Below are 123,846 nucleotides of genomic sequence, written 5' to 3'. Positions count from 1 at the left end.
AATGGAAATGTATGACATTGCTTCATCAATATTTTTACTTGTAATGGCTTTTACAGTATTTGTATCATTGTTAAAAGCATGGATATCTTCAGTTTAGTATTTTCTTTGTCTGCACATGTTTGTGTGTTTGGTGACAGTCCTTTTAAGAGCATGTTTCCTCCAGAACCATCTTTATATCCACATCTTATTTTTTTTTAATCAGTTCTTGTATGGTCGGTAAGCAAAAAAAACCTTAATTTGTTGCCTGTAACAAGCAAATAAATTCAGCTCCATTAGTCAAAAGTTAAGTTAAAATCCAACACTATATAACCAAAAGTATGTGGATACCAGACATTCCATTCCAAAATAAAGGTCGTTAATATGGTGACACACACCCACCTTTTGCAGGCATAACAGTCTTCCTCTTCTGGGAAGGCTTTTCACAAGATTTTGGAGTGTATGTGGGAGTTTGTGCCCATTCAGCCAAAAGGGCATTTGTTAGGTCAGGCATCGATGTTGAATTAAAAGGCCTGCCTGGCAGTCTGTGTTCCAATTCATCCAAAAGATGTTCAGTGGGGTTAGTCGAAGCTTTGGAGACTTCTCAAGTTCCTCCACACCAAACTCTTAACATGTACAGGGCCTTTTTTTGTGAAATTCAACAACTTTTTTGTAGCACTTTAGAACTTTATTCTTTGGTCTTGATGAATGGCCTATGTTTTACCTAAAATTTACAGTTCTGTGAAACGGGAAGTAATGGTTGAACAATTTCCTGTTCCTCATCACCCAGGTGTACTAAAAATGTAAAAGCAAAGGGAATATACTTCATGGGGGTACCAATAATTTTGCTACCCCCCCCCCCAAAGACTACTGGGCTATTTTGGATCGATGAGTCAACTGTGTGGCGTTTTGGAAGACATGAGTCCCATTACATCTGGCGTAAAGCTAACACATCATACCACAAACAAAACAGTCAAACTCTGTGATGGTCTGGGGCCGCAATGCTACTTTAGGGCCTGGCCAACTTACTGTAATTAATGGAACCATGAATTCTGCTCTCTACCAGAAAACCCTAAAGAGGAATGTCTAGCCATGAGTTTGTGACCTAAAGCTCAAGCGCAGTTGGGTTATGCAGCAGGAAAATCATCTGAAGATCAAAATAAACAAAGGTTGTGGAGCGGTCTAGTGAAAGTCCTGACTTGAATCTGATTGAGATGCTGTTACACTACCGTGAAAAGGCAGTTTGTGTCTGAAAACCCTCCACTGTGACTGATTTAAAACAAATCTGCAAAGAACATTTTAAAGATGTGAAGGTATCATCGCCGGTTATCGCATTTAGTCCCGCTCTCCTTTGCAAGTTATGTTTAGGGAGGCAATTACTTTTTCAGATGGGTGATATCGTTTTGATTAATTCTTTACTTTCAATAAATGAAATCACTTTAAAGCTGCATTTTGTGTTGGCTTCCAGTGTCTTGCTCTTATGTTAAAATGAGTTGGATCATCTGAAACCTTTAAATCTGACAAATAGGAGAAATCAGGAAGGAGGTAATGTGACAGAGTCATATGTAGATTCCAAATCAGTACTTATTTCTATGTTAATCATTACACAATACTTGTGCACTGTCTTGGTGGTGGACTTATTTTTATTATTGTGTTAAATCATCGCTTCTTCATGCTTGTAATACACATTTGCAATTAATTTACTTTTTGGGGGACATAGTCTAAAACATGCACAGATACAGACCACTTCACTAATGATTTACATTCAGAAACACTAAAACAATTTGAAAAGAACGGCTCTAAAACAACTTTATATTTTCGGAAGATATCTAAATGTACCACTTATATAATATGTCAATAGGATATATATCAGTGCTAATTGCTCTGTAAAGGAACAGTATGAATAAGAAAAATGTTTCCACGGGATTTCTTTCTGTGACATCTGTAATGTGAGCATTTCATGTAGAAGGATGGCTCCATAGATTTTCAGTGTCTTGCAGAAACACAGTAGCAAGCAGCACTCTTTAGTAGGTGGACTATTAAACATTTCAATATGTCTGTGGATTAAGAGAGATTGTTAATGATGGTTAAATATATGCAGCTAAAATTATATTCCTACGGCGTTGGTGTTCTAACCTAATTGAATTATGAAATACAGTATAAAGATACAGAAGAAAGCCCTGCGCTCAAACTCACATCACTCTTGGGCGGCAGCAACGGCTATAGTATTCATCAGCCCCAAAGACATAGAACAAACACCAAAAAATAGTTACCTGCGCACTATCCCAAATCCCTATTAAGGGCTAATAAATGTGTAGGGGTTTAGAGAATGCCCCTCTCTGTCTCAGAGATTTTTACCTTTAGCTCAAAGTAGCGAGGTGAAATGTTCAGTGTAGGACTCGCCTAAGAGGTTTGCCGTGGCGTGGCAGGCGAGCTTCCACTTTAAATGGCCATTGGAGTGAAACTAAAAACCTCCATTTGTCTAAATAAACATAGGGATTTGGGATAGTGCGCAGGTAACTATTTTTTGGTGTTTGTTCTAATTGAATAATGGACAGATACAAGAGGATAGTTAAGCTGCATGCTTCTAGTATTCTTGAGTTTAGCTTGTAGCATTTACTGTAATGTCCAGGGGATATGAAGAATGCCTAAACCACCAACTAATGAATAACCAGCAAATCATAAACATTTTATGTAATCTGTGCTCACACTTTAAAAATGCATCTGAGCTTTTTAAGTGTTTCCATTAATAATAAAAAATATCCATAATGGTGCTAAAATCATTTGGTACAGGGTTTGTGTGTATCTTAACTATGGCAGAATTTTTTTTTTAAAACATAAGGAAACTTGATTGAAAATCTTTGTTGCTTCAGGAGACAATGAAACGTTTTTTGAATCATGATTAGCTGAATTTGACCAACCCAAAAAAGATGGCCATGCTGAGGAACCTCTGAGGACCCAATAAAAGGGTTGATGAATGACTGGCTTGCCTCTGTGTCACAGGCTCCTAAGACTTATCTAATGGGTCTGCTTATTTATGTAATTTATAATTATTCTGGTAGGGACCATCTTTCTATTTTTCTGCAAGTTAGGTAGATGACAGAACTGTCGAGAGTTCATTGTACAGCTTTAGTTTACTGCATGGCCCGGATAGAATAAGTTCCTCCCATGGAGAGAAAAGAACAGTATAGCTATTTATCCGTCTTCATATTGATGACTTTCACATGTGGCAAGTCTGGCTCCATGAATGGATAAAACACATTTGAAGTAAAGTCAGAACATTTAGAACCCAATATTCTTACCATCCAAATGCGTCTTTATCTTTTATATGGACAGTGCAACTCAACTTTCTATCTTAAGCTTGAATGAGACTTTGCCTTCATAGGGATCATGAGGATTATCGGTGATGATCCCCTGTCCAACAACTGTGCACACAACATCCAGTTCTTTGTTCTTTTGAACATTAAGGAATTTCACTGCCACCAATGGGTTTGTGTAGTTTGGCTAGGAGAAAAAAAGAACACATTTACTCAATGGTCAATTCAACAATCAACAAGGAACACATTGAATACCTCAGTGAAAAGGGATATAGTAAAAATTACTGTACTTACAGCAATTATGCTATAAAATTCAATCAATGCCTTTAAAGACTTTTTTTAATGAAAAAATATATGTAGGGATATAACTTTGTTATACAGATTGGATTAGTTATAGCTTGTTGATTGAGTGAGAAAACAAATAACCGTTCTTGGAGTCAAGTAGACATTGCTTTTCCTTTTTTGAGGAACAATTCCAATTCAATGTCTTTTTTATTGCCCCCTTCTGGATCAACAGCAGGGTTGACTTTGAAGGGCTTGTCTTTTCAACCTTTATTATGATGTCAATGTTGTACCTGGGCCTTCTTGCCATAGTAGGGAAAATACTGCAAGCCAAAGGTTCCACCAGGAGGGTAATATTCCACTTGGCCAAGACCACCTTCCTGTGGCAAGAAAACACAAAACCAGAAAATCTGTAGAAGCAACTTAAAACACTGCAAACATAAATATTAACTACATCGGACAAAGTAGCATAAAATGCAAGAATATCTACCATGGTGTGTAAATGTTCTATATTTCAACATCTTTACTACCCTTCCAGATTAAATGATTTCATTCCACAAATGTAACTTCCAAATACATGTCTCTATACATATAGAAGTGACCACACCGAGTGGGTTTTTAGATGTTAAATTAATGCACTAACTGGGCTATGATTGGAACTTTGCCTTAAGCCCTGCTCAATGAACGCAAGAATGTCCATACTAACATGCCCTCTGCACGATGGGAACCTCTGCGGCTCGTTGTGTACTGCCCTGATGGGATCCCTTGTGGAGGGGGAGGCAGAACTATCATTTTAGTGATGGGCAGATACACTAGTTGTAATGATTTTATACTAACCTCAGAGGTGCAGTTCACATAGGGAGCTGTATCGTTTCCTGGGACAAAATTTATTATCTGAAAACAAGATAAGAAGCATAATCGTGTTATTATTATTGTGTTTCACATTTGGAAAAATAATCATTTGTACTTTGCTTGTAAGGCAACTAAGACAGTAACTCGTAGAAATGTTGATATTATTTTTTATTTCATTTCAGGCTAGTTAAGCAATACGTCAGGTTTGCCAACTGGTCTGCCAAGGATGCAGCCTCGTTGGGAAGCTTGTGTAGCAGGAATATCGGTTACTGCTAGGTGGGAGCTGGCGTTAATACTTCCTTGATAAAGGCAATACTTCTTTATATGAGCTTTTTGTGTTTGGTCAAGTTAATAAAAACGGTTCCCTTCTAATTTTGATGCTTTGTGCTACAAACCTATTATTAAACGCCTCTGTTACGCTCTCATCCATTTTGCTCCTATTATGCTAAAGAAACTGCTTATGAATATCACTGGTGGTCTGGTTTTAAAGTGCTAGAGCTACACTTCTTCTCCAATCCTGCCCTGTTGATGTTGAATAACTTTCCTACTAGAAGTCCACACGCAAAATCAATGCCCTATCTGTTCCTCATTGTGAGATCATGTATTCCACACAATCTCATATGCAACAAAATTGTTTTTGTCTACAAATGTTTTAACCGTTAAATCTTACCCTATTAATTTTTATAAAAACACAGGGCTGTCCAGATGCATATCCAAAAGTAGGGTCATTTTTGTAAGAGCAGTTTCCAAGCATATCAGTAGTAAATTGACAGGCGTACTTAGGGAGGCCCTTTGCATTCAGCAGTTTCCCGATATCTGTGTTATTTGAACAGTTTTTGTTCATCTTCTCTTGTGTTTCTGCCTTATAAACTGCAATAGAATCAAAGGAAAAAAAAAAATAAACATAAAATGAAGCTGATCTAGATAGACACTATGTTAAAGAGAGAAAAAAGGTGAGAAAGAAGCAGCAGTGTTTTCTTTGAGGTTCCAGACACAAGATTATATTCTAAATGAATGAATGAATAAATAAATGAATGAATGAACAAATGAATGAATAAATGAATGACTGAATTTAGGCTGACATGCCCCTTTAACATGCTCTTTTCTTATTTCCATTAGTTTCCAAAGCAAATCAGCTATTGCTTTTGTGTTTTCGCTATTGGATAATATAGCATAATCTAAGCTTTTATAGTCGAAAGTAAAGTGAAGAATGGGATTCTAATTACCCAATACTGATGGGTTGGAGTTGCAAGGTGAAAATCAAATAAAAAGAAAGCATATGATTCTTTGTTCCTATAATCACATAAGGTTTTTAGGATAGTACATTTACTATGCATATGAAAGGGAAAGTGGTGTACCAGTGCATGTAACGATACCAATAAAATAATTGTAAGCAAAGCTGGTATTTAATGGGACCTAAAATTACATAATATTAATAGGGGAAAGGGAAACTGTGCAGATTACACTCGTCAGTGATATATATATATATATATACATATACATATATGAAAGCAGAGGTTCTCAAACCAGTGCTTAAAGATCACCAGCGACTGTATTGTACTGATACATGGCGCAAATTTAGTTATCATTAGAAGGACTTCAGTAAAATCAACCCAAAATCAAACATAACTGCGTCATGGAACTAATGTACAGACATAGGGACCCCCAAACAGAGGATTTTAGGAATTAAAGTCATAGATAGGAATGGATGTTCCAGCGTTTTGGCTTCATTCCTTTATTTATCTGTGCTAAAGAAGGTGTTCTTACCTGAGAGAAACTGGCACAGGTTGGATACAGTGAGGTTGTACGACGTGTTATCAGTCATATTGTAAAAGATTTGGAATCCGTCATCCCCATGAGAATTTGGTCTTACAGTCACACCTGTGAATGAAACATGTAGGTTTTGTTTTACACAAACAGCTATCAAAGCTAGTCATAGGGATTTTATTTTCAAAATTCATGCCAAAAAAAACAAATGTCTCATTAAATTAAAAAAACAAAAAAGTTAAGTGTAAAGAAACAATGATGATTAGCATCCTCCCTCCATCTAAAACCACAGGCTCCTCACTAGCACGCTCTTATTTATTTGGTCCTTACTTTCTCCAGAATTATGTTTTAGAGAAATCTGAAGGCTGATAGGAATATTAGTCTGCCCTATTTTTTCCCCACACTGTAAAAAAACCTCAAACCTTATTCAGCCCTCGCTCTTCTCTTATATTCAGAGTTTTATGCCTATTACATGCATGCTGATTAAGGCTGTTTCACTGATCTACTACACTCTCAATGAAGTATGACTTCCTTAAGTCACAAGACCACTTCCACAGTAACTCAAAGTATTCCATCTAGTTAATAAACTGTTCACTCCTTTGTCCACAGGCAACGATAAAACAGAAGGCCCGTGCAGAATAATTCTTCTACGGTTTCAACATTTCAGTCTAATAATCTAATTGTCTAATCTTTTCTAATACATAATAATATTGTCCTTTTGATAAAAATCCTAACACCTTGTGATATTTGATTACACATGCGCAATGCACTCTTGTATAAACAAACAGGGGAATTGTCCTTTGGGCTAATCTCAAGGTCCTTTTGTCAAGTGTTGATTGCGTCAAGGTTCCTACTACAGACGTTTACATTGACCTTGACCAGCATTACTAAATTAATGTTTCATACTGCTAGGAATCCCCTGGAACATTCATTTCTCCTACTAAACCCAAAATAACTCAAGAGAGTATTCTTGTTGGCACCAGTTGCATTTTTGAAGGTTCTCCATGAGTTGTAGCAAAACAAGAAAGTTTTGCCCAGGAACCTGGGGGGGGGGGTGGTCAGGGTTGGGGGGGGTTGGGTAGATACTATAAGGAGCTTTTTTTTTTTTTTTAGTATATTTCAGGTTTAAAAAACACCCAACAATTGAATTAGTAAAAGTCACTAGTGAATATTCATGTTCAGCTTTATTATTGCCACACATACAATGTCTTTGTAACCTACTCACTGGCATATTGGCTGTTATATGTCAACAGAATACAGATAAATTCTGTAAATTTTAAATAAACATAACTGAATGCAGTCATCTCACTACTTAAATTATACTAAATATTATGTGGGTCTGAAGACAAGCCATTGGACATCTCTACTAAGTAACTCAACAAGGCTAGAAATTGATGTATTAAACCTGTTCCCTTGCAAGCCTGACCCTCGAAAGAACCAAATTTGTCATTTGACTTTACCCTAGTGAGCAAAGTAAAAAAAGTGAGACAATTGACAGTATCAATCCGTAAAAGTCCATTCATCTATTCATTATCACGTTAGTTCAATAAATCTACTCATTACTGCGATTGGTCTTAAAATGTACAGAAGTGGAAGCATTATTGGTACCATGCTGTGAGAACTGTAAGGCAAGCTAACTTTCCTTATGAAAATCCTAGCTAGATTTGGGAGTTCCTTCTGTACAAAACACACCTAGAATGCAACGTGGATTTAATCTCTACTATCTCTATTTTAGCTGTTTTAATCTCCATAATTTGCTTACAGTTGGTGAAAGTAGTTCATCGCCATGCAACAATTCATTAAAGAGATTTGCAAAAGTTTACAGACAATCATAACATGCTCAAGAATGGAGTGTTTTCCCCTTATTTTCCATTTTATTTATTTATTTTTTTATTTTTTTTTACTTACCTGGGGACTTCAGTCGATCTTGATAGTCTGGATGATACGGACTCAGGGTTTTCATCAGGGAATATATAGAGAGTGCAAATATTCCAATCATAACAATGTAGAAGGCGACATAGTAAAGACTTATGTACACTGTAAAGAAAAATAAAGTGATCACAAGTTACAACTAGAAAGCTACATCATGCCATTGGATATGTATGATTACTTCACCACTACTGCCCAGATACAAAAAAATGATTCAAAATCAAATCAGAATACTGACAGTAGTAGATAAAACATAGAAGGATTTAGTACCTCTCCTAAATTATTCAGATCCAAATTCCAAAAAGAACTCAAATGCTCCAAGTGAAAAAAAAGAATACAATCACGAAGTCCTGATTTTATCACAACTTTGTAAATGTCCTTACTTTAAGAAATATAGCATATAATAATCCCTAACAAAGGTAACATTTAACCTTGAGAGCATGGCAAGAAGTGGCAAGACCATTTCCTACTAACTTTTGGAGTTCTTGCACCTGTGTTATTCTCAGGTTCTTCCTTGTGTTACAGAGAGGAACAACCCCAAAAAATCTTACATACCAACGCTATCGCTAATCTAAGTAAATACTTTAGAATTCTAGTTTTTGCAGAAAAACCTACCCCACTTGATCAGGGTTCTTCCCATCAGCTCCCCTGTGTCAGGATTCCATACAAAGCGCCCAAAGTTCTCCATGCGCTCGCTGCATGTCTTCTTTTCATTGAAAGTTGCCATGTTTTCCCTGACTGTGATGGAACCCTTTCTTCGGTTCAAAAAAAATGAAACATGCAAGAAGCGGCCTGTGCCAAGTTTTGTACTCCCTTATATAGCCATTTATGAAGGTTGTTCAGATGTCATTGACGTCTACCTTCTAATCACGTGAAATACTCTTCTTATATTAGCATAGTTATCTCCCTGAAAGCACTGCTGATAGCAGGTAGCATAGAATTTCTGGATATCATATGCCCTTCCATTTTCACCTAACTTGTTGTACGCATTTCCAGAGGCTGGATAATAGCGTGCATGAACACCCTGATTACTTTGTTTTGATAACTGCCAACCGTTTAGCGAGTAAAACGCTTAGCGAGGTATTTCTACTGAAACTAAAACTAACCAACACACATAAGGGGAACATGAAGGAGGATTGGGAGGACTGTATTTAATCCTGCTATACCACAAAAGAAGTGCAATTAGTTCAATAAGTAATGGTGACTATTATGCTTTGCTTTGGTCTGCTATATGCCTCTGCTCTCTTTTTCTAAACTTAGTAAAAGGGTTTTGAATATGAAATAAAAAAAATGAAGACTTCGAAGGTCATATATGTAGGAAACACCAATGATCTGGGGAAGGGAAGGTACATCCTAGAGGCTATTCACAGTAAAAACCCAGATATCACCCCATATATATATCCACTGAAAAGGTGTAATGCACTGAAGAGGTGTAATGATGATGAAGGAACAATTTTCCTTCTATGGTCTAATATCTTTAACAAATCTAATATCTAACCATAAAATGTTTATCATTTAGCAGATCTAATGGAAATAATTAGAAAACGTAATTAGTGTAAAGTTTGAATTGGAAATCGTAGGTTCTATCGCATGCTGAATGCAAGATTTCAGGCCAAGTTGTGTTCTACAGAGGAAACAAATGTAGTGTGTATATACAATTTTACAAACTGTAAAAAATATTAATATTTATATAAAAAATATATTTAATAGTCTCATGAGACAATTGTTTTTTTCCAGGAAAATGTACAGAAATGTCAGGAAACTATTAACAGGTCTACTAGGGGGTTTCAATAAATGGAAGAGGATCATTCTCAATCTCATCTTGTCGTAGGATTATAGGGCTGTGTACATGCATAGACATCTAATCTTGTTTTGAGGACATTAGCTCAAAAGCTATGGAAAGTCCCTTTAACAGTTTAATGGTTGCATTGTAAAGAGATCCATCTTAAGGCTGCTTTACACCGTGATTCAGTTTCTGCCGAAGCCACTATAGAAAATCACCCCTAGAAACCACAATTTATTTTGGGAGATAATGTATATAGAATAAAACTATGAGGAAAACAAGATTAATGTGATTAAACAAGGAAATTTTCAACTTTTGAAGGGTAGTGTAAATTACATATTTTAATATTCCACAATTTTATTCAGTGTATAAATAAAACTGTGAAATGTATCATTTAGGAAACCAGCAGAGTTGTTTTAGTGATTGTCAAGAAAAACACACGCATTATTAAAAAAAATAAAAAAAAATATTATATATATATATATGTAATAAGAAATTAGTAGTTTAGTATACTATTACTATTGACAATAATTACATCCCTAATTATTAATGGTAATAATTATTGTAATCTATCGTATTAATAGTGGGATGCCTTTAGAATGGCAAAGCTTGTAGCCAAATACAGTACCATGGTTTAACTGTATTTAAACTACGGATCAATTTCCCAGCAGTGCGAGGATTTCCATGTGTAGTTGTGTTATCCCATGGGATTTACAATAATGTGCACATCCCTTCCTTCTGATCGGAAGGTACTGTAAGCTTCGACTTACAGGATCATCACGGTCATTGTTTACTTCAAGCTGTCTGGGGCTATCCAATCAAATAATTTTGTTAGAATAATGTTAGAATAATGTTTTATTCGATCAAATAATATATATATACCATTGGGATTTTATTTGTTGTCAATAATGCATCAATAAACATAGAAAAAGGGAGTCTAGAAAGTTTTACCTTTAAAAACTTACTAAACTGTTACTAAACTACTAAACTGTTTCTGCTTCCTGTCTATGGCAAAAATGTAGCTCTGTAAAATTAACCCCACCACTAATACATAATACAATCTGCTGCTGCCATTCTTATTCTAACCACGCTGTCCTTCCTGGGTGGTGTAGGGTTAATATCAGGTGGGGCCCCGTAGAATAAACATATGCACAGAGTGCATTAAAAAGCCATTGGCTTCTCAGGAGGATTACTACATGTATGTTCTATAATTCTTTAATTCATATCCCCAAGAGTTATTTAATTACCCTCCATCCCACTATGTACGGGACAGGTTAATAGGGGGTCCTAGAGACTTCCATTTTTTCTGCCTCTTAAGGACTAAGGGGTTAGCTATCTTGTTTTCAGGCACAATGTTACATTAAAAAAAATGGTGCTGCCACAACCACAAGGGATTCTGGGTAGGCACCTGCAAATAAGGTCAACAATGATCACCTTTTGCCTCTATATCCACTTTATACACGGATCCCTTGAATCCCTGTCCTTGACTTGTGATCTGGCTACTGCACCTCTTTCCCGAGTTGTGTCTAAAGGCTGTCTTATACAGCGGGCAATAACTTTCAAGGGATCCATGTATAAAGTGGCAACCTGTGAAGCTCTGGTGAACTCCATGCCCAAGAGGGTTAAGGCAGTGCTGGAAAATAATGGTGGCCACACAAAATATTTACACTTTGGGCCCAATTTGGGCACTTCTACTTAGGGGTGTACTCACTTTTGTTGCCAAGGTTTAGACATTAATGGCTGTGTATTGAGTTATTTTGATGGGAAAACCAAATTTACACTTTTATACAGGCTGTAGACTCACTACTTTACATTGTAGCAGAGTGTCATTTCTTAAGTGTTGTCACAAGAAAAGATATAATAAAATATTTACAAAAATGTGAGGGGTGTACTAACTTTTGTGAGATACTGTATATAATGATGTGCCTTTCTTATAGGAGAATATCACATTTTTCCATTTCGTTAACAAAAATAAATGGTGGCTAATGCACCAACATGATGATGGCTAAATGCAATCCATCTTTCATGCAAGAAAAGCGGCACCTACAATGGGCTGTTCCCCATTATAGGACCCGTCCATAAACAAATATTGGCAACAGAATGGATAGTACTGAAGTACTGTAAGTGCTATTATTTCTAATTTGCAGTGTCTAAGAGTAACACCTCAGCCACAAAGAGATAGACCAGAGTCTAGCAGTTGCACACAAGCAGAAGATCACAACACGCAATGCCAAGTGTCCGTGTAAAGCAACCCACTCTGCTTTACTCTGGAGCAGTGGAAACATGTTCTTTGGCGGAATGAATCACACTTCATGATCTAAGCTTAGGGGATGTCAGCAGAATGCATAGTGCCAACTCTAAAGCTTGGTGGATGAGGTATAATGGTTTGGGGCTGCTTTTCAGGGTTTGGCCTGTGAAGGGCCAAGCCTAAGGGATACAGCATGCATTTTAGACAATTGTATGGTTCTAACTTTGTGGCACTAGATTGGGGAAGGCCCTTTCCTGTTCCAACATGACTATGTCGTTGTGTACAAAACAAGGTCCATAAAGACATGGTCTGATGAGTGTGATGTGTAGGAACTTGAGTGGCCCACACAGAGCTCTGACTCCAAAATCTTGTAGAAAGCTTATCCCGAAGAGAGGAGGCTATTGGTGGTATTCCACATTAATGCCTGTTTTAGTATTCAATGTCCAACAAGCTCATATAGGTGTGATAGTCAGATGTCCACATAATTTTAATCATGAAGTGTATTATTGCATTTCATCTTGTGCAAGAAAGGATAATTTATTATGTGAATATATATAGTGCCTACAAATTCTTGTAGGATACAATAAGGATATTCATAATAATGGAAAAAGAAGTGGATGGTCCGGGTTGCTAGAGCTTATTATCTCAAGGCTTTGTGCTAAGCAACATTCTGCTTTGAAGAAGGAAGGTCACTAAGGATTTCTGTGACTGGAACGTATAGCTAGGGCATATATGGTCATGTGGTGTATGTGATCACGTGGGATATATAGTGTGAGATTTTGGGGTAAGCATGACTTAAGGCTTTAGAAAAAAAGTGTGTGAAATGATGAGATCTCAAACGTGTGCAAGGCAAGATCTAATAAAGAGCAGGGTTTATAGAACATGCATAACATTAAACATTTATGAAATGATACATATTTAAATTTCACAATGAAGCTATGTAAATCTTTGTCCTCTATAGCGTCATTGAAAGGACATACACCATAAGTAATACATTCGGTAAGGGATCTGTGTTTGGTGCACAAAGTTGCCTAATTTTCTAGCAATGGCAATCCGTGTAGGTAATTTAATTATATTATAAAAAATGGTTAACTAAATTTACAAATGAGAACAAGGTTTCTTGATGAATACTATCCATTAGTTCTTTAATTCTCCGCCTTAGTTGCTCTGTAAAAGACACTCTGGAAGGTCTGCACTAATCCAGAGATTTTGTTTTATATACGTCTGCAAAGACTATAATCCTATTTCACTACAATGAAAGAGGTGGCATGTCTACACAAGATGAGAATAGCCTATATTTTGATTCAATCATTTTAATGATTTCATATTAAAATTAATACATACATTCTTACAGGTGATACACATTTTAGAAACATATGATACATAAAAACATTTTTTTAAATTTTAAATGTAAGTGCTAATCTCAATATCTATGTTTTCCTTATCCTTTTAAAAATGTGCATTGTTAATTCCATTATATGCACTAAAACACTGTCATGGCTACCATCAGTATATTTAATAATGTTATGTTTGATAACACAAATATAATAAAACATGCACATCAATCTTAGTATTTATGATTTAATTACATATGGGAAAAAAATGAAAAATCTGGACACACAAAATAAAATATATATGAAAAAATAAATGAGTTTGCCCGCTCATAGCACTAAATGCGTAATAGAGTATATTTTTAAGACCTAATCATAAGGACAAAGAGAGACAGATGAGATAGAGAGGGAGCCGAATTATCTGCCTAAGTGGATAAAGAGTTTAGAGAGGTGTTGAGTCAGGGGTATTATTTCCTCACCTGTCACTTAGCCATCTCTTCTAATAAGACATTTTTGTATTATATCTCGAAAGATCTGGATCACCATTTTACGTCTTACCTGACTGTTACTGTAACTCCAGAAAGGATTTCTTTTTTTTATTGCTTTTATTATAGCATTTTAAACATATTTGCTTTGCAAACATGTTGTGACATTATCTTTTTTTTCCCCCTCATATTTTCCTCCTGCATAAGCAATATAATGAACATACCATACCCGATTGGACATCTTAGATTATAATTCTAGCTCGATCAAAGGGATTTTGCTAAGCCTGGGAAGCACTGTTTGCAGTGGGCAGAACTTTCTCTCAGTCAATCTGTGCTGTTCGTAGCTACTCAGTTGTTCATGTTTGGTTCAGGAGCCTAAACAATCAAAGATGGATTTTGGGGCGCTGGAAACAGTGGTTGCTAATTCTGCTTATATCACCGCGAGAGGAAGTTTTGATGGAGGCTTCAATCCACAAATTACAAGGAACAAGAAATATCGTTCCAAACTAAAGCTTCCACCCCTCTCAGAATGTGAGCATCTGAAGGATCAGATTGATTTGGAATTTGAAAACATTTGTGTCAAGCAGCCCATTGGCAAACGATTGTTCAAGGAGTTTTTGGGATCAGTCGAGCAGTTCATCCCTCCATGTGAATTCTGGAATGATATTGAAGACTATGACACGGCCGAGGATGAAGACCGCTTGCGGAAAGCTAATAGTATCATTAACAAATATTTTGATGCACACTCTAGGCTATACTGCCGCTATTTAGATGAGAAGGCCTTTGCACACATAGTAGTGAGAAGTAATAGAGTTCCAGATGGTCTATTTAAGGAACAGCTTAAAGCTACCATGAATTATTTAAAGGAAAATGCATTTCTTCAGTACAAGGAGGGCAAATATTTCTCAAAATTCCTTCAATGGAAGTGGTTGGAGGCCCAACCAGTTGGGGAGGACTGGTTTATGGACTTCAGGATCCTTGGTAAAGGTGGATTTGGGGAAGTGTCTGCTACCCAAATGAGGGCAACAGGTAAAATGTATGCTTGCAAGAAACTCAGCAAGAAACGGTTGAAGAAGAGGAAAGGCTTTGAAGTAAGCATTTGATTTTACATTTAAGAATCAGTTTCATTTCATGAAAAAAAAGTAGCTGTAGCCTTGAGGATTTGGATTACTTTGACTGGCTGAAGATCACATGACCATATTGCTTCAAGACATTGTTTGTGTGAAGGTCACAGTGTATTAGTGTTGTAATACAATAAGGATTTGACATACATCTTATTTTAAAATCTCAGCAGTATTTACTGCATACCTAAAATGAATTAGCACATTATTGTGCTCCATAAACAGATTTTTATCTTATATTGTAATTTCCTACGCATATCAATGTAATTATTAGAAAAAATGATCATAGTATTATTATTACTATGGTATTATTATTATTATTATTATTAGTAGTATATTAATTTTAAATCAAATACTTTGATTAAGAACAATTTAGAAGAACTATTACAAAATAAATCCTGGCCATGTATGTATGTGTTTGAAAGTTAAAAAAAACAAAAACACATTAATTATGTAAGATGACATTAAAAATAGCTTGTGGATAATTCAAATCGAAAAATGATAACCCAAATGAGCAAGCAAATATGTGATTAGAAATAAACCCCCCCGAAAATGCTGCTATTATTATTATTGTTATTATTATTATTATGTATTTATACCATCACACAAAGAAGTACTCTTCAGAATGACTTTTACTAAAACCCACAATACTGATGTAGTTATTTACACTTCATTATTCTATAATTCTTTACAAGTAAGTTATCATTAAGTGAAAGTATGATAGTAGTGTGCAAGCAATGAAAATCTGATACACAGAATATAACTTGCTTGCGTAGCAATATGATTCCCAGTACAGGGAGTATTACTACAATATAAGGAATACAAAGTAATACATTGAATAGTTATGAGGCAAAAAACAACTTCTAAGCTCAGTACTGTTATTATTGTTATTATTATCATTGTTAATTTTATTATACATTTCAGTTTCATTTTACATATCCAAGCATTTTCTCTATGTAGTTACATAAAGATTTGTATTAATATTGATTTTTTTCAGTATTACAAATGTTTACAAGTAATTTTAGGAAATGAAAGAAATGAATTAGGGGTTGAGACCTTAGGGAAAATTAATTCAGTTAAGGCACAGGCATCCAAAAGCCATCTTAGCGGTACTTTTCAGGCAACTATAGCATAAGAAGACTTTGGGAGATATTATCTCAAAACCCCATCAACTACATCAATTACTTTTTAAAGGAACAGTAGTGTCAACATTTTCCCCTAAAGCCATAATATCAAAGTCCATCTAGCCTCCTGCTCCCACCTCCCATGCTGGACACCTCTATGTAAACTATATCATGTCAGTGGTTTTTGCCGATTTCAATCCTGAACCCAGCCACAATGTTAGTAAATGTATTGGGAATCCATGAACAGTTGCTCCAAATTCATGCGCAAGGGTACACAATGTCATGCCTGTAGAACACCTGGTGCTTCCAGCCTTGAATTAGTGAAGAAGCAGCAATTATCATTTGAAATGTTGTTTGATTTTTAAATAATGATTAGTAAAGCAAACCAAGTTTACTCTACGGATCATTGAAACAAAAAGAAGCATGTCTGCACCCTTGAAAAAAGTACCAAAAGCTGACACCATGTGTACAGACCTCAGAAGTAGAAAATGTTGATAATATCTAATGGTCTTCACCTATGCAACATGCTTATTTTTAAAACATTATTTCATATCCCATATATAAAAATAGATTTTTTCACTGCAAATGATTAGCTCTGAAGTGCCCAATTACATCTGAAATCTAGGGCTCTAATGATTAGTTGTTAAACTCATTTTCACTCCCTATTAATAATTGGATACTTATTGGATGTGTTTTGGATAAGCTCTTTTCTAAAGGCTAGGGGACTTGATGCAGAGGTGTGAAAAGCCACATGTGCTTGCTCAAGAACCAGCATACTACAGGACAGATCGTAAACCATAAATTCTCAAAACAGAGCAGACCAAGAGATCCATACACTAATTTTTAAAATATTGTACAAAGTAATCTGGTTGGTTTTTGTTATGGTTTGTGAAGGTTTAGTTAGCCTTGGTTCTCATTCTGGTGACCTTCTCCATAATTGTATCATTGTCAGTATATGCCTATTTTAACCCCTTCACAGCCTTAAGACATATTACAGTACTGCGCAAAAGTTTAAGGCAGGTGTGAAGAAATGAAGGTAAGGTGAAAATGTTTTACAAATTAACAAAATGCAAAGTGAGTGAACAGAAGAAAAATCTAAATCAAATCAGTGTTTGGTGTGACCAACCTTTCCCTTCAAAACAGCACCAACTCTTCTAGGTATACTCGCACAAAGTCAGGGATTTTGAAAGCATATTGTTAGGATATGTTAGACAATAATACCAAAGAGGTGCTAATGATCATCAATTGACTATGAATAATAAACCTGCTGTGTAGGAGGACTATAACTGGGTAAGAATCAGCCAAAATCGGTGAGGTTGCTGAAGTTTAATGTCAAAAGTCATACACCATGGTAAAAATGAGTGCAGCAATGAGACAAAAGGTAATTAAACAGAGGTTTCCAGATGATCTGTCCAAGCTCTTTTGAAGAAGCACAAAGAAATGGGCAATGATGAGGACTGTAAACGCAGTGGTCGCCTAAGGAAACTTAGTACAGCAGATGGAAGACACATCATGCTTACTTCCCATTGCAATGAGAAGATGTCCAGCAGTGCCATGAGCTCAGCATTGTCAGAAAAAAAGTGAGACGTCTGGTCAGAAGTTGTGTTCACGGAAGACATTTGGCCAAAAAGACATACACCTTTGACGTGGAAACAAGGTCAAGCAACTCAACTATTCAGGAAAACACAGGAACTAAGGTGCAGAAAAATTGCAGCAGGTGCTCTGGACTGATGAATCAAGATCTGACATATTTGAGTGTAGCAGAAGTGCTGGAGAGTGGTACAAATATGAATATTTGCAGGCAACAGTGAAGAATGGTGGAGGTCTCTTGGAAGTCTGGAGCTCCATTTCTGCAAATGGATTTGGAGATTTGATCAGAATTAATGGTCTCCTCAATGCTGAGAAGTACATGCAGATATGTATCCATCGTGCAATACCATCAGGGAGGCATCTGATTGGCCCCAAACTTATTCTGCAGCATGACAACGACCCCAAATATACAGCCGAAGTCAGTTAGAGCTATCTTCAGTATAAAAAAAGAATTAGGAGTCCTGGAAGTGAAAGTATGGCCCCCATAGAACCCTGATTTCAACATCATTGAGTCTGTCTGGGATTACATGAAGAGGGAGAAGCACCCAAGGCTGCCTAAATCCACAGAGGAACTGTGGTTAGTTCTCTAAGTTCAACCTACCTCCTGAGTTCTTTAAAAAAACGGTGTACAATTATACCTAGAAGAATTTATGCTATTTTCAAGACAAATGGTGGTCACATCAAAATATTGATTTGGTTTAGATTTTTCTTCTGTTCAATCACTTTGCATTTTGTTAAATGATAAAACACTATAAAACCATAAACATGACTGTTTTTGAAAGCATTCTTACAGCATTTTTTCACACCTGCCTAAAACTTTTGCACAGTGCTGTACGGCCTATAGAACATGGTCTACATGACCATTAAGACATAATAATATGTTCTATTTTTGCACAAGTGGAGACATTATGATGGGAAGTGGATATCCGCTTCCAAATAATGTATGATTTTCAATATGATTTGAGAGTCATGCGTATTTTTTTTAAAAGACACTGAAAAAGGCAAAGTAGCCGGGCCTTACTCCGCTTTATGTTTTGTCTACTAAAGCATGTGCGCCACCCACACCTATATTTCCCCTATTTCTTCCAGGAATATAAACATTAGCCTGTCACTAATAATTGCTCAGTTGTTAAATATTAAACCAACATAGGCAGCTTCATTATAGAACAGTCATTGAAGGGACAGTGTAGCCCTGGGGAGGGCTGGCAACAAAGAATACATAGAGGTAGTTAAGCAGTACTTTAATAAGCATTATTTTCCTGACCCCCGTAAAAAAGGGGAAAAACTGCAGCTTCAGAGCTGTTGCAGAACACCCCCCTCTGCTGTCTGAAATCACGATTGACCCTCAGCTGCCATATGAGTGGCAGAAGTGTCCCATAAATATTTTCCAAATGCTTTAATTATTATTAATTTAACTACATATATTTGTAAATGTTCCATCAAAACAAAATAACTCACCACGCATTTATACAGTATTATACCACTTTCATAATTACATCATGTAACTTTGAGATCATATCTTGTATCACTTGGAAGAAGTGATGCTATGGAAACTGTGCTGTTAGGCATTGTCCTCTGTAGTGTATATGGGCAATGTGATCTCTGCCCAAATGAGAAGCAGCCATGTGGAAGCCCCAGACAATGCTGCTGGAACAAACAGTATATCAATATAATTAAGTAAATTAAGAGGTTTATGTTATTTAGAGGATGATGTGATATATGTAAAAAAAGAGCTCTATATAATAGCCTTTCTTTTTAATTTTAGGGTGCAATGGTTGAGAAAAGGATCCTCGCTAAGGTTCACAGTAGATTTATTGTGACTCTGGCATACGCATACCAAACAAAAAGTGAGGTCTGTCTAGTGATGACTTTAATGAATGGAGGTGACCTACGGTAAGTGGCTAACAGGGACCCTGTACACTATTAATTTTGGTTGAATATTATAGCAAGCCATGTGTATTCGTATGATGATATAAGCTAATTAGACACAACGTTATCTCTATCATTTGACACTAATATATATTATGTTACAAACACTGCCACTTCACCAACATGTAAGTGTGAATGCTAGCCCCTATAAAGCTGTATAAAATGACTGCACATGCCACATTTGCTACATATCGTTGTATGATGTTGTTTCAAAGATTGACTGAATTGTGCTTAACTTCATATTCAGCTATATTCAAAGAAGGATGTGTAGTTTCCATGCTATAAATATTTTTTGGAGTTGTGTACCTAGCTATGCCAGAGATTTTAGGATACTATGGGAATAAGCCTTGGTGCGTTAAGTGGAAGACCAGATTTCTTTGCAAATTAGTCAATATAGGCACCAGGAGTTCTCATCGGTGTTCACAGTTAGTGCTGTTATCTAGAGTTTGCTGAAAAGTGTAAAATGTTCTCTCAAAAGGAGGTAGAAAGTAGAAACTGCTGAAGTCAAAACCAATGTTTTGCATTTTTAAAGGTCACCACTCATCTGAAGATAATGGCCACGGAATACTTTTCATATTTTTTTGATGTGGGTGAAGGTGTTTTGCTCAGCTCTACAGGGGTGTAAAGTTCTCATTGTATCTGCTGAAGTAAAAAAAATAAAATAAACATTACTACAATTGTGATGTTAAGTAAAGAAATGCACATGCTTTTTTTTTAGGTTCCACATTTACAATGTTGATGAAGAAAATCCAGGCATTGATGAACCCAGGGCTTGTTTTTACACAGCTCAGATTATATGCGGGTTGGAACATTTGCACCAAAATAGGATCATCTATCGAGACCTCAAACCAGAAAATGTTCTGTTAGATAATGATGGTAATTACTATTTTGTTGTCTTGTACCTTAAATTATGTGTCAATTAAATGTTTTGTAAGATATCTAGGATTCAGAATGAAAGTTTTCTGTTCTTTCAATCAGAGCTGTGGTAGAAAAATGTCCCCAATTTTGTTTTATAATAATGCCCCTTTGGCTGTATGGGTGCAGACAAATTCTGGTGGAAAGCCTTACCAGAAAAGACTGTTATAGGACAAGATTGGGTCCAAAAATGCACAATCACAGATTCAGTGACCAAATGTTCTCTGCTTTTTAAAATTAGGTCAAAACCCGTTGACTCGCTGGATATTTGCCATGGTCCCAATGGCCAGTTAGAGTCTGGTTTCTTGTTATTACTCAATGACATATGAGTTGGAGAGGAAGAAGTCTCTGTAACTGGGGCCTCTAAGTTATCACATATCACATATTTAATTACTCTAGGTTGTATAAGCGGTGTAATGAGTAGGATAATAAATAAAAAAGAAAAAACACCTACGGATGTTTCTGATAAATATATCTCTTATTTTTAATCTTCAACCACCCTTACAGAGGTTTATTTCATATATATAGAACTGCAAGACATAGGTTTTAGAATAAGTGAAAACCCTTTCAGAATACTTCATTTACCGATAGTGTAGAGACAAGAGGGCAGGGGGGATGATAAAAATCATGAATGTATGTGTTATCAGTTCAAACTATTTGTGTGACGTTTGCTGTATGATTATTAAACTGGCTGAAAGATATTATTTCCTTCTTAAATCAAATCTTAGGTATTCCGTTCTGTAGAACATACCTGTATTGAATTGAGATATGGATGAACTTCTGCTAGTGACATTGTTTCTATGTAATAAAGTAACTGAGATTTACCCCGTGTACAGGAAGAAACACACGCTAATATATATATATATATATATATATATATATATATATATTCTGTTGATTTTCCACTAAGAAATGGTAGGGTATTTCTTTCAACAAAAGCAAGCAATAATTCATTTAAAAGCTTCTGTAAGGCCACACTAGTGGGTATCAGTGCACGGATACCACATGGTGCAGGTGTGCGTAGCTTGGCAAGAGCAGCACCCTTTTCTCTGTGCTAGTAGTTCATAATATTTTTGTTAATTTTTACTGCCCCCCCTATTGCCAAAGTACCATGAAATTATAGTAGAGCCACATATCCGCCAGTGCATGGGTAAATCTAAACAGGTCTAATTTTTAGCCATGCTTAGTTGTGTCTAATGGTGCTCCAGGAATATGGTACCCTACCAAATGCCAACTCCAACCTTCTACTAAAAGCCGAAATCCAACACTGGATACAATGTCTAGATTTCACTATTCTTGGTCACTGAGTATATTTATGAAACACTACCAGAATTAAAATATATTTTTTGTTCTGGTTTCAATTTATTACAGCATATAATCCCTTTTTAACTGGTCACAAACAGGGTTTGTTTTGCTCGATCGACATAGAAATATAGTTTGATGGCACACAAGACTCTTTTGGCCCATCTAGTCTGTACTTTCTTCCTGATGTAAAGACCTTAATCAGTCCTTGGTATTGTCTTAGATTCAGGATAGCTTTATGGCTGTTCCATTTATATACCACCTTCTTGGTAAAGTAAAAAAAATTTTTTAGGTCGCCTGAAAAATAAACTGTATGCCAAATATTGTTAAGAATGCAGCGTATTTATACACAATCCAATTGAATGTAGACTAAGAGTTAAAAGTCTTGTATGGTAAAACAAAGCTTATGTTTACATTGCAGGGAATGTGCGTATATCTGACCTTGGGCTTGCTGTTGAATTGAAAGAGAAGAAGTCAAAAACCAAGGGTTATGCTGGAACTCCAGGTAAACGACTTATGCAAAACACTGCCATAACATCTTTGTAGGGGATTTTTGTGAAATCTCGTTAAAAGCTTTCTATTCCAGTCTGACAGATATTTACTCTCGGATATGAAGTACCAATATCATTGAGAAGCAATAATGTACTTATATTTAAAATACAATTTAAAAACAGAGAATGGTGGGCAGTTGGAGACGATGAAGGTCACAAGCAGTACAGAAACCAACTGGGGAAACATTCTGTGAAAGCCCACAGAAAATGTACTTTTCAGTGTGGGATCCCTCCTAAGTACAGTGACCCTCTAGAAAACAAAGGCTAAGTTCCCTGAGCACTGAAAAGAGTTTTTTTCTGTTGTACTATAGAATTACATCCAAGTATGACTACTTTGCTAAAAAAAACTATTTTTTTTCATTAGGAATTATGTCATGGTGTGGAATTCTCCAACAAAATGTTATCTTGCATTTAAATAAGGCATACCTTTCAACTGTCACATTTGTTATGGGACAGTCCTATTTTTTTTGCATGGTCCTGCTGTTCCCTTGAGCTGATCATAGGCTAGTTGGCGAAATCAGAAGATCTCCCCAGAGATATGAATTTTATATTAAGTTGTTTATTATGTTTAGTTTCCAGTTATTGGTTACTCAACTACAAATGGCATTGAAAAATCTTGTTCTAGCTCACACCACATCAGACACCAAAACATTCTGTTGTGTTGATTTTGTGGATACAAATAATTTGTCTGGTTCTCATAATAACTATATATATAATTTGGATTTCATTACTCATTTTGCAGGTTTCATGGCTCCTGAGTTGTTACAAGGTGAAGAATATGATTATTCTGTAGATTATTTTTCTTTGGGTGTCACATTATATGAAATGATTGCAGCACGTGGCCCTTTCAGGAGCAGAGGAGAAAAGGTACTGAATCTATTTTATCATATAATTAATGCATAGGTTTGGGTTTATTTTCTCAAACATTTTGTTGTAGTGAGTTGTTCACCAGGTTACAAAAAGCAAAAACTGTCTGTGCTTCTCACCCTAATAAAGTTGGCAAACTCTCAATAGGGTGAGAACCTACACTTACCTCCTACATAGTGGGCACACAAAGCAGTTTATACTGCTACCAAAACCTTATTAATATGTTGGGGGAGGACCAATTAAACCTCCTCACAATTAACCCCTGGCAAGTTGCAACCAGACAAATGTGGAGCCAACAACCTCACATGTGTGCAAACAGAGAAAAGAAAAATGTTGGTGTGCTAAGCCAGTCCAAGGCTCAAATAATACAAATGTGTAAAAAGAGGCCTACCAAACAGTGTGAGCATGCTGCAAATACAGTGTTTTGGCTGTACAATGTATACAAAAAACAAAAACTTTGCGCTTTTCACCCTAATAAAGTTGGCAACAAATATATAAACATAATATAACCTCTCAGAAAGCTCAGAAATATGCATATAATATGCATTATATGGATGTTATCAATTATGATCCTGATGTGCAGGCAAGGTTGGAGTCCAGTAGCCAGATCAGCAACAGCAGGAACAGACAAATCAGAGCAGGCACTCACATAATACAAAAAAGCGTAGTCAAAACAAGCTGTGGCCAGTGAGTAGGAGAAGGCAACAGTAGTCACACAAGCCGGCGTTAGTGGATTGGAGAAAGCAGCAGTAGTCAGGCAAGTTCAATACACGAATGAGCAAAAGATGAAGAAGCTGCATTACTGGGAGCAAATGACCCATAATCTGGCAATGCCTGCAATACAGGAAGTGTTTTAAATATTAAATATTAAATAATGCTCCAGTGATGTCACCGTTAGGAGAAAGATCTGGTTCCAACAACATGTAAAAAAATATATATACAAAAAGAAGTTTATTTTTATGAGCAAGTCCTAAAATTGCACTGTATCTTTGCAAATATCCTGGCTTGCAAAAAGTTATACCAAAATAGGACAGGGTCACAGACTGACCATACGTCAAAATTGGCCAGCTTCAAAGATGCCCCAATAAGGACATGGGGGGCAGAACTCCCACATGTCACAGTACCAATTTGAAAAACTGAATTGTTCATGTCCCAAATGTAGCCTTTTAGCCCTCAAACAGCTCGATAAGCCTATGCATGGGATATATGCATCACTGTACTCAGGAGATGTCACTAAACATGTATTGGCGTCTTGTTACCTGAAGCATGTGTAGCATGTGTGTGGAGAAAAAAAACACACAGAACTCTGAATTGAGAAATGTCCATCTCCCAAATGAGGCATTTTAGCTCCCAAACAACCAAACTATTGGACGGGATCACTGTACTTAGTAGATGTTGCTGAACACATATTGGCATTGTTTGGCAGTGTCACATACCAGGCACTCTAACGTAAAATGTGTATATAAAAAACCCAACAAAATAAAGTACTACCACAAACTTTGAAAAAGGCTTGTGGTAGAATTAGTGCATAGGAAGTGTTAAAATACTAGCATTTGAAATACCCTGAGGTGTCTTGTTTTCAAAAATTTATGGTTTGACTTGGTAAATTGACATAGCTGGCTTCAAATATGTCTCAAATAGGACATGGGGGCAGAATGACCAAATGTTAAAATTCGAAGTTGAAAAACTGAAATGTGCATGTCCCAAATGTAGCCTTTTAGCCCCCTAAAAAGTCTGGTAGTAGAATTAGTGCATGGAAGGAGTTAAAATACTAGCAAACCCTATAGTTTTCAAACATATATGGTTTGCTGGGGTCAACTGAACTGACTGGCTTGAAACATATCAACAATAGGACATGGGAGCAGAATGACCAGATTTGAAAAAAAAATGTTTTGTAATATCTATACGTTACAGGTACACCCCAAATAAACATAAACCATTGGGTATTTCTAAACTCAAAACTCAGGACAATAATTAGAATCTATGTAGCAGTTTTTTTTAATTAGCGTTTGTAGATGAGTCTGAAAAAGTCCTTTTTTAAAATTTTCATCATGTTTCATATTTTTTAATATTTGATTAAATTGATCAAAATTATATGATAAAAATAATGGCATCTGAAGAAAACCCTTCTTGTTCTGAAAACAACAATATATAATTTGTGTGGGTACACTAAATGAGAGGTAATAAACCTACAGCAAAACCACAAAAATGTTTAAGCAGCCATAAATAACAAAGGATACAAAAAATAAAACAGCTCTGTGCTTAAGAGGTTAATAGAATTACAATTGAAAGCAATTATCTAAAAAAATCTTGTCATCGTATACCCGCCAAGTGTGACCGACAATTCACATCAAAGCTCTGTCAGACTGTGTTGTGTGAAGAGAGGGTTGGCATACCCGCAGGATTGTGTTGGTGTGCAGGGAAGAAAGGAGGACAGAGAGAAGAAAGCAAAAGAGAAAAAAGTGCATGTAATTTTAATTATGGGCTCATTCACTAATAGTATACTGGAGAAAATTCATGTCAACCACTAGATAAACAAAAATTATTACAAATAGACAGTCATAATCATTAATACAGAATAAATACTAGTGGATAATAATTCTGCATTTTAAGTCCCTGGGCAAAAGAAACCTAGAAACCTAGAATTTGATGGTAGATAAGAATCATTCAGCCCACCTAGTTTACCATTTTCCTGATGCCAGGGCCGTAAGAAGGGTGAGGCGAGTGAGGCACCCGATTAGCAGCTGCAGCCTCCAGGACTGGTTGGGGAGATCACGGATCTCCCTAACCAGCTCAACAGGGCCCCGTGGCGATTCTATAGGGGAGGGGGCAATCAGAAAGGCCGCCTCCCCTGTGTTCTTCCCAACCAGCCCCGCTCATCAGGCGCCCCCGTGGGCAGTGCGCACCCAGGCACCATCAGCGCTGGTATGGGGTGTGGGTGCCCGATGATCAGGGCTGGTTGGGGATATCACAATCCCCCTCCAACCAGTCTAACATTAGGGAGCGTGAGGTCTGTCAAGTGAATGCAAGCAGTGCAGGTATTTGTATGTTTGTAAATTGATGTGTGTGTATATGTATGTAAAGGCAGTCATGTGTAAGGGCAGTGTATGTGTATATGCGTATTAATGGGCAGGTGTGTGTAAGGGCAGTGTATGTGTATCTGTGTGTTTATGGGCAGTTGTTTGTAAGGGCAGTGTATGCGTATATGCTTGTTAATTGACAGGTGTGTGTAAAGGCAACATGTATGTGTATTTGTTTGTTTATGGACCGGTGTGTGTAAGGGCAGTGTAAATAAAACAACCTCTGCAGAAAAAATAAATAGCTGGGGGCACACTTTTCAATTCTGGCCTTGGGTGCAAAAGGAGATAGCTACAACTCTACCTGATGCAAAGGCTCAGGTCCTAATCATTCCTTGATCTTGCTCAGATTGTGGATATCTTTATGCCTATCCTATGCATGTTTTGAATTACCTCACTCTGTTAGCCTCTTCCACTTCTGATGGAAGCCAGTTCTGTTTATCTACCACCCCCTGCAGTAAAACTTTCTTACATTAAATTTTAATCCCTGACCCTCTAGTTGTTTTCACTATGACTTATTCTATCCTCTTATTCTAACATTTGCAAAATCCATTTAACTATTTAAATGTTTCTATCACATCTCCCCTTTCTCAAACTATACATATTAAACTCCCTTAATCTTTCAGGTTGTTTATTCTGCAAACCATTTTGGTAGCCCTCTTCTCAACCTTCTCAAAATGTCAATAAAATACCCAGGAATAGTTATGTTTACATTTTTTTGGTGAAACTTAACTGTAAGTAATGAATTGTAAAAATCATCTAAACTAAAGCACATTTGATACCTACCACACTAGTACAAACATTAATTGTGTAGACCAGACATGTACTAGCAAACAAACAAAAATGCATTATCTTATATTGACTGTTTCAGAAAATCGCCAAAATTGGATTTTTTAAGAGGAATGGGCTGTTTAAAGGCTGGATGGAACTCTGATCAGAGATTATGGCAAATCCTAACCACATAATCTTAAATGAAGAGTTAATGCTGACCTCTAGTGGTTTCTTACATTAAGAAAAAATACTTAATAAAACTAACCAAATATTAATTCCAGGGCTGACTTTAATTCTAATGAGACCCTGAACATGTTGTTGGCCCTAATACATATATTTTATGTATTTAGACAGAACTTCTGACATATTTTATTGGTATTAGTGGGTTATTTGATAAGTAAAGTCAGTATTTGAACTCAAATGCTTATATCTTACTGTTGGCTACAAGTGAATCTGCATAGGTTCTAAAAACCTCAATGTATCAGGGTCCCTAAAAAACTTTCAGATTGGGCCTCTCCCATATGTGCCAAAATTCCCAGGGACTTCCCAGGTTAGGCCACATGGAGTTTGCTCTTTTCCAGAGGAGTGTCGTCATTCAAGAGTCAGAGCTAGTCACATAGAGGAAGTAGCCACAGTTAGCAGGCTTGCAGATAGAACCTGGGCAACGACTAGGCCTGACCAACAACATACTCCTGCTGAAGACTAATAGAGGCATTGGTAGCTAGGGAGTCTCCTGACCAAGTGGGGGCCTATGTGGCTATTTAAAATGCTGATATGGCATTAATAAGAAAAAAAAAACAATTTTATAAGATCCACTGATAGAAAAACTGTACTGGAAAAAACTAAGCGTCAGCCTTACATCTATTAATCCTGATGACTCTAAACATCCCTACCAAGATCTGGAAATGCCTGGAATATTATAGTAGGCCTTTCTTTTGTAGGCTTGGAAAGTGAGCTGGTAACTTCACATAACGTGTGTAGTTTAGCATATGGCGAATACGGAAAATATATAAGAAACTATTCTGCTATTTCTATTCCAGGTTGAAAACAAAGACTTAAAGAATAGAGTTCTCAATGATCCCGTGGCATACTCTGCAAAGTTCGGTGTGGAGTCCCTGTGCCTCTGTAAAGCTTTACTGGAAAAAGATCCTAAGAAAAGGATTGGGTTTAGAAATGGGAATTGTAATGATCTCCGAATGGCAGCCTTCTTCAGGGAAATTAACTGGAGAAAACTCCAAGCAGGTACATGCAGTCAAGTGCATGCAGACAACTGTCTCCTCTTCCCCCAACTCATGTATAAAACAATAACCTGGTGGTATAGAGCTCACTTATAGCCCTACAGCACACCATGTTATGCTCAGTGGGCACTTATATAAATCAGATGAACATTCTACTGTCATACAATAACACACACATGCTAACACCATATGGGGACAGAAAACTCAAACACCATACACTTACACATCCTAACATACATCCACCCTCTCCTGTCATCAAGTGCAGCTTGCCACCTACCCTTCCCTCGTACTTTGTGTAGATCCCCTGCCTTCACTGCAACTCGCACTCTTCGTGCCAGCTGCTGTTTTACTACTGGAAGGTTCACATAACGCATGTTATGGGACCCCACTGAACACCTTGGTTACCAGCAGTCTGGGTAATGGCCATCTGTGCCACCCATCTTAGCAAACCCCTCTTAGTTACACTTGTTTCTTGTTATCAATTAATAAATATATTTTTTAAAATTATTTACCTAAACAGGTATCCTTACACCACCATTCGCTCCAGATTCCAAGACCGTGTATGCAAAGGATATCCAAGATGTGGGAGCATTTTCCACAGTGAGAGGTGTTAACCTTGATGATAATGACAAGGAATTTTTTGATGAATTTGCCTCAGGCAACATCCCTATACCTTGGCAGGAAGAAATGATTGAAACTGGTATTTTTGATGAACTAAGTACAGAAGTAAATGATGTCAGGAGAGATTCTATTCCAAATGATAATGCTGCAAAGTCTGGAGTATGTCGAATTGCATAAAAAATACATATTTTTTAGCACAGTGAAAAGAAGATAACTGTGTCATATATTCTTCTGGATTTCATGTGAACTAATTTTCCTGGGAAATGAAACACATTTGACTCAATTAGATGTTATTACAGTATCCTCTTAATAGCTACTGGACATATGGCAAGAAATATTAGTTTAGATCATGTAGAACAGTCAACTAGTGTGCAACTACATTTATAACTCATATATACCACGCTATTTATAAGCAGAACATGGACAAAAATCCTAATCTAGAATGTAATAATATCCTATTTAACATATTTAAATACATATTTTTGGCAAACAACCAGGTACATGTTTATTTTATAGTTATGGTAGTTAGCAAATAAAGAGGATTCCTATTTGCTTACACGTCACATTATGGCGTGATTGCTGAGGCTTTACCATACAGGCTCGGGAACAACCTTCATGTGTATACTCCTTGGAGAACATTAAGTTCATAACATTGGTGTTACTGGACTGCGTGTATGAAGACTCTTGTTATATTGTTATCGATCTCTTCAAGTGATGACCATGAGAGTTTCATACACTGAATGTATTTCTATATATGAACTTGGATACTGGATATCAGCAGCGAGATGATCATACAGAACCATTTCCTGATTTATTGTAGCAAAGATTGGGCGATACTCCAAGACAATTATAGGACTAGAAGCTTGACCAGAGCTACTTAAATTAAATCCACAAGGAAAAACATAATATATACAGAACAACTTAAAACTATTTAATGAGTCCAATAAAGGAATAAAAGTAACGGTGAAACGTTATTGCAGCAAAGAATGTTTGTATTAATAGACTGTGACTCCACCAAGCTGTGTGGGAATACAAACTTGTATTGTGTGGACTGTTATAAGAAGAAATAAAAATGGAGCTATTCATGGTAAACAGTGCAAGGACACTGCCAGTGCTTGTTAGTGCTACAGTTTTATGGCGATGCTTTATAAATGGCAACCAAGACCACCAGAAAATGGAGAGGTTCCCTAACAGACTTTACCCCCAAACTCTGAGAAGTTGTGAACACTTTGGTACAGGGTATCTCCCATCAAGGGGAGAACAGTTGCTGCAGGAAAGCTGTGATAGAATTTTAAAATGATAAAATAATATTGTCTTTCCTTTTATCAGATTCATATGAGGGTTATGTTTACAAAGGGGATTGATTTACAAAGTTTGATCTCATTTTGTCTTATTGCTGCATGGGTCCATATTGGAAAGGAACATATAAAAGACGTTTTAAACTTTGCATAAGAATGACTTGCTATTCATAACCCTATGACTAAATGTAATCCACTGTTAAGCTTGTGTTAAAAACCTTATCCAATACCAAAAACTCAAAATATTTATGTTTAGCAGTATTTTAATATTATCTGTTTTAATTTTTGTACTGAAATTTATGCTGAGTAGAAATTGGCAATATTCGTCTTAAAGAGAAATACTGCCTTTCAAACTGTATTATAAATTATAGATATAGACACATTATTTTGCATTTTTAACCTTCACATTATGGTTTAAAAATAAAAAGTCTAGTTATGACACTAATATTACAATTATTTATCTTCAGGATTGAAACTCTTAACATAAGTGGTGGATTCAGTACTAGAAGAAAACTAGAACTTAAGAAGTATAAGTAACTGAATACCTATTCAGTGCAATGTAAGACTATGTATTCCGTTACCTAGACATTCGGTTCTGTTTTGCTCTAGCATTCAATCCATTCCAATATATTTTCCTAATACATTTGCATATGAATAATAACAACCCCTTAAATTAATAACTTAACAGGGATTTTACAATCTGTAGTCACGTTGTAATAATTTTATAGTCTAGGCTTACATGTAAACTAGAAATATATGTAAAGTATACTGAATCAGTTTCTGACAAAATAAAAGTGAGTTTTCTTAAACATCCACCTTCTGTCATCATTTTTATATGATTTTGTTTATATGTGTATACCTAGATGTATTATATTTTCAAGATCTTTTATCTCTATCACGCTTTTCTTTATACACCACTATATTACCATATCCAAAACTAGGTATAGACTCAGAGAAGAAATATTTATTTTGTCTCTTTCAATGACAATATGCCAGCATATGCAGTGAAAGTATGAGCAAAAAAGGGACATTAGGGAACTTATGATTATGAAAAGAAAAATTCTGTTCATAAGGGAAACTGCACAAAGTACAAGGCTTCTTCAGACTTGAAGAAACTACTTCCATCGTGGTTTTTACTAAAGCAAATTGATGGAAAGATGGCTGAAAGATGAACATTCAGCTTTTTCAATTTAAACATATATTGGAGAACAATACTGTATATTCCTGGATAGTTTCAGGAAAATTAACCACTGCTAAGAGTAGAAACTTTTAAATATCAAGAGAGGGCAAGTGATTTCAGTCCCGTTCCACAAATATCCGCTTTTTGAATCATCATGAAAAACTGCTGAGAAAGGGCCCATTGGTGGTGTAAAAGCTGCCTCCATTCCTTGTCAGTGCAGGCCATCCATGGGATCTTCTCAGTTAGTACAAGAAACAAAAACTGTCTAAGCTTCTTACCCTAATAAGTTGGCAACAAATATATAAACATAATATAAATGAGAGGTTTTGGTTATATGAATTGGCCAAAGCATAATTAAGCTCACCCGCCACGTCAAGGCACACTCTCAATAGGGCTCATAGGGCTCTTCTCAGTTAGGTCAACCAGAACACTCTTCCCTCTAGTGGCTTTGTGAAAGGGCAGGGCTAGCTGCATACAGGGACGGCACTATCCCCAGACATTTCTTAGTGGGAGGGACGTGGGCAGGGAGTGGGCATGGATAAACACCACTCCCCTGCATCAAGAACGAAGAGACTGACCAGGAGTCTCAGGGTAGCAGTGCCTAAATTGGAGACTCTGGTTCAAACATCAGTTGGACCATTTCATTGGTTGCAATGGTGATAAGATCACTTTCCAAACTTTGTCTCGAAGAATATTATTATACCCCCATTTCATGAAGCATTATAGTGATGACATATTATCAGGTTTTATATCATTTTCATTCACAACACTTTTTGTAGGACAAAGTTTGTTTTTTTTTGCTGCCTACGGTGATTGTTATCTATTCATTTGCTATAGTCTGAAGGATATATATATCCATTTCCTGTGTGGGGTTGAGAGCTTGTACACAAAGAGTTTTTTTTGTCAGGAAGCATGTGCACTATGCACCTTATGTGGTTTATTATCTAAATGATCAAAAGTGAACTAGATAATTGATTTCTTATATGTTTACACTATTTACCCATTAACACTAAGGCAAAAAATACAGCCTCTTTGATAAGAAATCAAGCTTTCAAAATATAATTTTTTACTGTATCTGGTACCGATCTTGTCTCTGTAATCCCTTGCCATTATTTTATGTGTTAATTATGTTATCCTTGTCCTGTTTAATGTGATTGTCAATTTTCCCTCCCCTGGTGAAGTGGCTATATATGCTATGCCCAGTCCTCATAAATCATGTACTCTTACATCCTGATAGAATGAGCTGTTGTATTATTTCCAGTTTCTAGTGAGAGACCCTGGGTGAAACCCAGCTTCTCCAGGTCACAGCACTCAAACTTAATCTGTTTGTGTGTTCACTCCCTTCTCTATTCCCCCTCCCTTCCATAAAAATTGAAGGTGCTTGTGGCTATCCTTGCCCCCTGCACAGCTGCCCACCCCACATACATGACTAACCCCTACTCCTTGTATAGTTAGCCCCATCTACTGCAAAGCCACTCATCCCGAAAAGGGAGAGCTCAAGGTAGCTGGAGCCTAGAAGGTAGGAGTGTTTCCCACAGAAAGTATCAGGGGGATTTGACTTATAGACGGGGCTAAAATAATTGACCTCTAACACATTCAACTGGCTAATATGCATCTGCCTGAAAAACATTTTGATATGCAAAAACCTACAAAAAAACTAGCACAATATTTTTTAAAATATATTTTTCATCTGATACCAGCAATAAAAATATCATTTTGTTGATAAAATAAACAAAAATAAATGAGGCTGATGGATAGATAGATTTTGTCACTGGTGGTGTAACCTTAAATCTGATTTCATCCTGTGTACACTATTATCTCTTCTTTCCTGTCATCACTTCCTCTATTAGCACATCAATTAACTTTTTCTTATTCATTAAAAGTTATGTTTTCTCCGGACAGAGAATGGAGTTGACTGTGATTATCAGTGTTATTTTGGCAAATTTTGCTTTGTCCACGCAAGATTTGGGTAGGTAAAATGGGCTTAAATATTTAAAATTACATTGACTGTAAGGTGACCGAATCAACTACAACAGGACAGTCTTATATATAGATCTATATATTAATAATCACATGATAAAAACTATTTGCATTTATTAACTGTAATTACATTTTCTGCAATTGTATTTTATGTAAACGTTGTTTTTCTGTGTATAGAATTGTTTTCTGTGTGCTAAAATTTGTATTCATGTTCATTTTTCTAACCTTAAAAGTGTTATAGTACTTATTAAGGTATTGTGTAATATTATCACATAGTCCTATAGTATGTAAAATTGTTGGGTTTAGTCACCACTGGTGGAGAATGGCTAAGCTTTTCTGTGTCCATGTTTTAGTCATCTGCGACCACATGGGAAGTCTGGCTGCCAACCTTGGTGAATTTAGAAAATTCTGGTCCAATTGTTGGATTTAACAACTATTTTACCAGTAGATGACACTGGTGAAAACTGACACAGACAGAGTGGTATTATCTCTCAACAGGTAATATCACTTGGAATTGTCAAAGTGCACCACTAATGGGCCATTTATATCAAATACCAGAACTGGCAAGCTGAAAGAGGCATTCTGAACATATCTTTTTTCCCCAAACATTAGTTTTTCCTGTTTCAGTGGAACCCAAGCAGTGTTTTAGTGAACTTATTAGTCAACAGTAGGCTGTCCAAACATATGCACATAGTATCATGGAAGTGTTACCATTCTTCCAGTGCTTTTCCTTGGCATTTCTGTCTTGTTCAGGCACAAACCCAGTTGTACCCTTCGATAACACAGGAGCCTGCTACAGCTGGGGCACTGAAGTGGACATGACTATAGCTCTGCAGTGTTTCTCGTAGTAGTCTACAGGCCACAGGGGGCAGTGGAGCTTTTATTTACTAGAATAAAAATGGCATTTGGTCTTACTTTTTAGACTGGTGATAAATCCATCAAAGAAAAATATGTTTTTTACAAGTTATGTAAATTTGTATTATTGTAGCTACTCAGTAAGAAGACATGTTTAGTATGGCGTCGTAGGTAGGTGTTGAATTATTTCTTATGTAGAAGACAGTTGGTGTAATTATAATTTTATACTGTTTAATACTTGCCTGTCCTAAATGATTCTTACCTGGAGAGAAGCTTACAGATGGGTGAATAGATGAATACAGGCCACTTCTCCTTCTCAAAAGGTTATTTATGAAGTAAACTGTTTGTTAACTAGAGAGTGCAATTAATGTTTTGTTTCAGTGGAACGGCCCCTTTAATCTTCTGAATAACCTGATGTTTTTCTTGTAATAGCGTGTGAGTAAGGAAGGCACGTCATCTTGAATTGTTTTAAGAAATTTACTGTGGTAATTCTAACTGTGTACCTCCTCTTATTTTTTAGTTATCGTTCCCCCTGAGAATGTGACAATACATTCTCAAGATGATAGTGTTTTTGTTCGCAGTGGTTTTCCACAAATAATCCAGAATTCCACAATAACAGTTCTGAATGAGAAATGTTTTAATATGGAACTCCAATTTAAAAGCAGCACTGCAATGCAATGGGAGGTTAGTACTTATTTTTTATTTATTTTTTTTAATTCAGTTCATGTGTTCATGTTGTAAAATTAGATAAAAGGGAGCCTTTTTTTGACCACTAAATAACAAGACACTATTGTATAGACACAAAAATGCAGTCCTGTAATCACTCTGTATTAACAGACTATGTACACTATATGATCTCTGGGGACAGCCTACACTTTTTACATATACAGTAAGGTAACTGTCATGGAAGCCTCCTTACCCTGGGCTCCTGGAGGAGCCTCGGGACCAGCCTCCTCCCTACAGCCTCCTACTGCTGTGACAGTAACAATATAGAATAACAGGAAAAGGTAAGCAAATAAAACAAATATAACAAAATAATAGAAACAAGAGTGGGTTCCCATCCACAATAGACTATAGTGCATTCTGTGCAACTGAACTTGGTTACCTATGTGTAAGGACAATAAAGGTATGGAATTCACTGCCTAGGGAGGTGGTGTTATCCAGTACATTAGATGCCTTTAAAAGGGGTCTCGATATTTTCTTAGAAAGGCATGACACACAGGGCTATAAATAGAATTAATATTTTAGAGCTTCTTGATCCAAGGAGAAATCAGATTGCCTTTTCCCCTGATGGCTGAATTCGAAGTATCTTAAATACTTTTTTTTGCCTTCTTTTGGATCAAGAGTAGGAAGGTTAGGTAGAATGGTTGAACCTGATGGACTTAGGTCTTTTTTTAACCTTATGTACTATGTAACTATGTGGTGGTGGCATACAAGCATGGGCATCTACATTTAATGAAGAGCCACTAAATGGAAGGTCAAGAAGGCATCATTGATGGCTCCGTGATGTCAGATGTTATCAAATGTGATAACATTTGGTGCTTGAAAGTTTTTGAATGCTCCCCCTGCTGCTAATCACACATATTATAATCATGCCTGGGAAGTCATCTGGAGACTTTGGATGAAGTGCCGCTTCTCCAGGTCATTTCCCAAATCTCTGGGCTGCAGGAGTGGCATGCCGCATTCTCTGGGTACGGCTATTCCCCCTCATCCGCCGCTTTGCAAGTTAAAGCGTTTGGGGCTACATGAAGGGGAGCATGGAAGTTCCCAGGTATGACTGTGACGTTTCTGATCACTAAGGTTGTATTCAATTGTGGTTTCAACTCCTCCATATCACTATACACAAATCCCCAATAAGCTTCTGATGCACAAAGATCTTGCCTGGCTCTGTATAATGTATAGTTTAATGAATGAAATTACTACCCTTCCCATTAGATTATGCATGTGTGTGTGTGTGTGTGTGTATATATATATATATATATATATATATATGTATTACTGTATACCGAACTAGGAAATTCTGCCACTCTGTGGACTATGCATTGTAAGAACAAAGTTGACACATGCAGAATAACAGTTTTACATAGGTGCCGATTCCAAAAATAGACAAAAATGTTATATTGTTCTTCCTTTTTACGTGTGTCAGAAGCAAAATTTTTCAAATATTTATTTGGAAATGAGTCAAAGTAACTGATGCAAATTGAGAAATACTTCTTGTTCTATTATGACTAAGAGATTTATTAACCATGATTATATCATACTCTTGATCAAGACACTGATAAACCTGCAGCAGCTCTCATATTAGATTGTCCAGGGGCAATGTGTCTGTTAGACAGGATGTTTCTTAATAAGATGGTTCCCAGTAAAAACCTCATTATGCCCAATTTACACACCTTGTGGTAAAAAAAATCCACTCTGGTAGTTAGAGAAAAATGCAGAAAATGTCAGATGGCACAGAACTAAATAAATAAAATAATATTACAGTAGAAGTGTCAGAGGGTAATAGAGTGAAGGAATTTACATGCATGGCATAAGCATAAGGCTTTTAGACGAGACCAAGACCCAAATAATCGTTGAGGTTTCTACTGCAGGAAAATGGACAGAGTTGATGGGTTGGATGGTTTAGTCTGCCATCCAAAATGTTTCTAAATCTGGACTAAAAATAAATCAAGATGCATTATAGGAAATTGTTTGCTTGTTGTGTGGACTTCTGTACCTCTTTTCCATGGGCTGATTAGGTTCCAGGGTGGGCCACAGCTCTATGGTCTAGTTCACACTACAAAGGTCTAAGCTTAGCTGGCACACACCGCCTGTGCTATGAGACCTTCTAAGGCAGAGTTCCAGGGTTATGATGTTATGTTGCAGCACATAGAAAAAAGACATGCAGCATGATGTAGATGCAGGCCCAGGGATGTTTGGGGATGCTGCTCTGGGTGAAATCCTAATGCATACCACCCAACAGTCCTAGTTTTTGGGCACTGCTGTCCTGGGCAACACCAGCTGGACAGTGGGGAGCATGGGCTTCTTGGGTGAGACCAGAGAATATCCTCTGACCTCCCCAAAGAGGTTAAAAAGCAATAGCGGTTTGTAATATTGCACCACACTAGCGTCACAAGGTGTCTGTTTCAGTAAGGTTGGTGGGTGGTCATGCCTATAGGTATATAGGGAGAGACATACACTGATAAAATGCTCTCAATAATTAGCACATAAATATTTGGCACATTGGTTTCTTATATGTAACTATGTTTCTTTTTTCTGCTTCCCTTTGTATAGCAGATAATGTGGCTGCAAGGAGAAGGTGTTAGCCAAAGTGGTTGGAGTGGAATTTTATGTCAGTAAGAGGAAGTACACAGACTTATTGGACAGGAAATGGCCTGGACCGAAATGATACAATAAGTAACAGATGTTAAAATCTGTTACAAATTTGTCAGTCAATAATGGCACACTGCTCTAGTATGACTTCCAAGAGCTTAACAAAGGCATTTTTACACTTGTGGACAGCAACACTTTTAACATTTCGGCAATGTCCTTGTTCAACTGTAATTTTCATTTCATTTAGTTTAGCAGTTATAGGGCAAATATTAAAAAGGTGTGTTTTTTAACAATTGTAATGTTTTCAAATTTGGTATTCTGAGTCTCTAACTTCAATAGCTGCCATAGATCTCAAAATTGCAACATAAAACTATATGTTTCTGAAAAGCAGCGAACACAGAGTATTGCATTTTGGTAATTTATTTTGACAATTTTTTTGCGTCCATTTCCACACCAATCTGAAACATTTTGTGCATTGTGCACCTGCAGTAACAGACACCAACTTGTGTTCAGCAACATTCCCCGAGCACAATGATGCCCCACATGCATAGATTTGGCATGTTTTAGGGTAGCTACAGGACCAAGATTGGAGCATGAGTAGTGAGAGGCAGTATTTGTTTTTGTAAGGCTTCTATTTTTTTAGGTGAGGGGTGGTATTCATTTTTATGCTGCACCTGTACTAGAGATCCCACATGGGGTCTTTTCAGATGCCAGGGATCACATTTTAAACAGGGGAAACCCTTATAAAATGATGAGTGGTAAAATACTGTTAAACCTCAGGGCAAAAAACATAAATATTTTCAGTGCGCAGAAGCCAGGAAGTTTTTTATTATTCTGTCCAAGAGTTCTAAAAGCATGCACAAGTGTCCATGCAAAGATACTAGGGAGCCAATACTGAGCAGCTTTTAAGGTATACTCCAGCCTTCATATGCAGAGTAACACATATGACAGCTGAGTGTACCTTTTTTCCCGCCCAAATTGTGATTGTCTGCCTCAGACAGCCTAATTCAGTTTTCACAAGGTAATTTTTTAAATATTTACATTTAAGTTACATGTAATACCGTACAGTATAGTACTTTGTCCCAGTGATTTCTGGATCATCACTCTGTTGCAGAAAAAATCACAATGTAGTGCAACTTTTTAAAGACAACTAGTTAAACCTTGGTTTACATTTAAAAAAAATTATATTTGTATGGTAATTTTAACAAACCAGAATGTGTTTGAGTGAATTTATTCAAATGCAGCCAAACTGACAATGTTATTGTGTGATTACTATCAGTGATAAAACGTATGATCTGCCCATGCAATCTTTTATTTTATTTCCATAATTGACTCATCGCGAGAAGAAACCTCTGCTGTCTACAGGCTGTTCTGGAAGCAAGACTTTTTTATGTCAATTTAATAATGCAAACCTGGATCCAGAGAAGTGCTATCTCATACAAATAAGATTCATTGCAATATGGCAGTGTGTATCTAACCACAGAGAAAGTAAATGGGGGACAAGTATCCTGTTAAAGAATGGAAAAGTGCTAGGTAAAATTCATGCATCAGGTGAGATATTGTTTTTAACATTCCGAAGGGTAAAACAAAATAAGCATTTTTTATTTAATCTTTTTAAATCTAATATATATTCCAATGTGCTTGAGATTTAGTTTACTATAAAGACAAACTAGAAGGCCTGAGAAAATTACCTGAAAGGTCAGAAAATGTATAAGCCAGGACTTTTGGTTTATGCACATAAACTAGGTAATTTAGAATTATTATTGAATTTGATTTTTATTGGAGAGTGAGATTTTAGCAGACCTGTGCATTCAGATTGGTATGAATTTTAAACATAATTTGCCAATTTTGTTACTTCATACGAATGTTGGAAAACAAGGATGGACCACAATAAAACAAATGAAAAAGAAGCAGAGAGCTACGAATTTTCATTTGCATTTTGTTGTTTTTTTGGTCTCACTCATACTCACTCACACTCCATCTCAATGGCTCCACTTGCCTTCTCTTGGTCGTCTGTCTTCTTGGTTGGTCTGCTTCTGCCCGCTAAACCTGCTCTCCTCCCCCTGATTGGAGGAATTGGGGAGCGGCCATTTCTGTGGTGTGCACTAAGGCACCACCCGTGCGGAAGTACTCCAAGAGGCCTTAATAACGCAGATGGATATATGGAAAAAGGGGAGGTGCAGAAAAGCAAATCCGTTTGCATAATTGTGGCCTCTTGTAGTACTTGTGCAACAGATCAGTGCCATGGCACGCACTACTACCCATTCCTCCAATAGGGGGAGAGGGGGGGGAGCCCTGGATAATGCAGCGGATAGCGTGGGGATGCAGACCAACAATGAAGACAGAAGGAAAAAGAAGAGATGAAAAAAGACAGGGACACAGAAGTGTTTGGCCAAGAAAGTAGGGAGATAATGTCAGAGAGACTGTAAGAGATACTGGCAGAGTTGAAAGAGAGTGAGAATATGAGTGATGAGTTTCTGAATGCAAAAAGCCCTCCAAATTTGCCCGAACTGAAAGGGCAGAAAGAAAAATTTGTTGACCCCAAAAATTACAAAAAACTAAACAAAAAATGTGCCCATGGGCACAAGCCTAGTCTTTAGATGAAAAGATTTAAAGTTACTTACGCTCTTGAGCAAACAGAGATCTCTTCTTCAGGTGGAAACCTATGAGATCCCGAAAGCATATGTAACTTTACGTCTTTTTGCATGTTGACCCAATAAAAGTAATCTAATTTGATGGAACTAAAAGGATATTACCTATCAATGGGTAAAAATAGGATATGTATATTACGCAAGAAACCTGCCATAAACATTATATTATTACCCTCAATTTATCTAAGCACAGACAGACACACTCATTTTTCATAGTAGAGCATGGGCATCGATGTCTTATATTAGGTATTGTTACTCTTTAAGTATTTATAACCAGTGTTCAATACATTATATGTCATTGTCTATGCTTCTTTGTTAGATTCATGTGATGAAGAAATTATATCAAAACGACTACTGATTCTACTGTCCACATCTCTGTTTATAATAATATTGTTTGTATGTGTAATGAAAAGGTGAGTTGGTACAAGGATAGCAAACCTTTTCGTGATGGCTTAAACATTTCTCCAAGATTTTCTATCAGTCACAACCCTCACACAGTACAACTCCGTTTCTTTACAGATTAATCCGATTTGTGTTTCCAGTTATACCCGACGCAAAACGCAGATTTTCTGGACTCTTTGAAGACCATGAAGGAAACTTTCAGGTATCCTATTCAGCATTAATTTATCATTTATTTTTAAAGAAGAAATGCATCTACACAAAATGGAAATACCGTATTTGCTCGGTTATAAGACAACCCCCCAAAATTTGAATATGAATTTAGAAAAAACCTGAATATAAGACTACCCTATAAGAAAAAAGTTTTATAAGTAAATATTAATTTTCATATTTAATAAAAACTATGACTGAGAAAAATGCATTTTTTGTTTTTATTTCCTTTTATTTGCCAATCTGCCCCCCAGTTATGCACATCTGCCCCACGGCTTGCTACTCTGCCCCCCAGAAATGCCTTAAACCCCTCTATATGCCACTCTGCCCCCCCAGATATGCCTTATATTAAAAATTAGGTTTTAAAAGTATAACAATCCACAGTACTTGAGACTCACCGTTGTTATTATTGTTGTAATGTGGCCCTTTCTTTATTATACAGGTGTGCATTGGTTTGTTTTATTTATGGTGGTTTACCAACCAAATTTGCCTTATAGGATTGGATGATAATATCAGGAAATGAAACAAAGCAAGAAAAAGTAGAGTCAGTGGAAAATGAATGCATCATTGAAGAAGAGTGTGCGGAGGAAATGCACATGGAAACTGTTGAATCTGATGCTTTACCTGAAGAACAAACTGCTACTGGTACCATGAGTTCTGAGTTTTGTTTTAAGAAGGATGGTCCAGATGTTTGTGTTGGAAATTTCACATACACAATGAATGACAGCATGTACATCAAACTTTAATGTACGTTTGCCTTTTCCTCTTCAGCCCTAGATAACCATACTTGTTATATACTATTGAAGTGTTTAAATCCCAGTAGAATCATGGGTTCTCCTGTGGCTAATTGCAGAAGATATGGATCTTCATGATTTTTCTACCTATTGTCCATAATTTTTGGACCTATTAGCTAACCATTGGGAATGATACAGCATTCATGCTAATTTGTAAAATCATACGTCATAAATAAAAGATAAATTCTGATCAATTTGGTGTAATATTAGTCATTTCCATTCTCTGCTTATATGAAGTGTGGGAAGTGTGCATGTTTTAACTTGGAGCTTTGACATATGGTCCTTCTGCCACGGCCTATTTGGGGCATCTTTGAAGCCGGTCAGGGTATTTCAAATGCCAGTATTTGACCCTTTTCCATGCACTAATTTTACCACCAGCCATTTTCAAAATTTGTGGTGGTATTTTTTGTGTGATTTTTGTTCACACACATTGTACTTTAGGTATGAGTTTACCACTCCTGGTATATGTCACTGTCAAACAACACCCCAATATGTGTTTGGCAACATCTCTTGAGTACAGTGATACCACCCATGCATGTCACTAAAAGGCCACATTTGGGAGGTGTGCTTTTTTCCCTATTTTGGTCAGTCTGTGCCAAGGCCCTATCTTTGAACCTGGCCACTCCAATTTACCCATTCTTTTTTTACCCCATGGGTATTTGAAATGCTAGTATTTTACATCGTTCCATGTCAGGATTTTTGGGAAGATACAGCGCTAATTTTAGCACTTGCTCATAATAATAAACTTTTTTTTTTTAAATTTTATTATTTTTGGACTTTTTTTTAACATTTTGCTGGAACTGGATCCCCTGAAATCACTGCATGATTATTTTTTAATGTTACCACATTTTTTTTCTTCTTCATTTTTTTAAATCATTTTTTAAAATATTTTACTAATTTTGTGATTAGAAAGCTAGGCTCTATTTACTTGCATGGTTGAATGCAGTACCTGAATTCAACCTGCAAGTGGATCCACAGTTCTCAGGTGGGTCTGGAGAGACCCTCTTGAAAAACTGATTATTTTTTTAAATAAACGCTGCCCTCTTGCGAGTGTCAAAATCTCTCCCGAGTGGTCACAGTGCGTCCTGGGGTAATTCTTTTAATACGGGCATCTGCTGCCATACAGCTCCTGAATGCCTCAACATCAAGACATTACAGCAACACCGTTTAATTGAAGAAAACCATTGTAATTCGCTTTCTAAGCTTGTTTAATGCCAGGCATGTCATTGGTTGTAAACTAACCGTTTTTGCGTGACATGCTTGGCCCGTCATTGGTCATTAATGGGTTAAATAGATGGATAGATAAATAAATGAATTGATAAATAAATATGTGAGTCCAATAATGTCCAATCTGGGAAAAGATTCAGTTAACAACCGAATAATTCATCCAAGGATTAAAAGAGAAATATTCATAAAAGGGTATCATTCAAGGATTAAAAAGGATTAAAAAGGAGAATAAAAAAAAATTCCAGAGTCAATAGCTCCACAATGATTTTCCCATAGAAGAACAAAAAGAAGAAATACAATAAATATAATATTTAATGGAGGTAACGTTAAAAACTACTCACAAGAAGGGCTCTGTTAAAATGCATGAATGGAGCTCTTAAAACACGTGTATGCACTCTGACGTGTTGGCAGATAGCTGCTTCAATGTGTAGCTGCAGATAGTATGGCATGTCCCGCCGGTCCAGAGACAAGAACCCGCTCTTCTACACGAGGATGTAGGTTACCAAGCGGGAAAAATGTATTGTAATGCAGCAACTGAACTCTACTTTTCCAATAGGCTTCCTTAGAGGTATTACGGCTATCCAAATGTCTTTGTTCAAATAACAAAGTGCATATCATAATATAAATATACACAACTTTTTCAGCAATACGAGCTACAGTAGCTCGTCTGTTGGATTTGACCGCAAGGGCCAGGCTTCGCTCCCCACATGCATCAATGAGAATTTGCAGCCCATGACCCTGGTGCCGGTTCATCGCTTTTCCTTCCTTGGACCACTTTTAATTAAAAAAAATATATTTACTTAGAAGTAAACAAAATGTCAACAAAACAGTCGCAACTTTTTGGCAATTACAGAGTGGTATTCAGTTTAACAGAACAATAAATGATGCTAAGAGAATTGAAGATGAAAACATGAACTACATCCCCATTCAAACTATTTTTTGCTGTGCACCAACACGAACCTGCTTAAAATTGTGATGCCAATTTACAACCCCCTCACTGTACTATGCAAGGTCAGTGGCCTTTGAAAAACCACCAAAACAAAGAAAAAAAAAAGGAAAACAATAGGGCTATCTAAAGACACATTCGGTAGTGTATTAGCTATACACAAGGGAAAAAAAATACACTGTACAGTTTATTATTATTATTATACTTTATTTATAAAGCGCCAACAGATTCCGCAGCGCTGTACAAGGTAAAAACTTTACAGATAATGACAAGTACAAAATGACAAGCAATTGGCATACAGATACAAGAGGAATGGAGGGCCCTGTTCCCGCAGGAACTTAAACAAATCTTACACAGCCTTATATTTTTGCCTTCTTTAAAAGAATTGTGTACAGGGGGTGTTAAATGCTATATAGATAGATAGACAAGAAAATGCTCAAAAGAAGAGTTTATTCGTCATCATCGCCGTCATCTTCGTCGTCATCATCGTCATCCTCTTCCTTCTTGCTTTTTTCTGGCTTGGAAGGCGCCTTCTTTGCAGGCTCTTTGCAGGCAGCAATATCCTTTTTATATTTCTCCTTCAGTTTATCAGCTTTCCTTTCATAATGCAGTGTTATTCAACATCTCCCCCAGTTGCTTTGCAACATCACCAATTGTCAGACCTGGGTGCTCTGATTTAATTTTAGGGCGAAACTCTGAACAGAACAATAAGAAAGCAGATGGTGGTCTTTGGCTCAGTTAGATCCTTAAACTTCTTTTTCGTTTCTCCTTTGGGTGGTACATAAGTTTTCACTTCTCTTTCATAGCAAACTTTATCAGCCTTTGCCATCTCTTCAAACTTCCCCTTTTCCTTAGCAGACATGGCCTTCCACTGTTCTGAACATTTCTTGGAGAACTCTGAGAAGTTTACAGATGCTTACAGGGTGCTTCTTCTTCTGCTCTTCTCTGCAAGTTTGCACATACTAAGCGTATGAGGACATTTTGCCTCGTGGCTTTTTGGGATACCTTTATCCATTTTCAGTTGGTTTCCAATGCTGTGTCTATGGAGCTCAATGTACTGCATTGGCTGTGAAAGCGGGATCGTTACGCAGCCCCTTCACGCTCCCAATCTGTAAAATTACTCTCCCCTTGGACCACTCCTGTGAATGAGTGAATGAATATTTGTGAATGAGTGATTGAATATGTGTGTGATAGCATGGATGTATACGTAGGGGGAAGCAAGGCACAGGGACGCTGTTTAAGGCATGAGTGGCACAAGGAGGCTGTTTGAGGCATGGATGGCACAGGAAGGCTGTTTAAGGCATGGGTGGGACAGGGAAGCTGTTTGAGGCATGGATGGCACAGGGAGGCTGTTTAAGGCATGGGTGGGACAGGGAAGCTGTTTGAGGCATGGATGGCACAGGGAGGCTGTTTGGGGCTAAGATGGCAAGTCCTATGCTTCCAATCTGGGTGCTAGGCAGGTCTTGTGGGTGCAATTGTAAGGGCACTAGGTAGGAGTCTCCATGCAGGGAGTATGGCCCAAGTCTTCCTCTTGGGCTCCATCTATGGGTGTTTTGAGCATGAGCAGGCTGGAAGCTCTCTGGCAGGGCACTAGGAGGGTGCATGGCTGGAAGCCCTCTGCAAGTTAGCAATTCCTTGCATTATTTATTTTGATCTATGCCTTCAATGCTGAGTTTGCTTGTGATTTTTCACTTGATGTATACCTGCATGGCTGGGTTTGTGTGTTAGCATTGAAGGTATAGATCAACTAATTATGTTTAATGTGCTGTTTATTAATATCTGCAAATACAGGGTTTATATGTTTTGATATATACCTCCAGTGCTGTGTTTCCATGTGTTGGTTATTTGATCCATACCTGAACTACATGAGGGAGAAAAAGTAAGGTATGGTACACCTAAAGCCAGCCCAGATCACGACTCACACGTCCATTTCAGGTCACTCGCCAGGCACTCGTTGACTATACGATCTGCATTGTATTGTGCTCCTTTTGCCCTGCGTGTGGAGAGGGAAACGCCACTGACTCTGACCGATGATATTTACATTTTATATCAGTTACATATATTTTTTATACTATTATCTATTTGGATATCTATACATTTAGCAATTTCTATTACACTTAATCATGTATTTAATTAATAAAATATTATTTATAAGTTATATTTATAACTAGTGCAGGACTTGTTTCCTATTTGCACAATTTTTTTTCGGAGTTGTATTTTTGGTGCAACTCCTATCCTTATTGTTGCTTTATACAAGAGCTCAACATTACATTCCTCATTTTCTAAAAAAGAATGAATGAGCAATACTTCCATTGCTGTATTAATCTGTTTCTTCAATTCTGTTTTTTTTTTACTTTTTTTAAACACAAATTCCACATAGCATAAGCATTAAAGCTTCATAATTTAGATACTTATTTATGATAATGAAATAATGTGAGGAAGTCTGTTCTGTGACAAATCTCATATATAAATCAGCAAGCACACATCCCTTCTGAAATTACTGAGAAACATAATGCGAGAAACGGACCAGCTAAGTGAAATGTTGCTGATAAAATCTTGCTGAATATGTTTGCCACAGACATTATTATTAGGGCTGCAACTAACGATTATTTTCATAATCGATTAGTTGGCCCATTATTTTTTGATTAATTGGATAAAAAAATAAATGTAAATTTTTGATTTAAAATAGTTTAATAAACAAACAGGCTGTTAAAAACAAACAGCAGAATACATTTTTATTAGAGAAATGCATTTCTTGTTTTTATTTCCCAACCTGCCCCACCAGTTATGCACATTTGAGCCCAGACTTGCCACACTGCCTCACAGATATGCCACATACCCCCAGATATGCCACATACCCCCAGATATGGCTCTCCGCCCTCCTGACATATGCCTTATATACCCTATATGCCTTATACCCCCAGATATGCCACTGTGCCTCCTGATATGCCTTATACCCCAGTATGCCTTATACCTCCAGATATGCCACTCCGTCCTCCCCAGATATGCCTTATATACCAATATGCCTTATACCCCCTGATATGCCTTATACCCCCCAGATATTCCTTATACACCTCAGATATGCCTTATACCCCCAAATGCCATAGTGCCCTCTGATATGCCTTATACCCCAGATATGCCTCTCGGCCCCCCAAATATGCCACTCTGCCCCCCGAATATGCCTTATACCCCTAATATGCCACTGTGCCCCCCTGATATGCCTTATAACCCCCTATATGTCACTGTGCCCCCCAGATATGCCTTATAAGCCCCAGATATGCCCCTCTGCCCCCCAAATATGCCACTGTGCCCCCCTGATATACCTTATAACCCCCTGATATGCAACTCTGCCCCCTGATATGCCTTATAACCCCGATATACATCTGTGCTCTTGATATGCCCCCCAAATATGTCACTCTGCATCACTGCGGCGGATCCTCCTCTCTGGCAGCTGGCAAATGTTGCGCAATGCGCGCAGACCACCTCTGCTGTGCTGGCCGATACTTCTGCCGGGGCTTCTATGGTGGAGCACCGGAAGGTCACGTCACACTGGTGCTCCATTATAGAAGCCCCGGCAGAAGTGGAGGACAGTAGCGGAGGATGTCTGCGCGCATCACACAGATGCAAGCCGGCTGTCAGAGAGGAGTATCCGGGCCCCCTGCAGCATTGCAGGAGATCTGGATCTTAGTGTTATTAGCCAACCTCTATTTGAGGTCTTATTTTAAAATGAGGGGTATTTTTCAGAGCATTTGCTCTGTGCGAGCAACACAGAGGGAAGCAGCAGGGCCCCTGTTGAAGTCTGCGAGTGAGAGATCTGCAGTTCAGGTAAGGGGGTGGGGGAGGGTGTATGAATGAGTATGCGTGATTAAGGGAATGAATTAGTATCTGTAACTGATTAGTATCTGTGAATGAGGGAATGAATGAGTATTTGAGAATGATTAGTATCTGTGAATTAATGTTTGTGAATGGGTAAATGAATGTGTGTGTGATAGCATAGATGTGTAAGTGGGGGGGGATAGCATGGCATAGGGAGGCTGTAATCACACTCCTATCATGCCCAGCACCCTTGATTTTGGGCCAGTTAGATGGCGATCCATGAGCTCCCCAACCATATATGCTTCTCCAGAGGTGGGCAGTATAGTGCGCCTCTGGATGAGTGCACGTCCGGGGGGGATCAACATTCCCCCAGAGTACACTCCTTGTGGGTCAGTCCGGCCCTGTTATATAATATCCCACCTGCATGGGTTATTTTTAATGCTTTGTAATCCTTACATATCACACAAATGTTTTTGAATTGGGGGTAGCAAAGGCTAAAAAGAATAATGTTACATTTGGGGGTAGGTATGAGATGCTTTGGATCTTGACAATTTTTTTTATCCTTTTCACATTTTAGTATTACTGTATTTTGTTTTAAAGCTTTTTGACTTAAAGCTTGCATGCAACTGCTCGGCCATGGAAACCTATTCCACGAAGCTCCCGTCACACATTTTATGTTGATATTAATGGCAGTGGAAGTTTTGAACGCTTCAGCTATGGAATCAGCAGAACGTTGTCGACTTTTACAGATCATACGTTTCGGCACTCGATGACCCCGCTCTGTTACTTCAAGTGGCCTTTCGAACGTGCGCAAATGTCTGTAAATGCAGAGTGCATGACTAAGGTGCTTGATTTGATACACCTGTGGCACTAGGTCTAAATGAAACACATGAATTCAATGATTAAGGACTGTGTCCCAATACTTTTGTCCACATAGTATATAAGGTATAACAGGCTAACTTTCAAATACGTAGATGCTTGGCTACTTTATACTTTGTTATTGTGAAATAGATTTTGCGCACTTCCTAAAAAAGTTTTATCTCTAATTTATTTGCTTTCTCATTTTTTTTCACAAATGTTGACAAAGGAATTTTACCAGATTGGCCATTTCCCTTTTCAAAGGAAAAGGAAATTAAAGTGTCACATGTGTAACTGCATATGAGAAAAGAAATATAATGTGCAAGCTTTCAGATGAAGAATGTAATGGTGTTTCTGCTTTTATAGGGAAGCAGGGTTTCCTATTAAATAGCCTGCAAATGTTTTAACAATTATTGTAAATTATTTTCTCAAACCTACATGTAGTTTATAGTACCCTCATTAAACTAATTTCTCAGAATGAGACTGTGTCTCATTAAATGTGTATACATTAAGAAGTCAGTAGTAAATGCCTATGTGTGTATGTATATATATTTATGAAGATTTTGTTTTCTATACCAACTAAACCATTTTCCGTGCGTGAATAAATAATGATAGTACATTTATAACTAAATGGCATTTTAATCACTGATTAGATCTTGTTGCAGCGAAGTATTTTATGGCCTGTTACCTGCTAGTGGATATAAATATCATATCTAATTGTATAGTTTCAGCTGAGATGTTTTCCATACACTGTATGTAATAAAAATGCACAGGACAGTGTTAGCAACATTGAGCAAAAACAGAAGTACGCTCAAACATAATAATGAAAACTAAATTTTACTACTTTTGAGTTCTATTTAGTATCTAGAATAGCTTTTCAGTATATCTCTTAAATCATTACTAAACTTTTTTCCTCCTAAATTACCCTGTACTTTCAGATGGATAATTAAACTTTTGACAAAAATCAATTAGATTCAATTTCCAATTTTTTTGCATTTAATATTTAAGAGAAAGAATTGCATTCCATGTTTGTAACAGTAATAAAATAGTTTTAAATTGTATGTTTGATTTTAGTAAAGTAAGCACGTAATATACTAGTCAAATGTATTATTGTTTTGTATTATGTCAACATGAAATCTGTAAATATACGGTAATCTTAAAATTATCTAAATCTATAAGATTAGTGTTTCTCTTTAACTTTTTAAAAAGCCAATAATTCGAGACAACCTTGGGACGGGCATTAAAATCACCCATTGCACAATAAATGACTTACATGCCTACATGGGGCCACACACACTCTTCTCCACTTGCGGAAGGTAATTAAATATAACCCCCTTGCTCCATCCCCTGCTAATTGAGATAGAGGGGTTAAAAATTCTTAAAAGCCCTATGGGAGGCACAGATGTCCAGTTATGCCTTCCCTTCACCCCTCCTGCTCTCAGTGGGATGAGTGGGTTATTTAGGAGCCATTCCATCAAAGATCCACAAAGCCCGCAAAGGGCCATCCAAAAAATGGTTGCTGCCAACCATTGGCAACCACTGTTAGAAGCCTTAATTATATGCCAGTCTTAGTATATAAGCATACCTGGGAACTTTTGGTCTCTGGCCACCTGGAGCCTTCCCTTGCGGAACAAGGGCTGGTCTATTCGCTAATGTCAGCGGGTGATCACACTGACGGCAGTGGGTGGTCCTGCTGACGTCTGTGGGTGTACCCACAGGAAGCACCATGACCCGGAGGATTCGGGTGTGGACATGGAGAACTGGAGAAGCGACACTTCTCCCAAAGTCTCCGGACAAAAAAATGGTGAAATCGCAGGTATGTAAATAATGTATTATATATTAGGTATGTATATCATGTGCATGAAATAACTTAGAGGTGGTGGCAAGGGACAAAATTATATGGGGGGATTCTGCACACATAAAGTAGACTTGATCGCTGAAGTGTACGTTTTAACATAGAAACTGCTCTTTTTGACTTCTAAGCTGACAAAACTTTTCTAACCAATCTACCCACAATATCTCTGTGAGCAGTAATATTAACATACCTGGAAACTTCTCAGGAGAAGCTACCAGGAACTCTCCCTCTTCTGGAGGAATGTGGGGGTGTAGCTTTTGGAGGGAATGTAGATGAGGGGGAGGAAGTAAGCATTGAGTATGTGTAACATGGCCAGGAAGTGGGTGTGCCACACATGCCACTCCCCTTCCTATTGAAAGAAGTAGCTGACCTGGTGATTAAGGTAAGTAGGGTTTTGCCTGGAGACTTTTTGCAAAACCTGAGATCCCAGGTATGAACATAACTGCAAGCCAGAATGAGGAATTCCTTAAGACTTCCTGCTTTTATTACATTATTAGTTACCTACATTGCAATCAAAAATAAAAAAGATATTTGAACCCTCTATTTATTTACAAAAGCTTTAGATTCGGCAGAGTAGATAAAGTGAGAAACAGATAAAGGAACGGTGAGACAGCCATGTCTTATTACTATTATTTTTTTATCCTCATTTATGCAAGCAATATAAAATATTAAAGAGCAGTTAGTGTTAGGACCAATCGTATGAATGGTATGCAATTAATATTTCCAGTCTTAAGGAGATGCATAGCCCCAAGTTCAGAAATATCAACCTCCTTCTAACAGCCATTAAATGTATTAAACGTACATGAACTCATGGACTACCAAACATGAAGTGCCTATCAGACATGATTCAGACAAGATACCGTGGACCTACATCCACTAGACTCCCACAAACACCTGTTCTCTGCACCTATCATAATCTATCAATAAAAAAAGGGAAAACTGAAAATGTAATCTTAAACTTATTAAAAATGTCACCATGCCTGCTGGTTTTTTTTTCAGAGCTGGTGCAAACCATCTTCATTAGGCTCTCTGGTACGTTGCTGGACATGGGACAAGGTCACAATTTTAAACTGGCCCATCTACACACTCTGGCCAGTCTCCACGCTTGTCAGGGTCCACTTTTCGCTGCCTGAACCATGGCTGAATTATATTCCTGCTACTGTCTGTACCTACCTCTCCGTCAATATGCATAAAGGGGTACAGACAGACTGCCCCGTATCCCCTTCACATGGACTCCTACCCGACCTGCTAGCCCGGGTCCTGACAACGCTCTGCGCCATGTTCCCTTAAGAGGTAGAACATTGAGACATGATATTATGCCCTGGTGCTCAAAACAAATCATGTGTGGCTTCATAAAAGACCCAGAGTAGTGGCCTGTGGCAGTATATCAATACTGTTTTATTAATTCATGATAAACCTATTAGAATATATTAAAATTGAGATTTGGTTATAGTTAATGGACTGAATCATGGTGTAGCAAAATTATGCAGAATGATCCATCAAGGCAGGAGAGGTTTATATGAGTCATGATGACAAATTGCTATTCTAAAGAGATCCATATTAAAACCAGGGACAAGGACAAAACTGAATGGTGAACTGTCAAAAATACACATTATCGTAAGACTAAAGTTCTAGGCCTCAATGGAATAAAAGTGTGATCATTGACACTATAGACAAAGTTGCACTTTGAGGCAGTTTTATAATGAGAACAGTATTATAAGAAACAAATGAGCATTAATGAGCTTTGAATGTTTAAACAAACGTTTCACCCTTTAGAAAGCAGACTTATCTTCATATGTCAGTAACACAAGACTGCCAGCAGATGGCAACAAATACCTACGTAATCATCCATTTTTGGCTTGGCCATTCACAAGTTTTTCCACAATGTTTAAATCATATCAGATCACAGAACTGTATCAGTATAATTCAGCATTTTTTCTAAATTTTCATAGACGAAGTCCATATAGAGACAATAAAAATCCATGAATTGTAAGTAATTATTCACACTTTCGAGATGTTATTTCTGTTAAAGGAACACTCTTATGCAGTTTAATGCCTAGTGTGGAAAATTGTAATAATAATAATAATAATAATAATAATAATGATAAAAATAATAATATTAACAAGTAATAAAACTTCTATGTTTTAAAAAGTGTTTAATTATCAGAGTAAACATTCTAAACAATTCTAAGAAAATGAATAATGCAGTACATATTTTTCATTAGTGGTCCTGATTGAACTTTAAATACATCTTGCCACCATAATTAAACAATGCTGAAAGACATTTAAAGAGGAAGCCAGAGTGTCAGGAATAAACATAAACATTAAATCTCAGAGAAGAGGTCAACATACAGGAACAATGTTTAGCTTAAACTGCTTCTGAAAGGAACATTGTCATTAAAAAGCTACTACAACTGTACAGGTACACGCATTTATATGAATTCTGAATTATGGTTCATCAAAGAGGAGAGCAATGTTGTTCTAATTCCCTATTTCTAATCGTGTCTTTGCTCATAGGTGGCCTGACCTAATAGTTCATAGTATCTGAGCTAGCTTTATGCAGGTTTGGGTTGAATTTTCCAAATTGTTCCCCATCGAACACAGATTAGCAAATATTTGTTTATTAACAATTATTTAAAAAAGTATTTCAAATAAAGGGTCTGTGTAAATAAACTGCAAATTTGAAAATATTTGGTTATACGTTCAACAGCCTGTTTCAGTGATGGGGAATGTTTTTTGCCCCAGTTTTCTGCATGAAACCAAGTTGCAGACCTTAAAGCGTAAACACTGCATGTTGGTGTAGTGCAGTCTTGTTTTCACAGAAGCATATACTCACACTCACGTACATGCATACACACACATACATATATACATGCATACATGACACAACTTGGCAGATACAGTTTATTTTGGCAAGACCTTGCACCCATCCTGTTTAATCTAAATGTAAATAAATATACTGTATTTATATTAAACTGGATGGGTGGCTTCTCAAATGGAACCTGTGTGCTGCTGCTGCCACTATCTATCCCATTTCTGCTCATCTCTCCTCTTTCTTTCCTATACTTGCCTTCTCTGCCTATCTTTTGCCTTTCTCTCCTCTCATTACCTCCCCTCTATACCTCTTATTTTCTTACTATCTCTCCTCTTTCTCACTATCCATGTCTCCCTTTTCTCCCCAACTCTTACCTCTCTTACTATCTCTAGACCTATGTTTCAGTGCTCCATTGTGGTGTTTGCGCCGCTTCAGATCTGAGTGCGGGGATATGACAGCATCATGCTTCGCAAGGGAGCAGTGAAACTGAGGTCTCTAGGAACAGAACTTGCGCACCCTTTATTGGGTCCTGACCTGCCCGTTGTGGCACACATTCCATAAGTACGCCATTGCTGCCCTATTTAATTCCCTTGGTTACACAATGGGTCACCTAGTATCCTTGGTTTCCCCAGCATTAACCATTGTAATATGGGGCTATCATAATAATGTTAGTTTCCCCTTACTCAATTTTAGACAAGATTTGCACTACATGACTCATCTTAGAATGTCCCTATTAGTCATGGCTTAAATAGAAACCTCTGTACCAAATCAGAACAATTCCAGCAGCCAATCATTTGATATTCATACAAATGTAAAATTATGCCAAAAGAGCTGTGAATATTCATCCATGTAAAATGCATCTATGTTACACATATTTATCAAAGTCATTTGAGATCTCTTTAGAAATGATCCTTTTTGTCACTTTGGGGGAAAATAATGAACAGGTATATCAAATTACAAATCGTATCAAAGCATATCAAATGGTGAGCATGCTTTTTTCTGACTATTTGACATGTTAACTGTATCCACCTCACAAAAATGAGAATAAAGTTACTATGTTGTTATGATGTATACTAAAGAAAATGGTTGGAATAAAGAATATGGAAACTAATGGGTAACAATACAAAGGAACCACAATTTACAGGATGTAAACTACAGGATGCTTCTTCTATCAGATCTAATTCATAAAATATTGTGTTTGAGATATAGGAGGTGTTAATACTTTGAGATTAGATTTTTTTTAAAAATCCAAAAACACAATGATTTTTTATGTTCTAATAATTCCTACTATTGAAAATATGCTTTTCATGGAATAAATAGGTAGGTACACATTGCATGAAATGTAAAATAGAATGTTCTTAGCTCATATAAATTGTAGTCCGACAAATGATGTATTAACTGCAAAAGATTACTAGGAGCATACATTGTGGAACAGTTTGTAGTTATATGTCATTTGGCTTGTCATTAAGAATATTTGAGGACCAGACTGAACACCTTTCTTCGGATTCAGAGAAAATAGTGGCATATTCTCACCTAGGCCAAGTGGGGCCAGGATGGTGGTCTCTCTGCTGCATAGCCAAGATCACCATATAGGAAAATTGGTTGGGGGGATTTGTAACCACCCCATGTACAGTACCGAGCCAACACAGCCTCCATACTATCGCATGTGCAGTATTTCAGTATACGACAACATATCCAGCTGCACACCATGGTCAGGTAACATAGGTAAATTGGGGCACTGCTCTGGTTGAGGCCTAGGGCAGCGCTCAGCTACATGTCTCCGACTTACAAGCAAGTTCATGCTTGAGCTTACATTAAAATTCTAATGATATATTTTGCTATTGTATAACTAGGGTGTGGTGTATTTTGCAAACTAGACTGCACTTATTGTGTAGCATCAATCCATTAAAACAAATTGTTGGGTTTTTTATGGATACTGGAGTCCATTTTGTTGATTTCGTTCTTATTTGGCTCCACTGCCTTGTCTGCCTCTACTGAAAACCAGAAGTATAACTAAGAACCATACGCTTACACTTACTTCCTGCATATCCTCTGTTGTACTGCCTTTTAATGGGATTATTAGAAGCCAATTGCAGGTACGCGAGATAAACATCAATATCCATAACTATGTTTCTGATGCTGTGTTTATTTGCCTAGATTAAATCCAGCTGCGCTTTTTTTTATTAGTAATTCCGATGTTACTAATTTTTCCTATCATTACTGTCTCTAAATGATAAAGTGTTGGAAAAAGAAGCGGTTTTTGACTTACATAACAGTCCAGGTATAGCGCTGGAGTTAAGCATGAGAAGAAAATATAAGAAGACTGCAGCGACACCAATCTAGAATAAATGTTGTTGCTTTTTATTAATAGCTAGTTGGAATGTTAGCCAAGTTCTTGCCAAATGCTGTACGTCTGCAGTACGTTTGACTGCAGAATTTCAGAGTTCTGCCTACAACAGTGATAAGCTATAAATAGAACAACACAAAATAGTTACATTTTGCTGATTTTTGGGGTCTAAGGTTGTCCCCTCTAAAAAAGTAAAATAATGAAAAAACTACTTTCTGAATGAAATCCATATTGATAATTCCTTAGTCTCACGTCCAAATGATGAAACGTGTCAGGTAACTGACGATTCATTATGAGTTCGGTGTACTGCGGCTGTATTTGTGATAGAATTGTAAGAAGATGAAATAAAATTCTACTACATCTGCTTTGCACACTTTTATTTATACCTGCTGTATACCAAGGATTACTACCAACTTCTGAGTGGAGGAGGTAGGTTTTTTATTTTTTTTACATATTAGGGTGTGCTGCCCCGAAGGTGGTTCTTGGTATACACTTCGCATTGTGGAGACTGAGTTGCTACACTTGTTTCTTCTCAGTGTTTTCTACCCAGAGTTCCCAGTCTGTAGGAACGTAGTAGGACATTTTGATTTTAGTGAAATGTTTTTATGATCATCTAGCATGGGCTGCAGGGCGCTTTGTCTTTGCTATATCTTTGAAAGCCATTGGTGGAACATCCATGAGTATCTTACTCCTACTTCAATGAATCTATATAACTCATCCCTTCCAATGTGTCCAATAATTCAATGAACTTGATGGAGAACTTAAGGATGGAAATACCATGTGTAGAGTGAAGGTGACCTCAGCTCATCAGTCACCAGATTTAAAGGCAACTCAAAGTAGAAATATTTCCATGGATATACCCAGTGGCGACTCTAGAAACAATATATAGGGGGGGCACACAAGATACCACAGTCAAACTGGGGGGGCATGAATAATTTCCACCATTAAATGATACCACTGAAAAAACACACACACACACACACACATATATATATATATATATATATATATATATATATATATATATATATATATATATATTGCCAAAAGTAATGTGCTATGGAATGATACTTTTGTTATTGGACAATACAATACTTGATCATTCAACATTGGAAGCCTGAAGCCACAATTTAGTACGACTAATCCTTGAAATCCTTTAAACAACACAATACCTTAACTTTTGCACTAAATGATTTCAAGGCCTAATATTAGATCCTGCTGCTGATATATATATAAATATATATATAAATATTAGACCCTGCTGCCCATATATATTAATATTAGCCCCAGTTGCCGATATATATTAATATTAGTCCCTGCTGACGATATATATATATATATATAAATATTAGACCCTGCTGCCGATAGCAGGTATAGATCAACACATTAACACACAAACCCAGCTTTCCATGTATAGATCAATTTAAATTCACTTGTGATCTCAGCACTGAAGGTATATATCAAATAAACAGAATCAGACATATAAATCCTGTATTTGCAGGTATACAATAATAATATATGAAACGTAGCATCGCAGGTATAGATCAAATAAATACATGGAAACAGCATTGCAGGTATTAATCAACTGAACAAGACATACAAACCCTGTATTTGCAGGTATACATAAATAATGTATGGAAACATAGCATAGCAGATATGGATCTACAGAATAACACAGAAACCCAGCTTTGCAGGTATAGATCAATTGGAATTCACATAAAAACACAGCATTAAAGGTATATTTAAAACCCCCTAAATTACAGGCATAGATCACAGGTTGCACACCCCAAAGCAAGCCCTGGCATCCACACTGCCCACATAGAACCTGGCCAGCACCCAGATAACACACATACGATTTGCCATCTTCGTCCCATATACACCCGGCCTGTGCCATCTCGGTCCCCAAGGCTCAAATATCCTGCTAGTGCCATCTTTGCCCTTCCACAATTATACATCTATGATACACACAAACACATTAACTCATGCTCTCCCTCATTCAGACAATTCATCCACACATTAACTCATGCTCTCCCTCATTCAGACAATTCATCCATTTTAAGAAACTACGCCCCTTGGAGCTTCAAATGAGGGGCTACACGTATTTCTAGGACAAAAGTTGAGTGCACAAATAATGATGGAATATGTCTCTTTGGCTAGAAAATATGTTTTTTCTATCCATAGCGACATGTTCATTTGTGTCTAGCGCACTCCATGTTTGTACTAGAAACACATACAGCCCCTCATTTGATGCGCCAAAGTGTGTAGTTCTTGCAAATGTGTACTTTTTGTGCCATAATTTAACTTCCTACATGAGCAGTAATGGCACGTCAAGGCTTCAACCCTAATTACTGATCATTCACACGCCTTTCATATCTCCATTCACTCGCAGAAGCACACACCATACTTTCCATACATTCACTCACAGTAGCACACACCATTCTTTCCCCTTACAATCCCAAAGAAATGATGGTAAAGGGAGAAAAAAAATCACTTTTACAGCAAAAATAAGTTTTGCAGTAAAAATGCAAGGCGCTCCAGGGATGAGATGGTTACTCACATACCGCACAGGCTAAATGGCTGATTTTAATAATATTTGCAGTTCATCAGGATTTCAAAAATTGCCTCCCTCTACCGTTGGCTAAATTTAACCCCATGATCAAAGGGATCATGGGATTAAAAATTAGTATCGGCCATTTTTAAAAAGGGAATGTGACTTTTTATAGCTATATGATCGCTGTGGTAACATTGCCTATCACAGTGATCATTTAGCTAGAATACTTAAACTTTTTTATTTTTTTTAAAGTTTAACTACTTTATGTTTAAATCATTTTTTAACATTTTTTTTAACGTAATTTTTTAAAATTATTTTACAAGCTATATATCGTTGGAAAGGTGAGATAATTACCTTTCCAACGGTATATGTTGGAGGTCTGTAGCTGCTCAGGTGCCTGAGATACAGGCATCTAAGCAGCATGCCCCCATACCTCTTTAACTGACAATTGTCAGTTATTAATAAAGTTGCGCGGTGACGTCATCGCGTCATTACGCGCGACGTCACCGGCCGGATCGGGTGGCCCCGGTGATGCCCTTCAGTGTGAGGGGCAGATCGCCGGGGCAGGTGGTGATGGAGGTCCACAGACCTCCATCAAGGTAAGATAGTGCTAGCGACGGCATGGTGCCGTCGTTAGCACCCGACTGTGACTGCTAGCGACGGCACCATGCCGTTGTTAGCAGTCAAGGGGACTGTCCTGGGTGGCTCCAATTTCGGCGGGGGGGCAACAGGGGGGGCAAGGAATATCCTAGGGGGGGCAATTGCCCCCCCTTGCCCCCCTGTAGCGACGCCACTGGATATACCATACTATTTTAATTGTAGATATATTTTACACATTGAATTGATGTTGCATCATTTTTATATTAAATGGTGGATAAAAACATATATTACAAACAGTTTTCTATTTTCCCTTATTCTAATATTTTTCACAAATATTTAATAATAGAGGTTGTAAACCAGGCAAACCAAGTTTAAACATGGAAGAGATGTAAATATAGTTATCAAATTCTGCCTCTGTTCTGGTGTTCATTTTTGACTCTGAAATTTAATTAATTCTCACCAATGCTGTTCAATCTTCATCCTGTATCTAAAATCAAAACACATTTCATGTTATGTGCTTGAAATAAAATTCACTGCATCCCATTTACTGATATTTAGACAGAATACTTTCAATCTTGCCAATCATTTCCTGCGCAGCCACCATTTTTTTTCGATGAATATAAGTAGGATATTAAAAAGGCAGGGTTCAAAGGGAGCCGTGCAGGTGAGTTGGAGGGAAACGGAATTCCAGCAGTAATACAACATGAAAGTCTGATCATATTAGCATGTGTCACAAAAATGTGGTGGATTATAGATCCTTCACTGTCTTGTATTAGCACCTCATCATATCCGACTACCATACGCAGATCCTAACCCAATATAAAATGTGATTTATACACTGATTTTCATAAAAGACTTTGTGATTTTGCAATACTTTACAAAACAAAAGAAAATAGTTTGATCATGACCATATTCCTACAATGAAACAGCATCAAAATGACAAAGCCTTTAATATTTTAATATACTCGAAAGCTGTTACAAATAAACGTTATTATGATCAAATATTGGCATCCACACAAGCAATTATATATCAATTTAGCCTCTATGTACTTTGAAGGAAACAGGAATTTAATATTTGAACCTATTAAGTAAAAATTGATAAGCCATAAAAACATGCATTTAACCCCGCCGCGACCAGAGGGTTTTTTTGTCTCATTTTTACCATATGTTTGTTAAACCGTGATTCCGCCTTTCCATATTTTTGTGCCTAGTTTTGTTCAGGAGAAATACATAAAATATAATCATTCTTGGTGATCATAAGTCACTAAAAAAGAAAATAAAATGTTCAAGATGGCCACATTCGTCCTTCACATATTACCCTATATTACTAATACTATTAGCTTAACCTGTTCGCACCCAGTAGGTTGTACCGGTACGTCCTTAAAAGCTCTGCCATGAAGCCCATTAGGACTCACTGGTATGTCCTGACTTTGTTGCAGCGCCAGGGACATCTCCCTGCTACTACACAGGACATCAGGCATCCCTAGCTTCGGTCCAGAAGATCATGCACTGGTACATCGTTATATAAGGAATACCCAATAACAAAATCAGGTATTACCTTCCTGTTGGTGTCAGTGCTGACATCTACCTAAAGATCAGTGGAGGACAGGAAATACTCAGCAGGCTCTTTCTAGACCTGGATGGGATCTCCTTTGCTTCCCCTGCTGGCTGATTGAATGTATTGTAATCTGCAATACAAGCATACCTGGGAACTTCTGTGCTCCGGCTACCTGGAGCCTTCCCTTGTGGGACGCGGCCAGGACTGCACACTGACGTCAGTGGGCGGTACCGCTGACGCCGGTGGGTGGTCCCGCTGATGTCGGTGGGCAGTCCTGCTGATATCGGTGGGCGGTCCCGCTGATGTCGGTGGGCGATCTCGCTGACATTAATGTAAGTTCCCGTAGACGTTGGGGAAGTTCCCGCTGATGGGGGATTTCCTGCTGACGACAGTTGGAAACACCCCCATTTAAAAGAAAAATAGGTGGGGAGTGGGTGGGTCAAGACCCCGCTCCCGCAAACCCGAGGATTCGGGTCTTGACCCGGAGAACCAGAGAAGCAGTGCTCACCGGGCAATCTCCAGGTCAAACCCGGAGAGTTCCCAGGTATGAATACAGGACTAAGGAGCACAGATAGTACAAACATATATTAACAATAATAGGGAAAATAAAATGGTGGTAATTTACTCATGATCAATAGCATCTCCAAGTGGTTAGATGATACATTACAACCTTCATTGATTATAATAGAAGTTTTGGGCTTCTATAGCAGTCAATGGAGGATGCAATGCTTTGTGAATTGTGAGACATATAGGTGTGTGTGGACAGTGAATGCTTTTTTTTACATGTTATGCTTAACCCCCTTTATTCTACAAAACATGAGCTCTGTGCTATTGAAAGGTGATTTTTTTTAAACCCCACATCCTACTGGGAACAGGATTGGTGAATATGGCATTTGTAATCTGTATTCTCCCAGAAATGTTATAATTAACCCCCACACCCTGTACATGGGGTGGTGGGAGAAGAAGATGTGACTCATATGCCCCCCCTTTGGTTAAGAGGCACTTTGAAGGACCTCTGTTTTAAAAAAAAATATTTTTATAAATAGTATATCAGCATATCTGATGCAAATTACTGCTGTGCTCTATTTCACCATAACTATTTAACAGAGTTAGATAATGCACCCAGGTCAAACTAATATGGTTGTGGGTACGAGCTCTTGCTTAATGATATATATATATATATATATATATATATATATATATATATATAAAGTTGCAGATGAAGACATACAAGTTGTTATTTACTTTCCTGCAGATTTAAGGTCTCATCAATTTCCAAACAACATCAGTGAATGTTGCTTCACAAGTATTAGCATACAGGGGCATGCAACTGTGGTCGTCTGGTCAGTCAAGTTAACCCAATCACTCAACCTTTTTTTTTAAATCAACTCCTTTGGGTCATGGTCCAAGTGCTGTCTGTAAACCCCAGACTAGAACTCAACATGCCGTGAACAATTTGGAAACTTTATTATTAACTGAACTTATTGCTTGTCTTGTTATTCCAGCTATGGCAGCAACTGAAAACATATTTATTCCCAGCAAAATGACTCAGTATAAATGTATTTTAATTATAAACAGAAAAAGAGGTTATAAAGTACACCAATACAACAAAATGAAGTCTGACAAAAGTATAGCATATATATATATATATATATATATATATATATATATATATATATATATATACGTTGTGCTAATGCAATTACCTAAAGCCTCAAGGTTAATCTTACCACAAAGAAAATGTAATGTATAAATATAATTAGGGAAAGAAGGGTCAAGACGTAACATAATTTGAAATTCCATTCTTAAAATATTCGCTTAATCTTGTACTCGTGTTTGCTTTTTAAGCAGTCTGTTTAAATTTAAAATACTTAATACTAATAAGCAGAGAAATGATTTGAAAATGTAATAGAAAAAGAGATTATGTGAAGTGTCTGTTGGGTATTCTCATGCACTGAAAATTTCCTGTTGAATTAGATATAATTTTCTTGTATTGCTCTAGTTTCCCTCTGTGGATATACTGACAAACGTTTAGCGCAGGTAAAATTATTTTCAGTAATTGTTAAACTCCCAAAGTATATATGTTGAGCAGGCACCGGAGATATGACAATGGAGTTCTTGATTTCAATTGAATCACATGTTAGGTATAAAATTCCTTTCTTATAAATAAGAAATATTTGGATATTTTCAAGTTATTGTCTGTAGCAAATAATTAACTGTGATATAATCATTATATTGATTTTTTTTCTTTGCTTTAAATGTAACAAATTCATATATATTTAGATTACTGCTTACTTCTCAAGTGTCTTGTTTTTAACAGGATGATAGTAACGTTCGGGTGCTATCCTGCTGCCACTCCAAGCTGCCCCCCTGTCTTTCTTTTGTGGGCAGTGGCTATCATGGGCCAGTTAGGGGAATCCGAAGAGCTCCCTTAACCATCCCACCAGGCTGTAATATTGATTGAGGTCTATGCTTTATGCCTGAATGCAACTCAAGGTAGTAAGGTCAGTCAACGGTCCACCCAAGGTGAACCTCAAAACTTTCCCTATTGACTTCTAACCCCACTTCCAATCAGGCAGCCATCACTGATATCCCAATTTGGGCACTTGAAATGTTGATGATATGTTAATTCGTAAATGATGACCAATCTGTTAAGACTATTGATGGGACCTAGATATACAGTGATGTGAAACATGAAGGAGAATGTTGGAGCATGGCCAAAATAGGCACAAAAACGGCAGCAGTGGGCAGGCTCAGATATAGTCCCTGTGGTGTCACTAAAACATGGTGCTATACTTCCAAACCTCGTCTGCAGTGGGATATTGGGCCCTGTTTAAGTGGTTGAGCAATAGAGGTTCTTACTGTTGCATGTATAGGACAGAAAAATAGAGTAGACTTATCATTAAATTATACACTAATGCTCACAAGAATTCTATTCCTTTTGAAAGAAGTATTGAAATAAAAAAAATTCATCTTGCACATAGCACTGTGCTAAATTCATGCAGATACAATTTGGAAATAGTGTTGCAACCTCTTAATTGGACTGATAGAAAGATCTCATTTTTTTTGATTTGGAAATAATATAATTATATTGGTGTAAACTACCCAAAACCATAGATTTCCAACACCTAGGGAAAAGAAAAAATGTTGGTGCGCTAAGTTGCAGGCTCAAGTAATACAAATGTATAATATGAGGCCTACCTCATATTGCATCCAATTTTGAAATCTGACTACCTTTTGAAAACAGAAGGTGTGAACAAACATTTTTCATTACAGCTACTTTTTTGGAAGAAACAATGAAGCATATTTTGGGCGATAAAGTAAACTCAGATTGCAGAAATGGAAATGAGTATGAGTTGTAATGTAATAAGGACGGAAGCCCTATTTTTACCAGGAAATGACTTGACTTAAAATATGACTTAAAAACATCTGAACAAATAATATAGGTACTGGTAGATGGCTACTAGATTCATATGGAATTTCTAAATTAAAAACCTCAAAACAGATATCAGCATTATGCTGATATGTGTTTTGAGTTTGCAAATTTTTACACAATATGCTGGTCACTTTGGCTTTAGCAGCACCTGATAAAAATAAGCAGGCATGCAATTTACTATAGAATTTATTTTATACATTTCATTTATGATAAAATATGAGATCCTTGGTTAATTTACCCAACTAGATATGGGTAAAGACCACAAGATACTCCACACAGGCTTATCCAGACTCTTCCCTAGAATAGACCGATTAAGTATACGCCTATACATACTTCATATATAATAACAACATATAGATAAGGCAACTAGAAGGACTTTCCTCCCCCCTACCTTATGTGATCAAGAGTGTATGTGATGAATGTATTATAAAGATAGATTACATTAATTTGAAATAAAAAAACAAACATTTTATATATTTTACTGACTATCATTTTTAATGTCTGTTCATCAAGAAATTCAGTAACTTTATTCCAAATACAGAATTCAAAGTGAGTTAGCCTTTTCCAGCAGAGGGCATGAAACCTTCACTTCAGAAACATAAAAGATAATACGTATCGTAATGCTGGGCATAGAACTTACACAGGATGTACTAAAATACAGATGTTTGTGATATCAAACCATAGGTGTTTTTAGGCAGATGCAATGCATAATTCAATAGCATACGATCCTATTTATTTTTCCCTGCCCATTAGTGATTTCAAAACAAAACACTGTTGCAGGAATAAATCTTAAATCACCTAAACCACAATGATCTGGTTCTAGCATATAATATACTGATTTCCTTGAGTTCTCAAAATAAATGTTCAATAAACAGGACACATTGCATCTTTGTATATATATATATATACCGTATATATATATATATATATATATACGGTATATATGGAATAAAGTACGTAGTTGAAAATTGCCACTAAAAATATCAATCTTTGACCAATCTAATATACAATAAATATATCAAAATCATAATTCCAGTTTTAGAAAAGGAAACCTAGATACTGGTAAAATGGTCTTTGTGTTCCTGGGTAGCATCCACTACTTTGATGTGTGATTTAAAAATATATCTGGTAACTAAAAATATGAATAGACATAATATTGAGTAACACGGTTCAAAATTTTGACTTATTTCCACTGTGAGCAGCAAAGTAACACGTAACTTCATAATCAGAAATGGCATCCAGCTCAACAACAAACCATTTATGGACCAAATGTTAAACATTTCTTTACCAATCTGGCTCAGGCAATAACTGCGAGAACAGAGAAAAATGCTGATTTTTTTTTGCTTATCACGTGGATGAAATAGAAGGTGAAGTATGTTTGCTGCAGACATCTCTCTTTTTTGCTTTTTTTTTTCCTGCATTTTCTTTTAATCCGCAACTCGGCTTGTTGCTCTTCAAATTGAAATATCCTGAACAGATGTAAAAACACATGTGAACCACTGCTCACAAGCTGTGCAAAGCTTTGCTTCATCTGCTGATGATGTGAGCCTTAAGGAGATCTTTTTAAAATTTCATCACTATTCAAAAAGATAATTAATACGTACCCCCAGGCTTTGATTATGCTATACCCAGTGTGTACTGCTGGTACAAAAATAATGAGGCACTCATCAGGTCCAATGAACACTTGCAGCAGAACATTCAGTTTCCATAAGAAATTTAACATTCAGCCATGGTACTGCAGACGTGGCTTAATCTAATTTTCGATTGTAACACAATACAATAGATAAAATCACTTGGTTGTAACCAGCGCCGGCATTTTGTTTACACAAAACCCTACTCAGGATTAAGCAGATGGTCCTATTAACGGCTTAATTGAAGTTTTCTAATCTAACCATTTTCTGATATAAACAGAGAAAGGTAATGGAAAACTGGAAGGGAAAATAATAACCAGAAGCAATGGCACAGGGTATAATAGAATGATAGATTTTACATTAGTAGAGAGGTAAGGATGCATTTTTTATGCTAAATGAACAAAACATGTGCCATACTATTAGTTGGAGGTTAAAAGATTTTAATAATATTTAAGGGGAAATATAAGATTTTGCAGTTTTTTCTAGATAACAGATTGCCACACTCCTGGACTTCTATTTTATTATTATTATCATTATTATTATTATTACTGCTTATTTTTTTTAACAGTAACATAGTGGATTTGTTGAATTAATATGATCTAGATTTTTTCTCTGTAAAATGTATGTGGATCGAGGTATACATTCCACAATATCAAATCTGGGGCTCAGGGCAAGTTTCGGCCTCTTTGCCCCACCTGCATGCCGTCACCCAGCTTGGATAAAAAGGTAAACCACTTAAATAACTGTAAGGGGGTCCTCTCCAGTAGTTGTGCACATTGCTGAGATGTTATTCCCAGCAAACACTCAACCAGAAGGTACATACCCATTCACTGTAACACAAAAACTCAAGGAGAATATTAAATAGCACCTGGCTCCTGACTAATTATAATCTTATTGCTACCTTCCAACAAATCCTGGGTCTTGTCTTGTCTATTGCTGGATGAAATAAGACGTGGGACATCGCTAACAATTGAATGTGTGAGAAGAGCTTTATGAGGCTCCTCAGAGGTGCGTATTAACCCCTTAACGACAATCCCCGTACATGTACGGGGTTGCCGTGCAACGTGTTAACGACAATGCCCGTACATGTACGGGCTGCCGTTAAATAGCTGCATCGCCGCGATCGCGGCGTTTTCCCCGCGATCGGCGGCTTTGCAGCATCCACGGAAGCCTCACAAGTGGCCGCCGCCGCACCGATCATCAAAGATCGCAGCGGCGCCCGGCTAAAACTGCTTAGGAAGCGATCGGAATCGCTTCCTAAGCATAAACTGTGTTGCTGACATGCCTCAGTATCGAGGCATGTCAGCAACACTAGCCCCCTACCCCGATCGCCTTGTGATTGCTCCGAGGAACAACCACAAGTGCCATCCTGTGAATGACGTTGCCGTCATTCACAGGATGGCATTAACAATAGATCTGAGTTCACAGAGGGTCTATCCAGACCCTCTTGAGAACTCTCGAGCTCCTCCTGCAGGTTGAATGCAGGTACTGCATCCAACCATGCAAGGTCAATGGAGCCCAGCTCACTAATGAGAAGGACTAGTAATAATAAAAAAAATAAATAAAAAAAAAAAACATTAAAAAAAAAAATTTGGTCAAAAATATGGGACATGGGGCAGATGTCTAAATGGCAAAAAAAATACACACCTCACAAAGGGGGCCTTTTACCTCCCAAATAACCCTACAAACCCATGCATGGGGGGTATCACTGCGCTCAGGAGATGTTACTGAACACATATTGGGGTGATGTTTGACACGGACATACACCAGGAGCGATAAATTTATACCTGAAGTACAACATGTGTGAAAAAAATACAAAAAAAATTTACTACCATAAAGTTTCACAAAGGGTGGTGGTAAAATTAGTGCATGGAAAGGGTTTAAATACCAGTATTTCAGATACCTTGGGGTGTCTAGTTTTAAAAAATATATAATTTGATGGGGTAAATTGCATTGGCCGGCTTCAAAGATACCCGAAATGGCACATGGGGGGAAGAATTACCAGATTTGGAAAAAAAGGTTTTGAAATGGCAAAACGCTACCTGTATTTATTGCCCCATAACGTGCAGAAAAAAGCAAAAAAACATAAAAACATTGGGTATTTCTAAACTCAGGACAAATAGTAGAATCTATTTAGCAGGTTTTTTCATTAGTTTTTGCAGATGAGTAAAAGTTTTCTGTTTAAAAAGTGAGAAAAAGTAATTTTTTAACAAAAAATCCTCATATTTTATCATTTTTTTTATAGTAAATTAGATGATATGATAAAATGAATAGTATCTAAAGAAAGCCCTGTTTGTCCTGGAAAAAACAATATATAATATGTGTGGGAGCACAAAATGAGAAAGAAGAAAATCACAGCTAAACAGTAACACTGAAAAACGTTAAAAGAGCCATTGTCCCACAATATACTACGAGTAAAAACCCATATTGTCCTTAAGGGGTTAATAAAGACATAGTGTTATATTTGGTAATATGTAGGAATAGTGATTCAGGCATTGAAATGTTCCCGGAGAATGCTCCACTCTTAGAGGTTTGTCCTAGCATTGTTCAAAATACGTCTTGAACTAGATTCCATTTGAATTGCTATTTTTTGTATGCAAACGTAAATTTGATCAATGCTAAGGTGTACGTTGGCACAGAGCCTTCCATATTGACAAATAGCAGCAAAAAAGCTCCAGATAACCATAAATTGTGTAATAAAATAGACCAAAGGAGATTTCAAGCAGTAAAGAGACAAAGAAAATGTGCAGCCTTTGGGTATCTTTACAACAAAGTGTTACATCTGTGTTATTGAACTACTACCTAAGTATTAAACCGTTTACTATGACACTGTATGACAGTTGACAAGTATGAGTAATAAGTAGTTGTTAGCTGGTTTTCATAACTTATAATAGATCACGATGGTGATACGGTGCTAGGGGTTTTAAGTCCTTGAGTGCATAGGCCATATAGAATAAACTAGACGATCTACTTCGGTATTTTAAATAAGCATTGGATGGCTGTGTTTATCTGCTTTTATGGATGTACAAAATGTACATTTCATGTTTTATAGCTATTCGCATAATGCACAAGCCAAAGATTGTTCACCAAAGATTCATAATAATTCATAATAATTACAATGAACTAAACAATTTTATATCAAAAAACAGTTTGAAGTGAAATATAACAGATGAGTGTCTGGTCAAAGCAGAAAATTGATACAGGCCCATCCTAGACAGACCTGGGACTAACAAGAGCAGCATCTGTAATACTCCAATACTTTGTTCCCAAGGTGGTAGTAAGGCTAATCTTCTCCACCAGGGAATTTGGGGGAATTAAAACATATTATCCTCAATAGGAGAAAGTTCCATGGACAAAAGTCTCAGGGGACTTTTCCCCTGAAAACATGAGCATCTGCTAACCTAAATATAGTCTCCATTTTTTGGCACACTCTCTCCTAACTAAAGATTATGGGTTGTTGTGAGATATATGGTTGTTATGTATTTACTGAAAAGGTCTATAGTTAATGCAAAATTAATTGTAAGTATTGCGAGGTCAGTGCTAATATTTATTTATAAAACAGGTTTTCCATTATCTTAATTTCTACATGCTGGTTCAAACATAATGACTATATTACACTGAGATATGATTTAGTTGCTTGACAGCAATGACAAGGAATTATTTAGTCTAGTTTAGCTAGTTATTATCTGTGTGAGAAATGAGGGATTCCTTAGTAGAAATTATTCAGAAAAAGTAATGTGTTTTTTTTCTTTCATATTTTTATAAATACCCAAATCCCTGGTTAATGCGTGCCAATAAGGCACTAAAGCAGTTGCTCCCTCTTTAGACTTGGCAATACGTACCATAAGCTTTAAAAACAATTATCATTCAGCTGGTGTTGAAATTGATTCTTGGGTTGACGAGAGCCGTCCCCTCTTGGCTGGTAAGGTCCTGCCATGGGAAGCAATTACTGCAAGATGCCAGCTGACAGACTCATTCCATGGAAAGTCAGGTTGCGTTGATCCTCAGGCACTCTTAAGGCAAATTGTATCCTCACACTCATCTTAAACGTCTTACGGACTGTTCCCTTCTATAAGGGATAATGGATAGTTCCTTTTTTACTGTGGCATGTGAGAGAATAACACTGGACACCTCACATTTTACAATAGGATTTTTAATTTCACTGCAGTGATATAACACAACGATTAAGAGAGACTCATAAAACAAAGGGTATTGGGACTTGCCTTAGGAAAACTCATAGAACACAATTCTTGTGACATTATTGTAGTTGAAATACGTGAACCAAATTCAATCAGTGGAAGACTGTCTCAAGAGATTACATTTTTTTAAATCTCTTAAAGTTGGACTAGAGATCTGGTGTTACACGGTTTGTCACGTTATTTCATTATCTGTGAAATTAAATATACTGTTTCTGACATGGAATATACAATATCTCACAAAAGTTAGTACACCCCTCACATTTTTGTAAATATTTTATTATATATTTTCATGTGACAACACTGAAGAAATGACACTCTACTACAATGTAAAGTAGTGAGTGCACAGCCTGTATAACAGTGTAAATTTGCTGTTCCCTTAAAAATAACTCAACACATATCCATTAATGTCTAAACCTTGGCAACAAACGTGAGTACACCCCTAAGTGGAAATGTCTAAATTGGGCCCAAAGTGTCAATATTTTGTGTGGCCACCATTATTTTCCAGCACTGCCTTAACCCTCTTGGGCATGAAATTCACCAGAGCTGCACAGGTTGCCACTGGAGGCCTCTTCCACTCCTCCATGACGACATCACGGAGCTGGTGGATGTTAGAGACCTTGCGCTCCCCAACCTTCCGTTTGAGGATGCCCCACAGAGCTCAATAGGGTTTAGGTCTGCAGACATGCTTGGCCAGTCCATCACCTTTACCCTCAGCTTCTTTAGCAAGGCAGTGGTCATCTTAGAGGTGTGTTTTGGGTCATTATCATGTTGGAATACTGCCCTGTGACGCAGTCTCCGAAGGGAGGGGATCATGCTCTGCTTCAGTATGTTACACTACATGTTGACATTCATGGTTCCCTCAATGAACTGTAGCTCCCTAGTCCCGGCAGCACTCATGCAGGCCCAGACCATGACACTCCCACCACCATGTTTGACTGTAAGCAAGACACACTTGCCTTTGTACTCCTCACCTGGTTGCCGGCACACACTCTTGACACCATCTGAACCACATACGTTTATCTTGGTCTCTTCGGACCACAGGACATGGTTCCAGTAATTCATGTCCTTAGCCTGCTTGTCTTCAGCAAACTGTTTGCGGGCTTTCTTGTGCAACATCTTTAGAAGAGGCTTCCTTCTGGGACGACAGCCATGCAGACCAATTTGATGCAGTGTGCGAGTATGGTCTGAGCACTGATAGGCTGACCCCCCACCCCTTCAACCTCTGCAGCAATGCTGGCAGCACTCATACGTCTATTTCCCAAAGACAACCTCTGGATATGACGCGGAGCACGTCCACTCAACTTCTTTGGTCGACCATGGCGAGGCCTGTTCTGAGTGGAACCTGTCCTGTGAAACCGCTGTATGGTCTTGCCCACCATGCTGTGGCTCAGTTTCAGGCTCTTGGCAATCTTCTTATAGCCTAGGCCATCTTTATGTAGAGCAACAATTCTTTTTTTCAGATCCTCAGAGAGTTATTTGCCATGAGGTGCCATGTTGAACTTCCAGTGACCAGTATGAGAGAGTGTGAGAGCGATAACACCAAAATTAACACACCTGCTCCCCATTCACACCTGAGACCTTGTAACACTAAAGAGTCACATGACACTGGGGAGGGAAAATTGCTAATTGGGTCCAATTTGGAAATTTCCACTTAGGGGAGTACTCACTTTTGTTGCCAAGGTTTAGACATTAATCGCTGTGCGTTGAGTTATTTTGAGGGGACAGCAAATTTACACTGTTATACATTGTAGCAGAGTGTAATTTCTTCAGTGCTGTCACATAAAAAGATATAATAAAATGTTTACAAAAATGTGAGGGGTGTAATCACTTTTGTGAGTTACTGTATATTGTATATCCATGATCTCTTTAGATACATAAAGTAAGCAAGGTCAGACTTGTTTTGTTGAGCCACATGATGCCATATAGAAACATACTACCTAGATTTTCATTAACATTCCTTTAGGACTTATAGATAAATGGAAACGTGAAAAGCGCTAAACAACACATCAAGCTAATGCAAAATTTACAGACTAAGTTTTAAAATGTAGTGTTTTTGTGCCCCAAAATGTGTTACAGCTGTATTTTTTCTTTTAATTTTGGATACTATTAATTTGCTTTTCAAGCCTTGGTAATTGTTTTGCTAAAATAAAAACACCCTCCTGTTATTTGAAGATATCTCAGATGGTATCTGGCTACATGCCCCAAGTAAAGTGGTCATATAGTGGGAGATTTAGTTATGGCTATGTACAAAAATATATGTTTGATGAGAAGCAAAATTATTAGTTTAGATAATGGTAACATTTATCTGCAATTTAGGTTAAATAAGTACAGACATATACAGACTAGGATAAACAGGTCCCTTTTAAGGAGAGAATAGAAGGCCCATGCTTTTTAACTGTTGAGTTAAAAGCAGTAAAAAAGCATTCATGTCTAATTACTTGCAGGAAATGCAAATTAGTTCTCGTACAAAGCTTGCAAAGTAGTCTTTTCACCACAGTAACCATGGAATAAGAATTTGACAGCAGATATATACAATTCAACCCATCTAGTCTGCCCATTTTTATTGGTTTAAAGACTCAGACCTTAATCAGTCCTTGGTCTCGTCTTAGATCCAGGATAGCTTTATGCCTATACTATACATGTTTAAATTATTCCACTTATTCTGGGACACAATATCACCTATCCACCACCTTCTCAGCAAAATAAAACATCCTTATGTTGCATCTTAGCATCTCACTCAGTAGTACTGTCCGACCAACAGGAGTATAATGTTGGTTGCAACTGTGAATTTTTGCTCCAGAATAACTCAACAAAGCAAGTGTGTCCTTTGAGTCATCTTCTGGGTAAAGTGTTCCTTCAATCACATTACATGTATGAAGAAGTGGGGATTGTGCTCCGGGCTAAACAAAAGCCAACCCACCAACCAACCACTTACCCAAATAATACACAGACAACTGTATATGGATGAAAACAGGCCACAGCTTTATTACAAAACTCAAAACCATACTGTGTTAGCCTATTTTCTAGAGAAAAACACCAACTTATAACCAATTAAATATTAACAATAAATATTTTACACTGAACAACATCCAAACCTAACTAACACAGTAATAATAAATTAACTCCGCCCTTGCCAGCCCTGATTCCATACTTGTAACCACCAATGTACTCACCTCCCCCCTGTGCTGCCACCTCTCAGTGTTAACCACCAGCCGACCATAGGCTCGGTGGGCATGACCAAGGTCATTGACCTTACCACAAAAGGTCAATGACCCGCCTTCTGTCCTTAATACCACCTTCCATATCCACCATTACCAATTCCTGACCTGCAAGGACACGCCAGCCGCCTGCTGTGACAAAGAAAATAAAGTTAGGACATAGAAATGACATAGGAAAAAAGGGGAGGGAGATAGGGAAGTGACTGCTAGCCGGCTACCAAAATGGAAATGACCCAGCTCACCCAAAGTTCACCCCTATATCCCCTCTGAATGCACGCCCCTCCCCACCACTGTGCACTCACTCACACTCATACATGTGCCCTGTACATTAAGCTATGCTAATTCCCAGGGGAGTTTTCCTTAGAGTGTGCTGTTCTTTGCAGGGTGCTGTTGGAGGGGATTAATAATGGCCCACCCATTTATGCGTACGCCTCTCCAACAAAACCTTTTAAAATAGATTGTTTGAGATTGAGAGTTTCAGTGGTTGATTTCTTGGGGCTCCAAGAATGTAGATATGGCCTTAAATAGTGATAATTTAACACTGACGTTACCTTTTTAGAAATCCAAAAAAGTGTAGCACCTAGGCAAGTATACCTATTTAATAAAGCTTCACAAAATATTTAATCAGCATAAAATCAAATAAGTTAGCATATTAAACTCTACTAGAACATTTATTACACAGTCCTAAATTAAAACGCTAGCTCCCTTTCTGGCAACTAAAGAGATGATAAAAAAAACAAAACATTGGGGGAAAAAATGAATGGCAAGACCAGTAGAGGGGGGGAAATGTGGATCACCTATATATATACCTTTATTAAATGAATATGAAATAATAACTCGCAGCATCTGCAAGAATTATCTGCCAAAATGATTCTTTTCACATGTACAATACTTTGAATTTCCCTCCATTAGGTGTCTTCTGTTTCTCAATTGACCCAGACACAATAGGTGCATGTCACAAATATTTGGTTATAAATAGCACATCCAGATAACTGTTACAATTGCATTCTGATTTTCCAGTACATAAGTGGTTGTATGTATACAGTATTTATTGGATTTTGGGGGGAAAAAAAAGTGCAGTGCTTTCTAAAACCGCGAGTATAAAAGAACAGATTGTATTCTAAGCTTGGAGATCTGTAAACGGATAAATAAGCACAGTTATAGTGAATCAATATGTTTTGCAATGCACCCACAGCCTTAGGCTCCCATACTCTGGCTAGGCTGCTTTGGGAATTTGACCCCCCCCCATACACAAACAAAACATACATTTGAATGCACATTCAGAAAACGCAGTCTGTGCCGCTATGAGGCCAGATTTTAAATTGGTGTGATTAATGGCCTCCATATGCCTAATTTATTACTGTAATTATTGTGATAATTTCACGGAGATAAATTGAAATCTATCTGATTTTAATGTAAAAAGCTGTAATTAGTCTGCTTCAGATAGGGATAAGAAAACCAGTGCACATAACAGAAGAGCCATTAAGCCAATTAGAATGTTAGTGAGGCAGAAAATATGCAGCCAGTTAGAATCTACCCATGGCCTTAGCCCCGGCGTATCCTCGGCATGTCGAAGTTTCTGTCAAAACCCTTCATTAAATTAATAAACACATCAAGGCAAAATGGAAAAACAAACCTTAATCTACATAACTAATGTGCAAAGATTTGGACGGTAGAAGGTTGAGGGGGGGAACAAAAAAAAAGTATTTCCATCAAGCAATTATCATGCAAATAACATAGAAACAAAATAGAGACAGGTTGAGGGAGAGGGGGGAATTGCTAATCACAGAACCAGCTTCAGAACAATTCCCAGAAGTGTTGAAAGCTGTCCTGGTGCAATTAAAAACCCAAACCGCAAAAAAAATAGAAGGTAGCAACTGTTATCATCTATTTATTGTCAAATTAATTCAGCCGCTCCTAAGATGCCATCTGCATCGGGAGAGCGAGGGTGTCACCAGCTTTACGATCCATCAGGAGAAGTGAGTGTGCTGTTCTGTTTGATGGCTCTGATAATGGGAACAAGCTAAGCAATTGCAACAGATACATCATAGGTTTTTTTTTCGATAATTACCTGACCTGTTACACTATGTCACTCTACAGCCAAACACGCTGCTTTTATGTCAGAAGCTGTATGGGCATTCTTTACTTTGATCATTCAGTATGCTGCAAATGTCAGCATTACAGTATTTTAATTGACTCTGGGGTAGCATTAAAAAGCACCTTCTATTCTAACGGCATAGAAGTGACGCGAATAACAGTCTGGAATTTGTGTGCATTTAGGCCCTTATTGGACATCTTTTGGAACACCTTTTTAACTCAAATGAATAATAAATATGACAAAACTCAATCGACAAACCAGTTAAGTTAGTTACAAATGTCATGAAATTCTTCCTATGAAAAAGCCAGTGAAATTCAGTGAGATTATTTTCTTTATTACATAGCGCTGCATTCTACTTATACAACAATAGGTTTGTGTATGATATGGAAGAATTAGATAACTAGTTCATAATGTGATGACTGGCTCTGGGGTCTAAAAACCATTATTATTTATTTTGTATTTCTGTACAGGATGATGACATTTAAAATAACACACAGTTCAGATGTGACCACTGGTTTGGTTTAGTTGTTCTACTTTATTATTGTTCTATTTTTTTAGCCACTGGTTAATAATGGTGTTGCATTTTTTTAATTAAATAAAATGTACCCAATTCACTCACACAACACAGAATAGTAAATTATACACGTTATATACAGTAGACAAACTGAAATCTGAAGTCATAGAAACATAAAGCTTGACAGCGGATAAGTTAGACCTTAAGTCAGACCATAGTCATGACCTGGGTCAGCCCTTAATCAGTAACTGATCTTGTCTTAGAAAGACTTTCATATTAAGGGAACAGTTTAGTCCCCAAAGTAGTATTTTTAATTCCTTAAAATTCAGAACGTTAGTTCTTTTACATAAAGTATGCAGAAAATATTTTTTGATCCATGTTGCACTTTGCATTTTGGCAAGAATAACTTTTGACTGAATAAAATGCTTTTGTATGAGCAAATATTTTTTTCATTTGTGCCATTTACTATAGCAACATAGAAGATCTGAGGGAACTTTTTGTACAAACGCTGATGTATTTGGTTTGTGTTTGTGGAGGAATTTAAATTGCTGCCTTCTTCTTCGAACTTCTTGAGTTCTCTCTCCAGAGGTGGGCCAGAAGTTCACCGTCTTGGCCGGGCCCTTTTGTCTACAGAATCAAGGAACAGTTTGTCACCAGGACCTTTGTCATGACTAGGGTCTGTCACACCATCAGACAGGAGGGTTTTGGTTATCACCCTTAACTTAACTTCGAGTTTCTATTATTAACAGACTTTACATAAAAAAACAAAGTTCTGTGACTCATCATTAATGAGGACTCAAATTAACATTAACTCATTAACTATGTTTACCAGCAAGTAACAAGGGAAATAATTAGCATGAAAAAATATATAGCAGTCAAGGCCATGGGTTAAATCACAGCGAACCACTGGGCAAAGGAGGTGAAGAGAATCATTTGCTGTAAATGCCCAAATTTAAAGCATTCTTGGGTTTTGTGAACATGCAGGTATCCAATATTGCCACAATATGACAAAAGAACGTAACAGACACCAGTTAGTGAATAATAGATGATGAACAAAACGACGACAAATTTAAGTCATGTAAATCACATTCCAGCAGCATGACAGGCAAAGCCACAATGGTTGATAATGGAGGAGAGATATATCCACATCATGGCCTGAATTATAAACAATCATAGCAGGAAATATAGCTAGAAGTGAGTCTACCAACTATTGGCTAAAGAGCTACAACACACACGCAAACACCTGATTAAAAGTTGTAAATTACTTCATGTATAAATCATTCATAAATCTTATGGTCATTTCACATTGTCAGTTTCAGCATGCACTAAACCGTGCTTTTTCAGTTTCTCCATAAAAACAGGTGGCAAAGAGACGGTGACTGATTTGTCCACCTCTGCTCCTCTGAGGAGGACCCTGAAACCGTGCTCTGTGGGTGCTTTGGAAAAGTGAGGTCAAGCTGTCAGGCTGATATCATCTCTTTATCATATTTTTGACGATGCAAAAAAAAAACGTGAGAAGCGGGCTCATTTTTGCTAATTTTGTGTTTAGTTGGATAGCTCTACTTATAGGATTTGAATCCATTATGCTCGATGCTGACTAAAGCAAAGCTCAATATAGCACTACCTGGTGTTCTGTGCAAATGAGGTAATGCATATGGAGATGAAGCCTGTGGTTCATTTTAAATAAAAGTGGGAAAGTAAGACATGTTAGGCTGTTACAAAAAAAGTCTTCTGCCTTTTTAGCTCATGGTTTATAAACAAATTTGCAGAACAGAGATAACAGAAATATATTCTTAGATGTTGAATTAGAGTGCTCGCAATATGATTATTTGTCGTAGCATATTAGGCTTTAAGATGAAGTACCTCTGATTTTGTAATTAAAGGGACAGTTTACTGTCCAATGCAGCCTCACCAACAAAACTGAACATTTAGGAGAAGCTGCAGCTCTAAAGCTGAAATTAGATTAAACTCTAATGTTCGCTTCAATATTTGAATATTTGGTTATTGTTCTCTTTTTTCTGGTTAATTTGTTTTGGAATGTATTAAATTGTGTCTTTCTTCCATGAGTAGGCAATACATTTTTTGTCAATATGAGTAGCGAAATGGGTACCACTTTTCAATATACTGTGTTCCTTAAGATGAAGACCAGAATACTGATTAATCTAGATAGAGATAGTAAAACTCTAACTGAATATTCCTGGGAACTATCTTGGTTTGACCCGGAGCCTCCGGTGAAGAGCTGTTTTCCTAGCTCTCAGGGACACCTTTTCTTTCTCTGGAGCCAGGGACGGGTGTTAAGCCATGCCTACAGCTTGCCCGATTCCCTTCTCATTTACTTTTAGCGCTGTTTCTGGCTTGTCACACTCCCTTTATGGCCAGGCCCACCTTTGAACAGCCCCGCACCCTCAGAAGCAAATCCCTCAGAAGAGCTCAAGATACAGGGCCCTTAGCAAGTTCCCAAGTACGCACATAAGATATGGATCTATAGTTCCATAACCTTTTAAAATTGTGCAAAACGGTGACATGCCCACTTTCTCCAGAATGATTAGATGTATACATCTCCTTTTTTTGCTCACTACAAACTTCTTGATTTAATTCACAAAGGAAATTTTTCTTTTTACCAGATTTTTTACGGTAATAGACTGCATATTCCCTGACATGCTCCAAGCACCAAAACTTTAACGATTGTTAATCTCTTCAAAGGGGCTGAAAGCATATTGCATAAATATCTAATTTCTCACTGTAATAACATGGCCAAAAAGGTTTAAAGTGCCTGGATTACAATAAAAAAGTAGACAAAAGTATAAACGTTACTTTAATATTTTTTATATTAAGTGACATAGAACCATATACTATTTCAAAGTATAACCCTTTTTTTCTACTCGGTGATCTTAGGTCCAAAAAAACCATGTACAGCAGTAAATCAAAATCACATTTCTGTGTAGGCTCTCTATAGTTTTATTAAAATGAAAGTCTTGAGTTGAAATAACAGTGGGTACTAATGCCAGTATCATTAGAAACTCAATCCCTACTATCTAGATTTTAAAGTAGAGGTTATCCTGAAGATATTCTTAACAAATCTTTATTGCAGATCCAGTCCAGAGACACCCAGAGTAGCAAAACTACCTAAAAGTACCTAAACACCCTATTTGCAGATATATCACACCCTGTTCACCTTATTAGTTCATAAGAGTCCAAATTGAAAGATTTGATTGCTCATCGTCCCAGCCTTGCCTACAAAAGATAGCACAATCTTAGAAACCTTTTAGTTTACAGTGATTTAAAACCCATTAACCAAAAGGATAAATCACCCCATTAAAGGTAATTACCAATGTGGCAGTTATGCCCAGTGTAACAACACGAATAATACCATCCCTACACAGGTAAAAGGGTTTATATTAACTCCTGCATTAACTGTGCCACTGCCTTTGTGGTATATGTTCTTTTTGGTCCGTGTTCCAAAATGTATGGAGGATCTACCCAAAGACCTTTAAAGAATCTGAGCATAAATTGGCTATTCGTAATGCCATTAAAATTATTGGGACTCACGGAGAGAAACATAATGCCATGGTGGGGGTACTGGAACAAACCATCCATGGACAAGACTAGAGAACCTGGAACTGATGGAGTGCAGACCAAATGAAAGGGGCTACATGAAGCGTATGAGAGAACTATGGATGGATAGAAAACCTACATCAACACTAACCAAGAAACAGCTAGAAACCCAACGCTTCAACATAGTGAAGAGGAAGTTACTCTTACAATTTGAGATTATCCAACTGCATAGTACAACCCAGATACGAGTGTGGTGACATAAGTATTGTTGTCAATGTTTTTGCCAGTGGAACTCTTCCTGAATCACATGTGTCTTTTTATTTGTTAACGAGGGCACACCTCCAGTGATCTCACAAGCAATTCAATATGCATGTTGAATGCTAAATCTTAGTTCAGTCTCTCTCTCTGCTCACCATCCTGCATGGATGGGGCAATCTGTGGTGTGCTGGGTTATGTTGGGCTTTTTGGTTGCAGTGTATGTTGGGCTGTCACTCTATTGTAGGTTACTGTGTTGTTGTCTCTAATTAAATATCTGTTAAAGTAGACAAACCTCTGTGATATATTTTTATATTTCGTTTAATGCCACAGTGAGGTGTCCCACAGATGAAAGACCCAGAAGAACAACCAACTGTTCATCTAATGCCAGAACATGAAACTTCACTACCACCCCTGCCATTACAGAGCACAGCAGCTGAGATGAGGCATGAGATCATATATACTAGCTACAGTAAACCCTCGAGATTGATTACCAAGGCTCAGTGGAGAAGGACTATCACCTGATATGCCAGAAGATGCCAATAGATGCCTTGCAACCATCCCTATTACCGTAATAACCCAAACCAATGAAAATTGGCTGCAGGACCTGAGAACTGACCACAGCAATCATCTACAACAGGAACCAGTCACCACCACAGCAGCAGCCATCCAACAGTAAGTCTATAGCATAAAGAGTTGGACAGCACGTGGCCCAGACATGGTCAACAACTACTGGCTGAAGAAACTGACAGTGGTATATCCATGCCTAGCAACACAAATAAACCACCTGCTAGCAACAGGCTCCCACCCAGACTAACTAACACATGGAAGAAAAGTGCTCATCATGAAAGACCTTGGTAAAGGGCACAACACCCTCCAACTACTACCCAAGAACCTGCCTCCCCACAACATGGAAAGTCCTATTGGGAATCATATCCACCAAGGTACAGGACCACATGGGCCAATACATGAACTTATTTGAAGGGAAAGCATCTGCGATCCTTAACATGTATGTGTCCCTATATTTTACTCTATGTCTATGATGGATTGCTAAAAGGTATTATAGACTTCTAGAGGCTCAATATTCACTACTACTGTTTAGAACAGCCCCAAAGGAAAAGTATTGGACTGAGGGGCACCATGACTGGGGACGTCAGGCAGTCCACCCCCCTACATGTTTTTGTTTGATGGCAATCAATCAGAGTTTGATTGATGGCTGAGCTCTGTTTGATTAGTGCCCACCTGTTTTGGTGTCACCCTTGAGGAGTGTAGGGGGAAAGGGACATATGCAAAAAACCTGCTCCTCCTCTGTAGGGTTGCAGTTGTTCAGTGGGCTGGCAGGGTGCAAGTGTTAACTACCTAGAGGTGTGGTCAAACTCGTGGTGCACAAAAATAGGGTCACGTGTTTGTCATGTTTGGGGCACCTGCATGTGCTATTTGGGGGGGGTAGGAAGGGTGCTAGCATTGATGGTACCTTAGTCATGTTTTGCTGGATTTTGATGCTCAATCAAATCATGGCCAAACTTGTACATATTTGTACAGGTATAGTGATAGTCAAGAGAGGAATTAGTGTTCTTCTCTCCAAGTCTTTTAGCTGAAATGAAAAAAGACAGGATTTGCATTTGAAAATGTCACAAAAAAAGACAAAAATAATGAAAGAAAAAACAAAATGATGACAACTGCTAACCATCTGTTTTTCTTTTTTATACAGTACATATCACTAATATTTATAATACTTTTACTGTATTACACCATACAATGTCTACACCATTTAAAGAAAGCGTACCACTTATATCCCTGTCGTGCTACCGGTATGCCATGCACGGCAGCCCATATCCACCAAACGAAATCACGAGGATACCGGCCCCAGGAGTGTCCTGCACTTAACCTGGAGGCTTGTACAGCACGAGTCAAGCCACCTGTAAGGGTGGTTAACCCTTGCCCCATGCCAGCAACCAACTGCATCAACTGGAACAGTACTAATAATGGGGGGGGGGGGCGCTGAGATTCGGAGAGTTCCCAGGTATGATGATAGCCCATACCTCCCCTGCATATGTTGTTTTTACATTCATATTTAGTTTTCACAGGCATCTTTTATTTGCAGCACATCCCTCACAGGATATCGTGAAGAAGATGTGGGAAGCATCATCTGTTTATTAAATAGCCACAGGGTGCAGCATCTTCAACGTATTCAGTAATTATGTATCTTGGTAAATTTGGCCCCTTAGGATACTTTTAAAAGATTGATGCATCATAACAGGCAGAATTGTATTTTACTTGAGAGAACATTTGGTATGTAAGAATATCATATGATTGACTAAGCTGTTTTTCTAAAGCTGATAAATTGATACCATGGTCTCCTATGGATTGCGTAAGAGTCTGGATTCACAGTACAGTTCCTGTGTTCAGCTTTTTGTTTAAGTAGCCTAAATATGCTTAGTGTAATGTGTTGTGCTTTGTGGGTTCTAATATCATAATAAAGGTGGATACACAACTCCTTTTATATCCAAGTTTACTTCTAGTCTGACAGCAGACCTCTAAGAGCAGCTAGCCTGGACTGAACATGAAGCTGCTACTGAGCATGCTCAGCTTCTTAAAGCAACATAGCCACATAACATAAAACTTATTAGGCACATATCATTACATCATTATCATTAGTTTTTTAAATAATTATTGGATTACTTATATGTCCATTTTGATGGTTCGTCCCATCTAGTAATATATGATTTAGCAAGAATTAAACACATCTATTGTTTACTAGACTCAATTCATACGAATCTCCAAAAACAAGACCCCCCCCCCAACGAACGGAACTGAAGCAAAAAGCTCCAAACTTTCATTCAAAATAATGAAATCTACTTCATCTCTTCGTCTTCTTGTCCTTTTCTCTTCTGTCTTACATTTTTGTTTCTTTGCCTGAAACGAATGAGCAGGAAACACAATATTTTGCCCAAAATCGACATTTGCATGCCTATTGTTTACCGACCGTGTAGCTTAAAAAGAGCAGCCTAAGACATGTTTTTCGCATTATACAAATGTCCTTAAGTGTACCTTTCATAATCAGTGCTACGGCATGTGGGCATGTTGATATGTGGCCAGTCTACCTCAAAGGTTAACTTTTGATTTTCTTAACACAATTTATACATACTATATGACAAAAAGTATGTGCATACCTGACCATCACACTTATGTTAAGTATGCAAGCATGTTAGTGTATGTGGTAATATGTCACTGTTTATATGTGTAAGTATGTTAGTATGTTACTGTTTGTGTAATTACTGTACATATGTTAGTTTGTGTGTGTAAGTATGTTAGTGTGTGTATGTAAATATTTTACTGTGTGTGTATATACACACACATACACACACACACACTAACAATATATATATATATATATATTTATAATGTGGCTATAATGTTAGAGTCAGTGGGTGTGTGTTAATATATGTTGTTGAACAGTGTGCGCATGTATATAACTGTGTGGTGTATGGTGTGTGTGACTGTATGGCATTAGCATGAGTGTATATATCCACATGTAGTGTTAGAATGTGTGTGTATTGGTGTATTAGGTTTGCTTGCCCATGCATGAGTGTATGGTGTTGTATGTGGTGGTGCATGTGTGCGTATTAGTTATAGGGGGCCTTGATGATATCCTAGGCTTACCCCTGTTCTCATGGGAAGATCTTAAGGCACAGTGAAAGGTGGAACAGTGGGATGGACATGGAGCGGGCTGATGGGAGCCCACGCATTAAGCATGTACTGGGCCCCAATATTTCTAATGGCAACCCTGTCTATGGAGATGACATGGGTTGACATGCCTATGTGCTTGCTTGTGTACAACTGTTAGATAATTAGGAGTATCCACATACCTTATACATCTACATATTGATGTAGATATATAGACACACACACAGTTGTGTCAACAAAGGGTCATTTTTATATAGATTTTTATATAGATTCCAATATATACATCTTACAACCAAAATGCTTACATTCTGCAGTTGTGATATTTACATATGGAGTTCTAGTGCTGTGATGCTATTGTTTTAGCTGATGTACACTAAAAAAAAGTAATTCAAGGATAAGAAAAAATAGAACTTCTGTATAAATTTGTGGTTGATAAATTAAGTAGTAGAACATTCTATCATTATATGATTTACATTAATTATGGCTACAGTGTAATAACTCTCCATTATTTTAGTACCTACACAACCATAATTAGAACTTTTACTTAACATCCTCTTTCTCCCTCTAGTGCATAGTATTGGAACTACAACACAAACTATGCGTGGGATTTTTAGAGGGCACATTATTACCGTATTTGCTCGATTATAAGACGACCCTGATTATAAGACGACCCCCCAAAATCTAAATATCAATTTAGGAAAAAAACAAAAAGCCTGAATATAAGACTACCCTATAGGAAAAAAAAGTTTTACTAGTAAATATTAATTCATGTAAACAATATTTTCATATTTAATAAAAGCTATGATTGAGAAAAATATATTTTTTTTATTTCCTTTTATTTGCCAACCTGCCCCCCCCAGTTATGCACATCTGCCCCCAGGGTTGCCACTCTGCCCCCAGAAATGCCTTATACCCCCTATTTGCCACTCTGCCCCATGATGTGCCTTTTAACCCTCTATATGCCACTCTGCCTCCAGAAATGTCTTATACCCTCCTATATGCCACTCTGCCCCATGATATGCCTTTTAATCCCCTATATGCCAGAGTGGCATATAGGGGGTTAAAAGGCATATCATGGGGCAGAGTGGCATACAGGGGGTTAAAAGGCATTTCTGGAGATATATATATATATATATATATATCTGCTAACAGCAATCACACTCCTATCAAGCCAAGGCAGCCAGTACATGCTGGAACCTGAGGATGATAGGGGTGTGAGTACAGCCTCCCTATGCCATGCTACCACCACCACCACCCTTACACATCCATACTAACACACGCTCATTCACAAACATTTAAATACTCATTCATTCCATTAATCACACATACTTCACACATCACAAAAACCCTCCCCCACCCCCTTACCTGAACTGCAGATCTCCCACTCGAAGACTTCTGCAGGGGCCCGGCTGTGCATGCAACTTCTCTGGCCCCGCCCCCAGAGGAAGGAGGGGGGAGGCAGAGTTATGTGACACGCTGCTAGCTTCTTGTTCTCCTGCTGCTCGCGATCAAAGCCCGGTAAGTAGCATGGCCCCAGCAGACATTTTGAGGTCTGATTAGAAGACGACCTCGATTATAAGACGAGGGGTATTTTTCAGAGCATTTGCTCTGAAAAAAACCTCGTCTTATAATCGAGCAAATACGGTATTTATTGTTTTATATAGCACCATCAAATTCCGACATTATAATTTGTCTTACGTTTGCCCACATTTGGTTGCACCATTAAAATTATACATGAAGATGAAGAAAAATCACATATTTATGGAGTGTATGAATATACAAAACATGTAACTAAAGTGAGACACAGGTTTCTTTGGGAACAAGAAAAATTAACTCAAGCCAAACTACTGTGTTCTTGTTATGAGGACAATAAAGAAGTAGCTATGTTTGATGATGTGAGGAATAAATATTTCCATTCTTTTTAATCAGTAGGTTTGCAAAGATGTTTTTTGGTTAGTCCAATGCATATTTAATTGAAATATGTTACATACTATTTCAGTTTTTCATAAATATATGGTAAGTTTCATGTATTTTCATGCTATTGACTTTGGTAGGAGTTTTTGACATTAGAGTATTCTTTGGAAATAGTGAGAGCTAACCCTGAAACCCTGTCCAATGGTAGGTTATTATATCAATAGGCTGTTAATAGAAACCAAATGTTTTTAACAATGTTTCTGATGGAAATAGTAAATTACCCCAATGTATACATATCCTAAGTTGATATATCCAGATTTAAGCATAGGTGAGAAGTATGGGAAGCTAAAAACTCCTACTGGAAGGGTTATGTGTCACAGTGTGATTTGAAGAAAACGTCTACATCCTTGTGTGTGTTTCCAGCCATGTCCTGGTATCAGTAATCACTATATGTCGATGTGTCTTTTCTAGTATGAACGAGAATTTGAGCACTCAGAGATGGAACTAACGAATACAAGATGCTGTTTAGTAGTATTTTCCTGCCCCTTTAGTGCTTTATTCATGGGGTCTTTAGCTTTTCTGAACAGGTCCCTTGCAGTGATGTTAAAGGATGGAATCTAACCAGAATGTGTATTTTACAAAGCAATACACACAGACGACACCATCTCAGCTAGTACATGCTGTATAGTTTAATACAAAGATGACTGGCAATATACGGTGCAAATAATATGTTGTTTAACTTGTTTAACTATTGTTTGGTAATCGAATATAAATCAAAACAATCTAATACTATATCTATAGCGTTGTGTATATATACTTGTGTTGAGGAGATACCCAAATTATCGGAGTTGGGAACTTGCCAGGTTTTAAGCCTAGTGTAAGACTTTGCAGCTGCAATATCCTGCTTCACCGTGGTTCTGCCTACTCTAACCAGTGTTCTGCACACTCCTCAGCCCTTCTGGGGTCACCAGCCCCTCATTATGGCCACACTCTCTTCCTGAGAAGAAGAAGAAGAACTATGGGGAAGGTCATTATTGTACAACTGTAGTCCTACAGGGAGAATATGGGAGGCAATATCCAGCCCCAAGCATGTCTGAAATTTTCAAGGTTTACTATGTATTCCATGACTATTTGATTAGCATCTCCCTAGCCCTAAGTTCTTCATTGTATTAAAAATATAATTTGTATTCAGGTATTTGGTAGAACATCCAGAGACAGAAACAAGGTTTATTATTAAGGTCTATGTGCAATATATGCAGCTTCATTCTGTAGCAAAGTGTGGAGAAGCACTCTGGTTTTGTCAAGATATTTCACCTGACGATTAAGAAAATGGTAAGAATGTTTGTTGATTTCTGTATCATCCTTTTAGTTTATTTGTGTCAACTATTCATTTTGGGAAAGACTACATCCTAAACGTTTTGTTTTCTTAATCCATCATAAAGCATAAATATTTTAAGCTAGTAAAAGTGTTTTTGCATTTTACTCTACATTAAACATTAGGGCTGCACAACTCCGTTCCTCGAGGCCCACAAATAGGCTAGGAATCCTGTGTATTCTTGCCTGAAAACAAGTAGTTTAAAGATTTCTTTTAATTTAGATGCCTGCGCTCAAGCTGGAATATCCAAAAATTGTGAACTGTGCAAGGCCCCATGTCCTAGAGTTGTGCAGCCCCGCTGTATATCTTTACTGCTAACACAACACTATAATATTCATAAAATATCTTAAAAAAGCATTGTAGTACAAGTATTTTAATTTTGAATTCCTGAATGCTAAAATATTCTGCAAAATATTATTGTCTCAATCTGTACAGAGATATTCTGCTGAAACGAAGACTACTGTAGCAAAAATAGCCTAGAGGGTAAACCTTACATTTTAAACCTTAAATTTTAAGAAAACATATTTCACCTACGGTATTGCCTGCCATTTTGGGTTTTCCCCTGTCGGCCGTCAGGCCAGTCTCTCCGCTTAGCAAGCAGAGTGCTGACGTCCCTGCACAAGGGGAAACAACAGATGGGTAAAACCTGACGATAATAATATTCCCTAAACTAAAAAATTTATTTGAAGTCTTTGCCACTGGCAAAAAAGTATTTTGTTTTATTTATGTATAAACGTTGAAGGCTACTATAAATTTACCTTTTTTGAACATGTTTGTGCGTGAGCTTGAGGGAAATGCATTTTGTGTTTGTCATAGAAATATATTTAACCCCTTGAAGACTAAAGGTATTTTTTTACACTTAAGGTTTAGGACTAGGTTGACCCCACAAGTTATATATTGCTTTTAAGAGGACAAGTAGGCCTTAAACAAACCTTCCGATTATAGATAAACCATAATTTAGTACAAAAAATGTAAGACAGGGGGGATTTTGTAGATTCAGCATAGATGAACTATATATACTGTATGTGCATATGTGTGTGTATATATATATATATATATATATATATACAATATATAGTGTATAGATAGATAGATAGATAGATAGAGCTACATAGATATATAAGCATTTGTCCTGATTTCGAAAAAAAACATTTTGTCATGGTTTATGGATATGACAAGGTTAAGATTGGGTTATGTACATTTACTTTTCTAATTTTTTCTTTTATATATAGATATATATATATATATATATATATATATATATAGACAAATTTACATTAACAAATAAAGGATTTTTTATGTATGTATTATAAGTCTTACAACCAAAATGATTCTATTCTGCAATTGTTCTGTGATGCTATCTCAGCTGACATGCAGTACTAGTCAAGCAATCAATCAGTACTAATCAATCAAAGCAGAGACAAAAACAGAACTACTGTATACATTTGTAGTTGATGAATTAAATAGTAGAACATTCCATCATTATTTGATTTACATGAATTATGGCCATACTGCAAATTAATACTCACCATTATTTTTGTACCTACACAAGCATAATTAGAACTTTTTCTTAAGATCCCCTTTCCCCCCTCTAGCAACCAATCACAGTCAGAATCGACAAGTGAAGGAGCTATAAACATTTGTGGATGAGGAACTCAGGGTTCTCTTGAGTTTTTAAGCACCTCCAGCAGAATTATAATAACTCACAGAAGAACCAAGAGAACACCATGGCAAAAGAAGTAGATTTAAATCAAATTTGGTGAAACCTCTAGGAAAAGGAGGAAATAATCATTAAAAAGCAAAGGTTTTATTATTTGAAATGGAGGAACAGAGATGGAAGAATTGGGGCATTTGTGCAAGAAAGGCAATCTATTTTGTAAGATGCAAAATCTCTAATAATATAAATCTATTCCATATGTACTGATGAGAGAAGCATTAATAAAACTCATACTTTACATATAATTGTTTCCAACTTCTGAAAATTATTATGTAAAGTGGTTATTTTCAGGATGTACACCATTCAACCAACTGGAATGCAGATCATACTGCGCAGTTGAGCATTTTAGCATATTTTAATGCATTTAAATTGGATCATACCACGTCAGCTTTCAGTTTCAGAAAAAATAAAATATTTAAAAAAATAAAAAAAATTGTATGCTTTCGATTGCTTGTGGCAATGGTGAATCATGCACATTTAAATGAAATGTAAAGGATCAAGTTTCACTTTACCAGATTTATTCAAATCCCAATGATTTGACATGGTTGGGCTACAAAAACAATCTCCAAAAAATGTCCAAGGAAGCCAACTAGGATTTCGCCTTCTCAATAAGTGTAATATTCATACTGCTGGCAATGGATCTTGATCAAGAACTCTGTTATAGCAAACTTTGAATTCATAAGTTTTAATGTTGCCACATTGATCCCAAATAATCCCTTTCTTTAAATGGTTTCCATATAATTACTTTCATTTATACACAAGCATAGAATGTTTCTGTAGAAGTCCTAGTCTTATAGAAAGCATCTATATATACCTAGGTTTAGAAGGCTGTTACATATCAAAACAAGGATACGGACAGCCAAGAAGTTTTGAGTGTTTTATTTGTGGTTAAACATACACATACAGCTTTACCATTGGGTCAGTTGTTGCCTACAGTCATTTTTGTACCTTGGTGGAATATTATAATCCTGCTATGTAATAAAGAAAATGTAAATACCAGTAAGAACAAGAAAGTACGGTAAATTAAGCAAATTTGCAGATTTTCTGCCTGGTAAAATCCACAATAAATTCTTGTTTTTTTTCTCATTTTTCTGAATGGAGAAGTTTCTTCCAATGCGTTCATATATGATCCCCAATCCCCTGGCAGCCAGTGCCAACCAAAGATGACCAATCAATCTATCAGGTACAGAGTAATGCATAGGTATAGGGGCGCATGTACATGTAGGGAAGAAAGTAAAAAATAATAGTGCAATATATCAAATCAAAAATGATAAAGTGTGAATGTGTAGTGAATGCACTCACAAAATACCGATGACATACAGGCTCTTACAAATAAAATATTCTTTATTTCTTCTATTTCTATTTTTACTTTCTTCCCTACATGTACATGCGCCCCTATACCTGTGTCTTTTTTTGTAGGTTTCTAATCCCAGGTGCATTTTGCTCTGGCTGTCTATGGCTGAATAAAACAGCACCCCTCCACCCCTCCTGCTGCCACCCTACTACCACAGGGTGAAATCTCAGTTACCATGGTTATCGGAGCGCCATTACCTGGTGTCTGGGTGCTGGGAATGGCTCCTGCTCTTACTGGTAATGCTTTACTGACTCATTATTAATTGTAAACAAAAATCAAAAATTAATACAACAAAAGAGGGTCATGTGACATTTCTGATAAGCACTATTTAAATCAAATGTATAGAGTTAAATTAAAAAAATCTAATGAAATTATAGTGATATTGATCTTGTTATTCTAGATCCCGTTGTGACCTGGCTGTTAATAAGGTTATTATAGTGCAAAAGTATCATTGATACATTGATGACTAGTTTCAGATGTGAGATATCTATGACTTAAGCATGTATTAGTAGAATTACTGGGCAGTAACTGCCAGCAGAGTAGTCCTTGGTAATCACCAACACTCCAATCCATATCTTTTCCTCTAAATTGTCAGAGACTAACAAGAAGTTGGAGAGAAGCCGAAGGTTCAAGATGAAAGATGAAACAAGAATATCCTATAAGATAAGATAAGAAGTGCATGTCTGATGGGCCCTACAAGTTTTGTGGTTCATATCAACCAGTTATAGAAAAGTCTCTGCTGCTGGCTTCGACCTACTTTAGACAGAACATTGTCAGCTTTCTTGCTTGCTGTTTACTTCTCATGCTCAATACTGATTTGGTGAGCTGTAGGCCATGTTTTTCTTGGAGTTTTGGATTATAAATGCCAATATAAGTCCAGAGCGCTCCATTTGCACATCAGTCAACAGAATAAAAATAGCAGCTTCACAAACCACCTAAATGCATCTTCATCAGGTCGTCTCTGTGCAAAATAGCGGCCCAAGCAAGACGCGTTTGTAAACTAAGACCGGCCCAAATCGTTATTAATTCCACATTGGTGCCATGGGTCAAATGCAGAGATGAGAAAGTATCAGTGCCCCTAACTCATTGAAGCTTATCTACAGTACATAAGTATATATATTTATATATTAATATGCATGCAATCATTACACAAATGAGCAGTTTCAGATAATTATCCCCTCTATTAACAGACAAGAGCAGATTTACACAGCCACATACACGCACACAGTCACACAAACACAGTCACATACACACACAGTCACATACACACACGTACCTGGGGCTGGTTGCAGCTTACATAAAACGTGGTGGAAAGGAGGGACTCAGCCTATCCAGAAAGGCTTCTGAACTCTGCCAGGGGCATATCATGGGACATGATAGAGTGGCATAAAGGGGGGGTATAAGGCATTTCTGGAGGCAGAGTGGCATATAGGGGTTAAAAGACATTTCTAGAGGCAGAGTGGCATAAAGGGAGTTAAAAGCCATATCATGGGGCACTCTGCCTTCAGAAAAGCCTTATGCTCCCCATTTAACACACCCCCCCCGACTTACCACTGCTTCTGACTCCCTGGTGTCCGGTTAGGGCAGTGGGTGGAGGCCAGCGTTCATGAAGTTAAAGGGGCCGGCCTGCACACACTGCGCCGCCCAATAGCTGTGCCTCAACTCTTCGTCCCACCCCTTTTAAGATGTGAAACGAAGTGCTGAGGCACGGCCATTGGGGGGCGCAGTACGTGCACGCCGGCCCCTTATAAGGCGCCTGCGGACGAAGAAGGCAGTTGTTTTGAATGTTGGTTTGCCGGCCCGACGGACCAACCGGCCCATCGGGAAATTTCCCGATGATTATTGGGGAGAGGACCACTCAAATTCACGGTAGGGTCAGAAAGAGAGAAGACTGCACTGACTCTCACAGTCAACCCCTAATCTGCAGTCACTGTGGCAAATATTTGTGGCAAATATTTTGGGTGCGGGAGCGGAGGGAGTGATTGCATGCTACGGAGCGTAGAGCGGGGCCCAAGGAACTGCTTTCTGGTGTCCAATTTTTTCAATATTTAAAAAAATGTTTTTGTTACAAAGATAAGCTGTTGTTTTTTTCCTTTTAAAAAATGTATATTATTGTTACCAGTGTTTCAATTCATACATTTTTGTATTGTTTGCACTTTAATTAAAACTTCCTTTTTGTGGGATGGGGGCTGCCAGAGGAGTAGTCCGCACAGGGCGTCTGAACATTTAAGGCCAGTCCTGCTTACAAGTAATCTGATTAAAAAATATTATCCAGGTGAGACCTGGACTCAACAAACTGATCTGTCAAAATTCCATGTTTGAAAACTGAAATGCGCATGTTCCAGTGCCAAAGAGACATGCCCTGCCCATTTATATGGGGTATTCCTGTACTCGGGGGGTGTTTCTAAATACAAATCACAAGTTGTTTCAGTCATTTTATGTACCCAGGAAAAAAAAATACTGAAATACTGTTTTCAGATAGAATATTTTTTAAGCATATTTTCTATTTATGCAGTGTATTTGTTTCTGAAGTGATTGTATGATATATACATTATTTCTAACATTTTCTTCATGAGATTTATAATATTTTGGGCTGAGGATTAAAATAGACAGAATCTAACCTTCTCAGCATCCATGTGTACTGGATAAAGATGAAATCGGTGCTAGGCAAATAATATAGGAAAGAATCTTATGTCATAGGATTTGGAGTACATCACTACACTAAAAAAAAGAAAGTCATCCTACACGGGACGCCTGAAGCCACAATTTAGTGCCACTAATCGTTTTCAATAATATATGCAGATTACCTAGAACCACACCAGGACAGGCTCTGCCACACCAAGACTGAAACACACATCAGGATGAGCTCTGCCACACCAAGACTCAAACACACACACACACCAGCACAGGGCTCTGCCACACCGACACCCAGACACACACACACACACACACACACACACACACACACACACACACACACCAGGACAGGCTCTGCAACACTGATACCCAGACACACACACACACCAGGAGACAGGCTCTGCCTCCTACTCTGGTCCTTCTACAGCTATAACCCTGTTCCTTTTTCTAACCTAAAAAGGTATCTTATTCATCTATCTTGTTCCCCTTTTGTAGCTTTCCTGATCCTAAGCCCCATGTAGACCTAAGCCCCCTGTATTTTTAGGCTGTGCTCTTTCACAGATAAACATTCATCTGTGGCGGGACGTTAGTAGCACCAAACTGAATTGTCACTGCAGCTCATTGTGTAAAATCAGCTATCATGAAAAAACTAATTGTTGTCCTTGGTGAGTATGTACCAGTATATTTCTTAGGTTGAAAAAATATACACAAATAATAACTGTGCTTTGGCTACATTTAGCTGAAACTGCAGAATAAGTATGTTAAACTATTTTACCAATGGTTATAAGCAGTGGCGTTGCTACAGGGGGGCAAGGGGGGGCAATTGCCCCCCCCAGGTTAATCCTTGCCCCCCCTGTTGCCCCCCTGCCGAATTTGGAATAAAGTCGCAATGCGACTTTAAATCCCTTCTTTTTTTTTATTATTATTATTTTTTTAATACGGAGGAGAGAAAGGGTGCGGCCCGCGTAAGATCGGCAGCCAGGGCAACCGATCTTACGCGGGCCGCACCTCGAGCCCTGCTACTTACCTGTGGGAGGGTCTTCTGTACTGCGTAGAGGAAGCGGAAGCTAGCAGAGAAAGCAGAGGGAGGCCGCGCCCCTCTGCTGAAGTCTGGGAGCGGCATCGAGGAGCTGCAGTGCAGGTAAGGGGTAGGGAGGGTGTTTGAATGAGTATGCGTGATTGAGGGAATGAATCTGTGAATGAATGAGTATATGAATGAATGAATGTGTGTGTGATAGCATGGATGTGTAAGTGCTGGAACCTAGGCATGAGGGGACTGTGATTGCTGTTAGCAATCACACTCCTATCATGCCAAGTCAGCCAGTACATGCTGAAACCTAGCTAGCTGCCCCACTTGTGTATTGATGCTGCCAGCAGTATGGGGTCTGCACATCACTTACAGCCACCCTGTACCAGCATGTACTGGCTGACTTGGCATGATAGGAGTGTGATTGCTAACAGCAATCACAGTCCCATCATGCCTAGGTTCCAGCATTTACTGGTTGGATGTGTAAGTGCTGGAACCTAGGCATGATGGGACTTTGATTGCTGTTAGCAAGCACACTCCTATCATGCCAAGTCAGCCAGTACATGCTGAAACCTAGCTAGCTGCCCCCCTTGTGTATTGATGCTGCCAGCAGTATGGGGTCTGCACATCACTTACAGCCACCCTGTACCAGCATGTACTGACTGACTTGGCATGATAGGAGTATGATTGATAACAGTAATCACAGTCCCATCATGCCTAGGTTCCAGCATTTACTGGTTGGATGTGTAAGTGCTGGAACCTAGGCATGATGGGACTTTGATTGCTGTTAGCAATCACACTCCTATCATGCCAAGTCAGCCAGTACATGCTGAAACCTAGCTAGCTGCCCCCCTTGTGTATTGATGCTGCCAGCAGTATGGGGTCTGCATATAACTTACAGCCACCCTGTACCAGCATGTACTGGCTGACTTGGCATGATAGGAGTGTGATTGCTAACAATCCTGGCACTTAATTTACAGTAGGAATTATTTAATGTATATTTATCCAGAGATAAAATGCCCTCCTGAAGTTGTAGGGACTTCAGGGGACAAAACGTTCAAGGCCCTGAAATCATTTAGTGGAAAAGTTATTTATTGTATTATAATATTTATTTCAAGGATTAGTCGCACTCAATTGTGGCTTCAGGCTTCCCATCTTGAATGATCAAGTATTATTTTAGCCCAATAACAAAAGTATAATTCCATAGCACATTACTTTTGGAAATTATGAATGCCCCCCCAGTTTGACTGTGGTATCTTGTGTGCCCCCCCTATGTATTGTTTCTAGAGTCTCCACTGGTTATAAGAGCATCACAAAAAAAAGAGTTGCTTCACATATGACTGATACATAGTAAACATTGTAAATAAGGTGAAAAAAGTCCGTCAAGTTCAACCCTTCTAGGTAACCTTCCTACTCTTGATCTAAAAAAAGGCAAAAACCCCTAATTAAGTTACTTTGAAAATTTTCTCCTTGACTCAAAAAGGCAAACAGATTTCTCGTCTATGAATTCCCTGCTCTTCCAGTCTCATAGGGTGACCATTTGTTCTGGTTCACTAGAGAGTGGTGGTATTTGCATGTGTGATCTCCAAATCACTAGACACTGATTATGTCTATGTCCAATGCTGTTACTAAAAGGGCTAACATTCAGCCTTATTTAACTGGATTAGTATTCTTTGTATTACTGCATACCACCCTAGTGTCTCTTTTTAGGAAGGACAATCCTGTCTTTCTTTCCTCCCCCGGATCCCAGAATGTTTGCTGGATATGAGAGTGTCACAGTGTTCTCCAGCTCAGTGGTGTATACAGGCCTAAGCCAACAAGGTCTAGAGAGCAGCTCTTGGTAGGCGGCACCCACATAACCAAGGGTATATTGCTCTCCATGCTCCATGCACCGGTTGGGAGATGAGAGCTCACTTGTCACCTGTCTTTATACACTATGGAGCACTGTGCCTAGCGGGCATAGCCTTTACCCATGTGCACATCAAAGTGGACGTTGGTAGATCTTGGGTATCATTTGTAAGGAAGTCTTACTTTACCAAGAGGGTGGTAGATAAATGGGACACGGTTTTGTGTTGTGTTTTGTTTTTTAGGGGAACACAAACTGAGCGAAGCTGAAGGTACAGAACAAGAGAGGAACATATCTCAAATCATAGTACATGAAAACTATATTGGGAAAAGCTTAAATTATGACAATGATATAGCTCTACTTAAAATGGATCATCCAGTTAATTATACAGACTATGTGGTTTCATTATGTTTGCCTGAAAGATGGTTTGCTGTACAAGAGCTGATGTCCATCAGGTATTCAACAGTCACTGGATGGGGTCGCCTGTTAGAGGGTGGGGTAACCCCTGACATATTGCACAAAGTACAGCTGCCCAGAGTGAAGACACAAGATTGTATCCAGCAGACTAATATAAATATTACAAGAAAGATGTTTTGTACAGGCTTCACCGATGGTTCCAAGGATGCGTGTAAAGGTAACAGTGGAGGGCCACACGCCACAAAGTATAAGGATACATTTTTCCTCACTGGTATTGTCAGCTGGGGACTAGGATGTGCAAGCAAGGACAAATATGGTGTTTACACCAGAGTGTCCATGTATATTGACTGGTTACAGGATCATATGAATGAAACAAGTTATTCAGAACCAAGAACTACCATACAACCATTGAATTCCAATAGAAATTAATTTTCTTATAACCCCAAAGTCATTATTATCCCAATGAAAAAAGTGTACATTAAAAATAAATGTATACTCATATTGAGTCTTTGCTATAATGAAATATAGCAAACCAAGTATATCAACCAAGTATTTAAATGTGCCTTCAACCATATGGTGATCCGTTAACCAAGTTTAATAAAAGGCTAAACTTCTTTCTGTGGAACGTGTTGTGTTTCTGTTACACACAGGAGCTTGCATGTGCAAACAGTCATCTGCGTCAGATGAGGAATAAGCCGACAATCAGCAACTCTCACAAAAAAATGGAGTTGGGGTTAGTGTAGGTGCTGTTTACCATGGTAATATATATATATATATATATATATATATATATATATACATCATGAAGGTCATATTACCTGTAATCTAAAAGTGGGTGCAAATAACGAACATGTCAGGATCATGTACAGGGCCAGAGCAAAGCGGCCCTCAAACATTACCGGGACATGTTACACACTAGATCTGACATAAATAGAGAAACATAACGGGTGGGACACAACTTATAAAAGAAACGGAAGCTGAAACAAAGAGCAGGGCTAGAATCAAAGAATCAGAAGATCAGGACAGAGCATAAAGAAAATCCAGGAATGGATTGTAGCAAAACAGGGAAAAACCAGAGATATGCATCTCCGCACCCTGGATGGGGCATGACACTCCCCCAGAACAGATCCAGATGGCCTGGAAAGTTCTAAAATACGCCTATGCCAATAGTAGATAGATAGATAGATAGATAGATAGATAGGGTAACCAATTTATGTCTGGGCAGAACTGTCCCACCAAGAAACTGGGAAGTTTCCCGGCCGGCCTGTCTGTAGTCTGGCAGACCAACATTCAGAGCGGCCATCGTGTGGCCACAAGGTTCAAAGCGGCATTAAGAATGCCTCCGCCAGCCACCTACTAAATTTTGGAGGGGTCGGCATGCACACACCGTGCCGCCCAGTAGCAGTGTGTCAGTGAGGCTATTTGTCCCACTCCTTTCAAGATGTGAGGATTGTTACATAGGAGGAGAACAGGAAAAAAAAGGAAAAGTGAAAGTATTCCAAAAATGAGGAACCCATAGTCAAGGGAGGTGGAGGAAGAATTGCCTAGGGACATCATTAAAAAATAAATAATTCAAAAGGTGGTTGGCTGGGTTATGGCATTACAAAATAAATATAAATGGGGTGGTTGGCTGGCTGGCTGGCTGGCTAAATACAAAAGGGGTGGGGCATCAATACACAAGGGAGGGGGGTTGGCTGGTAGGCATCACATAAATCAATACTAAGAGGGGTATAAATGGGGGCATCACATAAATCAATACACAAGGGTGGGTGGGTGGTGTTTACACAAAAGGGAGGCCTGGCTGGGGCAAAATTATAAAAGGGGGGTTAATGATAAAGCAGTGTAGAAAATAAATTTTTTAATGCTTCGTTATTGCTTGGCCTGTCCTGGTGTGTTTGTGTTTGGGTGTCAGTGTGGCAGAGCCTGTCCTGGCATGTTTGGGTGTTGGTGTGGCAGAGTGTGTGTGTTTCGGTGTCGGTGTGGCAAAGTCTGTCCTGGTGTGTGTGTTTGGGTATCAGTGTGGCAGAGCTGGTCCTGCGTGTGTTTTTGTGTGTCGGTGTGGCATTGCCTGCCCTGGTGTGTGGGTGTCAGTGTGGCAGAGCCTGTCCAGGTGCATGTGTTTGGGCGTGGCAGAGGCTGTCCTGAAGTGTGTGTTTACGTGTTGATGTGGTGGAGCCTGAAGTGGTGTGTGTTTTTGTGTGTCGGTGTGGCAGAGCCTGTCCTGGTGTGTGGTTGTCGGTGTGGCAGAGCCTGTCCTGGTGTGTGTTTCCGGGTATCGGTGTGGCAGAGCCTGCCCTGGTATGTGTGTGTGTCTGGGTGTCAGTATGGCAGAGCCTGTCCTGGTGTGTGGGTGTGTGTGTGTGTCTGGGTGTCAGTATGGCAGAGCCTGTCCTGGTCTGTGTGTTTGGGTCTTGGTGTAGCAGAGTCCGTCCTGGTATGTGTGTCTGGGTGTCGGTGTGGCAGAGCCTGTCCTGGTGTGTGTGTTTGTGTCTTGGTGTGGCAGAGCCTGTCCTGGTGTGGTTTCTAAGCCCAGAAATCAGTAAGAGGAAAAGTAAAGGTTCTGTGTTATTTCATATACTTTTTTGTATATATTATTGAAAAGGATTAGTGGCAGTAAATTGTGGCTTCAGGCGTCCCGTGTAGGATGACTTTTTTTAGTGTAGTGATGTTCTCGCAATCCCATGACATAAGATTTTATCCTATATTATCTGCCTAGCACCGATGTCATCTTTATCCAGTACATATAGATGCTGAGGAGTTTAGATTCTGTCTATTTTAATCCTCAGCCCAAAAGATTCTAAGACGTTTTTTTTTGTCATGGACAAAATGTTAGAAATACTGTATATATCATTCAATCACTTCATAAACACATACCAAATACACTGCATATATAGTTTGAAGAACATATGCTTGAAATAATTTCTTTATCATTTGCCAATTTAATGAAAAATGTCTCCCGGATTTCATTTTAAAAATCTGGTCACCTCATTGTACATTGTATTTTGGTATAGAATAGTACAAAGATATAATTTTAATTGGAGAATAAACATCCAAGAATTAGTATCTGTTATTTGGGAAGGCCTGTGAGACTTACCGTATTTGCTCGATTTTAAGACAAGGTTTTTTCCAGAACAAATGCTCTGAAAAAGACCCCTCGTCTTATAATCGGAGTCGTCTTATAATCAGACCTCAACTAGGTCTGACTATGAGACTAAGATCCAGATCCTCCGCAGCGATACAGGGGACCTGGATCCTCCTGTCTCCCCACTCCACTTACTGGTACTTCTGAGTCCCCGGTGCTTAGTCCGGGCAGCATGTAGAGCTCTACGCGATTCGCGTAGAGCACTACACGCTGCCCGGACTAAGCACCAGGCAGCGCGTAGAGCTCTACGTGATTCGCGTACACAACCTCCGCTGCAGCCGGGAGGAGGTGCAGTTAGCGGCGGGGGTTGTCTGCGTCCATCGAGAAGACCTTCCCCGGCTGTCAGAGTTCCCCGTGATCTCTGACAGCCGGGGAAGGTCTGCACGATGGACGCAGACAACCCCCGCCACTAAGCGCACCTCCTCCCGCCTGCAGGGGAAGTTGTGTACGCGAATCGCATAGAGCTCTACACGCTGCCCGGACTACGCACCGGGGACTCAGAAGCTCCGGTAAGTTTGGAGGAGGGGGGGTGTTAAATGGGGGGCATAAGTCATTTCTGGAGGAAGAGTGCTCTGTGAAATGCCTTATAGCTCCCTATATGCCACTCTGCCCCATAATATGCCCTTTAACCCCCTAACTGCCAGAATGGCATATAGGGGTATAAGGCAATTTTGGAAGCAGAGTGGCACATAGGGGGTAAAAAGGCATATCATGGGGCACAGTGGCATTTAGAGGGTTAAAAGGCATATCATGGGGCACAGTGGCATATAGGGGGTATAAGGCATTTCTGGGGCAGAATGGCAAGCCAGGGGGCAGATGTGCGTAACTGGGGGGGGGCAGGTTGAAAAAAAAAGGAAATAAAAACAAAATATTTTTCTCAATTATAGCTTTTATTAAAAAAAAATTGTTCACATAGTTTACACGAATTAACATTTACTGGTAAAACTTTTTTCCTATAGGGTCGTCTTATATTGAAGCTTTTTCTGTTTTTCATAAACTAATATTCAGATTTGAATCTTCTTTTGAGTCTTATAATCAGGGTCGTCTTACAATTGAGCAAATACGGTATATAGCAAATTAAATTTCAGCTGCATATGATGTATATTAAAACACTTGGAATTTTCTTTCTGCTTGGCTGGATTGGGACATACGCTACCCAAAAGTTTTATAAATTACCCTTAAACCTTAAAGTATGAAAATGCAGCATTGGAAATAAAGTGTATCAAAATTATCTTGTTTGTTTCATTTTCTACCCTTTTGTTATCAACCTCTGATTGTCTGAAACCCAAGGAAGAAATCTCATTGAGGCATTCATAATGAATACACAAGATAACAAGATAGACAAATCTATCCAAAATAGAGACCTTATGGCTTTAATTTGTGTTTTTGTCACATGCTCTATATGCACTCTGTTCTGAGTGGAACCTGTCCTGTGAAACCGCTGTATGGTCTTGCCCACCATGCTGAAGCTCAGTTTCAGGGTCTTGGTAATCTTCTTATAGCCTAGGCCATCTTTATGTAGAGCAACAATTCTTTTTTTCAGATCCTCAGAGTTCTTTGCCATGAGGTGCCATGTTGAACTTCCAGTGACCAGTATGAGAGAGTGTGAGAGCGATAACACCACATTTAACACACCTACTCCCCATTCAACACGCACACCAGCGAGTCACATGACACCAGGGAGAAGAAATGGCTAATTGGGCCCAATTTGGACATTTCCACTTAAGGGAGGACTCTTAAGTGGAAAGAGGAAAACCAAATTTACACTGTTATACAGGCTGTACACTCACTACTTTACATTGTAGCAGAGTGTAATTTCTTCAGTGTTATCACATGAAAAGATATAATAAAATATTTACAAAAATGTGAGGGGTGTAATCACTTATATATATATATATATATATATATATATATATATATATGAATGCAAAATACAGTTAGTCCAATAAAAAAGGTATTACAAGATTCTGCAACATCCTGTTATTCTGCATTTTTAAATTTTTAAGGCTAGTTAGGGGGGGCTTGTGGGGGTGGAGCCAGGGCGCGGCAAAATTATGTTTTGGCTAGGTGGCAAAAATACTTGCACCAGCCCTGTGTGTATATATATATATATATATATATATATATATATATATACAGTATATATACTCTCACTGGCTACTTTATGACACACCTATTAGTACACCTATTTAATTGCTGATCTACTGAGATTTTCACGGACCATCTCTAGGGTTTACAGAGAATGGTCCGAAAAAGGGAAAAAAATATCCAATGAGTGGCACTTGTGTAGACGAAAATGCCTTTGTGATTTTAGAGGTCAGCGGAGAATGGGCAGTAACCACTAGTTACAATCAAGGTATGCAGAATACCATCGCTAAATGCACCACGCGTCGAACCTTGAAACAGAGGGGCTACAGCAGCAGAAGACCATACCAGGTGCCACTCCTGTCTGCTAAGAACAGGAAAATGAGACTACAATTTGCACAGGCTCACCAAAATCGCACAATCGAACACTGGAAGAACGATGCCTGGTCTGATGGTCTCAACCACAGATGCAACATTCAGACTTTGGCGTAAACAACATGAAAGCATGGGCGTAGGAACCGGGGGGACAGATCCCCCCCAGTAACTCATGCGGGGGGGGGGGGACTGATAATGAAAAAATCCCCCCGGGATGTGTTAACCCCTCCCTCAATAGAAACACCGCAAATGCGGCCCGCAAGATCGGCAGCCAGGGCAACCGATCTTACGCGGTCCGCACCTCGAGCCCTGCTACAACAAGAGCCTTGCTACTTACCTGTGGGAGGGTCTTCTGTACTGCAGAGGAAGCGGAATCCAGCAGAGATCACGTGACATCACATCCTGCTTCCTCTGTGCACTACCAGAGAATGCAGAGGGAGGCCGCGCCCCCTGCTGAAGTCTGTGAGCGGCATCGAGGAGCTGCAGTGCAGGTAAGGGGGTGGGGAGGGTCTTTGAATCAGTATGCGTGATTGAGGGAATGAATCTGTGAATGAATGAGTATATGAATGAATGAGTGTGTGTGTGATAGCATGGATGTGTAAGTGCTGGAACCTAGGCATGATGGGACTGTGATTGCTGTTAGCAATCACACTCCTATCATGCCAAGTCAGCCAGTACATGCTGAAACCTAGCTAGCTGCCCCCCTTGTGTATTGATGCTGCCAGCAATATGGGCACATCACTTACAGCCACCCTGTACCAGCATGTACTGGCTGCCTGAGTATGATAGGAGTGTGATAGTGTGATAGTAGTCACAAAACTTTCTAGGCCCAGAAATCAGTAAGAGGAAAAGTAAAGGTTTTGTGTCATTTACTTTATTTTAATCTGTATATTTTATTAAAGGCCATATTTTCTCACAGTGAAAAATGAGTGCGGCCCGCGCACGTATACAATTCTGATGAAGTGGCCCACTGCAGAAAAAACTTGGACACCCCTGGGGTAGACAGTGAGAAGGGGTGGGTAGGGAGAGGGTAGCTAGTGAGAAGGGGGGATAGGGAGAGGGTATCTAGTGAGAAGGGGGGGTAGGGAGAAGGTAGCTAGTGAGAAAGGGGGTAGGGAGAGGGTAGCTAGTGAGAAGGGGGGTAGGGAGAGGGTAGCTGGTGAGAAGGGGGGTAGGGAGAGGGTAGCCAGTGAGAAGGGGGTGATAAGGAGAGGGTAGCTAGTGAGAAGGGGGGTAGGGAGAGGGTAGATAGTATGAGAAGGGAGGGTAGGGAGGGGGTAGATAATGTGAGAAGGGAGGGTAGGGAGGGGGTAGAAAGTAAAAAAGTGTGAGAGGGGGGGAGAGGGGGTAGATAGTGTGAGAAGGGGGAGAGGGGGTAGATAGTGTGAGAGATGGGGTGAAAGTGGGGATCTGATGGGGGAAAATGCTGTCCCCCCAGATTTTTAGGGGTTCCTACGCCCATGCATGAAAGCATGGATCCATCCTGTCTTGTATGGTTCAGGCTGGTGGTAGTGCCATGAAGAAAAAAAGGCAATATATAACAGTGTATATATATATATATATATATATATATATATATATATATACTGTAAATTTGGTACAATTTCTTGGGTGTGGCTATGCAGACACTTAAAAAAGTAGGCTATAATTCCGTACACGTTTATATACACACTAGCTAGTCCTTAGCAATACACATTCAAGAAAATAAACTATATCCAGGGCATTCTAAAGTCATCACAAGTACACACCTTTTTGATGCTTTTCTATTTATTGGCTTACTAATCTATACAATCAAGTCTGCTCATCGCTGACATGTTATTCTCTCTTGTTAAGGAGATGGCCCAGATTTGATGGATTCTTCTATTTCTGGAGCACCCTAAAATTAATGGGTCTTCTTGCCAGCTTTGCTGAGTTTTTCGGCTAATTTTGGCCAGATTTTTTTAGCGGCCTTCATCTTCAGAGATTTTGATGCAGGTTTCTTCTCGTTGTTGATGTGTTTAAAGATCCACTCGAGGTAGAACTGGGTCGAGGTGTAGATGCCAGGGTTTTGCTTCTGGCCACAGCCGGAGCCCCAGCTGGTTACACCAACCACAGTGTAAAACTTGGCTTTGTGTTTTTTGCACATCAAAGGTCCACCACTGTCACCCTGCGTGATTCAAAGCAAATAAAACATTCCTTAATAAAGACTTCAAATAATTACCATTTCCCCAGCTGTTCCTCGGCACAGTTTTATAAAAGAAGTACTGCCTAGGAGGAAAACTGGCTTACCTGGCAGCTATCGATGCCTCCCTGTTCATATCCAGCACAGAGGTTGTAGTTACCCAAAGCTCCGTTATACCAGGTTGGGCGGTTGCAGCGTTCCACTGGAATCAGGTTCACAGGAGCTTCCTGGAGGATGTCTGATGCTTCAGTCGCTGAAGAGAAAAAAAGAGTTATTTAATGCAGAGCTGGCCTCAGAAATCTTTGGACCAATAGAAACCTACAAATGGACAAAATCTACGGATAAAGCTATGCTTACATCCTTCTTCAAGGACACCCCAGCCTGCGATGTAGCAGTCGTCCATTTTACTCAGAATCGCCTGTTTGGCAGGGAGACACGCTGGCTGAGTGTAGTCGTCAAATATGATGGGCTTGTTCAGCTTAAGCAAAGCGATGTCGTTGCTTTCCGTTTCAGGATCGTATTTCTCATGCTGAATCTTTTCTTTTATAGTTCGGATCTGAACCTTTGCCCCAATCTGTGATAGTTGGTTGGCGCCAAACACAAGTCTCCAGGAAAAATATTCACTGAATAAACCAAGGTAAATTTTATTAGTTATCTTACTTTATCAAGCATTAATAAACACCATATTAACCAGAACACATGCTGTGTTTGTTTATGTTATAAAGGAACGAGCCCCCACATAAAGTCAGGGGTTTGACTTTCCCCCAAAATAGTTGTGTATATATTTTGCATGCATATATATTCAGGAAATAAGCATATCCACGGTTTCTCCTAAAGAATAGATGACTAGGTTTCTGATTATGGGATTTATGTTAAATGTTTCTATTAAAAGATTCCAGTTAGTTGTAATGTAATATGCACTGGCCACTGTCTCCTAAACCATTCTAATTCTGCATTTTCTGCCATAAAACAATTAAGTTACTTACTTGCTGAGATTCTTAAAACAATGGGCAGCTGTCAGAACCCACAAAGGATTCAGGACGACACCTCCGCATAAATGAAAATACTCTTTGTCGATTTCCTCCTGGATACTCACTGTCCAGGGCCAGTTACCGGGCTCCGCATCCTTTCCCCCAACCACGCGGGAGCCACGGAAATCCTGCACTAGGGGTCTGTTTCCACAGACTGAAACGGAAATGACAAAACATTTGAGAAACAGGAGATTTTGGTTTAAAGTAAAATAACACACAAAAAATAAACGTATGTTAAAGCTACTCCATTATATTTTCAAAGAATAAAGTAAGATTGAGTTTATTGGTATTAACGGAATATGAATAATCCAGGATACACAGTTTATTAAATATGTGAGATTTAAATCTACTTGACAGTTAGGCAACAACCTGTTTAAATTAGTACAAAGGATGGAAGGTGGGTTAAACAGTTAATTATAATAGAATACGCTATAAAACTATAACACATCCATAAATTGCAATGTTAATGGTAACAATCTCTGCCTTATATTTTCCTTAAAGCTTCTGATGCCAAATTCTCTGTAATAAACTCACCTCCATCTTCAGAGCTCTCAGAAACAATGAAAAGAGCCCAAATAATAAATCCAATTAGGAACAGCTTCATGGTTAGTGCTGTGCACTAAAAAGCTGTCATCTTATGCACACACTGTACAGAATATGTGTACCTGTGTGTATTATGACATTGTCAAGGCAGAATCCTCTACGAGATCACAAAATGAATCTCAGCCAATCACAGACACACATTAAGGATCAATGCAAGAAAAAAATAGATACATCACATACAAGTACAAAACTGCATAATATTAATAAATTAAAAATACATTTGCTTCTTCTCTATCATATTCAATAAAAAATAGTAATTTGCTGCTTTCATAATACAAATAGTGATCATTAAATGCAATTAAAGGAACACATTCAAACTAGCACCCTGTGTTTGTTTATTCTATTTACCCTTAATAAAATATATAAGTATTGAGCAATAGAACACGGATCATGCAAGTTTGGGTTCACAGGAATGTTCCTGTTTTTAAAGGAAAAGCAAATTTTGTCCATTAAAATAACATGAAATGGATCCGAAATACAGCGCAGACGCTGTTAATGTTGTAAATGTTCATTGTAGCTGGAAACAGCAGATTTGTAATGAAATATCTTCATAGGCGTACAGAGGCCATTTATCACTCCCATCACTACTGTGTTGCAATGGCTAATTGATCGTTAGACAACCTTTTTGCAATCAAGTTACAACTAGAAATTTTTCTAACAGCTAAGTACACTGTGTGAAAGATTTAGTGTGTGTGTGTATATATATATATATATATATATATATTTATTTATTTATAGATATATTTATATATACATACACGTACTCATACACAGATATTCACACTCCCTTGCACTGAGCCTAACAATGGGGCAAATGGGGCAGTTGCTCCGGAGCCCTGGCGGTTGGGGCCCCACCTGCTGCAGTGTAGTTGAAGCATCTGTCCAGTACTTGGGTGGGTGAGGTGAGGGTGTAGATGGAGACTCACTTGATGTATGGGGTTCCTCTTCCAGCAGGGGTATTTGCCAAGACACAGACTCCATTAGAGGCATCAGAGATGGCAGAGTCAGTTTCCAACTTCCTGTCATGTGACAGGATCTACCAGTAAGAAGCTCCTTCAGCTGTCACATGCTGCAGTCAAAATGGAAGAAGTTAAAATGGAGGCTTCATGGTTCTGCATGTAAGGAAATGGCAAGGATCAGGGTAACTGTGGGAGGATCCCCAGCCATTAACCTGCCGCTACAGGAAGAGATGCTCTGCAGGTAAGAGCTGTCAGTGTGTATACTGCTGTGTGTGTGAATATATGTGGGGATATCTCTGTATGGATGCACATGGTTGTTCTATTCTGCATGTATGTATGTCTGTCTGTGTGTGTGCATGTATGTCTTAGTGTGCATGTATGTTTCTGTGTGTACATGTATGTCTGTGTGTGGACATGAATATCTATGTGTTTGTGTGCATGGATGTCATGTATGTACTTATATATGAGCTCATGCAGTAGCTCTTCATGGAATTTTGTAGAATAAAAACTTGCTTTTCATGATAGCCCTTCTGGCTTTGTGGCCCCTTCTGGTCCTCATGGATATGTTTCATGGGGATGATCCTGTCTGTAGGTTTTTAATACCAAAAGGTAAAAAAATAATAACCACCAGGTAGTGAATGAGTGAAAAATAAAATAGAATAAAGTTACTTCCGTGGTACTGCAGCAACCCAGACAACACTCCTCTCAGTGTTCAACAGAAAAAGACACAGGTATAGGGGCGCATCTACATGTAGGGAAGAAAGTAAAAAATAATAGTGCAATATATCAAACCAATAATGATAAAGTGCGGATGTGTAGTGAATGCACCCACAAAATACCGATGATATACAGGCTCTTCCAAATAAAATATTCTTTATTTCTTCTATTTCTAAAATAGGTATAAAAAGAGAAAAAAAGCCAATGGTGCAGAATCCTCCTGTTGTAGTATAAGGAATTTGGAATACAATTACAGGATAGTAGATTTTGCCAGGCACTTCAGCTAGTAAAAATCCGGGGATTGTCCATAAAGCAACACTGCTTAAGTTGAATGATTTTCGGGTACTTATTATTTTTCTACCTTTTGGTTTTACAGAGTAATGCATGTCTACATGTTTATAAGTTGTTTCCAGTTCATGTTTTTTCAGTAACAAAAATTAGTGAATGTTTTTGTTAATTAACATATGCCTTTAAGTATGTCATTGGGCTATTCATTGGCTGCATGTTCTGTGTAATCATTATTTTCATATGAGAAATAGAGAGCCTGTTTACCATTTTAATAAAATGATGTAACATTTATGTTCCTAAGTACCTCTAGTGTATATTTTACTTTCTCTTCATAATGATTTGTATTCTAAGACAATGCTAAGGATTTCATTATTTATAGCACACAATACATCTACTAGTAAACTATTGTCACTTCGCCTGTAAGCGTCACAGATGAAAAATATACAAACTTTCTTTCTTGTCACCATGTCCTGTTTAATTAATAAGGTCACGGTATTTTGTGTTTAAAATACTGATGTGCGTTTACCTTTGTTTTCATGTTTTTCTTTAGTGTGAGATCAATTAATTTGCTCTTTTGAATAAGCTTAATGCATATGCAACGTAGTTCATAACACATAGAACGATACTCCCAAATAGACCCATAGATGTAAAAAATAAAACAGATACACCAAACACAAAAAACAACAAAGCTCCCTCGAGGCCCACAAATAGGCTAGGAATCCTGTGTATTCTTGCCTGAAAACAAGTACTTTAAAGATTTCTTTTAATTTAGATGCCTGCGGTCAAATTGTGAACTGAGCAAGGCCCCATGTCCTAGAGTTGTGTAGCCCCATTGTATATCTTTACTGCTAACACAACACTATAATATTCAGAAAATATCTTAAAAAATCATTGTAGTATTTTAATTTTGAATGTGCATGATAGTGGCATTAAAGAGGATTTAATGCTGGTGTCTAGCTAGACAGTGTAGTAAGCTTGCAATACCCAAACATGGACACTGGCCAGGAAGATGGGGAGATTAAAGCAACCTTTTATGGAAGCACACCCTACATTGAGATAATGGGCAGAGCTAGCAGATGCTTCTACTGATCTGATCTGTAGAGTCATTGAATCTCCATACTTTTACCAGACATTACCTGATATCACCTCCTTTTGAAGACCCAATCTGGCAAAGGGATCCTTTAATCACTGGCCTCATGATCCAGGGATGATTTTCCCAATGAGAACTGGGGCAACTATACTGGCATGAAACCAGACAAGAGAATGAATTTCCTGTTTACATTTGCAACATTGTTGCAAGTAAAGAAATAGAATTCCATTCAAGGACTGATGCACTTCTGCTGGCATGAGTCTCCTAAGACGAGTAGAGAAAGATCCCCATACCACGGAAGGGTATTTAAAACTAACTATGCAATGCTGGGACATTTTTTATTTGTACAATAAAATCCATGCATTATTATTGTTGTTATTAGAATGACTCATTGATTCATTAATTAAATATATATTTATATCTATCTATCTATCTATATATATATATTGTGATGCTGCAAACCCCAGGGACCCATACTTATGATCTGGATAGCACCTGCACCAAAATGCCAAACTAAGCTCCCTGGTGCTTGCAGCATCACAATATATATATATATATATATATATATATATATATATATATATATTGCATGCATTAATTACTACTCACATATATGAAACAAACACCGAAAAAAGTTACCTGCGCACTATACCAAACACCTGTGCTTATATAGACAAATGGAGGTTTTTAGTTTCACTCCAATGGCCATTAAAATGGAAGCTCGCCTGCCACGTCACGGCAAACCTCTTAGGCGAGTCCTACACTATACCATTCACCTCGCTGCTGTGAGCTAAAGGTAAAAAACTCTAATGAGATAAAGAGGGGTATTCTCTTGAACCCCTACACATTTATTAGCCCTTAATAGGGACCACATGGGGTGGGCGGCAGTAATAGCAACCTGGCTGTGAGATACAAAATTGAGACATAAACACAAAAGAAAGCCCTGCGCTCAAACTCCCATCATTCTTGGGCGGCAGCAACGGCTATAGTATTCATCAGCCCAAAATACATAGAACAAACACCGAAAAAAGTTACCTGAGCACTATCCCAAACACCTGTGCTTATATAGACAAATGGAGGTTTTTAGTTTCCCTCCAATGGCCATTAAAATGGAAGCTCGCCTGCCACGTCACGGCAAACCTCTTAGCTATATGAGCAAAATAGTTTTATAATACATATGATCCCAATGTGTAGTGTTTTTAATATATATATATATATATATATATATATATATATATATATATATATACTACTGTTAAAGTTTGTGGCCACTTTTGTGGCTGTTTTCATGGATCACAAAGACATTTGCAGCTATGCTTACATCATTGCAAAAGGGTTTTCTAATGATCAGTTAGCCTTTTAAACCTAAACTTGCCATTGGAGTACAGGAGTGATGTTTGCTGATAAAGGGCCTCTGTACACCTATAGAGATATTCCATTAAAATCACCTGTTTCTCAGCAACAATATTCATCCACAACATTAGCAATGTCTAAACTGTATTTTTGATCCAAAATCTGCTTTTCTTTCAAAAACAAGAACATCTCTAGGTGACCCCAAACTTTTGAATGGCAGGGGCATAAATATCTGGAAAGACTTTAATGGCTAGTTTGCCTTAAGAACGGTGTTCCAATGCTTGTTGTGAGAAGATACAAAGTAACATGCGCTAAATCCGCACACAATGTTGAGCAGTTAGCACATGTGACTTGACATTTAAGTGCTTGTTCCTTTTCCTGCAGGAACAAGAAACAATTGAGCCTATTTATTAATAAAATTAATAGTAGGATAATAAGAAGTTCCAGATTAAACATAAGTATATGTTTTCTTGCCTTTTTAAAATATTGCATTTGATACGTGACAATAAACTACAACTTGTCCTGTGGTGTATTAAGTAGTTCCAGCAAAAACATGTAAATGCCACTTAGTAGTAATCTATCACTCTGATGCACTTTTGTGTACAGTAAAAGCTATGGTGTAAACTAAAAATCACAAATTCTTGCATCCTTGTGGAACTGATGATAACAATTTAGGCATAAATAGGCATAATAAACAGGCATGCACCACCTAGGATTAAAGTATAAAACACTATCATGATTAAAATCAGGCCTGGAAAAGAAGCATATTCAAAATTAAGGGTGCCAAGCCCCCGGCAGAAATAGAAACCAAAATTATCACCAGAATTTAATATTTAAATATATTTAAAGTATATAAGAAAAGTATGATGAATGGTGGACCAAGGACGGGTGCATAATTTTACTTCTTCTGTAATGGTGTTGGTGAATAAATAGTGCTTATCTCAGATATAAGTAGGCTGAGGATGGTTGGCAAGGGTCAGTGGGGCAATTGCACCCTGGACTGCTGTGATATAAAGATGTTGTGCCACAACCTAAAGACTTTGAATGTGTTATAGTTGCAGTTCCACATACAGCCACTGGGTGTCTACAGCAACCAAGACATTAAGTAGAATTAACATTATTGCTGGATCCATTCTGGGCTCCATTCATGGCATTATCATTATTGCTTTACAGTATATAACACCATAAGATTCAGCAGCGCTGCGCAATGGGTAAAAAAGGACAAGTAGTGCATAACACGACAAACTGACTTACAGAAACAAGAGATGAGGAGGGCTCTGCTTAAACAAGCTCACAATCTAGAGCTCACCCTTATGGTAAATGCATGTTGGACAGGACTGCATAGTGCACATTGAGTGTGTTTTAAAAATGTGTGTTTTTTGCTTTTCTTCTAATGGGCTGCTGGACTAGCCTTCTTGGTTCAATGTTGCCAGCCTTCCTCTGTCAGGAGGCAACATTTAAAGGCCTGAAATGTACATATTTTGAAAAGGAGGTGGCACGGCATCTTCTTACACATAGAACACAGGGCAAATCATTGAATTAGACAAAATAGTTTCTTATATATATATACTGCATCATATATATACACTATATGGCTATTTGAGGAGATTGAGTACATTAATATAACATTACACTGATCACATATTCTAAAAGTGAGTATTGATATAAGTGCAAATAATGGTAGACCTTGGAGTCATTGCTTGCTATCCTGTGATACTTTAAATTCCACTAGACCATGTCTCTTGAATGGCAAGCGCTAAGATGGAAAAATACTTCTAAAGAGTGTTTTTATGTGGTCATTTATTCAAATTTATTGGATTATTTTATCCATGATCTTGCAGGTGGAAGATTATTCTTTAAACAGGACACTTTAGAATTTATAGGGAATCTGGTTATCTTTTCAAGTGTATAGGACTTTTTAAAAAGTCGACATTATGTTGCTACCTCATGTTCTTCTACCGTCTATGAGACTTTGCTTCAAGAGATTGTGTTTTTATTTGTTTATTATCTATCCAGTAGCGAAACAGGACACATTCACAGTATACTCAGGATAGTTGTAAAAATTTGTTTTTTTGTAATGATGGTCCAATTTACTTTTAGTCTTGTTGCACTATATCTTTAAGGAAAAAAAATCCATAATGCATTTTGTGCAGAGCTCCCATGATCCAGACAAAGGGTACTATATAGAGGAAAGTGAGTGTTTTTATTGAGTTAAGACCACTGGCTCATTTTATCATTACTTCCTTTTAACCACCAAGATGCAACCCCAGGGCAAGCAGATGTTTGGAAAATTTAGAGAAAGACATAGCCTTAAGCCTGTACTTTTGATACCGATTAATGGTCTACTTTTTATATACTTGTTACCATGTGTCCAGCTGGCATTATTTCAAATTACAAGGTGGTCTTTATATTTCACCATTGTATGCGGTGTGGATTAGATATTCACAGGATAAAGGCATAATAATATCAATGACTTGGCACTCTACCATATTATAAACATTAACTGTGTCCAAACATATTTAGTTAATTATATATATCAGCTCAAAATAAAATATATACATTTGTTGGAATAGAATATGCGTTTTTAAGAGCTTTGACACAAAATGACAAATAAATATGAGCAGCAAGGTATATGTTAAAGTGGAAGTTGTAATTAGGCACAATAGGGGAACTGTGCAGAGGATGGTAATGATTAGTTAATTAAATATTATGGGTACTTTACTTATTTTGCTTCACAACCTGCATTATCAATTATGTATTGGAAAACACCACCTCCCTTGGCAGTGAATTCTATATCTATATTGTCCTTACTGTAAAGAGTGATTCATATATCTGATTTAAGACCAAATATAAAGACTACATTTGGCTGTGTGTTTTATAAAAGAAATAAGGTCTATTTCCAGACGTAATAGGTATCCTACTGGAAGCCAGAAAAAATCCAATTTTCAGATTTATGCTAAAATGCCGGTCAAAGATAATTTTTGGCTTCATCTGCAAAATTCAGAAATTCCTGCACCTGGGATGCAAAAAAGCCTTCAGCCAAACACTTTGAAAGTGCACGTAGCAGCCTTAAGTGTTTTCTTATTCTAAAGGCTGGAATTAAGTCAATGATTTGGTAGTTTGTTAAAAGAAATATCAGACTAAAAATGACTGACCCAATATCTAAGCTGGATTTCAACGCAATCTTTAATAAACTATACAAGTCTCCTTTTGAACCAACTGATTGAACTGCTAGCAATGAAAAAACTTTCTCTTGGTAGCAATAACATAGGTTATTGGAGAAAAATATGCTTTAGCAGATGTGATATTGCCAACAGAACCCTCTAGAGAGAGAGAAAAAAATATTTCTTTGTTATGAGATGGTTCTGGGAGAACAATGGAATTTAGAAAACTTAAACGTTTGTTTATTAATGTTTTTTGAGAGCAAAGGGCATTATGGCCTTTAAAGCGGCACCAGAAAAATGATCAAAATATATCTAGTCTATAAAATTACCAATATGTATTTTCCTATTAGAGGCAGTGGCTACATAAAAGAAAATGTGTGCAACACCTTAACAAACAAATATACTTTTGGACATTTAAACGTAGCATTTTGCAAGAAAATAAATGAAGAATAAATAGAAATCATACTGTCTCTGTATAAAGAATTGTATATGTTTAAGATAACTTATGTTATCCCCTTAACGCCCATTGCCGGGTCAGGCACGTCATGCAAAACGGTCACTTAACGACCTATGACGTGCATGACACGTCATGCATCTTAAACAAGCTTAGAAAGTGATCAACGATCACTTTCTTCGCTTAAACGGTGTTGCCGTAATCCCTCGATGTCGAGGCATTCAGCAACACCGAGATGGGCATCATGGACCATGTCTGGCCCCTCCCCGTGGGCGTCAACATCCGCCATACACTGTATGGCGGCGGACGCCCGTTTTAAAAGTTTAGGAGGCGATCAACGATCACCTCCTAAACTTCAATGGTGAACACATATTGGGGTGTTGTTTGATAGTGATGTATACCAAGAGCTGTAAATCCATACCTGAAGCGCAATTTTAGTGATAAAATACACAAAATAAATTACTACCACAAAGTTTGACAAAGACTGGTGGTAGAATTAGTGCATGGAAAGGGTTAAAATTCTAGCATTTGAAATACCTTGGGGTGTCTAGTTTTGAAAAATATATGATTTGATGGGGTAAATTGCATTGGCCAGCTTCAAAGATGCCCAAAATGGCACATGGGGGGAAGAATTACCAGATTTGGAAATAAATGGTTTTGAAGTAGCAGAAATAGCAGGTAAAAGTCAGAAAATATGGGTTTTATTTACATTTTTCATCATATTTTATTAGTTTTTTTATGGGAAATTAGATAATATGATCAAAACGATGGTATCTGAAGAAAGCCCTTCTTGTCCTTAAAAAAACAATATATCATTTGTGTGGGTTCACTAAATCAGTGAGGAGAAAATGACATCTAAACACGAGCGCCGCAAAAGGGTTAAAACAGCCTCATTGCCAATGGTACAAAAGGTAAAACACAACCTGGTCCTTAAGGGGTTAAACATATAGGTATAAATATAAAGTTTCTCCAACAAATATTTAACCTTTTAAATGCCTGTTTCTAGTATCACCAGTATTTTCTTTATGTGACAGTGACCTGATAATCATGTCTCTAGTAAAATAAACCTGTTGAGTTGTTTGGAAGAAATATAATACTAATGGGAATATTTAACACACACACATGTATATATATATATATATATATAGCATAAATATGGGAAATTCCATCAGACTATATGGCCATATATCGTTTAGCCCACCAATAAGTTAAAGTACCCCAATTTTGGCGAGTTCTATCTAATTTTATACGGCTATATTGCTTACCAAAAGCTGAATCAGTGGGACTGGACTTTAATCCACCAAGAATCACACCTAAGCAATATATCACCATATAGAGTGACGGGATGCCTCAGATAGGTGCCTTTAAATAGTATTTTACTGGGTGTGTACCAAATCCAGAGTCCCTTGCACTTTGCAAAATAAAATGATCGTAATATTATTCTGGTGCTATCAGCGATAAATAAATACAAAGGATAAAGCACAGGAATTTCACTTCAGTCATGTTTCAGTCTCTCTTGCAGAGGCTTTTTTTCAAAACCTATATATACTGTATATAAACTGCTGTCTCATGTATGTATGTATGTATGTGTATATACCGTATTGGCTCGCATATAGGCCGCCCCCGTATATAGGCCGCACCCTAAAAGTTTGGTGCTTTTTTAAAGAAAAAGTTTTTTTTCTTTAAAAAAGCACCAAAAAACATGCTGCCACTCTGTCCTCCCTCCCCGAGATACGCTGCCACTGTTCTCCCTCCCCGAGATCCGCTGCCGCTGTCCTCCCTCCCCGAGATCCGCTGCCGCTGTCCTCCCTCCCCGAGATCCGCTGCCGCTGTCCTCCCTCCCCGAGATCCGCTGCCGCTGTCCTCCCTCCCCGCGATCCGCTGCCGCTGTCCTCCCTCCCCGCGATCCGCTGCCGCTGTCCTCCCTCCCCGCGATCCGCTGCCGCTGTCCTCCCTCCCCGCGATCCGCTGCCGCTGTCCTCCCTCCCCGCGATCCGCTGCCGCTGTCCTCCTCTGCCCCCCCCTCCTCGACTTACCGGAGCAGACTCCCGGGTGTCTTGCGGGGCCGGCGAGGGACATGTACGCAATACGCGTATGCAACTTCCGGTACCGGAAGTTGCATGAGCGTATTGCGTAAATGTCTCCCGCCGGCCCCGCAAGACACCCGGGAGTCTGCTCCGGTAAGTCGAGGAGGGGGGGGCAGAGGTAAAACGCTTAGATAACCTCCCGTGCCGGCACCCCCCCCGTGGGAAGTGCTGGCAGGGGAGGCTGTCTGAGCGTATCGGGGATAAGGATGCAGGTCCCCTGCACCGCTGCGGGGGATCTGTATCTTAACCCCGCTGCCTGCCCGGCGCCCGGGACTGCATGTCCCGGGCGTCGGGCGCTAGACCCCGAATATAGGCCGCACCCCCACTTTAAAAACTTAAAGTGGGGGAAAAAAGTGCGGCCTATATTCGAGCCAATACGGTATATATATATATATATATATATATATATATATACTGTATATGTATTGTTATTTGTTTAACACGAGACAACAGTTTATGGTGCTTGTGTTCTCTTGTAATGTTTGAGTGACACGCTTTTCTCTTCACGTTTCCTATCATCTCGAAACATGATCTTATCTTAACAATGTTCTAAATGACATTCGCAAATGAATACGGATTCTGAGTAATCAGTGGCTATTTCTGGCGCTGAATACCTTGGTTGTATCCATTCAATAGGTTTCCATTTGCTTAGAGGTGTCAGCTGTCTTTGATATTTCATATGTTCCTATGACTCATTTGTAAGAGATGTCTAAAAGCCCTAAGCAGTTTCAAATGAAATGCTTGATACAGAAATCTGGCTGCCAAATGTGCAAATTCAATAATGCTGTCAAAACAGGTCTTTTGTGTCCCACTAGTGTTTCTGCGCAAATGACTGGTTTCTTTCACGGCTTGTTGTTGACAATGTCAGCGAGGTACAGAAGTGAATTGAGTTAATTCTGCCATTTGTTACTGCAAATATGCTTTCCTGGTGGTAGATCCCACAGTGCAGCAAAGATTCTTGGCATACATTTAATAATAATATTTTTACATTATTCAATGAAATATTGATTAGAGAAATGATGCATTAAAGGAACACTCAACTACAAAATTAAAATAAATACCGTTTGTAATACAGTATATGGACTCCAGCGCATCCTAAAGCATGATTTAGAATTTGAGAAATTGGTATTTGGATCCTCCATCCTGCGTCTGTTACACCTGTACCGTGAGACAAACGGCAGTAACGATCCTATAATGTGATTTTGATAGGGCCTTTGTTATGGTATTTTACTGTTCAGGTAATGTTAGCTACTGCGGAAGATAACAAATTTCAGCAGAAACTTTATTTTTAGCGAAAAATTGCCTGTTTCGTGCATTTGTATGAATCAACAATAACAAGGGTGATCTCCAACAAAACAAACAAAAACGAACTGCAGAAAATTTGTTAGGATTCTTCCATTCATCTCCACGTGTAGCCGCCATTACAAGCAGTTTTAACGCCATTTAAAAACGTGTTGGCCTTTGTAGATGAGGTAAAGTGGAAGGTAATACGTGTGGGGAAGTAGCCAAAAAAATGGTTACAGCTGTGATTGATGGGTAAAAAAACCTGTGGAAGTTTTTCCTTACTTTTTTTAATCTGGCCAATCAGCATTTACAAAGGGAAGAGACGAGTGTTAGATATATATGTGTGCTGACGCCATTTTACCTTGTCAGTAGCAGCAGTAACAGAGACAGTGTGTGAGACAGTGACAGTTAGTGTAGCAGAGGCTGCGATTGATGCTCATTGCTCACCTGCCATAGTGCAGAAAATATACCGTTGTGAGGTGGATTGGAGAAGCTGTAGTGACTACTGTAGTGTATTACAGGCACTGCAGCGGACATTTTTCCCTGTTCCTGAGTAGGGTTTAGTTATCTAAGACGGTTGCCCATTTATGCTACCAGCCAAACCTGTAATTTGTGGGCAAGATCTTTTTTTTATTATCTTTCTATCATATCATATAGTATTCTTCATTTATCAATAAATATTGGTGACAATAAATATTGGTGACAATATAATATGTCTAATATATAACATTGGGGAAATTCAGTTCTGCTCTTCCTTGCTGCATGTTTCTACCATCTGCCAGTGTCCTAGCACTACTCCCACTGCTGCACCTCTTCGACCGTCCTTACTCTAGGGGAATGTTTTTTTGTTTTTTTTTATTTCTTTAATGAAAAGTAAATCCTGAAGGTGTCACTGACCTCCCCCTTTGGAAGTGCCCTCCAAATAACGTTCCAAATCAATAAATGCCCCTGAACTTCCTCCGAGCCGAACGCCAGGGAAACACAATTCGTTGCACGAAAACTAAGGCGGCAAAAATTAAACGGAAGCAATTTTACTCACCGTGCACAAGTCTAGCATGACATGTTTTTTTTTTAGAAAGGTTTGTTGAAGAGCAGTAAGTAGAAAATAAACTCAACTTAATTGTTTGTACAAATTGACTCAGCTGTGAAATCTCTATTTAAATGATCTTAGTTTTTTGTATACAAAACTATAGTAGGTTAGATCATAACAACACATACATGATAAATGGATTTAAGTGCTGGATTCAATTAGTGTTTTTATTTATTACGTGATAGTTCCTCTTAAAAGCTCTGTGCTGCATGCTATGTTTGGGTCTCATCATATTGTAACTCCATTGTTATAAATGGTTATGCCTTCATACACCAACACTGTGTCAAGGGACTGTGGGCCATTCGTTGTCCAACAAGCGGTGTCCTGTCCATAATGACCAATCAATATGAATCAATGCAATATCTCACAATTTATGGTGATGAGCATACCTGGGACCTCTTCACAGTTTACCTGGAGTCTCCAAGTGAAATGCTGCTTACTCCAGTCTCTGGGTCAGTCTCCTCTTACTCCAGGCAAGGGAACGGTATTTGACCATGCCTACCCCCTCCTACTCCCCACCTATTTAAGGCTGCAGCTAGCCCTAGCGTTTGATAGGACACTCAGAATAAGGAAGGCTCTGAGTATCTTACCCTGGGAAGTTGCCAGGTATGGTAATAAGTAGCCAGTACTTAAAACTTTGTACCAGGATTACAGCGCTTGAAACTGCAACGAAATGTCTCTCTCACATACAAAGCTACATGGTTATTAGCTTCAAACGTGACAGACGGTATTCTACAATATTTTTATGCCATTAATTTAAATCAGTGTAGTGTTTGAAAACATTTCATGCCTTCAAACAGCTGATGAGGTTTAAATTCAATTATAACAAATTGCAACATACTGTCAACTCTTCTTAACAAGTCATTAGTCAGAGATTTTTTTCCGTCTGCATAGGTACCAAATGGAGCAAGTCTGTCTGAGAACAGAAATTGTCTGAAACCACTAAAGGATTGCTAATGAAGTAAAGATCACTTGCGTCTGTGCCTTTCTTCAAGGCTGATTCTTTTTTTTTTAAACTTATATACAGATCAAAGGCGTGTAACATGGTCCATTTGCTAATTTGTCATCTGCTAGCGTAGCTTCTGCCAGTTTCTGGAGAAGAAAATACAGATAAGAATTACACTTCAAACCACTGGTGTGAGCACAATAAGCAATTATTGTGTCACTTAATCTGTACTTACTGAATAGTAAGAAACAATATTACAGGATTTGTGAGCGCTTACAATGTCCATCCTAGGCCATCCAAAGCCATTTCGTAATTGTCTAATCTTGTATTCAGGTTTGTAGATCCAGAATCAAACAGCCAGTGAAAGCGGCCAGTGAAAGCAGAGGAAACGCTTAAAAATAATGGGGAAATATATTTCTCCAAAAGTAAATGTTTGGAAAGTGCATGGTTTGTCAGCTATCATTTTAAATGGAAATTTGGATCCCACACAGCTGTTTGAGGAAAAAAATATATTTTCCACGTAACACAGCTGCAGAGAAGTTGAGGTGATGAAGGAAATATTTACAACACACTCAGAAAAGACCTGTACACTTGTGTGAATCACTCACGTTAATTTCTTATGGATTCTAAATTACTCTGACAAACTCTAAACATAAGATTCAAAAAAGAATAGACTGCAGATGTACTGCCTTAATATTTTTTAGACTTAGTTTTGAAACTTTATCTTTTAATTGAGGAAAACATTAGCGAAATGTTCTCTAGAGAGCCGACAGACAGTGTAGAAGGGCAGTTCATAGTCTCTTTCTCCAGCCTCCAACCCCAGAGATGCAATGTGCCTAAATTAAAATTGCTTGGTTCACGATATTACATACATGCAACTTGAAACTAACAAGTTAACAATAGTCCACACCTGACAAGAGAAACGGTTCACCCACTCCCTGTGATTTTACAAATTAAATGTGAAAAACATACATTTGTTCAGATTTTGGCTCCCGTTTGAGAACTTTATTTCTTTTTTCTATAGGATAAAGTGTTTATTATTTCTATGGGATTTTTCAATATTTTATTAAATTAAGAGTCATTACATTCAAAACAGAAGGTAATAAATCGAACGTAGGAATGATATCCACACACACAAGATACATTGTTAATGCCAGTTGTTGATAGATGTTGTAAAGTAATAACAATATACATAAGGCCAGGGAGCGGTTTTAAATTATCATTGGTTACACATATATTGAGAGGGGATAGCATTCTAGTGTAGGTAGAAGCAGTCAAAAACAGCACTAACAAATGAAAACTGATGGGATGGAGCGAGTCATGGTGTAAGATCTGGCTGAACTCACATTAGGGTGGGACTGCCACAGAAGACTAAAGTCTGATTTGCAAGGGAACCATATTTTATGGTAGGTTTCAATGTTAGTTTCTCAAAAGTATATTGATGATTAATTTGAGCTAGGGTCTCATTCCAGGTTGGGCTCTCCTGTTGTCTCCAGTATCTGGCTAGACAGATCTTGACAACAGGTATTATATTAATGGCCAGAGTAAGATTCAAATTAGAAACTTTGGAGTGAAATTTTATAGTCTGGTCCAAGTAGGTCATGAAATAATACATATTTGCTTGGTGTCTGCAGATAATCTCATGCCCAATATTAATTGGCTAATATTATGTAGAGAATCGTATTGTGGTTTTGATAGAAAGTAAATCAATTGTGCTTTAGATAAGTTTATCTTGTAATTAGAAAAAGTGCTAAATTATTTAATTTTGGCAAGGGCCTCTGGGATTCAAGAGGACTCACGATAAAACAAGTCAGTCTATTATTATTATTATTATTATTATTGTCTTTTATTTATATAGCGCCAACAAGAAGTCTTATAAGAATCAGGGCCTATTTCAATGCCTTTAATGATATCTGATTTCCTGATGGACTCAGCCGAGGGTTCTATGAAATAAGGCATAGAGAAGAGGTGCAAATGAGCATGCCTATCTAGTGCCAATCTTTATATTAAAATACTCAGATTTGAAATAAGGGGAAGAATACAAAGCCTATGTGTTGTTTTTAAATGCACCAATTAGACCAAATGCATCAAGAATTTCTGTGAGAAAGCACTAGTAAATTCTGCCAAAGGCCTGAATCTAGGGCCATGATGACAGAAGAGTTATTCGTCTGTTGAATTTCACCTAGAAGATGGGAAAACTTTCCTTGTGTTAGCCTCCTCAGATCTGTCCCCACAAATCCCACTTGATCTGTGGGAATGAAATCTGAGATAACTAGGTACAGTCTTGGAGTCTCTTGAAGAAAGGTTAATCAAGGAGATAGGTCTGTATTTGTAAATAAGATGCGGTTCTATCCCTGCCCTTTTTAAAATTACAGTGGATGGCATCTAAACAAAACAATACAAAATTAGAACATATCTCCTGCTGACTTTTTTATAGGGGTGTCCTGTCCTATTCATGTCAGATCTTATGTGTAGCTGATCCCTGTAACGTGTATTCCTGATTCTGCAACCTGTTTCTACTGCTGTGGCTCTGTCCTGCCTTTTCTGTCCTTAGCTGCAAGAGATCTCTATATCCTGTTATCTGTACAGGTTACCTCCCCCTGCTATTTCAGGGAAGTGTGGTTACCCTGCATCTGGTCCTGTCCCTCCACTACTGCACGATGACTCCTGGAAATCCATCATTGGGCGCTGTGGGTCATTACAGACGTCTGTAAAGACCCTGTTTGTGACACCTTATCCTTGAAATTGTGTGGGAAGTCTATACGCTTCAAAGGGAATTAGGACTATCTATTTCCGGGTTAGCACAGTAACTTATAACTTGGTAATAATTAGACTTGGGCACCAGGGGGCTCTTCGTGTTCGTCTTCATGCTCGTCTTTGGGGGAAAAAAAACTTTGTATTCCGCGAATATTCGCCTGTTCCTGTCTTCTCTTCGGGCGAATATTCGTGGACATTCTTCGTGTTCGGTTTTTCTTTGTTTTTTTCTGGTTAAGGGGTTAATACGGGGTTAACGCGTACCGCAGCAGCTCTGGCGCCAGGAGTTTAAATGTCCGTATGAGCAACTCTATTGGTCGTCAGCAGGGGGCTCGTCTGCCAATGGTTGATGGCAGACGAGCCCCCTGCTGGTGACCAATAGGGTCGCTCATACAGACTTTTAAACTCCTGGTGCCGTAACTTGTCCGGCAGATACCATTGGCCTCCCTGTTCTATCATTTAACTGATAGAACAGGGAGACCAGCGGGATCTGCCGGACAAGTTGCTTCATTAGGGTTTAACTTTTTAAAGTCTGTACGAGCGACTCTGTTGGCCAACGTGACCCTTCACCCTATGGTGGTGGGATCTGACACAATGTGCATCACATAAAGTGATACTATGCATTACTGGAATCCAAAGCAGCTGGCAGTTAAGATGTTTTGGCACTGTCCGCCTATGCATTGATATTGGGAAGACATTCTTCCATTGTTTTCTTCCCAAGTGCTTGAACCCATCCACTTTGGCACATTAAACAGGCCAACTTGTCATATGACTGGAAGTGCAAATCATGGGTGGTGATAAACATTATTATGTAAGACATTACTTATCAGATGAATTTCCAATTTCTTTCCATTTGATGCAAACATCAAGTAATACTCTTGATGCTAACTAATACTCTTAGTCTCATATATTTCCTAAAATTAAGCTGCTACAATGTGTGTTTAAAATAAACTAATTTTAAAATTTAAAATACTCTTAGTCTCATATATTTCCTAAAAATAAGCTACTACAATGTGTGTTTAAAATAAACTAATTTTAAAATTTAAAATCTGTGCTGATAACAATATAGAAAAGTATAAATGGGTTCAAAACTGAGTCATTGAGCTCATAAACCTTTTCTCTATGGGTAGACCATATCAGCTGTCTTTAACAATTACCTGATTAGTTAACAAAAGGGGTACGCAAATAGATCATATAAACCATTTATCTTTATCCTTCTATTGCAATCCTGATCCTGCAACAAGGGTGGGGAAATTGTAACAGCAGAACTATCTTTGTTCAAAAGAACAAAAAATGTTGTGTGTTGTCATGTAGAATGTGTTGGAATTAGGCATAATGGTATCCTGTGGACAGGCAATAGGTCATTATTCACTACTATGCAACTGCGTATTTTGGGAAATATGGCTCTTTACTTGATAGAAAAACATTTAGTTTAAGGCACTTGTCCAGAAGTGCATCACAAGGCAAATGTTAAGCTTAAACTTTAGCAGTTTTAGAACTCAATTTTCATTCTCATGAAATTGAAATCATTCACTCGATATTATTTGTTGAAAAAAAGAATCTGCAATACACTTCACCTCAAAGAAGTTGCAACAGGACATTCTGGATCTTACTTATAGAAGTTCCAATGAAGAAACAGGAGGGATATCATTTTCTGAGATATTGGCTAAGGAATTACAGTATTGCTTACTCGTTTAATTATGTCTCATTGGCCACTAGCTTGATCACCAACAAGAGTTTACAAGGAACACAACACTTATATAGTAAACTACCCTAAATGCACTACCTTTGGAAGAGAATAGGGCGCAAAGAATACTAGCTATTTCTTGTCTTAATCTTTCTGCTCATTATCCTAAATAATGTTAGGTAAATATGTAACAAAGAGACTAGGTCATTTAGGGTACTTTCAGCCTAGGAAATACAAAGTAGTTCCCTAGCCACATATTTACTAAGGGCTTCTATACAGTACAGCTTTCAACTCCTTACTTCCTATTTGAGTTCAAAGCAGTGGCTTCCATGGTAGCTGTTTTGAAGGACCTTACAGGTGATGCTCTACTTAATATATTGAAAATGATACCTTTTGGCTAAATTAATTACATTAGATTGCAAGCTTTCAGGATTAGCTAGGTCTCTTTACAGGCATATTATACAGTTGGAACCCCAGTTCTAGAGGGAAATGAAAATTCAAATCCAAGAAAAAAAACATGTTTTTTGTTATTTACTAAGATGTGTGTGTCTGTCTGTTTTCTGTCTTTCTGTATAGAAATATTCAGGATCTGTTGTTTCTGTCAACCTTATTTGCTATTGTGTTTATTTTTGTCAAGTGCAATAGAATGGGTTAGTGGTGGGTTATTTAACAATATTTTAAAAATACAATAAATAATATTTCATTTAGTAAAATGTACACACCTTTTCTTTAATTTAACTTTTCCTTATTATTTTTCTCCACTTCATACATTTAACCACTGTCTACATTTCATAGACTGGTACTCAAACCACCATTCACATACTGAATTCCAAAATTAGAGCAAAATAATTTTCCAGACAGTGGTTTACCTAAAATCTGGAAAATATAATCGTACAGCTGTCCTGAAATGACACTATTTTCCCCCAGAAAGAGAGAAAAAAATACATATATACACTTGAGTGTATATAGATATCTACATTTTAGACATGTGATAAGTATGTGTTAAAACAAAAATCCTAATTACAGAGACAAAAACAAAACAATGATAAGTGCAATCATCTGAGACTTGCTTTATAGTGCTTGATGTGAAAGGTTGCCAGATGTGCTCTCACACATTAGCTTCCAGCCTTCATGCTATGAAAATTACAAAAGGCAATAGGTTAAAAAGTTCTATCCCAGCCTTGTTTTCTCTGGGCAAGGCATGTGCTTGCAGCTGCTCTATAAGAATGTGCAGTCCCATGGAACTTGGCCAGTTGTTTCCTGTTGTAGCCTTTGGCTATGCTTCATCCTTTTGCAACTCCTTGATCTATCAATTTATGTAATGGAAAAAGGAAATGATCATATCAGTTTAAGTAGACTGTTTTGCAT

The 123,846-nt window shown here is 38.0% G+C and overlaps 3 protein-coding genes and 2 pseudogenes across 3 annotated transcripts; 2 read left to right on the top strand and 3 right to left on the bottom strand.

The window, feature by feature from the left end:
- Positions 1–1,589: 1,589 nt before the first annotated feature.
- ATP4B (ATPase H+/K+ transporting subunit beta) lies at positions 1,590–8,912 on the bottom strand. Its single transcript, XM_053455235.1, has 8 exons — positions 8,739–8,912; positions 8,103–8,231; positions 6,195–6,308; positions 5,098–5,297; positions 4,413–4,469; positions 3,869–3,955; positions 3,279–3,480; positions 1,590–2,033 (listed from the first exon to the last, which is right to left on the bottom strand). Exons 1-7 carry the CDS (start codon positions 8,848–8,850, stop codon positions 3,319–3,321), a joined length of 861 nt encoding a protein of 286 aa, XP_053311210.1. The 5' UTR covers positions 8,851–8,912; the 3' UTR covers positions 1,590–2,033; positions 3,279–3,318.
- Positions 8,913–14,110: 5,198 nt separating this feature from the next.
- Positions 14,111–29,539, top strand: GRK1 (G protein-coupled receptor kinase 1). The gene is made up of 7 exons (XM_053455224.1): positions 14,111–15,061; positions 19,571–19,698; positions 20,453–20,610; positions 22,373–22,456; positions 23,245–23,369; positions 28,258–28,459; positions 28,976–29,539. Exons 1-7 carry the CDS (start codon positions 14,360–14,362, stop codon positions 29,251–29,253), a joined length of 1,677 nt encoding a protein of 558 aa, XP_053311199.1. The 5' UTR covers positions 14,111–14,359; the 3' UTR covers positions 29,254–29,539.
- Positions 29,540–39,667: 10,128 nt separating this feature from the next.
- LOC128473767 (high mobility group protein B1-like) lies at positions 39,668–50,330 on the bottom strand (annotated as a pseudogene).
- Positions 50,331–50,354: 24 nt separating this feature from the next.
- LOC128473766 (coagulation factor VII-like) lies at positions 50,355–95,707 on the top strand (annotated as a pseudogene).
- Positions 95,708–102,692: 6,985 nt separating this feature from the next.
- On the bottom strand, positions 102,693–104,641 carry LOC128473765 (acrosin-like). Its single transcript, XM_053456004.1, has 5 exons — positions 104,537–104,641; positions 103,958–104,156; positions 103,329–103,594; positions 103,079–103,224; positions 102,693–102,956 (listed from the first exon to the last, which is right to left on the bottom strand). Exons 1-5 carry the CDS (start codon positions 104,604–104,606, stop codon positions 102,693–102,695), a joined length of 945 nt encoding a protein of 314 aa, XP_053311979.1. The 5' UTR covers positions 104,607–104,641.
- Between the last annotated feature and the right edge of the window lie 19,205 nt (positions 104,642–123,846).

This window comes from Spea bombifrons, chromosome 2 (assembly GCF_027358695.1).
Source record: "Spea bombifrons isolate aSpeBom1 chromosome 2, aSpeBom1.2.pri, whole genome shotgun sequence".
NCBI classification, from domain to species: domain Eukaryota; kingdom Metazoa; phylum Chordata; class Amphibia; order Anura; family Pelobatidae; genus Spea; species Spea bombifrons.
This window is presented reverse-complemented; position numbering and strand designations above follow the sequence as displayed.

Coding starts and splice junctions, on each gene's coding strand:
- ATP4B (XM_053455235.1), bottom strand. CDS start 8,850: ATGGCAACTTTCAATGAAAAGAAGACATGCAGCGAGCGCATGGAGAAC. Junction 8,232..8,738: donor AAGAACCCTGATCAAGTGGG/GTAGGTTTTTCT, acceptor TTTTCTTTACAG/TGTACATAAGTCTTTACTAT. Junction 6,309..8,102: donor AGATCGACTGAAGTCCCCAG/GTAAGTAAAAAA, acceptor TTTCATTCACAG/GTGTGACTGTAAGACCAAAT.
- LOC128473765 (XM_053456004.1), bottom strand. CDS start 104,606: ATGAAGCTGTTCCTAATTGGATTTATTATTTGGGCTCTTTTCATTGTT. Junction 104,157..104,536: donor TGAGAGCTCTGAAGATGGAG/GTGAGTTTATTA, acceptor TTTCCGTTTCAG/TCTGTGGAAACAGACCCCTA. Junction 103,595..103,957: donor TGTTTTAAGAATCTCAGCAA/GTAAGTAACTTA, acceptor TGGTTTATTCAG/TGAATATTTTTCCTGGAGAC.
- GRK1 (XM_053455224.1), top strand. CDS start 14,360: ATGGATTTTGGGGCGCTGGAAACAGTGGTTGCTAATTCTGCTTATATC. Junction 20,611..22,372: donor TGTTCTGTTAGATAATGATG/GTAATTACTATT, acceptor TTTACATTGCAG/GGAATGTGCGTATATCTGAC. Junction 23,370..28,257: donor TCAGGAGCAGAGGAGAAAAG/GTACTGAATCTA, acceptor TTTCTATTCCAG/GTTGAAAACAAAGACTTAAA.